The following is a 121,896-nucleotide window of genomic DNA, read 5'->3' on the forward strand; positions in this document are numbered from 1 at the left end:
TTAGAACTACGGTTTCGTTGTCATGCCTATTTCAGTGTGTTTTAACATCTTTGATACGTCACAACATATATGCAATCGTTGTAGTGTCGGAGTTACAGAACTGGGGATGTTACAAGGTTCGTGATTGGCTAGTATTCTTCAAATATCAAGGAAATAAAGCCTCCGTATGATTGACTCCCTTGGGGTCATTTGAACGGACAAGTGATAAAGCTTTCAAGTGAAATCATATGGAAAAAGTAGTTATTTTTTCTTACTATCATCAAAAAGTAATTACTTAATTTGTATTAACAAATTAAATGCCATTAAAACGTTGCATTTCTCCTTTGTTAAACAACAACACGGTAGTCGATATTGTAACATTCCATCAGTCAACGCGGGCTGACCTTTTTTATTCGCATCTTTCATTCCATTTAGTTTCTACCAATGCAATGAGTCCCCGAGTCTACAGGGGAACGATGCCAAATGCCATTGCCATGTCGGGCAAAACATTGTTTTATATGTCATATGTTAGAATTCCTGAAACACATCCCTCACGGAACTCTCCAGAGGGTCATTGGAAACATCAGTTAGTCGATAAATTTGTGTCATTGCTGACTTTTCCTCTTTTCTACCATGTCTCTCTAGTTGGTTGTTATCAACAAGATAGCATATGTTTTAATTCCGGAATGGAGATAATGGAGTCGGAAAGGGCATTAGAATTAATCCCACATTAAGAGAAGAGTTGATATTAGTGTCAAGTTAGATAGCTAATCCAATTAAGACCCAAACATTTATATATCAAAATATTAATTCACATACTTATTATAGCTGTTCAGTTTATTAATAAACGTTATAAAATCCGGTAGGCCTTAATGTTCGACTTGTCAACAAAAGGAACGTGTCGTAGTTTGAGGACAACAACTTCATTTGCGAAAACATCTAACGAAGGTCGGCGGGTGATATGCAAATGAGTTCCGTTCGTCCGTCCGGATTCGCTTTCCGAACGATATCTTTTGAAGGAAGGATTTGATTTGAATGAAAATTGCTTGGTATACCTATTACGTAACACCCTCGTTCAAGTTTGATTATCGTCATGTTCCGCGCATCATGTGTTTCATGTTTATTTATGCATGTTGCCGACTTGATGACTATGTCCTTGTTTACATTTTAATAGTGCTGCCTAGATATTTTTTGTCATTTCAACATCTTAAAATCAGATCGCGAAATTCTTCGAGCAGCAATGTCAATGCTAGAGCAATTATATCGATGACGTCACAATAGCCGTAACGTATCCAAATTGTGTCATAGTCCCTATTGCAATGGGGATCTAGAGAAAATGTAAACATTACTTTTGCTGTCAATCCAAACTCGATGTTCCTTTCCAGGTATTATATATGAAACGTGTACTAATATTCTAATGGCGATGAAAAGTGTACTAATATTCTAATGGCGATGAAAAGTGTACTAATATTCTAATGGCGATGAAAAGTGTACTAATATTCTAATGGCGATGAAAAGTGTACTAATATTCTAATGGCGATGAAAAGTGTACTAATATTCTAATGGCGATGAAAAGTGTACTAATATTCTAATGGCGATGAAAAGTGTACTAATATTCTAATGGCGATGAAAAGTGTACTCATATTCTAATGGCGATGAAAAGTGTACTAATATTCTAATGGCGATGAAAAGTGTACTAATATTCTAATGGCGATGAAAAGTGTACTAATATTCTAATGGCGATGAAAAGTGTACTCATATTCTAATGGCGATGAAAAGTGTACTCATATTCTAATGGCGATGAAAAGTGTACTAATATTCTAATGGCGATGAAAAGTGTACTAATATTCTAATGGCGATGAAAAGTGTACTAATATTCTAATGGCGATGAAAAGTGTACTAATATTCTAATGGCGATGAAAAGTGTACTAATATTCTAATGGCGATGAAAAAGTGTACTAATATTCTAATGGCGATGAAAAGTGTACTAATATTCTAATGGCGATGAAAAGTGTACTAATATTCTAATGGCGATGAAAAGTGTACTAATATTCTAATGGCGATGAAAAGTGTACTAATATTCTAATGGCGATGAAAAGTGTACTAATATTCTAATGGCGATGAAAAGTGTACTCATATTCTAATGGCGATGAAAAGTGTACTAATATTCTAATGGCGATGAAAAGTGTACTAATATTCTAATGGCGATGAAAAGTGTACTAATATTCTAATGGCGATGAAAAGTGTACTAATATTCTAATGGCGATGAAAAGTGTACTAATATTCTAATGGCGATGAAAAGTGTACTAATATTCTAATGGCGATGAAAAGTGTACTAATATTCTAACGGCGATGGAAAGTGTACTAATATTCTAATGGCGATGAAAAGTGTACTAATATTCTAATGGCGATGAAAAGTGTACTAATATTCTAATGGCGATGAAAAGTGTACTAATATTCTAATGGCGATGAAAAGTGTACTAATATTCTAATGGCGATGAAAAGTGTACTAATATTCTAATGGCGATGAAAAGTGTACTAATATTCTAATGGCGATGAAAAGTGTACTAATATTCTAATGGCGATGAAAAGTGTACTAATATTCTAATGGCGAATGTGCAATATACTTTATGCACGAGGACTCTTGCATTTTTTTTTTTTTTTTTGCAAAAATGAAATAGAATAGTCGGATTTCAGATTAACTTATGAATTTCTTTTTCGGAAAAGCGAAATTAGGTTTATGCCGCTTTATCAAACAACACTAATAAAATTCTGCCGACGCGTTCCCTCATTGACACAGTCAACACGGCCACGCATGCCTACAACATATAATGTGACATAGAGAAGACGAGATTTCAAACGAGAGCGTGGTATTGGCACGCGCCTCGCTGATAACGGAAGAGAAGATAAGTTGATGTTGAATGAGTAATTAGAATGGAGTGTATAAACAAGCTATACGGGTAATTACGAGGCCATTGTTCTCCATTCCCGTATGTCTTCGTCTGCTCACAAGATGCCAGGATCCCTCCTCCAGTGCAAAGTGTGTCCGCATATTGTGCAATGGAGACCCGCTCCCCTGATGTCTTCCAGCTCAAATTCTTAGACTTTAAAGATGGATTATAACCATAAATCCATTGAGTGTAATTCAATGAGATGAGGGGGGATGATAGTGTGCTAATCTATCGTAATTACCTTGTTTGTACGACCCGTCATGGCCTTAGGCCGAGCATCAGATCATTACTATAAAACTGTTTTATTGGCATTTGTATGGAAACACTGTGGTCGCCTCTTACCGAATTATCAGTAACGCCAATCTTGTTTTACCTTCCCAGAAAGTGTAAGAAAAGATTCCCATTATGTACTCTTCAGAAGTAACAGTACATTGTAACAATGATATGATGTCTATATCATAATTAGGCGGCTAAACTGAATGCATTTTAGATAATTCCTACTACTGTATGGTAGTTAAATCCCGAATTAGCGAAATTAAATCATCCACGAATATTACCAACTTAACAGTATGTAAAAAAGATATCAGTTTACGTTCCCAAAACACAGTGATTGCCCTGTTCGTTGAGTTAATCGTTGTTTGTCTTTGCTCGTGAATCTATCATCGGGGTTCCCCAGAAACTACCTCTCGGACACTAATTATACTTGAAACGAGGACTGGTTGTCAGGTAAAGGTTTGCAACGCGCATTTCTTATGACGTCATACAAAATGGTCAATATTTCCTTTCCTCTGATTGGTTAAAAATAAATATTCTAAAAATTTAGGAAATAGACTACTGGGGAAGTTCGAAAGGATTTTGGAAATATCTCTGGTACAATAAAAAAATATTTACATTGTATTAATAGAAACTACGGGTTCTTGTGTATGTAAGTGTTAGTATTTTTATCCAAGAAATCACCGATATTCCTTCGTGTACTTTCGAAATATCCTTACAAATTGGTCTTCAGTGTCTTAACTAAAACGAAAGGGAAGAAGAAACAGCCAAGGAAAGACCGGGTCTATCTTTGTTGCATGTGGTGTATTGAAATTGCTTCCATTTTGGGCATCGCGGAAGGCCAAAAGGTCAATTAAGTGCATTGAACGAACACACGATATGTCCAAAACGAAGGGGATGATTGGAATATAATAAGGTGTTTTTGTCGTCTGCTCGGAAACATAAAAACTGAAAGAAATTGTACAATGTACGTTTTTTAACGATAACTTATTTTGCCAACAGTAATCAACCGCGGAACCCGTCGCTGTACAAAGGCTGCGAGTGGAAATGAGCTAGCCGGAAGCAGTCTTGGTCAATAGGATGTTTTACATCTAAATTAAGGTACAAATAAGATAAAGTTAATAACAACTCTAATTTGACAGACGTATCATTGACCATATAAGGTATACAACCTGGTAACAGTACATTATGTGGTAGAAATACGTAACCGTATGGAGGTAAATCAGACGTCTGAAGACATGAATTTATTCAGTCTGGTTTTATTCACTTAGGCCTATGCTATTGTGTTGAAATTAGAAAGGTAACACTGAAACTGCTAGAGGTATAAAAAACTTCTTGGCCTGCAAAAATGTTTTTCTTTCTTTAGTTGGTATATATACTATACAATAATGACACTTTTCTATCGATATGATCTCTTATAGAGCGAAGATGGCCAATATCGACGAGGCTTTTGATATTGGTTATCTGAGCTCCATAAATCAACAAAGTGCCATAACTGTTTGATGACATTTCGGTATCAACACTAGAGCACAGAATGGTAAAGGTATGATAATATGACATTTAAACTGAATCTTATTCCATAATATCCACCATAACGTCATAAATATCCCATCTTTGATAAAAAAAAAATCATATTGCCCTCTCACGACAACTTGACGGAATGTATCTGACAAATCTGATTGGCTGAAATTACGCGACGTCACAGAACACTTGCACGAGCGTACAATACGATGTTGTATCACTGTCGTACAGTGCGATTCGCTGTTGGGATGACACCTGATCGGAAGTAGACCAATCGGCATCTGATACAAAACTGAAAATGTAATAGAATAAGTATCTTTCATCTAGTACTTAAACAATTGATTGTACATGTAGTATATATATATATCTACGTGATCGATATTTAAAACAAGAAACGAACAAAATAGGTAAATGTGGCTACTATAACACGTGGTGCTACTCGCATTACGAATGAATGGAATGTGAAACAGAGCCATTGTTTTGTTTAAGAGTAAATGAAGAATTAAGAGATATTATTGATCTCTGCTAACATATAGGTACCGATGGGGATTTTTTTACCAGTGACAGCTGTCGACAGAGGCATTATAAAAGGACATCCCAAAACTAGTATGAGGATTATACTCACGTGTGATTTGAAACCTTGGGTTTGTTTCTGATTTCTCATATACTGTTGTATCAAATTCAGCTCATACGGACAAAGTAATATAATATGTTTACACTTTTTTTTGTATTATTAGCATATAAATTTGATTTCATTTTATATAGTTCTGTGATTACCAGTGATTGGTTTTACATCTGTATAACGGTTCGGGGTGAATGTAAAGTAATCTGATCATGATTTAAAACTGTTCCGTTTGTATATATTAGGTTTAACACCATTGACTCTATTTACGTTTGTAATGTGAACTGAAAGCTTGAGTGATGAACCCGATTTCTACGAAAGACATTATATAACTGCTTCTATATTGAGTGTCATCCACACAAAAACTACTCCTAATTGTCCGTGTGTTACTCTTCTGTATTTGCCAGCTTGCTTACAACCCAAACAAGAAAAGGAAATGTGGCACGCGCGAGGCACGCGACTCCACGTGACCTCCGACCAACCAGCCATATGTTTACATCCTGTGAATAATCCGGGCCATGGCTCAAAATAAATGACTGAAAAGCCCCGGATAACCGGGGTAGCGAGATCGCACCAGGGAAGCAATGTCTGAAGTCATTTTTGTCTGGTTTTCTTATTATTCTCTTTAGAAAGGCTTTCAGGTTGATTTACGATTTTATCATAGTTACTGTGTAAGAGTTTAAATCTAAATATAATATTGATTCTTCTACTTCAGTTTCGTATGAAGCTATTCACAGTTGAAGTAGATGTTTGCTTTGAGTTTCAAGAAAAAATACGATTTATTTGTCACGATTAAGCTGACCTATCATTTTTGTCTCGGTCCGTATCAGTTGACTGAGCACGACGGCTGCTCGGTACACGCCGAGTCGGTATTATATTATATGGATAAATGTATCCTGTTTTAATACGACAAGCTCTTAAAGCGCCCTGTTATGATTGTAAAAATCTATCAGAGCGCCATCTCAATCTCCGTCACACGGGTACAATGACAACGTCAATTAAAGCTGTAGAGCATCGGATTGATTATGTTAAACATTTCCTACGCCACAAGAGCTATTGTATTGTCACGTATACTTCAGATATTTGATGTGATCATGCCAGTAATATTTTATTGGCTAAGTTGCATATTTCTTGTTTTAAATACAGGACAGGTAACCTAAATATATAGTTTGTTAATTAAATCCTTGCATAACAAATATATTGAAATTGGAGGTTTTTCCTCCTCCTCCTCCTCCTCCTCCTCCTCCTCCTCCTCCTCCTCAGACGATGGATGACCGCCACAAATTTCAAATTTGTCCGATGAAAAAGTTCCTAATTGGTCACTTCGAAATCTGCCACCAGCAATGTCATAGACGAATAAAGCGATAACATATATCCTATCTACACTCAGCCAGTGGAATCTTCTCTATAATAAACCTAGATATAAGAACAATTCTTCATTTCCTCATTGGTCTGATCTTCCCACTTTTCTGTCCCTCGTTACTCTTCTTCTATCCTGTTTTAACTATCTGTGTATACGTCACCATCGTAATTTAGGTTATGGTGCCATGCTTGACTTATATGCTTCCTATTATGTCCAAAACAGGCCTTTCCTTCATCACTCTCAATCTGCCGCCGTCTAAGTAGACAGCACTTATCACATCTAACGCTATCACAAAATAATAAAAAACGCCTTTGTGTGACCTTCGTTCATTACATATGTACAACTCGTAAATTAATTATTCATCCTTTGTTTTAATCCCTTTGTTATTCTGAAGATCCCTATAAAAGACCACCCGCGTGGATGAAAACACCGGATGGAAAATTAAACAAGAAGAAAAGCGTTATGAAGGAAGCGTTTTACAGAAATAAAATATGGACATCCATGTTTTTATGCAGAACTGCTGTTAAATACTAGCTGGAATTGTTAATCCATCTTCCCTTGGACGTTCGTGTTATTTTTCTGAAGAACACACCTTTACATAAACAAGTAGATTTGGCTATTTTCAACATTCGAATATATTAGTTTAATTTCCTTCTTTTCTCTTTAGAATTAGTAATCAACTCTTCTTTTATCAATACAGAATATCCTGTAAGCCATGTCCTGAAGGGATGAATGGAGAAGAAGAGAGGGAGAGAGGCTGAGCGTGGGAGGGGGAGGAATGCGGAGGAAGAATTCTTTTATGAGTAAGAGATGAAATCGACAGGACATTGTCGTACATTGATAACTGAAGATAAACTCAAACAGTACCCCGGAAGGACGCACGAGACTCGGGTAAGATAGCACAATATATATTGATTTTTATTTTTATAATTTTTTGATATTATTTTATCTTAATAGGTGATCACAGTTCGTGCTACCTTCAGCTAACATGTCAAAGTAGTCTTCGTTTTTTCTTTCTTGTGATCTAGTCACGTATCGTCACTACAAACACGTTCGTTATCACGAGACCAGCACGTGCTGTTATGACTGCTAAAACGCTATTCATATAAGTCATGTTCATTTTAAACAGTCACATTTGTATATATTGATAGGGTATTTATCTGAGGAAGCTGTTGAGAAGGAATATGACATTTTCTATAGGACATACTGTAAGGCCTGATTTTCTGAGGCGCTCTATTTTCGCTGTTTTACAAATTGCAATAGACCATTGAAATACAGAATGTTATAGCCTTTTTCAAAATGCAATGTTTTACAATTTTTGCTTTAAATGATATAAAAAACAGCATTTATTTTCTACAAAGAATTTTGTATTCCATACATAAAAGCGCAACCCCACTTCCCATCCTCAAAGTCTTCTAATACGCTTCCATTTATGAAGTTATTTATTTAAGCAAGTAACACCTTTGTAAAATGTCATAAAAACAATTAAAGGTATATGTAAAACTCATTTTGACCAATTAACCAATTAATATCAGCATACCTTACCACAGTAAGCTGGACTTTTTTTTTGTTTTAGGATAGGCGATATCCACGTGAAAAATATATGTCCAATACAATAAAACTTTCATCGAACCACCAGGTATGTCAACGGAACCACAATGTATGTCAACGGAACCACCAGGAATCTCAACGGAACCACCAGGAATGTCAACAGAACCACCAGGTATGTCAACGGAACCACAATGTATGTCAACGGAACCACCAGGAATGTCAACGGAACCATCAGGAAGGTCAACAGAACCACAATGTATGTCAACGGAACCACCAGGTATGTCAACGGAACAATCAGGAATGTCAACGGAACCACCAAGAATGTCAACGGAACCACCAGGAATGTCAACGGAACCATCAGGAATGTCAACGGAACCACCAAGAATGTCAACAGAACCACCAGGAATGTCAACGGAACCATCAGGCATGTCAATATAACCACTAGGTATATCAACATAACCACAGTTTATATTTTATCATATCACTGTGTACACTAGATCACGTGGTAAACTATCTCTCTGTTTCTAAGTAGAATATTATTTCGCTACCCCCTCCCATTCCAGCGAGACGTCATAGATACCTGATCCTGTCTCTTGTCACCTTCCCAATGCCAGACCAAAGTAGTCGATAATTAATGAAGTGGGTTTGTCGGTGTTGACACCTCCGCCACAAATTCACTTAACAATTGTAGACGGACTTCTGCATATGTAATAAAACCGCCCATGTTTCTCAAAAAATGATTTTTTCTGTCGCCCTGCAAAAAAAAAATCATCCTTTATGTTTTACTGTTTTAGCAGTAAACAGCCATATGACGCCAGGACAGACATTACCTAAGTTAAATTAATTTCCATTGTTATCGTCTATTTTTCATCATTTGTTCACCCTGACGTGCGACGCGTATTTTTACTGCCAGAAATCTAACACGTGTATGTCATGTTGAATAATATGTAAGCTTACATTTACTGTTTAACATGAAAAGGTCATTGTGTATATACTCTCGTTGTGTTCGTTGTTGCTATGAAACCACGAGTTTAAATACCACGAATATTGTTGTATGCGTTATTGTTATAGTATTGTTGCATGGGCTAACACGAAAGTTTGATCCCACGAAATAATTTGAAACACCAAATCACGAAAAAAAATACTCGCGAACATCTCATGTTATACAGTACGTGTAAATGTACACAATAGTCTTCATCATACCAGATAAAACGTGCATAGACATGTTCTGATTGATGCATTGTCAAATATTCTGATATTCATTTCGATTTTGAGAATATCTTATTTAGCGAGCTTACCTCTTAAGAAAACATGATCTCGCAAATGCTGTTCTAGAAATGACTTTAATTCACGAAGAATGAATTACTAGAGTCATGAGGTAGAAGCCGATCATTGGACGCCATTGGCCGCCATTGGCCGCCATTTTGTTTTCGGGACAAGAACAATTAGAGACGCTAATACTTTCCATCACAATGGACTGGCGGAGTACAAATTCAAATATGTAATTAAGATATCGTTTAATTATGGGGCTAATGTCCCTTCTGTTATATAAAAGAGTGTCTTTGGCAGATATTAGATTTCAGATTTTTATTGTTCACTCAGAGGTCACACATTAAAAGCAAGTTTTACAAATGGTGGAACACAACAAATCTTATACACTCTTTAAAACTTGTTCAAGTCGTTCAACAAACTTACTAACAGTTGAACGACACACTGTGGAATCGAGGTAATGGGTCTGATATGACAGTGTGTAAATGTGTAAACTTACTTACGAAAAAAGGATAAAATGTTTCTTCATAGAATAGGAAAATTAGCGATCGCTATCGATATTATCCAGTTAGCAAAACGTTTTTATTGAGATGCTCGTTGTTGCTGTTCCGAAGATGAAGACGAAGAATCCATAGAATCTAGGCTGTAGAGGAACACTTAACGGTAAACGTAGAAACAAGCAGACAATTATTTCAAGTTATTCATGATCAAAACCGCCACACTAATTCAGAGGATATCTGACATTACATCCTGTCCCTATATCTTTGGTCAACTTATGAGGAGGAACAAATTGGATTAATTTGCAAGCTTACGATAAAAAAAACCCCATCCATATTTGAAAAACTCTCTTCGAAACTGTTTAACGTTGATGAAAATCGTCTCAATTCAGTTACAACCTGAAAAGAGAAAAACATATAATTGATGAAACAGTATGTTGTTGATGACAAGATTGATCGTACGTTTTTTTGATGAGTGTTATCAGGGAATATTTACATATCTGTATTTGATAAACTAATGAAAACGTAATTAGTGTGTCAAACAGAGAGTGTGTCAAACAGAGAGTATGTGTCAAATAGAGAGAGAGAGAGAGAGAGAGAGAGAGAGAGAGAGAGAGAGAGAGAGAGAGAGAGAGAGAGAGAGAGAGAGAGAGAGAGAGAGAGAGAGAGTCAAACACAGAGTGTGTCAAACAGAGAGTGTCAAACAGAGTGTCAAACAGAGAGTGTCAAACAGAGAGTGTGTCAAACAGAGAGAGAGTGTCAAACAGAGAGTGTCAAACAGAGAGTGTCAAACAGAGAGTGTCAAACACAGAGAGTGTCAAACACAGAGTGTGTCAAACAGAGAGTGTCAAACAGAGAGTGTGTGTCAAACAGAGAGTGTCAAACAGAGAGAGTCAAACACAGAGTGTGTCAAACAGAGAGTGTCAAACAGAGAGTGTCAAACAAAGTGTGTCAAACACAGAGAGTGTCAAACACAGAGAGTGTCAAACACAGAGAGATTCAAACACAGAGTGTGTCAAACAGAGAGTGTCAAACAGAGAGTGTGTCAAACAGAGAGTGTCAAACAGAGAGTGTCAAACAAAGTGTGTCAAACAGAGTGTGTCAAACAGAGAGTGTCAGAGTGTGTCAAACAGAGAGTGTCAAACAGAGTGAGAGTGTCAAAGATAAAGTGTCAAACACAGAGAGATTCAAACACAGAGTGTGTCAAACAGAGAGAGTCAAACACAGAGTGTGTCAAACAGAGAGTGTCAAACAGAGAGTGTCAAACAAAGTGTGTCAAACACAGAGAGTGTCAAACACAGAGAGTGTCAAAAACAGAGAGTGTCAAACAAAGAGTGTCAAACAGAGAGTTTCAAACAGAGAGAGAGTCAAACACAGAGTGTGTCAAACAGAGAGTGTCAAACACAGAGTGTCAAACACAGAGTGTGTCAAACACAGAGTGTGTCAAACAGAGAGTGTCAAACACAGAGTGTGTCAAACAGAGAGTGTCAAACACAGAGTGTGTCAAACAGAGAGTGTGAAACAGAGAGTGTCAAACAAAGTGTGTTAAACAGAGTGTGTCAAACAGAGAGTGTCAAACAGAGTGTGTCAAACAGAGAGTGTGTCAAACAGAGAGTGTCAAACAGAGAGTGTCAAACAGAGAGAGAGTGTCAAAGATAAAGTGTCAAACAGAGAGTGTCAAACAAAGAGTGTCAAACAGAGAGTGTCAAATAGAGTTATCAAACAGAGAGAGAGTGTCAAACAGAGAGTGTCAAACAGAGAGTGTGTCAAACAGAGTGTGTCAAACAGAAAGTGTATCAAATAGAGAGAGAGTGTCAAACAGAGAGTGTCAAACAGAGAGTGTCAAACACATAGTGTGTCAAACAGAGTGTGTCAAACAGAAAGTGTATCAAACAGAGAGAGAGTGTCAAACAGAGAGTGTCAAACAGAGAGTGTCAAACAGAGAGTGTGTCAAACACAGAGTGTGTCAAACAGAGAGTGTGTCAAATAGAGAGTGTGTCAAATAGAGAGTGTGTCAAATAGAGAGTGTGTCAAATAGAGTTATCAAACAGAGAGAGTGTGTCAAACAGAGTGTGTCAAACACAGAGTGTGTCAAACAGAGAGTGTGTCAAACAGAGAGTGTGTCAAACAGAAAGTGTGACAAACAGTGAGTGTGTCAAACAGAAAGTGTATCAAACAGAGAGTGTGTCAAACAGAAAGTATCAAACAGAAAGTGTGTAAAACAGAGAGTGTCAAACAGAGAGTGTGTCAAACAGAGAGTGTGTCAAACAGAGAGTGTGACAAACAGAGAGTGTGACAAACAGAGAGTGTGCCAAACAGAGAGTGTGTCAAACAGAGAGTGTGTCAAACAGAAAGTGTGTCAAACAGAGTGTCAAACAGAGTGTGTCAAACAGAGAGTGTGTCAAACAGAGAGTGTGTCAAACAGAGAGTGTGTCAAACAGAGTGTGTCAAACAGAGAGTGTGTCAAATAGAGAGTGTGTCAAACAGAGTGTGTCAAACAGAGAGTGTATCAAACAGAGAGAGTGTGCCAAACAGAGAGTGTGTCAAACAGAGAGTGTGTCAAACAGAGAGTGTGTCAAACAGGCTAGTCATTTAACCACAAGTTTGGTTATTGCAATTTTATTATTATCTTGATAAAATAAATAACAATAAAAAATATGCATCTTTGTTTGAGCTGCTGTCTTTTGTTACCAGGTGAATCTTAGAATATCTCATAAACACGCCATGATACCATACCTAACTTCTATAGAATCTGAGCACGCTCCATCTACACGCCGTGACGCCATGCCTACCTTCTTTGAAACGGAATATAGGATTAGCTAATCACTCCTGTTCTTGTCTTTGGAACTATAAACAAAAGAACACCCATTAAATGAACTGCCATTTCCCAAAGAAAGCGTGCTATACAAACTCACAGCCGTTCGCCGATCAACGAGATCTTAATCCGAGCGTTGTTTGTACAATTTATTGTTACTAGATCGTCAGAGCAAGACAATGGTGTTGTCATAATTGGTGATTGTTATGTTTAAGTAATGCATTGTCTATTACATCATTTAAACAATGGTATCCAGCACGTGCAGTCAACACGTACACAACGTAGCAATTAAAATTAATTTGTCAATATTCTTAAACAGTTTTATCGCGAGAGTGTCAAATTGCAAAGTAATACCACAACAGTTTGAAAAAAAAAAAAATCATCATTGTGGCTCTTTGTTTGACATTTATAGAAGTTATAAAGATTTACATTCCAGATTACATTAAAGATTTTTATGATGACGGTGGCAAATGCGTTTAAGTTGTGATTTTTCACATATCCTATCTGTAGAGACAATCTCGGAACGTCCGCTGGTAATGACGCGCACCTATTTACAAGACATTACGTGTCATCGCAGTGTACAGAAAAGCAGGTACCATAACGCTATGAAAACCCCCCATCTTGCATATAATTAAAACTACACATATCTAACAGGCATTGTTTTCTTTCCTAGAATTTCTTTGTTTTACCTTTAATGACTCTTTTGTCTTTTCAGACACGCGCTTGTCTTCTGTGTTCTTTTGTCCTGCCATTTGGTATTCTGTCTACCTGGTGAGTTGAAGCGGAATAAACCCGTCAGACGTTTTAATTGGAATTTGAACCTTACCTAGACCTTATTCTTTGACAGCAAGTCAAGATCTGCTGATTTTATGTTTGAATGTTGGCATTTTATTTAACTTAACCATAAGACTCACGATTTGTTTTATCCTTCAATTTGTTAATTTGTTAATTTTTTAATTCAAAAAGAAAACGCATTTGACATCACAAACTTACTCGCTCAGCTATTTTTGTGTCTAAATGTCTAAGAATGATATCATTTCCTATAAAACATCAGTATATGTCTTAGTGTAGATGATACTTAAAAGATACTATAGCTGTAAAAATTACTGTCGGGAGATATCAGCAGGCATACAAATTTCAAAAATATGTCATGAAACTAAAACTTTCCCTTAATTACAAAAATATGAAGTATCTGAAACCGTGATTTGTAAATACCTAAATCTGTGCAAAACAAAAACATAACAATTTGGTAGGTCCTTCAAGAATACGTATATTACCACTCGTAAGTAGAATACTGCGCGGACTCCTCTCTCACACCCATGTGACTCTATTCAGCTTTCCTCCTTGTCGCATTCCTTACAAACAACAACTGAGGTTAGCATTGTTTTAAGTCATCAACATATATTTATTAAATGTGTTTTACGGTATACGCATGTGCATCGCTATGGTGTCTTGAGCCCATTTTCACTATTTATCAGAAGAAATCACCGAGTATGCATTCTACAGTTATAGTCGCTTTAAATGAAAAACAGATGATTGATGGGCATATACATTTCTTATAGGGATAGAACAAAAGACACATACATGTTAGAGTTACTGTAAAACTAAACATTTTCGTGGTGCTCAAGCTTTGTGGTTTTGTAAAAGATTCCATTTCGGGGATATTTTATTTCGCGGATTAATATGAAGCACAGATCTCTAGGAATGGCCTTGGGAAGAAGTAACTAAAATTGTGTTGTTGGTGACATTATTTGATTATTTGGATCTAATGAATGCAATAAATAATCATTCGTTAAGCTATTGAAATTTTATAGCAAAAGCTCAGTGTACCCATTGAAGTTATCAAAATCTAAACCAAAGAAAAATAAATACTTCATAGCATCTAAGTGAATTTCCGGGGTAGATCACTTTAGGTTTTGATATCTGAGTGAAACATCATTCACCTTAATTTTTCTTTTCGTTGAATACTCTTAGGAAAATCAAGCATGCTACATTCAAAATAATACGATGTTTTGATAATTATTTCTCTGTAAAACAAATCACAATATTCGGAACTGAAAAATAGACATTATTATGAATTTTTTTTTTATAGTTTCAATCCCAAAATGATTATGACATTTTGCATTTTCTAGACTTAATTCTCTAACCTTTAGCGGTTTTGAATAAGTATACCCTTCCTTCTTGATTCCCACTCTCTTAAAACTAAAGACAAACAACTGCATCATACCTGTATCAGTTACTAATTTTATCTTTATCCTTATCTAAAAAAAAATCCCTTTATTACATTTAGATTTGTATTTAATATCATCTTGAGATTGATCGATGAAAAATCTTTCAAAAACATAAGCAGCCTTGACTATATCTTATATCAATATACCTAACTGTAAACCTACAGCTGAATTGAGCAAACATGAAACATGACTGTGTCATCACCATGGTGTAGCACAATATTTTCCCCATTACTGTCTTGCTTAATAAACTCATTGGTATCTTTTTTGCGAAATCCGAATAAAGTTTGGAATGTAAGACAAAGTACAATGCTTTTTGTTTGTGTCATAAAAACTCAAACCTATGTACGTATCCGAGTTTTCATTGCCATGGGTTATAGCCCATATTATGAGGATTTAATAAAAGTTGAAAGCCTTACATTCTTTTTTTTTTGTCGTGTGAAATGGTAATCCCTTTGAGAAATAATAAAATAGATTTAAATTTCGATAGTATAAATATTTGTACTTACACTAAGCCTCCTCACAGCATTAACAAAGCATACAATGTAAACAAACTTTATTTTTCAGTCGACACTTACATAAGGAAACTATGACAATGTAACGTAGATAGAAACTTACATTTTAATTAAAACCTGTGAAAAAAAAAATGTTGTAGAAGAAAAGTCGCCAGGATCCAAACTGATTTTACCGTAAAATTTTATCATTGTCTTCTCAATTATAAACATCAGTTTGTCATTTTTTTTACCTATCTACCCATTCTATCTGCATTTAGGGTTTTATTCCATATCGACAGTGTCAATGTAAAACACACATTTCCATACCGTCGTAATATCTGAGATATTACATTATCAATTCCTTAAACTTCCAACCACTAAACGTGTTTAAACATCATATTTATTACTTTGGTAGTCATCTGTATAGGCGATATGTTGTCTCTTACACTTTTCATCTCAATGTAAATAAAATACTCTTAACTGGTCTTTTGTCTGATGAAGGTGACAGTGTACATACTCTACACTGGTCATTTGTCTGAAGAAGGGGACAATGTACATACTCTACACTGGTCATTTGTCTGATGAAGGTGACAGTGTACATACTCTACACTGGTCATTTGTCTGATGAAGGTGACAGTGTACATACTCTATACTGGTCATTTGTCTGATGAAGGTGACAATGTACATACTCTATACTGGTCATTTGTCTGATGAAGGTGACAGTGTACATACTCTACACTGGTCATTTGTCTGATGAAGGTGACAGTGTACATACTCTATACTGGTCATTTGTCTGATGAAGGTGACAATGTACATACTCTACACTGGTCATTTGTCTGATGAAGGTGACAGTGTACATACTCTACACTGGTCATTTGTCTGATGAAGGTGACAGTGTACATACTCTACACTGGTCATTTGTCAGATAAAGGTGACAGTGTACATACTCTACACTGGTCATTTGTCAGATAAAGGTGACAGTGTACATACTCTACACTGGTCATTTGTCTGATGAAGGTGACAGTGTACATACTCTACACTGGTCATTTGTCAGATAAAGGTGACAGTGTACATACTCTATACTGGTCATTTGTCAGATGAAGGTGACAATGTACATACTCTATACTGGTCATTTGTCTGATGAAGGTGACAGTGTACATACTCTATACTGGTCATTTGTCTGATGAAGGTGACAGTGTACATACTCTACACTGGTCATTTGTCTGATGAAGGTGACATTGTACATACTCTATACTGGTCATTTGTCTGATGAAGGTGACAGTGTACATACTCTATACTGGTCATTTGTCTGATGAAGGTGACAGTGTACATACTCTATACTGGTCAATTGTCTGCTGAAGGTGACAGTGTACATACTCTATACTTGTCATTTGTCTGATGAAGAAGCCAGTGTACATACTCTATACTGGTCATTTGTCTGATGAAGGTGACAGTGTACATACTCTATACTGGTCATTTGTCTGATGAAGGTGACAGTGTACATACTCTATACTGGTCATTTGTCTGATGAAGAAGCCAGTGTACATACTCTACACTGGTCATTTGTCTGATGAAGGTGACAGTGTACATACTCTATACTGGTCATTTGTCTGATGAAGGTGACAGTGTACATACTCTATACTTGTCATTTGTCTGATGAAGAAGCCAGTGTACATACTCTATACTGGTCATTTGTCTGATGAAGGTGACAGTGTACATACTCTATACTGGTCATTTGTCTGATGAAGGTGACAGTGTACATACTCTATACTGGTCATTTGTCTGATGAAGAAGCCAGTGTACATACTCTACACTGGTCATTTGTCTGATGAAGGTGACAGTGTACATACTCTATACTGGTCATTTGTCTGATGAAGGTGACAGTGTACATACTCTATACTTGTCATTTGTCTGATGAAGAAGCCAGTGTACATACTCTATACTGGTCATTTGTCTGATGAAGGAAACATACTCTACACTGGTCATTTGTCTGATGAAGGTGACAGTGTACATACTCTATACTGGTCATACTCACAAATATATAGTACAAGTATGTCACATACCAAATATGCTTTTGTGATATTACATGTACAAATATGAAGAACATTTTTCATCTTGTTATTGAGACTGTTTTATCATTTTTAGTAAGTAGTAATTTTCCATGGTATCAGTCAAGCATTATTTTACCAACAAGTGTTGTGCAGATGTGTATTTAGTGTGTTGTAATAGTGTTACACATGTTATTGTTGATGTTGTCCTGTGATATTGTACTAATACTGTGATATTGTACTAATACTGTGATATTGTACTAATCCTGTGATATTGTACTAATACTGTGATATTGTACTAATCCTGTGATATTGTACTAATCCTGTGATATTGTACTAATACTGTGATATTGTACTAATACTGTGATATTGTACTAATACTGTGATATTGTACTAATACTGTGATATTGTACTAATACTGTATTTATGTACTTATCGTGTGATATTGTACTAATACTGTGGTATTGTACTAATACTGTGATATTGTACTAATACTGTGATATTGTACTAATACTGTGATATTGTACTAATACTGTGATATTGTACTAATACTGTGATATTGTACTAATACTGTGATATTGTACTAATACTGTGATATTGTACTAATACTGTGATATTGTACTAATACTGTATTTATGTACTTATCGTGTGATATTGTACTAATACTGTGATATTGTACTAATACTGTGATATTGTACTAATACTGTGATATTGTACTAATACTGTGATATTGTACTTATCGTGTGATATTGTACTAATCCTGTGATATTGTACTAATCCTGTGATATTGACTAATCCTGTGATATTGTACTAATCCTGTGATATTGTACTAATCCTGTGATATTGACTAATCCTGTGATATTGTACTAATCCTGTGTTACTGTACTAATCCTTGGTATTGTACTAATCCTGTGATATTGTACTAATCCTGTGATATTGTACTAATCCTGTGATATTGTACTAATCCTGTGTTATTGTACTAATCCTGTGTTATTGTACTAATCCTTGGTATTGTACTTATCCTGTGATATTGTACTAATCCTGTGTTATTGTACTAATCCTGTGTTATTGTACTAATTCTGTGCTATTGTACTAATCCTGTGTTATTGTACTAATCCTTGGTATTGTACTAATCCTGTGATATTGTACTAATCCTGTGTTATTGTACTAATCCTGTGTTATTGTACTAATTCTGTGCTATTGTACTAATCCTGTGATATTGTACTAATCCTTGGTATTGTACTAATCCTGTGATATTGTACTAATCCTGTGTTATTGTACTAATCCTGTGTTATTGTACTAATTCTGTGCTATTGTACTAATCCTGTGTTATTGTACTAATCCTTGGTATTGTACTAATCCTGTGATATTGTACTAATCCTGTGTTATTGTACTAATCCTGTGTTATTGTACTAATCCTATGATATTGTACTAATCCTGTGTTATTGTACTAATTCTGTGTTATTGTACTAATACTGTGATATTGTACTAATTCTGTGATATTGTACTAATCCTGTGTTATTGTACTAATCCTGTGATATTGTACTAATACTTTGATGTTGTACTAATACTGTGATATTGTACTTATCGTGTGATATTGTACTAATCCTGTGATATTGTACTAATCCTGTGATATTGACTAATCCTGTGATATTGTACTAATCCTGTGATATTGTACTAATCCTGTGATATTGACTAATCCTGTGATATTGTACTAATCCTGTGTTACTGTACTAATCCTTGGTATTGTACTAATCCTGTGATATTGTACAATCCTGTGATATTGTACTAATCCTGTGATATTGTACTAATCCTGTGTTACTGTACTAATCCTTGGTATTGTACTAATCCTATGATATTGTACTAATCCTGTGATATTGTACTAATCCTGTGTTATTGTACTAATCCTGTGTTATTGTACTAATCCTTGGTATTGTACTAATCCTGTGATATTGTACTAATCCTGTGTTATTGTACTAATCCTGTGTTATTGTACTAATTCTGTGCTATTGTACTAATCCTGTGTTATTGTACTAATCCTTGGTATTGTACTAATCCTGTGATATTGTACTAATCCTGTGATATTGTACTAATCCTGTGATATTGTACTAATCCTGTGTTATTGTACTAATCCTGTGTTATTGTACTAATCCTTGGTATTGTACTAATCCTGTGATATTGTACTAATCCTGTGTTATTGTACTAATCCTGTGTTATTGTACTAATTCTGTGCTATTGTACTAATCCTGTGTTATTGTACTAATACTGTGATATTGTACTAATACCGTGATATTGTACTAATCCTGTGATATTGTACTAATCCTGTGTTATTGTACTAATTCTGTGCTATTGTACTAATCCTGTGATATTGTACTAATCCTTGGTATTGTACTAATCCTGTGATATTGTACTAATCCTGTGTTATTGTACTAATCCTGTGTTATTGTACTAATTCTGTGCTATTGTACTAATCCTGTGTTATTGTACTAATCCTTGGTATTGTACTAATCCTGTGATATTGTACTAATCCTGTGATATTGTACTAATCCTGTGTTATTGTACTAATCCTATGATTATTGTACTAATCCTGTGTTATTGTACTAATACTGTGTTATTGTACTAATACTGTGATATTGTACTAATTCTGTGATATTGTACTAATCCTGTGTTATTGTACTAATCCTGTGATATTGTACTAATACTTTGATGTTGTACTAATACTGTGATATTGTACTAACCCTGTGCTATTGTACTAATCCTGTGATATTGTACTAAGCCTATGCTATTGTACTAATCCTGTGATATTGTACTAACACTGTGATATTGTACTAATCCTGTGATATTGTACTAATCCTGTGATATTGTAATAATCCTGTGTTATTGTACTAATCCTGTGATATTGTACTAATACTGTGATATTGTACTAATCCTGTATTATTGTACTAATCCTGTGATATTGTACTAATTCTGTGATATTGTACTAATCCTTTGTTATTGTACCTATCCTCTGTTATTGTACTAATCCTGTGATATTGTATTAATCCTGTACTTTAATTCACTTAATACTGTATTTTAATTGAGTGTTATTGGTCGTTATATATGTTACTAGTGCCGCGCTATTGTTTTCATTATGTAATATTTCATTAACCATGTTCTATTGTTCTAATCCAATGCCATTGTAGCAAGCCTGTCCTATTGTACTTATACTGCTAGTGTAATCCTGTGTAGCACGTTACAGTTTCACCTGTTTGTACAACGGGTTCCTCGTGCTCCCAGTGACTGATACCACACCTGGAATCAATATAATATTTAATCATTATTTCATAGATGATTTCATAACGATTATCTCTATTTGCTTGTGACATCTATTTAATTAATTCCGCCTCGGGGATACCTATTTCCAGTGTACGGGGCGTCAGTTAACCAACCAATTCTAATTACATCAGGTAAATCAGGTTTTAAATACAACTCACGGGCACTGACTCAATTTCAAAATAAACAAATTAGGAGAAAACATGTTTTCTACTTAACACCATTTACTTGTGTGTAACCGACAGTCTAGTCGTAATGTTTGATATGCTTGGTCATTACTAACCGGCGTTGTACCACAATCAATATTTGTCAATATTTGTTACGACAAAATTTACTATGATGGATATGAAAATGTCACGCGAGCATTATTTTTCATCCCTCTGTGGTCACTTAAGCGTTTTATAATGACCGATGAACATTAATGAATTTCAAACGTCTGAGTAACATGTGTTGTACCTGCGTATGACCTGTTTTGTTCCCATTCAAATCACTGGGGCGATAAAATGTAATACAAATCATCCTAAATACAGCTTTTACTGTTTGAGAACAGGTGCAAAGAAGGATTTCCCGTCATACAGAGTTGAGGTTCGAGTTTCCTGAGTGCAACCTGTTTTGATTTGTATTGTTATTCCTATAATGCGATTCCCCTCATTTTTTTGAATGAACATCTTTCAAGTTTTTGTTCAATAAAATTATTTTAATATCGGAATATTGTATCCGGTAAGTTGATCTGTTTATTTTATTTAGGATCATAAGAAATTCGACCTAAACCGGAACAATAAGTCTGTTTGATAAAATAGAAAATCAAGCGTAGAGATGACCAGGATTACAAACAGTAGAGTACATAAGCACATCTATACTTAGATAGGTTCTTATAAGCATTGTTCAGACTTTGATGAAGATGATTGAAAAGAGGAAGAGCTTTGATCATTAACAAAAGTATAGAAATAATAATGCAAATGAAGAGATTTTGAACAACGTCGGTCAATAACTACTCTAGTTAATGATAACTCTGGTTAGTGAGTTAGGAAAGACGTCAGTCAATAACTACTATAGTTAATGATAACTCTGGTTAGTGAGATAGTCATAAGTCAATAACTACTATAGTAAATGATAACTCTGGTTAGTGAGATAGTCATAAGTCAATAACTACTATAGTTAATGATAACTCTGGTTAGTGAGTTAGGGAAAACGTCAGTCAATAACTACTATAGTTAATGATAACTCTGGTTAGTGAGTTAGGGAAAACGACAGTCAATAACTACTATAGTTAATGATAACTCTGGTTAGTGAGTTAGGGAAAACGTTAGTCAATAACTACTATAGTTAATGATAACTCTGGTTAATGAGTTAGGGAAAACGACAGTCAATAACTACTATAGTTAATGATAACTCTGGTTAGTGAGATAGTCATAAGTCAATAACTACTATAGTAAATGATAACTCTGGTTAGTGAGATAGTCATAAGTCAATAACTACTATAGTTAATGATAACTCTGGTTAGTGAGTTAGGGAAAACGTCAGTCAATAACTACTATAGTTAATGATAACTCTGGTTAGTGAGTTAGGGAAAACGACAGTCAATAACTACTATAGTTAATGATAACTCTGGTTAGTGAGTTAGGGAAAACGTTAGTCAATAACTACTATAGTTAATGATAACTCTGGTTAATGAGTTAGGGAAAACGACAGTCAATAACTACTATAGTTAATGATAACTCTGGTTAGTGAGATAGTCATAAGTCAATAACTACTATAGTTAATGATAACTCTGGTTAGTGAGATAGTCATAAGTCAATAACTACTCTAGTTAATGATAACTCTGGTTAGTGAGTTAGTGAAAACGACAGTCAATAACTACTATAGTTAATGATAACTCTGGTTAGTGAGTTAGGGAAAACGTTAGTCAATAACTACTATAGTTAATGATAACTCTGGTTATAGAGTTAGGGAAAACGTCAGTCAATAACTACTATAGTCAATGATAACTCTGGTTAGTGAGTTAGGGAAAACGTCAGTCAATAACTACTATAGTTAATGATAACTCTGGTTAGTGAGTTAGGGAAAACGTCAGTCAATAACTACTCTAGGTAATGATAACTCTGGTTAATGAGTTAGGGAAAACGTCAGTCAATAACTACTCTAGGTAATGATAACTCTGGTTAGTGAGTTAGGGAAAACGTCAGTCAATAACTACTCTAGTTAATGATAACTCTGGTTAGTGAGTTAGGGAAAACGTCAGTCAATAACTACTATAGTTAATGATAACTCTGGTTAGTGAGATAGTCATAAGTCAATAACTACTATAGTTAATGATAACTCTGGTTAGTGAGATAGTCATAAGTCAATAACTACTCTAGTTAATGATAACTCTGGTTAGTGAGTTAGTGAAAACGACAGTCAATAACTACTATAGTTAATGATAACTCTGGTTAGTGAGTTAGGGAAAACGTTAGTCAATAACTACTATAGTTAATGATAACTCTGGTTATAGAGTTAGGGAAAACGTCAGTCAATAACTACTATAGTCAATGATAACTCTGGTTAGTGAGTTAGGGAAAACGTCAGTCAATAACTACTATAGTTAATGATAACTCTGGTTAGTGAGTTAGGGAAAACGTCAGTCAATAACTACTCTAGGTAATGATAACTCTGGTTAGTGAGTTAGGGAAAACGTCAGTCAATAACTACTCTAGGTAATGATAACTCTGGTTAGTGAGTTAGGAAAGACGTCAGTCAATAACTACTATAGTTAATGATAACTCTGGTTAGTGAGATAGTCATAAGTCAATAACTACTATAGTAAATGATAACTCTGGTTAGTGAGATAGTCATAAGTCAATAACTACTATAGTTAATGATAACTCTGGTTAGTGAGTTAGGGAAAACGTCAGTCAATAACTACTATAGTTAATGATAACTCTGGTTAGTGAGTTAGGGAAAACGACAGTCAATAACTACTATAGTTAATGATAACTCTGGTTAGTGAGTTAGGGAAAACGTTAGTCAATAACTACTATAGTTAATGATAACTCTGGTTAATGAGTTAGGCAAAACGACAGTCAATAACTACTATAGTTAATGATAACTCTGGTTAGTGAGATAGTCATAAGTCAATAACTACTATAGTTAATGATAACTCTGGTTAGTGAGATAGTCATAAGTCAATAACTACTCTAGTTAATGATAACTCTGGTTAGTGAGTTAGTGAAAACGACAGTCAATAACTACTATAGTTAATGATAACTCTGGTTAGTGAGTTAGGGAAAACGTTAGTCAATAACTACTATAGTTAATGATAACTCTGGTTATAGAGTTAGGGAAAACGTCAGTCAATAACTACTATAGTCAATGATAACTCTGGTTAGTGAGTTAGGGAAAACGTCAGTCAATAACTACTATAGTTAATGATAACTCTGGTTAGTGAGTTAGGGAAAACGTCAGTCAATAACTACTCTAGGTAATGATAACTCTGGTTAATGAGTTAGGGAAAACGTCAGTCAATAACTACTCTAGGTAATGATAACTCTGGTTAGTGAGTTAGGGAAAACGTCAGTCAATAACTACTCTAGTTGATGATAACTCTGGTTAGTGAGTTAGGGAAAACGTCAGTCAATAACTACTATAGTTAATGATAACTCTGGTTAGTGAGATAGTCATAAGTCAATAACTACTATAGTTAATGATAACTCTGGTTAGTGAGATAGTCATAAGTCAATAACTACTCTAGTTAATGATAACTCTGGTTAGTGAGTTAGTGAAAACGACAGTCAATAACTACTATAGTTAATGATAACTCTGGTTAGTGAGTTAGGGAAAACGTTAGTCAATAACTACTATAGTTAATGATAACTCTGGTTATAGAGTTAGGGAAAACGTCAGTCAATAACTACTATAGTCAATGATAACTCTGGTTAGTGAGTTAGGGAAAACGTCAGTCAATAACTACTATAGTTAATGATAACTCTGGTTAGTGAGTTAGGGAAAACGTCAGTCAATAACTACTCTAGGTAATGATAACTCTGGTTAGTGAGTTAGGGAAAACGTCAGTCAATAACTACTCTAGGTAATGATAACTCTGGTTAGTGAGTTAGGGAAAACGTCAGTCAATAACTACTCTAGTTAATGATAACTCTGGTTAGTGAGTTAGGGAAAACGTCAGTCAATAACTACTCTAGTTAATGATAACTCTGGTTAGTGACAACATCTGTCAATGACAACTCTAGTTAATTATTATATCAGGCAATACAATCTAGTTACTGATCACTTTAGTCATTGACAACGGTAGTTGTTAGTAGATATGTTAGTTCGGTTTAGTGACTTTGGAAAATCTAGTTAGTTACTCAGTCAATGACAATGTTAGTTAAAGATCAAATGCTATAAGAGAAATAGGGACAATATTAAAAAAAGGGGGAATTAATTGATAATTGATCCATAGTCAGACCAATTCTAAACAAAAATCTTATGATCTAATAACATAATTAACCCATAAGTGCAATGTTGATTTAATGAATAAAAATCCTGTACAATGTTGAATATTCTAGACTATCTATGTTAAAATAATTGAGAAACGGATGATAGCACATTACATGTGATGTAATTGATGACCCAGTCAAATGATTGACGTACCGATTTGACGATGTTATAAAATATACATACAGCGTTATCTTTAATATGCTAGTATGTTGTCGCAGTAAAATATAAAACTAATCCATTCTGATATCTGTTGATAACTAATGATTTAATTGAATACTACCGTTAAGATGTTTTTTTCACGGGATCATTTTTTTGTGGGTTTAGAAAATGCCTGCCGCATGAAGGATATACATTTCAAGGATATTAAAAAACGGACCATAGATAATCTGCTGCTTTGATTTCGCATGTATCCTTAAAGTAGAGAAAAGATGAACCCCTTAGAAATACCGGCATTTTGATTAGAATTGTAAAAGATGTTGTACCAATGTATGCCCACTTCTACCTGGAATTGTACTGGGAGTATGCTTATGTAATTAATATACTGCTCAAAACAATCATCAAAAATGGGATGGTTCAAGTCACTATTAGTACTGATATTAGTACTGACAGATTCTTTAATTATTTCCCATCCAGGTATTCATCCATGAAATTTATGGTTTCTGGTTGGACACCCATACCATATTCCTTGACAACAGCGTACCATGTGATGTACTGCTAGAAACTATTATGAATCTATTCAAGAATTTGGCAGGATTTGATAATTATAAACTTTTAAAAGACCCCTGTAGACTGTATCTTCATATTTTTAATGTCATTCCCTACAGGTATTCTACTGCTCAGGTAATCTTTTGTTATTGAATTGAAAACTGGGAAGTGATTTAGAACTCTTTTATGGTATGTTAATTTACACCACATAGAGTATAACCTTCAACAATATCTGAAACAAAAGTTTATGACATCTGTGATTATATAGACATTGTTATGTAAACATCATAACATGATAAACATAAATGTATGTATGTATTCTGTCCACGAAAATATCATAAAGTAGAACCTGTTAAAATGCATTTATGGTATTTTAGATCGAATAAGATTCCATTTAAATAATTACATGTGTTTTAAATGCAAAGTATCTTAAAAGCAAATGACAATTAACAAATTTATAAATAGAACAGTCTGATTATGTACTGCAGATATTAAACTCTTAAAGATTTTTGGTTTTATTAAAGATTTGTGTTTTTATTTTTTTGTTTTGCTTTGCAAAATACATTCTATATAAATAAACTATGTATTATGTCCGTTTTGTTAAGAACAGCCTATAAAATACCGCTGTAGGATATTAGCTACCTTTCTGGAAAAGTAGACACTGTAGCTCCCTGCGGAAAATTAAACAATGTCTGGAGATGTTGTCCCGCTTGTGCTCCAGGTTGAAGGTTTATTGTTGGTTAAGAGTGGTCCAGGCTGTGCTATCCGTTCACTCGTCTGTAATAACCTCAGATCACTAGGGAGAACCATGCCAATCAAACTGGTGAGCTGTCGTTAAATAAACGTCTATTTTCCAAACACTCACTTTTCCTAGGCGGTCTGTACTTTTGCCACTTCCAGTGTCATTTTGTCTAACACATGTAGGCCAGCAGACGCCAGGTAAGACAATAACAATACATTGGCGGCTATCTAATATATACAAAGTATCCCCTTACGGTGTTTACATATATCCCAACAAAGGTCATATCGGAAAAGTAACACCATTGCCAACAATGAGATAATATCAGAAAAGAGGCATACAAACAACTAAATATAGTACCCATTAAATACGAACCACATGTATCTATCATCGGTGGTGACGTCAAAAAGGTACGATCAATGTTTTTTTCTTTAAGATGCTGCAGCGCCCACGACGTACCCGCTGCTTGCCACACAAATGCTTAAAAGTATAACACCCATAGTATAGATAAATGTCTATTTAAGACCAACAAATCAAAAATAATTACAATGTCCTAAACATGATCGGTAATTTGACCGAAAGTAACATCCCAATTATAGAGGCAGAGCATGATGCATTTAATTACAAATGATATAAAGAGAAGCTTAAACTTTTAGAGGGTGGCAATAGCGTGAAGTATGTAGCTTTTGTAATGTAAACAAATAAACAACATTCTCTGCTGTTTTCAATGGATTGCCATTGATGTTTTTGTTTTGTTTTTGTTTTTGTTTTGTTTTTTGTTTTTTGTCCACGATATAACATTTTTACACTAAAATGATCTCTTTCTTTATTAAACAATTGAATGGTCTTCTGATTGCGTTTACATTCATTTATAAATGCAATCTGGAAGTAAGATCCATATGATAAAGACATTTAACATATTAGTCACCAGATATCCAATATGCATACAATCTGGATAACGGACAGATGTAATGACGTCCTTCATAACGTCATGATAATTCATCTTTGCATTCATAGTGACAATAAATACCATATGGCAACCATTCATTATATATCTTCAAATATCAGAGACTAATTTATAAATTTATCGCGTCTATCTCATGAATATACAAGAAAAGTGTGTTTATTTACTGGAAGAGCCCACTTGCAAAACTCTGAAGTGTTTTCCGACTTCCCGTGCAGAGAGTTGACCAAATAGATGTGAACATTGCATTAAAATGACGTAATATTATCATTGATTATGTTTGGTTATTATTAGCTTCAACCTTCTAGAGGATACAGTTTAGACATCTGAGTATTTGTTATATGTTTATATGTATATACTTTGATATTATAGACGTGGTTTTATTAATGCATTAATTTGTAGATTCGTTCAACATAAACTAGAGTGTATTATATTTATAATCGCGTTGTTTACTAAACAAACCGTAAACAAATGAACAAAAAAATGACAAGTACGCATTCTTATATATCGGGTTTTTTTCCATTATTTTCTTTAAATGGAACATATTATGACTAACCTTATTTAAATGCAGATAGGCATTATATACTTTTTTGTTAATTTGTGTCGCAATTTAAAACGTTTCCTAATAAAATGTATTATTCATATTGAAATAATTAAGATCAACATGTTTAAATGATGAAAAAGTTGATATGTAGGAATTCCATTTTGATGTAATTTGTTGTTTGTTGTGGGAACTTGGGGTTCATGTGGTACTTGTTTTGTAATTACGTAACCACTGTATGGCCGTCATTGGCAATACGAATGCTATGTTTGTGACTGATCAATAGAACCGTTAAAAATAATGACAATATATGTAATCTTACAGCTATTCAATAGTTAAGATAAAATTTCTTACATTTTTTAATTCAAGATATTATAGATTGATCAAATTATGAATTTCTATTTTTAAATTCTATTGTTTTAAATGCTTCTTAATGATTGCTGGAAAGCTCTGTTATGCGTGATCGTTTTTGGAAGCTGACATGCAAATTGTTGAGGTGAACATGACTTCAAATTTGAGGCAATCTTTACAAATATATGTCGACGTGTGTATTCAATAAAGATTAATACAGATATATGAGGAGATTTCAACTTTCATGATTATACCATTTTCCTTCGAGATGGATTTCTTCATGTGATATATACCCGGATTCCAGACTTGAGAGCCAACATACAGGGACAAAAATGAAAGTCAAAACCCTGGAATACCATAACAATATTCATGGAGGAAGCACCAAAAATAAAAGACCTCGCGACTCAATCAAAGGTTAACAATCAAGATACTCGGAGAGAAACCATGTTTCCGTCATCACAATTGGAGCTCTTTAGGTGTCAATCATCAGGAAGTTAACACGATATCTTTTTTTGAAATATGTCACATGATATAAGACTTTTCATTCTAAATTCATTTACAATATTTTGTAGAAAAGCACTGTAACACTCGTTTATATTCCAAATATAATAATATTTTAGTCGATTCATTGACTTACGAACTGATATAGCTATTGTCTATGTGAGGGTGATAAGATATATTTCTTATTTTGATTTATTTATACCTCCCACTGACATCTTGTCATCGCACCCTCATGTCACTGTATGAATGCCCGGATGATACTCTTTCATGTTATTTTATTTTTGTGGTTTGTCGTCTAATTGTCTGTACTGTCGTCTCTGTTCTCTTTCGTTTTTTTGTATGTCTCTTTGTGGGAGACGTTAAGCGTTAATTATATAATTCCTTAAATATTCATAACGGCTAGTTATGTTATTGATTGAAATTAACATGAAAATGAGTTATTTGACGCTTGATTGCTTTCATATGTAACATTCTATAACATCATTGGGATTTTGATTATAAATAAAACTGAGTAAAAGGTTGATACATTGTACTTTTTTGTTTACAATGTATAACCATAGATCTGTACCTAAAATCCTTATTTTCTCTTCTTATGAATTTCTTCTTTTTTTTTTATCATATTTCCTATTTTCGAAAATTGAAATTATTTTCATTTTTGTATGATCATTTTTTCTGTTATCTATTGTAATTTCCGTTAAGAAAATAGTCTGATATAAGTCTAACTTTTCTTCTCGATCATTTTTCATTGTTCGTATTATTTAAAGCATTGCATATAAATGCAACTTATGAAATAAATTCGGTTTATAATAAACTCAACATATATCAAATTACGATAGATATACACATGTTAAATTGCTAGGTTTGAAATAATGCTGGAAAGGAGAACCTGTAATTTATATATATTATTCATTACTTATCAACACTATGAGATATCATATATGCTTGTTATATCAAAACGGAAATTTTCTATTCCGTCATGTTATTTTATATGTCTACGTCATAAGATATTCTATACAACATCCCATTGTCCATTTACAGTGTACTTGGTGCATTAATTTGAATTTCTTCCTGACATATACACAATACATGTTTAAATTAAGTAACAGTTTTTGAGTTTCATTGTTCCATTGATTGATTTGGGAATTGAAAGTTAATCTACTCGCATCAGTTCTGATGTCTTTTCCGTCCGGTGTGCCGAAATGTTGCGAAGTCCAGTTATATAAAGATATCAAGTAATTTTTGGAACAATTTACATGTATAGGCATGACTTGTGTTTAATGAAAATAAAATATATACCATAGGAGTTTCCCGTCTTAAATATTAAATATTTATAAAAGAATAAGAGATTTTTTAAAGACACCTATCAAATTCTGAATAGTAGGTGATTTGATTTATGAAATTATTTAATAAATTATTAATAACGGAGGGAAAATGTTCACGTTTTATCATTTGATGTACTTCGATGGAAGAACAATTTAAGTCATTGTTATAAAAAAACACACATGATATTCTAAGGTGTAACACGTAGATTTGCGCAGAGTACATGATACTTATTATATTTATATATGTATCTCAGTTTCTACTTACATACATGTACGTTATATATCTAAATTTATATAAATAAATATATATATTGTATACGATAAAAGTAATGTTTTCTTGTTACAAGCAATAAAATGAATATTACATATGCCATGTATATAAACATCTTTTTTATATCATATTAATTTTAAGAAAGAAAAATGGCATAAAAATATCTTATCAAGGATAGTGATTGTATGAAAGCTATAAGGGTTCTCTTTACACTGTGTTTACAAGGCATTAGTGTCCAGTCATCCGTGGCGATATCTGTCTATGTCTACATTTCGAGTGTCACAGTATATTAACCAGGTTAATTTGAAAAGGTCACGGTTGAGTAAACACACGCGACAATCGATAAATAATGTCTTGTATTCCAAACAAAAAAACATATCTGCTTTTTCTCAACAATATATGTCTACAATTCGGCGATAAAAACTCAAAAATATATATTTTTTCTTCATCATATTTTATTATTTTGTATAAATAAAAACAATAAAACATTGCATTTTGTAATAATAAAAATACGACCATAAAATTGTAGTATATCTTAATACAACAGTGTTGATGTAGGGAACACGGCGTTTCCCTTTGGTGAAACGCCTTATACCCCTAGAGCAAATATAGCTCTCCAGGTAAAAATCAATCAATGTATTAACAAAAGCTGTCCTTTGTGACAATTTCTTAATAGTAATTGTGTATGATGACTATTTGTAATTACTGGGAAGCACTAGCAGCACAGTGTTTCCAATGACAGAAAGCAGGTGACAGTGGGGACACATAGCTCCAGGCTCAGATGGGAGCACTTCCTCCTCTCTCTGAATGGTCAGTAAATTGTCCCCTCGCTGCCTCTGTACTGCAAACCGGTGCCTTTACAGTGGTCGCCTATGTTTATGTACTCAATTACATTATTTCCATCTTCCGAGTGCCTCGCGACATTAGATCATTATCTCAATACAACAGCCACTATCATGGAGGCTCCCCAGAGGGTTTCTAATTCGGAATTATCGTATTTCTAGCAAACGACAGAAACAACATAACCAGATCATAGAAGGCTTTTGCATTCAACAAATTTCAACAGGGACTAGATGATCACGTTAAGATAAGATATACTTAACGTTTCAGTAGTAAATGTGAGATTTGTTTAAATCTAGAAAATTTGTCACTACCCTTAATGTACCCCAATGGTGATTCAACGACCGTCTGTTTTTGTCGAAGAACTTGCATTAAATGTCACAATAATCCTTGTAGTAGGTGCCATATCAGATAGCTGAAATATCAACTGTTCTGGGGAATATTACATCTGACGGGGCCGCGCGGCATTGGAAACCAATAAAGAACTAATAATATTCTAACAATTCAATAACATATTGTAAGGACCAATTACAGGAAGTTGATACCTGTAATACGGCCACTTGGCTATATTAATGCGGGGCTTTTTGGAAATTTGCTACCATCTGACAGAGCAAACATATAAATGTCGCATAAGAGATTACGAAGATACAATTTCTCCATCTCAATAATGATACAATTTCATTCCGGTACATATGTTTTTATGATTATAGAGAAATGCATCTTAGTAATTGAATTTGGGTGAAACAATCGAAATAAAAATGTTAATTGAAAAATAATTGTCAAATTTTGTTAAGCAAGATAAATAAGCAATAGTAAACAATATATTTTAATAGATTTGAGAATTAGGCAAACCATGTTTGCCAATATGTTATTTTATCGAAAACATATATGTCATATAAGAATTTGTGCATATTTTAAGGAAATCTTTTATCTTAACATTACAACTAAATTCTCACAAAAACAACCCTTTCAATTAAAAAATTATTGTTTATATTTTGATTTTTGCCCATATGTTAAACTATATGTACAAATATTTCAGAAACATATGTTTCCCCCCTTTTTGAAAGGAATAAATATATATTACAAACATAAATACAAAGAAATCAACCCACAAAATTTTGCCGTAGGAAGGGTGAAGCCGAGAGTGACAGACTTGGGCACGGTGGGGATACACATACATAAATAAAATATAAGTAAATGAAATATATACCACCTTAATAAAGGGTAGGACCCTCAGTGATTAGCGAACCAGGGTAGAGCCACAGTGATTAGCGATCATACACATATTTAGTGGAACCACATTTTATATGCAAATAAACCCACCCTAGTCTAGTCAGAGATACAGCATTAGGAACAGACATTGGCACCGCTAAAATGATTCGCATAAATAAATCATGATGATAAACAATAGATGTAAAATACTATTTAGAATAGCTTATTTGACAAATGATAAGTCAATAAAAAAAGTAACCGTTTGTTAAAATAATAACTTTATGACTAGCGTATATAGAGGACTGCACGTGTGATAATGATGGACGTTCAGAAATTTAAAATAAAATAAATCAATTGAATATAATATCCTAGGATGAAGGGTTATTGTATTAATACTATGAACATAGATTCGTGCCTATGCACATCTTAAGTTTAGCTCTAACATCTAAAGCGAATTGGAACATTTTACTCGCGTTTAAGTAGTAATTATGTTGCACTATATTACATATAATTAATTGAATGGAATGTTTTTGAGTTTAAATCTGATTTTGTTTATTGCGACATGTAAATAAATAAAACAATTGCAGTTCCAAATTAAAATCATGGAATGGGCTAATAATAACTTAAAATAATTTAAACAACAATTAAAAGTTTTCACAATTAAAATAAATTATTTTCTATTTACAAAAATAAAAATCAATTTCATAAAAAGTCATGATCCATTTACATATTTCTAAGAGCATTTCCTCAGGTACAAAAAGATTCGGTGGTGAGAAATATTGTTATTAAAAAAGAAAACGGTGAAATACCGAAGGGTCAGCGCAGCACACCCCCTGACCATATACAGACTCCTAAATGACTTCTATGTAAGTGGTCATTCTCGTCCTGAACTGGACACATAAACTATGAGGTAATTTCACGTGTTCTTTATTCCACATATCCAGTTACGTATCACCAACATGGCTTCCTTGGATACGAGATTAATAATTCACATATCCAATATAATGTGCGTGTATAACGTCAAACATTTGTTCACAATAAAAATCAGTGACCAGCTATTGCCGAAAATTTCATCCTTTTTTGCTTTTGTCGTTGATTACAAAACCACACTCGCACGACATTTTTCTTAAGGTCCAATTTTTCAGCAATTTGAGCTATTTTTTCTCCAGAAGGTCTGGGTTGAACTGCGAAATAAGCTTCCAATGATCTCTTTTCGGGTGCAGCAATAGATGTCCTCTTTCTTTTCTTTTCTGAGCAGGCAAGTCCTTGACCTTCTGCTTCTCTTTTTTCGCGGGCTTGTTTCTCAGCTTCCTCAAGCCATGCTTGTAAGATAGGTTTTAGTGCTATCATATTATTATGACTGAGTGTTAGCGACTCAAATCTGCATATCGTGCTCTGACTGAGGGACCCAACCCCAGGAAGTTTGAGGTTAGCAAGTGCATTACCTACGTCAGCTTGTGTCACACCTAGTTTTATCCTTCTCTGTTTGAACCTTTCTGCAAATGCTTCCAGCTCCCTTGGATCACATTCTGTATCATGCATAGTATGGTGAACTGTATGATGACCCCCGAACCCGTGATGGTTACCCATAGGGTTAGGATGAGAATACACGGGTGCATACATGTTGTGATGATTGATGGGTGGGGAGTTGGCGATGCTCATATGATGGTCGGACATCCCACCCAGGGACATTGTGGGGTTAGAAGTAAGCTGCTCAAGCATAACGTCGGTGGGGCCGAATGACGGGTGTCCATGCATCTGTAACTGTTGACGGGAAGGGGTGGCATTGTGACCCCCAAGGTCTGCAGTATGGCCATATAGTCCATCGTGTTTCATCATCTGTTGTGAAGATTGCTTAGAAATGTCAACAGCAGCCAAAACCTCAGCTCGAGCAAGTAACCCATCATCAACTCCACCGAAGAAATTGCCCTGAAAAACATAAAAGTAAACACACATGGTAAATACACTACTAGTATCACGAGTAGGGTCTATAAATAAAATATACACGATAATAGCCGTGTTTGCACAGTGTACTTTTACCAGAGAAGTATTGTGTACCGATCGCTCAGGTAAAAAAAAACATTGCTAATATACACACGGCATGTTCAATGCGAGAAGATAAAACTCACTTCATAAAATATGAAACATGGGAAATAATGAGACACATCGCGCGGGCTGGCTTAGAATAGCTAATAAAGGTGATTAAAAAGTCAGCGCTCACGCATTGACAGATTACTGTTACATACCGTGGAGGTTGTCATACAACGCACACGCTCGGGGGAGCGGTAGGGAGGGGAGTACCTCCCCGAAATGTGTCCCGGGTTAAGGGAGTGGTGTAATCCAACCGTCTGTTTACTGTTCATCATTGTTTGGCACAGTGCGGACATGAAGAGAATGCAAGCGGCCTAAGGCCTGAGTCAATTCCTTGGAACAGCAAATTATAACCCCACTTGCAGAGAAAGTTTCTAATGAGAACAGTGTACGAGAAACTGCCTGTCGGCACTAAAGAAATGGGAATTACTTTCTGTGTAGTACAGCACTCAATACCACAGCACCTGTCCTAGCCGCGCGCGCGTCACGTGGCCTTTAATTCATCAACCGTAGCGCATGCTCTGTTGAGTAGACAGTCATTAGGGTCAAACTGTTTTCTCCAGAAATATGTTAGCCGTCATCACAGAAAGTTTTTGATTGTCGATATCAATGAACCATTCGAGAGCTGAGGTGCCCGATCTTTGTTGGACTGTGAATCGACGTATCGATAACGAGACAAACATATTTGCTTGCCGTTAATGTGAGTGTCACCTTCCGGCGATGCTTAGAAGATAAGTGTTGAGTTGGTCCTACTTTGGGTCTTAGATGTTGCTATGATGGCCGATTATTCTAGGTGATACCCGCTACAACTCGTGTTTGTTTACAGGTGCTAAATATATAAACTATCGTCTTGTTTCATAAGGTAAATACTCAGTTGTCAATTCTACCCATACAGTTATTAGTTGTGTGATTTGATTTTGTTTACATTATCAATGTATTGAGTTTTTCTCTCAGCCATAAACTTTATTTTATTACTTGCTTGGATAATTAAAATAGTTTTTATTATCAATTTCTATATTCAACATTGTTAATTTCATTACTTGTTTACTATGTTGAATAATTGAATGGGTTTAGTTTTCTTCAGTTCATTTTGTGTCCTTTATTTAATTTTGTTGATTTCATTAATTGCCTTGCATGAATAATTTAAATGGGTTTAGTTTATTCAGTTCGCTCTATTTTACTGTGTTGATTTCATGTATTTTCCTTTCTGAATAGCTAAATTGGTTAAGTTTTATTTTAAATCCATGTCCGATGTTCAATGGTGTTGATGTTTGTTTGATTTATTTTTTGTATACTTAGCATTGCAGTGTTTATCATATTCCTGCTTGCAAATGCAGCTCAGGTCAATATTTCCCAAGTTTTGTTTACGCTATTCATTATTCAAATGGCGGTCACATGACAATTAAACAATATTTTTGATTGTGTGTTTTTACTCTTCCATATACAAACATTACATTTAAAAGAATGAAACAAGATGAAAATGTTGTTCAAGTACTTTTACAAAATGCAGTAATATGGACTATCTGTAGGTTGAAATTTCATTAAACTTTCATTATGAGCTTTGAAATAATATACACATAAAATGGAGCCGTTTCAAACACTCTGTAATCAAATTTTCAATGTAGCCTACACACTACTGAATCTCTCTGTTTTGTCCTTTTGCGCTTGATCGTTTTTATGTTTCTTCAGAAGAGACATAAACTTGAAATATCCGAGCACGACTCAGGAGGATAAAGTAGTTTCATCATCCGCCAATTTCTCCTAATTAAAGTGTCAAACTACAGTAGCTCTGATCCGCGAGCGACATTCTATATCTCAATGCTTACACCACAGGAGCTCTTCAGGAAACCGTTGTACGGAGGAAGCTTTAGTCGATTCAAATTAGAAAATTTTCAAATTGTCGCAGCGGACCGCTAGATTTTATTGATGTTACGGGAAGAAAATTGTCGCGCGTCAGTATCTCAATTACCGTAATCTATTTCAGCAAATTTCAAATTAGGAAATTGTCCATAAAGCTTCTTGATGCTGTCTTAAGATTGATTGTAATAAGTGATTCCAACAGGATTCCTAGGGACTTAGCCCATAAAACACCGAGGCATTGAAATAACGTGTAGGAAACAGGGAAATGAGACATTAGACCAACAAATATGGGATCAAAGCAAAAGAGAAATGGGCTACTCGCTTTCTTTTCTATTAAGCCTACCATATACAGAGTACAAGAATAGAGTTTAAAGCAAACATGCATATTGCAGTTTGTTAGCTTCTTAATTTATTAGCTCTTATTAGCGTTTTATATTTTAAAATACACAAAACCGAATGAATAAAATTACAAATGTATCAGATTTTTCTGCTCATATTTTATTATTTTTATAATCAAAACGAAAATTCAAACGTTATTTAGTTTTAAAACCGCCATTTTGTAATATATTTTGAACATGTTAGCTCAATAAATCTTAAAGAAAACAAGCCAACATCACAAAACGGATAAAAACATTCATAACAGTTGAGGTATTATACAGTACAATATCAATACGACTGAGCCAGCAGGATACTACGAGTCTGTGAAAGGTAATCTTTGAACTCGTGTCTGTGTATCTAGCTGTGGGGTTCTAGAGTCCCCTTGTGTAAAATATATCAATACCATAAACACACGACGTGCTTGACAAATATGAGATATTGAGTGGGGACATCGATTTATATCAATATACAGTGCTGGCCTAACTGGTACCAGGGTGAGAGTTGTACGAACAAGCTGAGGGGCATACACCGGTAACAGTCCCCTTGGTACCATAGAGGGTACTTCAATTATAGAGACGCAATAGGGACAGGCAAAATTAATTAATACCTTAATTAATATTTGTTTTGACAGAAACAATCAGATGTGAATTTTATCAAATAAGATTTTTGAACATTTTTTTTGTATTCTTACATTACCTTACTAGAAGGAAAACTTCGTTAAAAATATGAAAATATAATCTGAATGTATTGATGGATACAATAGTCTCCGTTGGAAGGAAATACCTTAATTTTCTCTGACAGTTAACATTACAGGGTTTCATTTATTTATTTTTGATAACAATGAATATTCAATTTTTTTCAGTATCAATCATGTCAGACTATATAATTTATTGCTAAAAAGGAAAACAAATTTCCGTTCCCTGGGAAGGTTTTAATTAAAACATATATTACATTGTTGTGTTTCAATTCGATCCGCATTATTTTACTACAGGCATATCAAGTATTCTATTCATCTAGCATTGTAACTTATGAATTATTCTTCTTCCCTAATTTCTCTTTAAAGAGTTAATCAAATGCTTGCAATTGTATATATAAATATATTCTAATATGTATGCAAATAAATAATTAAATAAACAATCACAGGTTTGCTCTTGATGACATAACTTGTAAAAGTGTGCTTAAGGTTATTATTTGAAATAGTAATCAAGATAAATAATATTCTAAGAAATAATAAATTCTTGAATTAAATAATTATATTAAAGAATAGAAAACCCATCCCTCTATATTTTGAAAAATTTAAACCTATCGATCGTATGGTTTGTTTGATGATTACCTCATGCTTGCGTTTCTATAAAAATAGAAAGATAATTGAAGCATTGAGAAAAAGAAGAAAGAAACAATTGCTACAATACTGTTACAACACAAGCCCAGAGATACGGCAGTGCGATCACAGAATCGCTATTTAAAGAGACAAATTAACATGATCAGATCAATTTTATTTGGGCATTTCGCGTGTTAATTACCCTTCAATAGATTGTACTTAACACAAGTGTTATTGAAAAAAATCGATCACTTTAAGTTGGTTTCCTTACAACAGAGCGATCTTCATGAGAGCCTCAACACCTGGCTACAATCACACAACTAACGAGGCGACCAACGGGGTACTTCTAAGATTCTCACAATATTTAGTTAAATAGCATTCCATTCACCAAAAAGTAATCATTGAATATTAATTCAAAGCTGGTCTTTTTTTATCTTGAAGTTGATCAATAATCGGCCATGCCGTGCCCTATTTCCGGAGTGGTTGTACAACAACCTCATCAAACATTTATCGTGTGTGAATACCACTACTCAATCTGTATGCAATTCATGGCAAAGGATTCCATTCACAAAAATGTATCTATTAAGAAATTATTCAAGCATTGTTAATGTTTAAGACAAGGAATTGTGTTGATACAGTGGAACCAGTTTTGTTGTGTTTGTGTTTCTTACAGATCGATCAACAACTAGTAAAGAAAATATAAACAACTACATTTAATTGTCAGTTTCCAGTTCTAGTCAATATGTTTTGTTTCTTTTTTTAGTTTATGTTATCTTTCAAATTTTATTTAAATATTTTGAATTTGTTAAATTGTTTAGAAATAATCCTGAAATAATAATCGTTTTAATAACAACTAAAGAACCAGCAAGAAACAAAAAAACAAACAAAAAGAAATAATTTATAACAAAGCTGATTTTGATTTCAAATTCAAATTAAAAAAGAAACTTTGAAACAGTTTTTTTTCGCTAAAATGAATTTCCAGAATATAATGATTAATCAACACAAAACAAAATTAAAATAAATATTTACCAATAACTATCAACTGTGTAAATGTATTATCAATTTATTGTTTTTTTATTTGCTATACCCCTGGTAATTAATTACTTTAAAGCAAAGTCATTTAGGAAACGGAGATCGGATCTGCCACATCGACGCTTCCTTCCGGGAAAAATTCCCAATATGCTTGTGGCTAATTATATTGACCTTTGAACCACGCTAATCGCACGTGCTTTTTCCAGCTGCACGTGTCTAGGTTCTCATACAACTGAAAATTGATACAAGCACCGAGTTTGTGTTGATGACTTTCGAAGTGTCAATAATGACTGTGTCAAACACACGTGCTTGACTTTTGACTATAAATAAATAGTGTATGAAGACAATGGATTTCCATTAGATTTAATAACTAGTTTCTGTGTTCATATGATCTCTCATTAAGATTAATTTGTTTATTTTAGATCCAACACGAGAAATTAATTTGTTTTTAAATTAAGAAATGAAATCCTATTATTTGTCATTAAATGTTTCGGGTGATATGTGAATAAAGAAAACCGAAAATAAACGTGTTCGTTACCTGTAGATTTCCATAATGCATTAATAATTTTATTAAGTGATTACATTGTGTCCATTGCGACAAAATGTAAACGAAATATTTATTGTAGAAACAAAGAAGACACAACAGATGTTGTGGAAAATGGATCAATATATAAAATAAAGGTATCCCTGCTTCTTGTGTAATAATGTACATTGTACATATATATTATAGCTATATATAACATTGTTTCCTCTTAAATAAAGAGTGACTTTTACTATTCTTATGATTTCATGAAAAAAATGAAAAGGCTATGTACTCAATTACACTATAATAATTTTATATTTTAAAGTTGAATTTGGTTTAAAGATTTTACTTTACAAGTTAAGAAATACTTTCTAAACATTCCGCAGTAAACATGTATTTACATATGTGGGTATATTACAAATATTCGCTGGGTATGTATTTTCGCGCTGCATTTTATGACCACGAATATAGAGAAAATAAATTCACCGCGAATACAGCCAACTATAAAGTAATATAACGAGAATGCTATCATGTATAGAACAGATATATCAGAAGGTTGAATATCAATGGTTTATAACCATATGTTTAAAGTAATGCCACAAACCAAAGCAAGGAAAGTTGAACCATTGCACTATATCAGTATATGAAAGAAAATTTTATATGATATAGAAGGAAAGTCAAGCATTATCTTATCATCTTAAAGCAAATACTACTGAATCTTATCATTCTGAATGTGACTGTGAATTATGAGAGGCAAAAAAGACGCAATGTTTCTATTACGACTATATAAAATAGTGTTTTTCTATTAAAAGCAATTTGGTTGCAATAAGGGATGTTGCAAAAGACAAGATATTATCACCTTTCAAAACAAATTAGGAGTTACATACAGATGAGACTCAAAAGAAGCAAACTGCATCATACAGCTATTTCTGCCTTCTAGGACCCATTAGTGATTAAGACTACCATTCAAAAATCTAAAATGAAAATATACAGGCCATCCTCATAAAGGATTTACAGAATTTTAAATAACACGTTGACATATGAATTAAGCATTTAAGAAAAGACAGAATATCTGGAATGAGGAATATGAAACTGCATCATACAGCTGTCGTGTTACTAGGATGATTCAAGGGGCCAAAGTGTGGAAATCCAGATGAGGAATATCAAAACTGGCTAGAATGAGTTACAAAAGACACACAAGACGTTATTGCATTTCAAAACAAATTGAGGGTTAGAAATTAAAAATGCAGACTGAATTACATTGCATCATACAGATGCTTTGTCCTTCTAGGACTCGTCAGTGATGTTAGGGTCACTATACAGCTGTTTAGTCCTTCTGGGACTCTTTAGTGATATTTTGGACACCATACAGCTGATTCGTCCTTCTAGGACTCGTCAGTGATGCCAAGGGCTTAAAGCGACCTAAACCTGAATATGTGTCAAACAAAATGTCAAATCCTAGATTGGGAAGACCCATAATTTCAATAAATTTCAATTAGTTTCAAATTTTCCAAAGAACACTAAGTACATGTGTATGTCCTGAACTGTGTCACCATTCAAAGGAATTAACACGTGACAAGCAGGCTACGATAAACATCGGGGAGTACATGAAATATTAAACAATAGAAGATGTGTACAACACAATAGTTTGGCCGATTTGGTAATACATTGTTTATGAGTATACATTTTATGTAATTACTCAAGACTATATACGAAAAAATTACATGTTATGTTTTAATTATTTTGATATCCACCCATTATACAAACATACAACAGGGGAAGAAAAGCATCAGCCAGCTTCAATGACACCTTAACAGGACATTTTGGAACCAAAGAGACAATTAGCGCTGGACTATCTTAAATGTTCGCCAATGACCAATAGACAACCACTCTAGGAAATGGCAGTCACTGACAATCCAATGCCAGGCCGTTGACAGGAAAACTCGGGACCTATTGACTTTCAGTAAAATGTGGCCAAACGTACCCAGGGAATACCACACGGAGTTATACCTAAAATTAATCTTGTTCCATACCGAAGAGAGGTTTGCAATCACTAATGGGCCCGTCCTAGCCGGGAGGGGAAGGAGAAAGAGTGGTAAGGGCTCGGGACGTTAACATCACAGCATCCGGGTGTTAACTTGACAACCTGCAACCAGGTTTCTAAAGCCTTGTCAGCTTCACTCAATATTAACTAATTATTAATCATTATCTGTTATATATTTTTTAATATTTAGAATGAAACATCGGGAAACAGCTTTCAAACGTGTTATTTTTATGTAGAGCTTTGAAGGAATTATATCATTTTGGTTCTTTTTGGAGCAGAATTTGAAAATGTATCAGGATGTAATGTTCTGCGATAACTGAGCACTGAGTAAGGCAAAATGTCATCGCACATCCACGTGTCCTGGGTAAAGTTTTAGCCTAGCATTAGCGTAATCGATTTTGTTGTTGTTTTGTGCTATGGACATACAATTAAGAACTTATCAAACAAATTCCATTCACTGGGGAAGCGATATAAAATATCAAAATGGCTATTTGGTACATGTGTATAAGATACCGCTACTAATTCGATAGATGATGCACTGTGTGACAATATATGAATAGACCAACCGTACTAAACAATTCAGAAAAAAATACTAACCAGTTATTTAGTCTATGTATTTAGAATTGTGACTCATTCGTATACATATGTATTTTATTTTTCATATAGATTCTTATAACATTGATCTAATCTTCACCACGGTGATCTTAATTGAAAGTATCAATGAAATATTCACAAGAATTGAATAATCCACTATTTGATTAAATGGACAAAAGATTTTATTTTTCGAAAATTTAAATTTTATTTTGAAAACAAAGGAATGCCACTATGGTACCGTGCTGCAAATGTGTTATTTTCGTTATTTTTGAGGAAAAAAGTATAATCAGCAGAAATTATCGATAACATTTATAGTTATAGACACTTATATTTTTGCTCGAAAAAAGCACCCCTTGTGTTTCAAACACTTTAAATACGGTCAAAATGCTACGATCGAAAAAGCAATTTTTGTCGATTTTGACTCAAGGTTATTACAATTATGTTGCGGTTAATGATGAAGGAATGCAGATGGTTTAGTCTAAACAATTGAAATGGATACACAAAACCGTCAAAATATCACAATACATAAAAATCAATGCAGATATGTAAAGGATAGTGAAATATTTCCTTCGACATGGACGTTGAAATACTAGACTGTAGATGTACATTATTTGAAATAATGACGAGTGATATGGAGTCATGTAAACGCCAGATACTTAATTATGCACATATTGGTTCTTGACAGACCTTCAGGCGACCAATAAGCCTTCAATTGTACCTCTAGAGTTCACTGATTTCAGAAAATGATATTGAAAACTGATATTTAAGTCTCCAACAGTCGACTCCTTGCCAAAGCATTGACTATTATTTAATCTTCAACAATAACGACTTTTTTGAAGAAAAAAAAACAAGAAAAAAAACCACAACAGTTGGACACAAATTTCAACAAATCCATACCCTTTATTTATTTTCAAAAAAAAAGAGAGTCATGTTACATTTCTCCCATAGACATTGGATGATGATGAGTTCCTGGAAGACGGCTATAAAAAACAACACTTTGTTTTGAAGGATATCCGAAAACGTGACAATGGAAAAAAACAAGTTGGTGCCTAGCTAATGGTTTATAGGAGGACAGATACAATTTCATGTGATGGTAGAGAATTAAATTCTCGTTTCGTCAGTCAGTCGGGCAATAAAAGCCTCCTATCCTCAGACCGTTATTCAAGAACATTCGTGCAATTAAGAAATATGAATGTCACAACTCTTCACGAGATATCGCGGTAGGAGAGTAAACATTAGCTGCTATTTGTCAGTGAAACATGATGAAACAATACCTTCTTACATCGTAAAGTAATAATAAACTTTACACCAAACACTTATGCGGTTTGTATATATATTAAATAGATTTGCCGACAGGACTCTTGATGAGCTGTCATTGAATTTATAGTGGAATCTCGTGGAATTTTCAGAAAATGTCGCAATTGGGTATCTCATAGCAATCTTATGATTAATTTTGATATGACTCCAAACACCATTCCTAGGTGGCTAACTGTCAGACATGCCATCGCCTCCATAACGATCCCATGGGGCATTGCGGCCTTCTATTTGGTATCTGTCAGCAGATGGCCCTAACACCAACTCTAGTGTTTTGCAGGGTGGCAAAACTTGGTAGCGGAGATCTAACACCTTACGGAATTAGTGTCAACTGGTAAAAATCATATTACATTCTTCCACTTCAAATAACATTCTCAATACACACGTCCTAGCGACACTTTTACTATGGCTTGGGATAATAACTAGAGAAGTGGAATGGGAAGAGGAGAGAAGGCTATCTTTCTAACACCAGCACCTCCTTCACTGATGGAGAAGAAGAGCTCCATTTGTGAATATTAACATCCGGGTAACGTATATTGGCAACACCACGTGGGACAATGAGCAAGCTTTCTTAGAAAACAGTGATCATTGGATACCATAGGATGACCATATAAGTAGTGTAAATATCAACACATCGGGACAAAAGTTTATACATGAGACACACATTATGTAAATAAAGGCTTTGAATATGAATTTAATAATGGAGTTCAGCTGCTATGCAATAGATGCTGGTCGAACTGCTTTATGTGGCTGTTACGTTCTCTTATGACTCTGCAATTAACGCCAGGGGCCAAAGGTGAGGAAATAGAGCTAAATCTTCAAAAAGATAAATCAGTGTTAACGTTAATAATGGCAGGAATGTTGAACTTCACGGACTGTTGTTTGGGATAAAGATTTTGTCCTTTAGAGTCACACGTGTTCATTGTTGAAGAGAGTGACGTCATAATCATAATAACTGTTTTGAAGTCCTGAATTTAAACTGAAATCTGAACTCTATTTTTTTTTTAAATATCATTGTTCGATGATAATGCTTCCAAGAAATATAAATACTGAAAGTCGTGTAGCTTTATATTATTTTTACAGTATTGCACTGAGGCTTAGCACAAATTCTCCACGAACGGTGCATACAATATATGATGATAAATATAATACATATATGTGGGTTTTGAATTTGTTTCAGGTCCCTGTGCTATGTTGCAAAGCTTTAATTCAATAACAAGAACTTATTTAAGTAAGGCAGTATATCGAGTTATTTAAAGAACACAAGTTTAAAACAACGTCGTAATTTCGAAAGTACAGATATCGAACATTGTACATTGGCATCTTAATACGGTTGCACTCGCAGACGCAACGCGTGCAGCCGTTAAATAACTTGTTTTACACCAAGGCAATACATGTTAACACAGACGTACCATGCCCAGCCTCGCGTTAGGAGGGGAGCTGGAAAAATGATTGATTAAGCATCAGAAGAAGCACGGGCGACTCTTGCGGTTAGAGCGATCCTATTTCGGTAACAAACGGACTTGCTATACCACACAAATTCAATTAGCTATTTCCTATACGTAGAAACAGAATTAACACACCAGCAGCCTAACGCTACCCACCTTGTGATCTAGATGCAAAAAAAATGGCTTAAAATGGTTCTCTTTTTTACGTGAAATTGATTACCTGCTTTTGTTTGTAATATGCTTAACTGGTGGTATGTGCCGAATGAATAGCATTGCGACGTGAAATAGGCGGTCTATGTCCCAGTCGGGCTTGTCAGAGTGGCAACCAATATCTTCGGATTGCGTTTCGGGGAACGCCTATCATGAGGTGACATGAACGTCAAATATCATACGATGGGGTGGGAGAACGCTTAATATCCTATGATGGGTCGGGAGAACGCCAAATATCCTATGATGGGTCGGGGGAACGCCAAATATTCTATGATGGGAAGGGGGAACGCCAAATGTGATGGCGTGAATGTAAGGAACGACAACTCGGGGCGAGAGGTTTTTCAGTGTGATATCCAATACCATTTTACCACTAAACTAAACTCTTTTTTGTACCAGTACATATATGTATCTTACGATCTCCACAAATGCAAGGCCTGTGGTTGGGCAGGACAACTGAAAGTTACCACACACACAATGAGCCATCTTTAAAATGCAGGTGGTACTACTCGGGGTATAGACATTTACAAACAAGAGAAAGGTAGAACAACTGTATTATGGAGATACAAAGACACAAAACACACGAGTATGGACTATGAAATATCAAAGGATTGGAAGGATGGCATTGTAAAGCAAAGATCAGAGCCATGAAGTCGGAACAACAAGCTCAAACCAAAGACATATTTTCATTTTACAAATAAACAAACGAAAGCCCACGAGACCGGCGAACATGCTGTCTACCTTTTATCCTGACAGGTGAAAATTGTGTTGTTGGAAGAATTCATTTTTTACACCTTGTTCATTTAACAGTCTCTGAAGGTGAGTCATGTACCATTTGGGTTTATTTCCTTCTCAAGCTGGTGCATAGGTGCTATATTAAGAACAGCCGACGGGTAGTTCAGTTACAGCACAGAACAGGTAAATCAAACAAAAGCATTGTCAGCATCCCATTCTTAGCTACCATTGTTTTAGAAACAGTCCTTTATAAACAATACATTTGATTTAAGATCTACAGTCATCTGTTTCAACCGGGGACGTATATCCACGTTTCTAGATTCAATAGAACGTTTTTGAATAAGTATACATTAATTTAATTGTCAATATAATTTTTATAAAAATACGTCTTAACATCGTTGTGTAATGGTTCACCTGACATCAAGGCGACTAGCTCTAACGGATAGCACCCATAAGAGTTCACGTGGTCCTTAGGGGCCATCAAAAGTACCCCATCAGACGGTAACTGAGAACAATGGCGCTGAGGGCCTTATCCAGCCGTCAATCAGACCCGGTCTGGATGGGAATCACGTGACAATTATACAATCGTCAATATTGTTGATAATTCGATGACAAATACTTTCGATTGTCTTTTCTATAACAATTGTATCTCATACAGACAGATATGTCATATTGACGTCCGCCGGTATCCTTTCATCTGTTGGATCGAACAAGTCCGGAATTATCCATCTCTTTAATTACAATATGACGTGATTTCAGTTATGATTTTCATGTTACATCCAAATCGACATAAAGACGGTGCTATTCCAGTCGGGGACCTTTGAAGAAGTAATACAGCATTATTTGACTGACATTTCGTCATTTTTCAAATAATGTGTGGTTAGGTTTAATTTACTTCTAATTACAAACAAAACCTGACAAATTTAATTCACGGTAAATGTCCTGGGGCAAAGAGGAACACTAATTGGAGAAGAGATTCTGGTGTAGGATCCGGAATAAGATCGGGGGAGCGGGACAATTATTAGATTAACAGAGTAGAGAAGCGACGATGTCAGTGACCCGAACAGAGAGGAAAGTATTCGGCCATATGTTCAATAGTAAACGAGACAAACATCCCCACGTTCCGAACGCCATGAATGATATGAGCAATTTCAGTATTATCCTGATATAAGGTATCCATATTTATTTATTAATAAATTAAAGTAATTGTATAATAAAACTGTTATATCCTTTTGATCAGGTCGATTGTAGTTTTTTTAACACGAGAGAAATGTATTAACCGAGGATATGAACATTTGTATTTGTTTGGTATTAAAGTCAAATGACTGATGGAAAATATTTTGGTTTTGCGAATAGGGTTATGACATACACCTTTAATTCTACACAGATCTAGATGTGACGTCATAAAGAACATGATCACGTGCACCACAAACTAAATGGAGCTTATGAAGGTGTAAATAAATAAACCAGGGACGGGCAAGTAAATATAGTAGATGATAAATCTGTATTGAGTCACACTTCCGGTGCTTTAACACCAAACCTTTACACACTTGAGACTTAGAGACAAATGTATCAATTGCATTTTCCTTCATTTAGTACATCTGATTAATTTTCTAATATTGAATTAAATGAATTAACATTTCCATTAAAAAAACGACTCATTAACACTTGTTTAAATTATGTCAGTTGAAGACTGACCGCAATAAAGAGAACAACCGGAAGTAGTATTATTTCAAAAGATCTAAAACTGAGTTTGTGTAAAATGAGATAATATTATATTAAAATCCTGATACTTAAAAACACATTTGTGAGAGTCTGTCCTTGTTAAGTTGTGATCGCTATACACTTCTGCACTTGTGCGTAAAATAATCAATAATCTTGTATCTGGTGTTGTCACGTGATCAAGGCTATTAACGCGATTTTCCACAGACGTAGGCCAAGGGGAAGTAACTCCTATACCTCTCTGGTACAAAACATTAATTGCGTGTGTACTTGCATTGAACTATCGAGACGTTATCGAAAACGAAAAAAATCGATATCCCTTTGAAAGGTAATTAACCTCATGGACGGAAGAAGACGTGGATTGCTGGACTACAACATAACATTTTCGTGATGAAAACCATTAGAAATAAATGAGATTTAATTCAGTTTTAACTTTTTAAAAAGCGTTAATGTACTGTTGCCCAAAACAGATGTTTCAAAACTTACAGGTGCTTTTGCTTATCAAGAATCTCTACGGCATTATTTTTAAATGACTAAATGGTAAACAATAATAATGAAAACAATAATACATTTGAATGCCGAGCACTTACAAACCAGCATGGTATTTATTTAGGCCTCTAACAACATTATTTTAATGATGCACGTGAATGAGATATAAGGTTTACAAGGCGCGTGTACAGTTATGTTTTATTTCTCTGTGTTTCCTGTAACTCTCCAGTAAGTATGTACGCACGTGACCATTTTGGGTGTATCTTTAATGTGTAATATTCTACACCTTTATCCGCCATCTTTTTCAATGTACATTCACCATACATCTCATTACAATAATGTACAACTGAAAACTTAATGTTTTTAATAGTTACAGATATATCGGTCAAAATTAACACTTTAGTGTATCTAAGATTTAACTAGGTCTAATGCTTGGTTTTTGGCTTATTTTTTAAAACATCCTATTAACAGCCAGGGTCATTTAAGGACGTGCCTGGTTTTGTAGGTGGAGGAAAGCCGGATCACCCGAACAAAAAACAACCGACCTATAGTCAGTACCTGGCAAATACCCCACATGGGTTTCGAGTTGGAGGGCTAGTGATAAAGTGTCGGGATACCATAACCATTCGGCAACCGCGGCCCAAGGTCAAGTGCATTAAAGCGACTGTAACTGTGGAAAATAGTTTCTTGCGTAATATTTCTGAATAATATATCATAAAACTAATTACAAAAAAAATGGAAGTGTCTAAAACTATGTTTTTCTTTTTAAGTAACAAAATCAGTGCAAAACAATAGCATTACAATTCGGTAGATCCTACAAGTATGCCTATGTTAACGCGTTACTCGAACCCACGTGACTCCATTCGGCTTTTTAAGTGTAGCATTTCTTACAAACATCAATCGAGGTGTTTTAAAACTCGTAAATATTTATATATGTATAACACATCTTTTTTGCAATATAGTTTCGTGTATCGTTATATATTAAACCCATTTCATTATTAAAGAAATCACCGTACGATGAGTATGAAATCTACAGTTTTAGTCGCTTTAATGATCAGTCGGTATGCCTGTCACTAAGAGAAAAATAAAAAGTTCAGTGCACCAAAGATTTAACTAAATTTCAGGTAACTTATGAGTAATTAACTACAGGCGTAATATCTGTTAATGTACATAGTTTAGTGTGTAATGGTTAAGCTAGATATGTACATGTAAAGTAAAATATTTAGAGCACCCAACAGCGCATTAACTATATGATACGGGACGTATCCCATCTAGCACCAGACAAGGGGCGATAACTTGATACTTCCTTACCTTGTGACTCTTATTAAATTGATATAAAGTAATAATGGGGTCAAAGCCCCGATACAAAACAATGGCATTACTTTGCTTACCTTGTTCCACAAATACTGGTCATGTTCTCCTCCTGAGAACTCACGCGCTGAACTCAGCGTCGTTAACGACTACAACGAAATAAAACAGAAGTTCAATTTCAAATTATTTAAAGTTAACAGTAAATTAACATAAATCAATTAATATCATGATAACAGTTTTTTTCATGTTCACATATTTACATCTGATAGACCCAGTGACCAACAGTTTCGTATGAGATATAGCAACAGTTTCGTAACATTACACAAATAGTTTCGTATGAAATATAGCAACAGCTTCGTGGTCATTGTATCCACTGACGGACTGGAGGTCGGACGGGAGGATCGAAACGACAAACACCGAAATCATTTTCATCACAACATTCCGTTCATTTTTCATTCCGTAATATGGATATCCTCCGTGGAAATAATGAGATTTTATGCAGTTCAATCCAATTACCTCTGTCTGATAATAACAAAAACTGCAAATGACACGTTGATTCTGTTGATATGACGTAATGTGTTAATTATCCAGTGTGGATTAATCACGATATAGTTATCAAACAAGTCCGTCTAAGTATTAGGGTTAAATAAATAATCAAATACGTATTATCATCTTTTAATCATTGAAAGTTTTTTGTTATCTTTCTATTCTAAACTTTTATAACAAAACATTTTTATTTATAAAATCGTCTTAAGAATTGACAGACTAGTTTACATTAAATAAATAAATCAATAAAATGAAGGATGGGTGAATGAATGAATGAATGAATGAATGAATGAATTAATTAATGGAGTAGACTTTCAGTTTATTTCACAATGCGGAAGTTTGACAAATACAATATAATTCTATCGGTATTTTTGTTGGCGCGTGTCTAAAAGTTAACACGCTACAAATATCATTTCCGGGTCAAATTCTAGTTTGAGAAAAAGATGTATGATGTAATATAATAAATAAAAAAAATAATAATTAGTGATTCTGAAGTTGGATATTGGAATATTAGAAATTAGAAATTACACCTGTAAGATCAAAGTGCCGACAGAACAGGTGTCAAGCCTGTGATACGGGCCTATAGTGTACATCTGTCCTCGCTACAGTGTTATATTTCGCCGCCTACCTCGACATAAATCGCACGTAATCCGTGTACATAGTCAAGATCAGGTAGCAATAGTGGTCAGTCAGGTGTGGTCAGGTCAAGATCCCAAAGATAACTGACCAGTACTGTATAGTATATAATTATATAACAATTGGTCTGTTATGAATTATTTAATATAAGCATGTGCTGTCTTTGTTTTAAAATGGCGCGAAACAAAATCGGCCATCTTTTGTTTCTGGTGAATATATATACATACTGAATTTGAACGTCATCGTTTCACTTTAATTGGTAAGTATGGTTACATAGATACATCTAATGTATAATTATTTATATTTCAACGAGAATCGTTACTCCTCAAAGGGATTGTATTACTTTCGTATGACGTCACAAAAACAGTAAATAATTGTAGTTGTGAAACCCCAAGAAACGACCTCACGATTCGGACATTTTTTCTTTACAACATATGTTATCCCGTACTTACCACTAGTTAATTAATAAAAGTCATGAATACGCATGTGATAATATCGCTCCTAATATTATTATCACGTTTCTACCTATTGTAGTAATATGAACAAGATTATTATCTTGGCATATATTATACAGTTTAGTCAATGAAACGTACTGGGTTTTATTCACACCACGACGAGGAGAGGACAAATTAAAAACTGGTAGATTAACGAAATATAAAAGTTTAACAAACAGATAAAGGTTACCATGGAGATCACTCCTGTCAGATTTAATATGTTCATATGTCTATCATGTATATATAACACGTCACTGTCCGTACTGTGGATACCTATGACAGATCACTATCCACGATACATGTATTTATATACAAATATATATAGCCATCAAATTACTTATGTAATTACAACAAATTGAATTAAAATGGATTTAATTGATTTGAATTGAATTGAATTGAATTGAATTGAATTGAATTGAATTGAATTGAATTGAATTGAATTGAACTGAGTTGAATTTAATTGAACTGAAATGAACTGAACTGAACTGAAATTAATTGAATTGAACTGAGTTGAATTAATTGAATTGAATTGAATTACATGTGTATACATTTATTGTAGTCAGGTGTACATATGTTCAAAGTTCAAAGTTCAAATATTTTATTAAAGTGTCACACATCAGATTCACAATATAAATTTAAAATCTAATCGTGGATCGTGGGATAGAGGTCGTTTTAGCACCAGTGTGACATGAACAACTGGCGTAATTTTTTTATCTGTTTTTTTTTTTATTTAAACATATTTTATTGTATCATAAATATACAACGGAATCGGTCACAAGTTTTCCAACTTTTGTAAAGCCCTTTCCCAAAAACAGTATACAACACAAATATTTACACAGGATGACATTAGACTTTAAATAAAGTGGTTTTATTTTTTGAAAATAGGAATTTAAGAAGAGTAGAGATGGAATGATAATTATTGGAAATGGAGGAAGATAATGTAGAAGTCTCTTTCATTTACAAATTATTTTACAATTTTTGAAGATCTGTCTACGGACTGACAAACGCTATGGGTATATACTCAAAGAAATTACGAGAAGGAAATATCTGTATTGAAATAAATATGTAAGGCGTGATTCCAATGTTTCTATTCATACACAGAATTAAAAAATTACTTTTGTAACACATTGCCCTGTTTTTAAATTAATGTATTATACCAATAAATAGTCATAAAACCCATTTTTACCCTAAAATAAAATCGCTTTTATACCGTATTTTTTTCTGCTTTTGTTTTTATGATTTACAGACAAATGTCTCCATTCTTGTGTCTCTGTGGGTCTCGAATGAAACATCCTTTTATAAAACATTTATTTCTAAACAAGAAAATCCTTTTCGTGATTGTCGACGTATCGTTTCATCAATGATAGCGAACACATTTCCGGCAAGATTCCTTTTTTCTAAACGGAACACAAATGAGGACAATCTAAACTCCGGATCCAAACCCGGGAGCCGCTTACCACACGGAAACCGTCAACCTTGCTGATTTCCGCCTGTGGACTATTTAAAATCTCGGGCCCTTAGATCTTCCAAGATCGGATTATTCCTCCCCATTACACATGAATTGGTCTCTAACGGGACCTTTACAACACATGTTTATTTCCGTGTGGGCTCTTTGAAGGGACGGACAGAGCGACACTAGTCAATTGTAACGAGTACGCAAACAGGTGGTAACTACAAGCTCTCGGCGAGAACTCACCTGTTCGCGAACTACCCGAGTGATAACTTAATTAACGGTAAATTGCCAAATAAACTCGCCGTAATTTATTAGTTTATATGTACCATACGGCGTATACAACCGAAAGACAATGCCGAATATTCAATTTAAAACATTAAAGGATTAGAAAAATATACGAGATCAAAGAAAGGAACTACTACGTTTGGTAAAAGAAGGAATCTATTGATAATTTGAAATGAAACATTTTAACATACGGTATATACACAGTTTCAGAATTATTATTTTATAAATTGCGAAACAAAACTTCACATTGATCGAAGCAGTTTGTTTATAGTTCTGATAAGATTATAAAGGAAGAAATATATTCGTTTGCTTCCTTAAAAGTTAATGCTCAAAATTAACGGTAAATTATTAACTAGTGCACTGGCTCTGATGCCGAAAATACGGAAGCGATTATTTCAAAAAAAATTTATTAGAAAGTTATTTCAAAGGCTTCATGATAAATGAAAAATGACATAAAATATCAGGTTAAAAAATGAAACGTAATAGTTCAAACAATCATGTTTTATCAGTAATTTATAAACGTTTCCGTAACTTATCCTTTTCATTATTCGTTATTTCTCGGAAAAAATAAATAAATGAATATTTTTTTTGGTTTTTAAATAACGATAACGTGTCGAAAATTGGATAGTATCTGAAATTAAAAAAAATGAAGAAAAAAAGACAAGTCTAAACAGAAAAGCAGACACGTGTGCCGGATAATCAGGTAACTGGCGCGTAGGATAATTCAACGGTTTATTGTTAAATAATTGAAGCAAATATCTGATATCAGAGTAACCCACGGCAGGTAGAAATCTGAATTGAAAGGTACTGTATCTCGAGATTAATTATAAGGATTGGATAAAGAACCCCCTTAGTTAACGTCAGTTTCCGCTCCTATTTCAATGCGCATTAAAAACTATTGAATAATTATGGTCAACAAAATTCTATGATTTATTTATTTTTTATTGTAACAGGTCATACGAGTTATAATTAATAAGTGATATTATTGAAAAAATCTGTATAATAAAATAGTCTTTTGGATTCCCGTTACTGCTGAATTCAATGCATTTCTTCAGCAGTCGTTACACGTTTTAATTAATTAAGATTGAAGAATTTTGTCATCACAAACACGGGAGTAAATTGCAGGCGATCAATTGTTGATATTAGCTAAGACTGAGTGATATTTTTGATTAGAATGCTATTCGCAGCAGGCATTGATGTTTTTATAAATGCCGATAAAATTAACATTGTTCAAATATTGGTCAACAATATTTAACGTTACTCGACAAAAAAGTAATTAATTTCCCAATAAATTCGCTCTTTCGCACCGGCTAACGGTGTTGCTTTCAATTAAACAATTGTTTCGCAAACTATAAACCCCTTACCGAGTACTAACGAGAAATTATATCATCCTCACCTCGGCAGTCTTATCAGACAATGGAAAAATCATCTTTGATCAGATGTGACGGCATCTGAAACAATTGTTTACTTAAGGTGCGTTGGGACAACACGGTCGAATAAACATTTTATTAGAAAAGTAGTTTGTAAGCGTTACAACTACACTTCTGATGAAAAATCATTTGTTTAAAACTTATTTGTGAACAGAACTAAACAAATATACAAATATCGCTCGTTGACAGATGACATGGCGTGGAAATATATCCTTAAAACGCCCTATGGTTTCTGAAGCGGGAAGGTTGCGAGCCAAAGGACAAGAGAAAAGTGGGATGAAGGTTGACAAAGATATAGAAAATAGAGTTAAAGGTCTCGAAGTTGTCTGAATCGTAAAGGTACCAATGATAGGGTACACGAAAACATCTGCTCTCCTATTTTGTGGAAACACCTATGATAAAACAATATTGAGTTTCTTAAATTGTTGCAAATAAAATGTTCTCTTTTTCATTGAATGCTAATATCATGTTTCAGGCAGCGCGTTACATCATATGTTGTTTGAAGCATTCGGAGAAGATTGTAGCGGGTGTCAGAGACACAGCACACACAACTATCTATTAACTGTAATTATTCTAAAACTGTCACCATTTTGTAACTATGAGAAGCCTTTGCCAGCTGTATTAACTTAAATAGTAATAGCCCGAACACTTTAAAAAAGTGCGCGCCACCTTTATAATAAAATGTAACGAAGAGAAGACCTGGTTGGTCACATTCAAGATTTAATCGCGAAAATCGAGTTTCTTTTTTCTTTCTCAAAAAGACGAGTGAAATGTTGATAAATCTCTTAATACATTTCCAATTCTCCTGCTAGTGAACCGTTATGTTGATATGTTTTTCTATGACTGAAGAAGAAACTCGCTTTTCATTGAATCTCATTGATAAGATGTTTAATCTTACCGGTAATTGTGTTCTATGTCGAAGTCTCTCAAACCTGTCGGACATGCAAAGTACCCGGTAGTCAGTTATCAAAAGATAATAATAATGAAAAGAACCTCGGTTACAACACGTACTTATAACTGATAAAAGTCCGTGCTTGCAGAAAAAAATGGAGAAATGTTTAAGATGACGAGTATAATCAAAATTGGACAGAAAAATAAAATTTGTATTTAAACATAAATATAGATATTTGATATTAAAAGAAATAACAATTGATTAATATACGAAACTTTCAGTCTACAAGATGACAGTACTTTTCTCGTGACTCTGTGTGTTCAGATAGAGACTTAAATGAATGGTTTCATGTCCCATGTTCTTTTTGATGGGACTTTCTGAGATTGAAACATGAAGGGCTCGTAAATGCCATGAAGTTCCGTTCCGATCCAATGAACTTCTAATTAACATGTCCAATCCGAAACAGACCTGATTTTTAGAAGCTGTTTACAGACGCAAAGAAAAGTTACCTGCATGTTAAGATTTAATCAATGAACTAACTGTTTTAATTGCTAATGACTTTTAAATAAACGTTCAATTTCTATGAGTTTAAAACCGGCATGTGTTTTGTTGAAATAATGAACCGCAGCCATTTGATCGAACTAATTTACAGAGAGATAGCCGGTAGAACTCTTCCGGAAAATAAAAAAAAAAGTTTTTCGAACATGAGACTACAATATGATACCTCTGTAAAGCATAGTAATAAGCTGAAAGACATACACAATTTATACAAGAAATAATTTATCTGCAATAAAAGTGTATTATATCTCATAAATAATGAATATATAACAATTGATTGTAGTTACATCATATACTGAAACATAGATATATAAAGTCAAATAAATTAAATTTTACCTGTAATTAGGAAAAATAGAATCCCTCCGGGTACACAGGTGTGCATGTAACTATCTATCTATGATACGCTTGTGACCGAGTACAGTTTATACACGATAGTCCAGTCAATATCTATATATTAATAAATAGCCGGAATGGGGGTCCCCAATTAAGAAATATTTTATGAAGTGACGGATTAACATTTGATTGTAAAAGTATATCGGAATTGTAAATAAATAAAATCGGGGCCGTCATCACTGCCGGCGATATTTATAAAAGTTGCATGCAGTTCTCACTAATGAGTAAGCATGCTATAGTGTGGCAGTTCGCCAGTCGCCGCAGTGTAAATTTCATGTCACTCGTTTAATATTTCAAAATCTCTTTCCGATGTATGTAGTATCGGGCAGAAAGATGCATTAATGATTTAAAGAAAACCGGAAAGTCTCCGGTAAGAGACTGGGTAGCATACCTGATGAGGATGGTGATACAGTCCATAAGACGACATCTCAAACGCAGGTGTACGACAGTCGACTCAACGTTTAGTTTCCGTTTTCTTCTTCCTTCTCAATGCAGTTAGGTATATTTTTCTTTAAAACAGTCCCTCTGAACGAAAGCAAGGTAACCCCGCTAAATTGTGCTTCTTTTCTCGTAAATAATGAGTGAGGAATCCTGTCCATGTTTTTAAAGGTGCATTAATATCATTATACCACGGTTAATCAATTGACTTTACCGAGCGCTGATTGGTCGAGACACCGCACAGTGACGTAAAAATGGGCGGAGCATTTTCACCTGTGTTCATAAAGGCTTCAAAGAGACTGCCGCCGACTGGGTTGTGACGGGTATTGGCTGTGCGCACACCTTGACTCGGGACAGTCATACTAACCATATGTTGGATACGAGAAATGAAAGTTAGGTTCTGAACATTGGGGAAATGAATCTCCGGCGATGGGTGGCCAACAATATTCTAGTCACCAGACATAACATGTAACTTTGTTAGTAAAACCGCAAATTCTAATCCCATTACCCATTCTTGCGCTGATTTTCTCTTTTCCAATCCACCGCGATGTTAAGCTTTGGGAACCTAATTAACTCAAGAGTGAATTTGGTGATAATTTGATGATTTTCATTTTCAGTTGTAGCTTTTTTAGAAACTATAGTAATTATCCAATTTCCATGTGTGCTTTTTAATTGACTTGATTATTGAAATTCTACGTATGTTTGAGAGAAAAAAACTGACCGGAAAAGAAGATGCGGGTCCGTTTTTCGTCGATATTGAATGTTTGGGCACAGCACCTGAACGATTAAAAATCCTCTATTTCCACAAAAAGCCACGCAAAAATTTGAAACTCCGCAATCATGTCCATCAGTTTTTTCCGCACTGAGATTTTTCTATTTCCCAACCTTATATTTACTTGAAGTTTTAAATAAATGATGACACCAAGCATAAATAGATGATGAACCGGCAGCGCTATTTTCTGCAATAACCACCTGTTGGACAAGGGCCGCCGACTACAACCTAAATTATACGTAGTTTAAATTTTATTCTTTTCATTCATGCATCTTAAATCTCATCGTCTAACCGACTTTAAAGGAGTTTGCTTTTGAAACAGCGTTTTGCCGGGGACTAAACATTTTTTGTTTGTTTGTTTTTGTTTTGTTTGTCTTTTATAAATATTGTTTCAAAATGAAACATTTCAGCCTCTTGTTAAGTATTTGTAGTAGTGAGAAGATAATGACACCGAGTATAATTGAGAACAGTTGCATTGTCTGTTTGACCCTATGACTTATTTAAAAACGTCAATCATATGAGAATGGTCAGACTGACCACGTGTGTAGTTATATTACTGTATGTTCGGTTACCGTCCGTGACTAACTTGAATACATTAATATAATATAAAACAATGCTGAAATAGGTTCAGTTACTGTATCAGAAGCGATTATGCCCCTACTTGCCAGAAAAGTAATGAGACATTTTAGTTAAAGTATGATAAATTCATTAAATTATTATATAAGCTTTTTTTTTCTCTATTTGATCACCTAAAGGAGGTCACAGGGATTTCTTTATAGTGGTAATATAGCTTCCATACATAGCACTATTGTGACGTCATTAATATATGACATCACGCTATTGTCCCGGTGATTAAACTGATGTATCCTACCATCACTTATCGCTATCTATATTGCAAGTATTAACAGAATCTAACAATCATTTTCATATAATTATGATTTTCATTATTTTTATAATGGTACCGATGAAATTAATTTACGCGAGTAATAAATTCAACATTACAGGGTGTGACATCCTCTAGTTCTATATATGGAGGTTAAGATTTCATCAAGTTGAAAATTTTGATATTTCACTGGAAAGATGCAAAAAATACATTTAGTTTATTACGATATATTACGACAAAGCAGCTGTAATCAAACAAATTAGAATTTTGCTATAAATAAAAAAATATATTGTTGTTTTCTCGTATCAAAAATCAGGTTATCTTTAAATTCCAGTAAAGCGAATTTAAAGGAAAAAAAGTAACAAAGACTGAACATGTGAGTCAAGTGATGCGTGACGCCATTTCAGGCTAACCAATAACAGGTGTCAAGCTGATGATACTTCCAAATGCCTCCATCTAAAATCTGTCAACTGGAACTGTTGTATATTATAAATAGTTTTCTTTCTCTTATATATCTGTATAACCAACACTTGTGGGAAATTATTTTTAGCTGGAATACATTATTTGATTTACCGTTTTATTGTTTTCCGGAAATTTTCAATTTTCTTAATTTGCTTTAGAAATAGTTTTGGTAAATCGTGACTGTAGAAGTGGCCACAGGGACTCGACACAAATGTCCAACTCAACTCAAGTTTCATATACACTTATGTAGAGCGTGAGAATTTGTCCAGGTCCCTGTGGAACTGACCATTTCCTTGCGTATGCCATAGTGCTTTCGTTATGACAGTAGTAAGAATTACTTTCAGGTTAAAATATTAAAAGTAAAAACGTATGTATGGCATATTTCACAAGCTAAATACGTATGCTATACTGATATAATTACCCATAATATCTGATAAACGAATACGGCTATGACGTCATATTATGACCTGTAGACTAGGTTACAGTGAGGTCAAGCTCTCGTATGACAGTGAAAGAGAAATGGTAATATACTTGTCGAAACGGACACCGGATATCCCGGAACCGTACAACAGCGATGAAACTGATACTTTATCAATAATACATTGGATGTTTTTACCCTGGTTTGAGTATGGTGTTCCGTCGGATGTGTATACACATATCAACGTTTTCCATCATTATTTTTTGTAATGATAATCGATATCCGATTTAATATACAACGCGACATCAACGCAGAAAAATATCAAAATAATAATAAAATTTTTTTAATAAAAATACAGAATAAAATAAAACAAATAAATAGATGAAAAATTAGATAAATAAAGAATAAAATAAACACATGAAATAGATATGAAAATAAAATAAACTGTAAACTTGTCAAACATATCCTTAACACGTGCAATTAAAATGTCTAGACTCTGGACTTTGTTTCTCTAAATCAAAAAAACAAGTTTATAGGATATATAAACTCTAGTGTAGTGTTGTTAACAGCCGAGCGCACACTTTTTTTAACGTCGGTAAATAAATCTCGACAGGGTAGAATATGGCGGACAACGTTGTGTGATATTCGGGTTGGCTAGGTCTCCCCGTTTTTTAAAGACACTATAATTACTGGCGCGTGTTGTAATCATCCAAACGAAAAATAATATGACTGGATTCAGTGATGCGTGACCGACGAAAAAGTTATAGGTATTGAAAAATGATAAAATTTTACAACAACCTTCTTTACACGTGACGAGGCTGGTTAGTTCATCTTCAACAATACTGATGTTCAATTATACCGATTTATCGACAAACAAACAGAAAAAAACACAGACGAAGGAAAAAATATATGTTTAGATTAAAAACAGGTCTTACTAGTATGAATGATGATTTTACACTAAACATTTCAAAATTCAGTTAAACGAATCAATCTGAAGTAGTGTTTGGGATATGGTAGGTAGATAGCGGGTTACCTAGGTCGTGTGATGTCGAAGAAGGAACGAGAATGGTGTATGTATAATTAATGGAGGTACACCTCGTCACGGAACTCTCCGGTGTGGTGGGCTACCTCCAATGATACACTGTCGGTAGTGGATAACGTTCTTTGTTTTATCAGTCTCTCACGTGTTTTTTTTTTACTACACGTTAACTTTTGTCTTGTGTCAATTTAAAACTAAAGAATTAAATAAAAAAAAAGTAAAACAGTTTCTTTGATTATTTTCTTTGAATTTTGATGAATTACAAAAATAGAAGAAAAATCCTTTGCTTTTGTAATTAGATATTTATACATGCTGCATTTGAAGCTGTATTTGTAGCTGTTCTTCTTACAAAATCATATTTTTCTCCATCTCTGATTGATTGACTAAAATAGTGCCACATGATTCCCGATATAAAGTCATATTGACCGGCCGTGCAAAAAAAGCTGGTAGAAATGCTGGGAACTCCCTCCCCTCCCCTCCTAAAAATAGATTAATTAAGAATTTCTTCCCCTTGGTATTGCATTTTAATGTAATATTTTACTTTTGATTGTGTAGAGTTTTATTAAAAGATAAAATGAATTATTTACAAATGCTTCACATATTCTCTATCATTACATATACAAACTTCGTCCTCGGTTATTATTTTTTCAGGTTAATAAAACCATGTATGAACCTTATCAAAAGGCTATAATTGTAAATTATACTGTATGTATACATGCATACAGTATATATGTGTGTGTATATATGCTGACATGATCCTGGATATTGTGATGACGAGAGATTCAGAACAAAAAAAAAAACGAAAACAAACAAACAAACAAACAATAATTTAAAAAAAAAAAATACAATAACAATAACAAAACACAAACAAGATTATATCCAAACTGTATTTATGTATTGTATTCTATTTACGCATTATAAATATGTGTGCATTTGCCTTTAATATTTTTGCGTATACAAAATCGATAATTTATGAAAATAAGAAATGCCAGTTTTTTCCTGCTGATAAGAAAAATGAGTAAAGATTGGCAACAGTAATAAAGGATGATAAAAGAAACAAATTTAACAAATATTTAAACATAACGATAAATTCGTTTTTCTTAAATAAATAAAAAGTCATTTCGAATGTATTACTACTGATTAATCATTTCTGTTTTAAGAAAAAACACACACACACACACACACACACCGTGTAAGTTGCATTAAGAGACAGCTGGGCAATGCTATCTTCACTATGCTGTGGTTTCTTGTATCTGCTCTCAGCCTACCCCAGCATCAATTAAGTACCTATTAAATTTCCATTTACGTTCATTTACGATTTATCTATAAATCACCGATCTACTTGCGAGTTTTTGCCCCAAGGAATTCCATATATATCTACCAATCAAATTACAGATAATGTAATTTCTCCGTCCATGGTGACATGTCGTCATTTCTCGGACAGACTGACAGCCTGACATTTCATTAACTAATCGATTCATTGATAACGTGTCAGTATATTCAATCATTTATTAATTAATTCATTCATCATTATTCTTAGACTGTACTCATAATTTCTGAGGAAAAAGATATAGTCCTTGATGCGAACGATGCTGATCTGTAGAATCATGGCACGTGAGAGATCGTGTTTGACCGAAGCGACGATTCATTCGTTAAAACTCGACTGATTCCGTAACAGCTTCAGTAACGAAATCATCCGAGTTTTGCCGATGTCAACGATGTCAAATAAATATTTTTTTTATATATTCATAATTTGTATATTTTAGAATAAAGTTGTAAATGTAATTGTAAATGTATTACATCAGACAAAGACTCATTGGGTCAATGTTGTCCATTGTTTCAGGAAACGAAATTCACAAACCGCATTTTGAGTTCTGCTTAATTTGTCTTTCCGCTTCCGGTCACATATTTCCGTCCACCCGAAAAAAAGTGGGCTTTAGTTCATGTAAAGAAGATAGGATTAGTCAACGGGCACCTTTGAAGTGTCTTTCCGTAAATTGGGCAAAGAAACATGGCACTTATCTCTACAACTGTTGTATGATGACCGGGTCGTTTTATTTCTTATAAGATGTTGGTGGTCATTTCAGCTTGGCTCTAAATATAGCAAAATCTTATAGCAAGTCAGTAAAGCATGACCTCTGCGAGAACCGATAAGTTAAGTATGAGGATGAATTTGAATATGCATATACATAAATGAGAATATTACATATACATGCAGTAAATAAACGTTTGAATTTACATACATTTCATTGCATAAATATAACACAAAAGAGATAAGTCGCAAGTTATCATAACTTATTTCAATGCCCACTCTATATATAGTGTATCTTCTTAAAACTTAGCAATAGCCTAATGATAGTCAGCAGATAAGATTTTAAGATACTAACTAAATAGAGGAGAAAACGAATAGGCAAATGGAAAAAAAACGTAAGATAGGTAAAATAGAAATGTTAAGGTCCTGATGACCAAATCTTAATTCAATTCATGAAGTAGGTCAGACTGCAATTAAAACACATCGGCTAAACGGCCATTTGTAAGATGATATAATAAGTTAGATTAGATTAAATTAAATTAGATTGACCGTGACTGGAGTTTTTTGTTCAAAGTAAAACGATACAATTATTAACAGCAATATATTGGAATTCAACACATATTTCCGGGTCGCGACCTCTTACTGATTTGTTTTCATCTAAAAATCTAATTCTTCTATTTGCATTTTGGAATATTTAGTAAGCTAATCCATTAGAAAATAAAGTAAAAATATAGTTGTGATAGCTCGAATCAGTTGTCGACTTTATAGTGCTACCTCACTGAAGTACACTGCCGAAGACACCCAGCAGGACAACCCATCCTGTCACATTATGCTGACAACTGGCGAATCAGTCGTCCCACTCCCTAAAATGCTGAGCGTTAAGCAGGAGTATAGCAACTACCATTTTTAAAGACTCTGGTATGTCCCGGTCAGGGGATAGAACCCAAAGCCTTCCTCACAGTGGCGAACGCTCAACTAAAGGCCAGAAGTGAAGCAGTGTCAACGGAGATATTAGGAACAAGAAAGTTCTTTAGAAAGGGGAGAGCAGATAAGATCCCTAATTTAGTCGCCTGCTTTTGGACCCTACAATGGGGACAACAGGTATAATTCCTACGACCTACCTGCGAGACAGGCTTGTTTATGTGTTAAGATATTCAAAGTGTACTGACAAAACGGATCAGTCACAACCACCCCCATTTTGGACGATTTGAAGCGCAGAAGTATCGAAACAAAAATATTAATAAAAAAAAAACCCCAAAAAACATACCTACATTAATTGTATTCCCATATGTATATGAACGGTAACATTTAAGGATCGGCTGCATGCTTTACCAATAAAGCGACAAGAAGAGACAAAATTAAGTGACCCACCAAGAAAAAACCCTTCATTACTTAAATTATATATTGTATTTATTTATCGATACGGTCCAGATAACGGATAAAAAGCTACATCTGTTATATTTCCAGAGCAACCTGGCCATTTCTAAAAAAAAGAATTCCCGTTGAATGTCATATATGTTTCACTTATGTTAGGATTATGATATTTTCGTAAGTGCGAACAGCGAAGTTTGGTTTTTGACGTATTATAATGACGTTACGTTTCGGCGTTATTAACCTCAATGCAAATTTAACGATTTCTGCTTAACTTGTTATTTTTTATTTTATCTTTTTATCATTATCTTTTTTTGTTTTGTTTTTTGTTTTTTGTTTGTTTTTTGTTTTTGTTTTGCATGCATGTGTATCTATACTTAAAATCGTAGTAGATATACATTTGCATCTTAATAAAAAAAAAAAAAAAAAAACGAAGAAAAATCGATGCGGCGAATAGGGAAAACCATTCTGATTGGTCAATCCAGAATCACATTTGTATCATCACTAGTCAAATAGAAAATTCCCGAAATTTCACTGGTAAATTGCTATTAATAAACTCCGACAACAAAATTTCAGATACACAATTTCCGGATTTTATCGCGTCTTGTGTTTTTGTTACACACGCCACTACCGGATATGTGGAGTGTCTGGATTAGTTGGAAAACACAAAGCCCGACAATAAACAACCTCAATATAAATTAATTTGATATTAAATGCAGTTGACGCGCCAATTATTGCACGCGACAACCCACGCCGTTGTCATATCATGTCACGTGCTGTAAGACGCGTGCCGTCAGGTGTCTATATATAGACAGTCACGTGCTAACACCTCGACCACGTGTCACGTGATTTAAAGCATCGTAATGTGTGTTGTGTAAACTGGGAATCGATACTTAGCACGTGCGGTGCGTTCTATTGTAAAAGAACAATTTGAGATTACAAGTGATTTCATAACTTTAAATCGTCGGTTTATTGTTTTTTAAACTATAGTGACATGTCGGATTCTCGCCCCTTTGTTCTGATATTTTAATCCTGTAGGGAAAGGATTGTTGGAGTTGTAGTCGCTAACGAAGGGAAGCAGAACAAAATATTTGCCAATGTATAGCGGTATAAGAAGGATGTTGTCCATATTGTATCCTGTATACTCATGGCAGAAATAATTCAAATCACAATAGACATATTTATGTCAACTAACGCCATTGCAATGGCGGCTGAAACAAATGCATGACGATAGATGGGAATTCTTTAGAATTAAAGAATTGCACGAAAACATTTTTATCTAGACAGAATGGAACAGCGAAAACGGAACTGCTTTTACAGTTTAAGGTATTGAACCGTTTTAACGGAGTGTTATATCATAAACAAACCACACTTGTTTCGTGTATTTATATCTAACCGCAGACATCTTTATGTGCGGACAATAAAAACGTATCACGTCATGTTTTTTTTTCGTTCTGCTTTGATTATTGAGAAAACCCAATCTGTTTGACTATCATGTATGAAAAGTTAATTGGATAATTAATCGACTTTAGCCGCAGGTAAATATTCGTACGATTTGTGAAATCTTTGAACTTCATATTTCATTGCCGTGTCGTTAATGGCCATATTGCACAGAATTCCAGTTCAAAGTTTTGTTTTCAAAATTATCTTGGTAAGAATCTTCCGGATTCGTTTTTCTAACTAGTATAAACGTTTTAACTTCCGATCGAGGTAAACAGGGTACAATGTGACGTAAAAGTACTTGGAACCACAGATATTGAGTATAATGCCCTATCGTAGCACGCTGGTAACAAAACAACATTTCTAACATATTTTTTTTTTAAATCGGGAAATCGGTGCAAAGTATTTGACAGCTAGGAATGGTTTGGACATTATGAGATCGATCGAAACAGTCTCTACCAAGAGTTAATGCCCCTGGTACTCAGCCAGTCAGTGGGTTACGGAACCCGGATAGTAATGTACTCTAAGCTGATGAGCTAATTAGCTCAAAGTAATAAAGAACTTGAACTTGAACTTGTGTAATGTTTGGGAATTGAAGATCGAGGTGTGGTCAAAGGCCTACATCTCATAGTCGAGCGTTCATACTGTATATACAACAATACAGTGTATAGGAGAGCAGGTAGGACGTGGGGGATGTACATGCTGTCCCGTGAGAAGTGATAAAATATTTTCATGTCTTCACCTTATCATTTTTTTCTTTCTTCCTTCACACTTACATTTTGCTATTGAATTCGTCTTTGTCGGACAAACAAGGGGCTCTATCCACTGTCTTGACAAGCACTAAACTAAAATCATTGAAATATATCTGATATTGCTGATTGACACTCGGCGCTGAAATTGTTAGCAATAAGGAATGTGCTCATTTCTGTGTCAGTATATCGAACCAGCATAGATGCCATGCCAATATGCCTGTTTCAGGAATTTTCAGTGAAAAGCTGTAAGGTTCAAAGCGAATAACTTTCTGACTGGAATGGTAGGACGGAAGATGGACAAAGATGAGTGCCAATTGCTAGTTCTAGCCGCAGCCTGGTCGAACTACAGTGCATTTCATAACTCCTTCCCTTATCAGATTTGGTGCCGTGACCAGGATATCAAATATACTGAATCTGTATGGCATGTACTACATGGAATTACTAGTATAAACAGCATAACGTATACCCGTATTATATAAGGTATAGCATACAACGAATCAAATGTAACAGTTAATAAGTTGTATAACAATACAATGTACTATGTGTATTTCAAGAAATTTACGATCTGATTAAAACAATCTGTTGATGGCTTCGTTTACTAACACATGAATGAAGCGAGGAACACATCTTTTTATCGATAAAATCTATTTATGAAATATTCAACAAATTGCATACACATATGCCATATAAAAATACCAGCTAAGAAATATATAACTAGAACGATATGGAATATATTACAAATACTATCTAATATATTCCTATACATGTAATATACACGTATATGTATTTTTTAAACAAATAACATATTAAGTATCAAATATTACCTGTAAATAAAACAATAATAAAAAAAAAAAAAGTAATTTATTACGATCATGTATACATGTATATACTATGTAACTTATAACCGCGGTGGCCGAGTAAATAAGGTGTCCGGACACTTTATCACTAGCCCTCCACCTGTGGGTTGCGAGTTCGAAACCCACATGGGACAGTTGCCAGGTACTGACTGTAGGCCGGTGGTTTTTCTCCGGGTACTCCGGCTTTCCTCTACCTCCAAAACCTGGCACGTCCTTAAAGGACCCTGGCTGTTAATAGGACGTTAAACAAAATAAACCAAACCAAAGTAACTTATTATATAAAATACATGCACAAATGACTATTCTATATAATAAATACAAGTGTATATATGTAATGTTATCTATGTATTACACATTATAATATTCTGATACTATAAATACATGTATATAACGGTACTCTAACAGACACTATCTCTACCCTAACAATCTGCTACTGCGACTATAAACCATCCGGGCCCCTGGCCATATGTTTGACAATCAGTCCAATTCGAGGACTAATTTAGTCCACACGATGTCTGTCCTCCATACAATTCCGCCTTAATTAAATTCTCTACCTGACTTTCGATCTGTCTGATTAGATTGGTCTTTTTAATTTGGCTACCTGTCGTTGATTACAGGTAAAAACAGGTGAGTTAGAGCATCTGGGCGGTAAATGACTTGTCGGACACGTAAAACACAGATTTGAATGTAGTGAGGATAACTATATAAACATCAGTCTGAATAATTGCTGGAGGGCGACATAGTGAATTAAGGATGGGAGAGGGTAGTTATACGTTCTTTCAGACAGGTGGATATTGTACATGTACTTGTATGATTCGAAAGAAGAAAATGTATTTCCTGCAAAATCTTGAAATAAGCCGGTCTCGAAAATAAGTGGACTTTGACGAGAAATGATTTTGGAATAAGCCGATCTCGAAAATAAGCTACAAATCACTCTATCTTGAAAGTCAGTATAGAAAATAAGCCAAGGAATTATTCGATTATCTTGAAGACATTCTGGAAAATAAGCCTTTGGAATGAGTCTATCTAAAAAATAAGCTACAAATTTCTAAATCTTGAAATAAGTTAGTCTAGGAAATAAGTCAAGGAATGATCCGATCTCGCAAATAAGCTACACATTTCTTTATCTTGAAATAAGTCAGTCTGGAAAATAAGCCATGTTTTTCTCCAAAAATATCTTGCAAGAAGCCGGTTTGGAAAATAGTCATTTGATTCGTTGAAGAGAAAACTATCTTGAAATAAGATGGTATTGAAATTAAGCCAATGGTTACTTGAAAGATATCATCTGAAAATAAGTCAGTGTCGAAAATAAGCAATGGATTCCTTGATGGGAAAATAGGACGGTCTTGAAAATAAGCAGGTGTCGAAGGTCATGAAAGACTGTAATCCGTGGCTTATTTCTTTTAAGCTTTTTATGTTATGCAAAGTCATCTGGGTAATAACAACTCACTCTACTTAAAACAATTGGTAAAAATGACAACATATGATGTCAATTGATTCATAATTTATTTATCTTGGAAAATTAAAGAAAAAAAATTAGAGTGCCAGTGTCGATTTGTCAAAGAACATTCTTGCGAATAAAATAAAAATAAAATTAGAAGCTGAACTAGAAGCTAACTTGTGGTTTATTATTGAATTTATGAGTTTTAATTTCTGTTTTTCTCAATACATTTCAATTTTGAACAAGTGAAAGTATTGTGGTTTACTTGGCAGACAAATATAATTATTATAAAGAATAAGTTCATTGTCGACACATGCGTACTGAAAACCTGTCGATGGAGCACAAAAGAATGAATAACAATTATTTGTACGCTGTCTAGCATAATTTCATTAGAGACTTTGATGTACAATGAAAAGAAAATTAAAAAATAAAGGATAGTCGTATAAATCGTGACGTCATGCAGAAGAGGAGGATAGGTCGAGTTGTGCATGCTGTGTAGATTAAAACAAAAACCATAATTCCGTATTTTCGTTTGTCAATTCCTTGCGGTATTTGTTTAATAATCTGACCCCAGAGAATGTTCATAGTAACAGACCACCTCGATCGTCCCTGGTGATAAAATATACACTTTAAAGGGTTTTAATCTTGGGTTCAAAGAAAACTTAAAGTACCCGTGCTTCTGGTTAGTTTTTTTTAAACCTAAAAATCAATTCTGATTAGAAAACTTTTAGGAACAAACACATCCAGCCACGCAATGCAAAGTTCACAGGGGTTAAACACAGGATAAAAAAAAAACTATTGACTTTTGACAATTTAAGAGCAATTAAAGAATTTAACTTTTATTTTATAGAAGTAAAGGAAAACATCTTAACACAATTAAGAGCCTAGCTATCTACTGATCAGGGAAGACTATGTCGGGATACATGTACTAACGAACAATAGCATGTGTCTAGACTTTTATGACGTCATATCCCACACCACGAAAATACTTACGTTCAAATATTAAAATGAATTGCGAGAAAAATACAATGTGAGGAAATTTAGCCTTAAAAACATTACAATGACCCGTTTAACAGACCCGTTCAAGAATTAAAAACTCTTTCTGCCATTTTCAGATTTTTGATCTTTATGAAAACATAAATTGTATCTAAAGTGTTTTAATATTAATCAGTTACATTATTGTTGAAATGAAATCGAAAACAGATTAAGATTTTTGTGGGTTTGATTAAACTATCAAAAACTTAAGACATACCACATATGCATTTTACCATTACCAATTACAAATATATTCATCGAAGATTTTGAAAAAAAAGGTAATACGTCTCACAGCTTCTGCTAAAATCTTGCAGCTTATCATTATAAATAGAAAACACGAAAAAAGGGACAACGAACTATGGGTTATCTTTCAAAATATCGCAAATATTCAAATTGCCAATATTTCCCACTTGTTAGCATTTTTCTTATTTAATGGAGATCAACTTGAAAATTAATGACGTTGAATGAACGCGGACATCTCTCAAACAGTTACCAAAATACTTATATAACCAGAGAATTGACGGCATATATTTCATAAACAGCAGAGAGTTCTGTTCCTCCCAACAGACCTTTGCTGATTTTATTATGAATCCGGTGTGCCGCGTCCCTTCCACGGACCTCTCTACTACACGCAGTCAGTCCAGTTATACTAGACCAGATTGTCCAGTATTTAATCTGACATAAATCTCCCCGTTTTTTTTAGGGTAGAGGTCTTATCTATCGCCAGATCTTCTGATTAACTTCGCGAGGGAGCGCACGTACATTACTCGGCAAAACTCGCGTGATAAAATGTGATGAAAGTTCAAGACGGCAGGCAATAGAATCAGAGCAGAAATTACCTAAAACAAGCTAGGAATTGATTAGTTCTCGTAATACGGTGTCGAAAGACTCTTTAGAAATAGGGAAAATGATTAAACAAGCGAGAAGTTGAAGTTTAATTAACGTTTGTATACGAGGGTCATTTCCAAAAGTCAAACCAACCAGCTAGTCACGTAATTTGTTTCGGCTTTAGCCGACTATAGGCTCACAGGTACAAATGAAAGGGTAAAACAAAGACGGTCCAGCAATCCGGATTCGATTAAATTAGGGAACGGATACGATAGGTTACTTTCAACATGTTCATAAACTCGTCATATCTCAATCTTTATGAGTGATTTTTGTGAAGTGCATTATCATTCATTAATTTTCTGTTCAAGGAAAACTCCAATAAAAGATTGTTTAATACTAATTTGATATTGATTGTATCGATATTTCTAAGGCGGCGCAGATAGAATAACTACAGTCAAACAGATAACAGTAGAAACCCATTGATTGGTGAAGATAGCCACTCCTCAGTCGAGAGCAACTGTCGTTTGACCTGTATAAATAGCCCAGTTCTCATGTTACACTGCAATTCCTCGATATCTTTTTAGGATAACGATCGAGACAACAATGGTAAAAATAGCTTTAAATCATCATATATTATCTTACTTCTTTAATTAATATTACGGTATAAAGTTTTATGTTTCTTTTTCTTCTATATATTTTTTTCTCTCTCAAAATCATACAACAAGTTGTATTATTTTGAGAAATTTCAAATTCTTTCAATATGAATTCTCGCTCATGTTGGCTAGTTTCTGGATAATTCTCCAAAACATCAGTGTTTTATTTTTAGGCCAGAAAGTTTACTTATTATTAAAGTTTAATTGTACAGAAAGCGAAGAAAAATGTTAATTGATGAAAAAGATCATAAGTGCAATTAACAGTGCAAAAGAAGGTTAATTAAACTAGCATTAATTAATTCTCCGAAAACTGAACGTGTCAATAGTAATATCACCAACTGAACCTGTAGAGCTCTTGTGGTGTACGATTTCCATTTCCATCTTTGTCCTGGAACTCAAAGTGGACCTTCGAGTGGAACGGAGAGATAAAGTCAAACATACATATATTATTTACAAGCGCTTATATGATACGGATCATAGCGCTTTATACTGCTTACTTTGAATGTTTGACTTGTATGTATTGATGACCTATATCCGATAAAAAATCCAAAGTCCACGATTGTTTAATTATTTAACGGAACTCTTAGAAAAACATAGTTGTCTACTAAAAGATCCATTTCTACAAATGGTGTGCAGTCCATTTTTGGCGAAGTTGGGGAATAAAACTAAAACGTTCCGAAGAATTTGTGTAAATTTTTCATGACACGATCCTTTTGGGCCCATAACATATGAAACAAATGTCATCAATGGTGTCTATTTTGATATCTGAGGAGGAAAAAACTAAAGAGGGAAACACAATTGTTTATAGTTCATACTCAGTATCGAGTCAGCGAGACCCAACCAGAATCCCCAATTCAACGTATCTATCTTAGCTCAAATATCTGCTATCAAATGATCTAAGGTTGTAAATCTTTTGAATTGATAACAGACTCGCATTTCAATCATAACCGTTCATAATTATGATAATAGAGCAAGTGAATCTATTTCAGTTACAAGAATATTGTTCCAGCTTAAGCAAAATATTAATGGTCCATTTCCACGATCGGATATGGAAAGATATGGAGTAACCTGTCACACCACGTGGGTTTTCTCCGGATATTACGGATTCTTCCCACAGTGAGATCTTTCGCGTCTTCCCATCCGGATGAAACAGAACAAAACAAAACAATGAATAAATAAATAAATAAATAAATAAGTAAATAAAAAACAAAAACAAAACAAAAAAACTCGTAAATTTATTGAATTGAATTGAAATAAAAAAGAAATTAGGATGACTGCATGTGAAAAAAGAATGACGGCAGAAGTCACGCGGTCATGGTAACCAGACTGGTGATTAAAATAAAGAAATATCAACAAGTTACATAATGTAGTCATGGAAAAGTCGGTCTTTATGTACAGTGGTCAGTAGACTGTCCATGCAGTGGTCAATAATGGCATTGTCCATTTTTACACACTTGTACATTAGATAGAAATGACTGTCCTAGCTGAGAAGTTGGTCCCTCTGACCGACCTCCCCTATCTTCGGCTCCGTGTCTTGATTGCCTACAAGCGTGTGTGTGATTAAGATCAATCAGTCTTGCAGTTTACCCCATTAGCTTTAATATTTTAACATTCTCAGAGTTTTCTTTTGAAACAAGTTCTACTGAAGTCAACCAAGGATTAAACTTAGAGATTTTTTTTTTACATTCACTGTTTTTACACACAAGATTAAAAAGTGTGTGTTTGTTTGACAGACAGTGGATATATAATTTACGTATACCACACGCATCCAGGATCCTGGCCCAAACACAACCTGGTTAAATAGCGAAAACTCGTGTCAGTTCTACAACTGTAACAGTTTAATGACTATTGTTAAATAAAAATCTGTTTTATTCCGAGTTAATACAACTCTGTACAAAATCAGTTATCGACAGGATTATATTACAGTCGTATGCAGACTGAATGAAAATAGTACATTAATTTGTTGTTTTAACGAAAAAAAAAAAAAATTAAAACTTGGGGTATTTACCGCAGTATAATGAAAGTTGTTTTACTTTGTAATGGAAATAAGGTACAGATATGTAAATGATTTTGACAGTCATAGACTTTAAGACTATTGTGTGTTAAAAACAATGGCTTTAAAGGTTTTTAATTGTGGTTCTTGACCGTCATTCAACCAAAATTACGTAACGATATAAAATCTATGTTTGATTAGATTTGGTTGATTAAGTTTCTAAATTCCGTTGGTATTATTTTGTGTCCTTTGACGGTTGGTATGGTGTAAAATCTGTTATCATCGGGAACGTCTGGATTCTCCTCGAAACAGTGTAAACAAATGTACAAACACATCTCGGGGTAGCGTTGGACCATGTGAAAATTTGCCACAAGGAGAGAAATGTATTTGGCATTGTGTTACCTGGATGATATTGTATACCTCCAATTAATCAGAAGGTCGCTTGTTGATTAAGTCTATAAAGTAACCTTTACTGGGGTAATTTACGAAACAATGGCCCGATCCCAACCCTGGCCAGCTACACACACGGTAACAAGCCAGCGACACGCTACGTCGGCGGTTATTGGCATATGGTCAGGTGTCGATATACAGGTGTGTTCATCAGGTAAATTGACAGGTAAAAATCAATCCCAATTTTGGTCAATATATACATGTATGTGTATATATATACCTAGGATCAGATGCATCCCACAGGTATCACCCTCCCTACAGCTTCCTCAGCTTTCTTAGCTGACACGAGACAAGCCCACCTGCCCATGCCACACATGGCTTGAGGACACGATAAAATCAGATATAACTGGCATGTCATTCGGATAGCGTCGGGCCTAATTCGTGTACAGTATGTGGAGGTATGTCGAGAACTAAGGACAGGTTATTGACACACTGGTCAGTTCGGAGTCTGCGAGGTTAACGGATACTTCGAACTTCGAACCATCCCATTCCGTGTCTGACCGACCATGTCGTCACGGACATATAGATAGGAATGTAAGTGCCCATATATAGGCATACGCTTGCAGTATATGCCATGAAGCTGTACATTCCGCCTGACCTTGTACATATTGGAGAATAATTTTGCAACCAAATCCGCGATATCGATAGATCATAATGGACGATTTATGTGTGGTGGTTTGAGAAAATTTGAAACAGATTGTAACATTTTGACATTTATGTGCGACTTTGGTTCCATAATTTGTTTCAAATCGTGAAGAAAATATATTTGGCATATTTTGGTTGTGCATTTTTGTGTCCTCTACATCTGCAGCAGGGAAATTGTAGAGATCCCCTCGGATATCCATCCCCTATTAAATTACAATGTGGGTGGGATCTTTCGCTTCTTCCATAGAATAATTTCCCCTCTGTTTTCTCGAAACTCCTTTGCTTTCATAAAAGAAATGATTCTGAGAATAAAATAAATATATTATGAGATATTCTTTCACTTAAACATTTTTTTCTATATGACATCAGAATAAAAAACGAATACTTAGTAAATATAAATAAATAAATAAATAAATAACCTGAAACTCAGTCCCAGTTACTCCAGAGCTGTTTTTCCCCTAACACCCGTCGTCATATTTTGAAATAAAACACCACAGTGCATTAATAAAATGGGGAAAATGTCAATGCTTCCCTAAACACCAATCCTATATGATATATAACTTCGTCCAGATAACACTGTACACTTTCTGGACTATTACCAATATAAACATGAGTGTAATCTACTTGAATCACAGTTGAACGGCGATCTCTTAAAAAAAATATTTCAGTAGAAATTAAAATGCTGTTTTGTTGTTATGGAGGGTTTGTATGTAATTGCGAACGTTAAAATCTCCAGCTAATAAACAGAAATATTGACAAGCATTGTGAATATACCCGCCGTATGACCAGAAGGATATTGTCAACACAAATCAACATACACAGTCACGAGGATGCGCAATATATCAAATGCGATCAAGTCGTTAATTATTAATATATCCGTAATCAATTTCTCTCTGATTTTGACGACTAGCACGTGAATTCTGCACTTTTATTACAACTTGTGATTGACACGTGATTTTAAAAAAGAGGTTAGGTAATCTAGCTTTGCTTGACGTAACAGCTATTTGTTGTGTCCAGTCGATTTCTGTAAGCGTATAAGGCTAATAGTATTTGTCCAGTTTACTTCATTTAAAAGGTAAATCATTTTTCTACCTTTTTAGATAAAGGTAAAAACTCTGACTAATTTGTTATTTGTTAGTATGTTAACTTCTTTGAAACAGTTAAGGTCATATGAAGACGATATCCAGAGATGACAGGGTCAAACAAAGACAATTTTATCTGGACACTCATGGTTATTCGATATAGTACTGTATATTGTACCCACACTAACTCCTGTTTCGTTTGTATTGTTGAATGTCCTATCACAGTTATGGTCATTTAAGGACGGCCTCCTCTGAGTGTGCGAGATAGATACCGCACGGTGAAGTGTATGTGTGTGTTTTGGGTAAGCTGTGGAATGTTCGTGTTTGTCTTCTTGTGATAGCGCGGAACTGGTGCCGATTTTTTTTTAGAGCTAACTAACTGTCGAAAACATCCAGCAGGACACCCCATCCAGTCACATTATAAAAGAACCAGTCGTCCCACCCCAAAATGCTGAACGTTAACAGAGACATATATGAAATATCAATCTCTGGCGCTAAACAGGGGCAGCAATTACCAATATATAGACTCTGGTACATCTCGGCTGGGGATAAGACCAAAATTCTTCCCCAAAGGGGCGAACATTTGACATAAAGGCCAAACATGATCGAAGCATTGTCAAAGGAGGCATAATGAAGCATGCATATAGCACATACGTTCACTTGGCGTATTCTGATAGGCTGTCCTTTAATAACCCTGCTTTTGATAGGGCGTTAAATAAAATAAAACCAAACCAATCTGATACCTCCTCGAACTTGTAGAATATTATATGACAGCTATAATAGTATTTACATCATCTGAAACAAGATACTAGAACGCATCGTCAACAAAGTCAAGAGCCATCGCTTGAAAAAAATGTCCTTTTTTTCCTTAAAAACTTTATTATCTAAATATTACACCACGAGAATAGCAAATAACATTGCGTGATTGTATCTATGCTTTTAATGTTTACCTGCTAAATCGGCATTATAGCTTTTATCTATAAATCATGCTTGTTACAAAGGTGAACTTCTGAAAACAAGCCAAGCATCGAGTTCGTTTACCCATGTACCAGCTGTTTAATTTGCATGTACAAAATCGATCTTGTGCACTCAGATATGTATTTCTTGTGTTCACTATCATATCACTGTAATGAATCCAGGTGAGAGATGAATTAATTGTTTTAAACATTCTAAATAAATCTTAAAAGAAAAAACATAAACATTGTATTTGATGAGATATACATTTTATTTGTAGAATTTTCATGTTTAATCTTTTTACAGATATTTTGGCAAAGGTAAGTCAACATTGATATTACTACATTGATTGCCCCCTCCTCTTATTTATCGATTTATTTTCATGCATTATATTGACCTGAACATATTATATACATAGCAAACATATATTCAGTTTTATTTATATACATAGTTTACATATATGTGTAGTTTTATTTTTATATACAGTATACATATAAAAAAAAAATAACAAAAAAACCAAAAAAAAAAACCCGAAGACTTTGCCTCTAGGCCTTTCTGCCCTTTCAGTGTCAGCAAAAAACAACAAGACTTTGATGTTTTATGTAAAATTTATATGTGACACTTAAATAAAATATATTGTATTGTATAAAGATAACAACATAAAAGATATGAGGTACATTCTTTCATCAAAATAATCAGGTTATGTTCACTGTTTAAAAGGCTTAAACCCGAGCAATTCAGTTCGGCTACTGTAAACAGACACCTTCGTATATCTGATGAAGATGTGTATCATTTGAGTTATCGTACACAGATGATACACTGTCGTGTTATTTTTGCGGATTTGTGAGTTTTCTTTATTAAACCTTTTCAAATTTTTCATTTTTCAGCTCTGTTTAGATTTGAAGAAAAATAAAAGTCTTCTGCGTCTCACTGCGTGATGTAGGAGATGTTGGACCCTGCCGAATCTGTGATTATCGTCTGCTTAGCAGGTAATTTGAAGGTTGCTATTTTCAAGGGAGTGTTCCTATTTATAAGGATAGAATGAAATCGTGAAAACAGATACATTAAAAACAAAGAAAAGAAGGATGGCTCGTTTGTTACTGTAAGTCACTTATATTTCGCGTGGTATTTATTTTCGCTTTAATACGCGAGGAGAGTCAATCGAGAACTCAAATCAGTCGAGATTATTTGTACGAAATATGAATCTTGCTGAGTCCATGACTATATTAACTCGATCATTTCATTCGCGAATTTAAAGTCATTTCTAGATCAGCGTTCGCGAAATCATATATTCTCGAATATGTCAGAAGGAAGTTTGCGAAATGTAAGTGATTTACAGATTTTTTTTGTGTGAAATATTCACCCGTTTTACCTCAATGATATGCTTCCAGTATTTTTTAATGTTTTCTCTCGTCTCCTGTCTTTTCGTTCATTTTGGCGATGCCTCGTTAGGCGCTAGCTTTCAATGTGATTTTAACTGCATTGATTATGTGAATTACACATCAACAACACAATCTCGGTATGCTTTGTATTTATTTAAAATGACGATTTTCTTAAATTTATGATTATGATTTTATTGAATTTGATATTGTTCGCTGGTAGTAATTACAGATATAAACTTCAAAATTCAAGTTTTTTTAGTTCTCGATACTCGATAGATCTCCTCACTTACCGAGAACGTATGAGCCGTGGATTTTTTTGTGATGGTAATTCTAGTAGATTTCTGTAGGTGCACTGTTTATTCTGTTACTAATAATACAGGTAAAAGTTATTTTAATTTGAACAAGTTATTGTATTTATATCATTATTCTGATATTCAAATATTCACACATTCACATATTCACATTCACATAATCACACTTTCAAATATTCACACTTTCACACATTCACATATTCACATATTCACACATTCTCATATTCACACATTCACAAATTCACATATTCATACACTCAAACATTCATATATTTCCCCGAGTAGTTTTTGTATAAGATGATGTTGGGTTTTTTTTTGCTTTCTGGATGTGTTCTCACTTCCACACGTATCTTTAATATGCCATTAATATTTGACAGCTTGTGGCCATGATTGATTGCTCTATAGCACAGCACACTGAGGTATGTTGTATAAACATTTTGCATATTTCTTTTATTAGTGTTTTGCAGTGTTTAGCTTTCAGACAGGAAAAATAACAAGATTTATTCCCATCACCGGTATCAAATCAATACTCTATTCTATATATATATATATATTGACATACAACGTAACTGACACACTCATCATTTACACAACGTTTACAAAATATATTTCATGTTTCAAATTATCTCCTAAATATATGGCTATCTATAACGGTGCATAACCAATGCTCTTTTTTGTCTTATCTAGAACGATATCTTCTAATATTCATATCATATTTAAATTATGTTTAATCTACAATTATCCTTTATTACAGAGCTGGTAATATTTGCCGTGTATCATAATTCAAGAAAAACGACATGACACGTAAAAGTCGAAATGAGTCACTTTAGAAGCACTATTGTAACGTCATACATATATGACGTCATACATACATGACGTCATACATAAATGACGTCATACTATGGTCTCGGCAGTCAAAAAGGTGTCTTCAATGATCTAGGCAGTACATATATATAAACATATAAAATATATGTATGTAAACATTGAAAGTTTTGTGGCTAAGGTGTCCTGACACTTTATCACTAACCCGCCACCTCTGGGTTTCGAGTTCGAAAGGCGGGGCAGTTGACTGGTACTGGCCGTAGGTCGGTGACTTTCCTCCGCCTCCAAAACCCGGCACGACCTTAAATGATCCTGGCTGTTAACAGGACGTTAAACAAAATAAACCAAATTCTCTAAAATTAATTCTCGTGTTATGATAAAAAGAATCTTGCATTCTTTTCATATTAATTACGACTCGCGTAAGATCCTCTGAATCAATGTCACCGTTTGTAGCAAATTTATCATTGGCGATGCCGGCCATTTCTAAAATTTTGAATTCTTCATTTTGAATTTTCAAATTGTTGCTTACAATGTTATCTAAATCAGAAAGAGGGAAGCATCAAGAATTACACTTTAATATGAAATCTATCAGGGGTAACTTATATTAAGTGAGGCCTTAATAATGAATCTTGTTGTTTGTGATCAGACGTCACAATTGAAAAAATAGGGTTTCCTCCATGTAGATCTTGCTCTTAGAAAATAATAGAAAGGGCGATTTGTCACGGAAGAAAACTATTTTCCCTGATTAATTTTTAATTTCACCGGAGGAATATGATGATAAACGGTCATTGTTAAATATATTTCTTACACAAAATAAACGATTTTTAAGAAATAAATTCATGTTATATACATTAGTCTTGATTTATTTGTTTTAATTCAATTATCACAGCAAATATGTAAACACTTTAAATGCTTCCAAAACTGTATTTTCTTTTTGAGAAAATGTGAATAATCTGTATCACTGTTGCTAGGAATTTTCACACGTAAACTTGTCTGATAAATAGTCCCCCCACTGTCCAGTTCCAGTCAACAGTTATTCTTAATCCGCTACAAACTGTTACTGATCCGGGTAAATATACCCGTGTTCGCTCCATCATTTACAATAAGATCGATACCTCTCGTGCTGCAAGTGACAGAGAGGCTCATAAACACATCACGGCTCAGTGAACACGTAAAATGGCTACTGTTGACCGCGGGTGCCAGATGGGAGTTCTGCCTTTGTTGTGTAACTGGGTATGAACCTCGCGTGGCATTGTTACACCTTGGTACGGACTGATGAACAGATAAGGGTAATAGCTCTCCCTATCCATACTCTGTTGTGTTCCGTGTCCCGTTATCTCTGGGATAACGGACAATTGGTCAACGGTACCGTAATATGTCTAACAGTAATTGAGTGTAGTCGCAGAGGATCACTAGTTCATCCCTCTCTATTAACTTCCAATTAAGGATAAACTATTGGTGAGTGCCGTAATCTACCGGCCTCCACAGGTAAACCTTAACTATCCTCTCACGAGACAATGCCATGCCGAACGTATCCACCAAATGGCTCTCGTGTTTTCTCTCTCGCCGCCATTGTTTCATGCATTTAACGCTGGCCAACTGGTGAACTTAGATCACTCAGGTCACCATTATTCCTAATTCCAGACTTTTGTTTCACAGTTCTCCTGAAGAGTGTTATATCTCATTGTATTATAAACCATACAAGTGTCTGTACGTCAGGTCGTTTGGCTGTGTATCGTGGACTTGACAGATCACATCTCTTTCTCCTCTACCAACTAAAGCTTTCCTTTATAGACCATTTACATGGGATGCAATCTGTTAACCATTCTCCAACTATAACGTACGCCAACTCTGCAATCTACGTCATTGTGTTTTTGATTTTGTGAATTTTCTTTACGAATGTATACATATATATATATTTATAGTTTTTCTTGTGATATTTCAGCTAAAGACATAAAATGAGGTAAGACTCCTGTTCAATGTTAATTAAGTATAATAGCCAAACATTCATTAAAGAAACAATTAGAACAAACAGGTATGGCTTACTCGTCAAACATTTGGAGCAAGTTAACATATATAAGTTTTAAGTTACATTATGATAAATCACTTTATTTCGCGAACTTACTTCTTCGGATATATTCGCGAATACATGATTTCGCGAACGCTGATCCAGAAATGACTTTAAGTTCGCGATTGATGAGCTTGTAGAGCCATGGACTATATATACAAGACTCCTATATCCCTAACCGATAGCTTGGCCGCCATCCATGGGTGTTATTTTCGTACAAATAATTGCGAAAGGTTTGAATTCGCGATTGATTCTCCTCACTTGTTAACGCGAAAATAAATCCAACATGAAATATAAGTGAGTTACAGTATTTAGCTAAATATGTTAACATTGTAACCGAACTAAACATTTACACTCTTTAGAATTTAAGTAAAGCAACACATTTTCTGTGAAAAGAAAAAAAGCAACTGACTTATCTTAAAGTTAAGGAAACTGAAGAAATACAACAACTATTCAAACTGAAACAACAACGTTTCAATGAAAGATAAAGCTGCAACTCTTCTGTTAAAAGTAAAACAGCAATTAGTCAATTGAGAATAAAACAATGACTCAGAAATTAAATGGACAACTCCACAATTGAAATTGAAAGATCTCATCAATTTAGATTCAATCAGCAAGTCACCGATGAAAATAGAGCATCAACTCCCAGTAAAAAATAGAAAAATTAAAATAAAGGTGTCCTTAATAGGAATATTCGAGAAATTCCAACTATTCACGATTTATAAAATGTATCATGTTTATCGATTTTCAAGGTACAATGAATCGTTTGTCAACCACCATTTTCACTTGCATTCACCAAGTACCGGTCCCGTCTTGTCCATAACAAAGCTGCTAGAATATTTTACAAAGTATCGGTTCCATAGAATTCCACTCGACGTGTTGTTATACTCTGGTACCAATAACAGGTGTAAAAGCCCGCCGGCCTAAACACTAAATTATCATGTTCTCTCTAACATTAAACGAACGAAACAACACCGCAAATCTGTTAAAGATTGCTAATCTTAAAAGAGGCACGCGACCGGCTCGTGCCGGCCGAGTAATCAAATCATACTCAAAAGGGAGTCTTTTACTAATAATAAGGGCAATTTGAGAAGAATCGCCGGCCAACGTTCCCAAACAATCTGTCATACTAACAATTAGATTGGATTGGAAGGTCTTCATTCGGACACTTTCGTACATAATAAAAGGTTCACCCTGATATTAATATGGTGAATATAATTATAGACCCCTGTTCTCAACAAAATAACACATAGGTGCTACATTTTATATGTTTAAGTATTACTCTCAGACTCATTTTATGAAGACTTGAACTGTCATTATATGACTCTGCTAAATTCGCTTCATATTAAACAAACTGCAGTGTATTCAAACTACATATTTAAATTCCAGAGTTTATTTGAACTTCAAATATATCCAAATTACATTACATTTTAATTCCATTTCTTTATGTTTGTGGTATTTTTGAGTAATATAATTGATAGCTTTTGTGACAAAACTGTAATTTAGGACTGTTTGTTTGGTTTTGAATTATAAGTAAAAATGTCACAGACGCTTGTAATTCATATTTCATTTATTTGTGTACTGGCACGCTAATATCGTTCTTGCTGCTTTTATCAGGATCATCATTCACTTCACCAAAAGCAAGCATAGATATGAACACGTACAAATACAATGTAATATACTGTTGTTCCATACTGTAAGAATTTGTTTGTGTTATACTCATATACTCAATTGTTTATTATTATATAAAATATGTATAAATCAAATAATTGTTTATTGTCATATTAAATCTATCGAAAATAATTACAAAAAAAAAAAAAAAAAAAAGAGATTGTCTAATAATAGGAAAACTAATTTTTATATTTCCTTAAAGATACTACATCACCGACCGTGATAAAATTGCCTTTCACAAAAATGCATACAAAATTACACACATGGTATAGACATATATCTGATAAACACAAATAAACAGCAAAATAAGTCTTGATAATTATGGTTGCTAATCAGACAGACATTTATATACAAAATATACTGGCGAAACAAGACACGATTTCTTCGGAGTGCAATTAATACATATCTATTCACTTTAGATTTAAAGATAAAATGAGAAGCTCAAAGGTTTGGAAAGTTATAATAACGTGAAGAATATCTGTAATGTTTAGTAATGTATAATTATATTCTTGATTTCATTTCGGTGATGTAGCATCTTTAAAGAAATAAACAGCTGCGTGATACAGCTCATTATTCAGCATATGCTGTATATTCAATTATATGACACAGCCTATTCTTGATTACATTCCGAAAATGAACACTTAAGTGCTCATTTTCGGTGATGTAGCATCTTTAAAGAAATAAACAGCTGTTTAATACAGTTCATTATTCAGCTTATTCAGCACATGCTGTATCTGTGATAGAATTCATAACTGATAAATGTGCAGTTCATTTGTGTATATCTCTTGTATAATACTTTAAGAGTCCGTAAATTAAAAAAAAAAAACAACAAAAAATAGAAAACAATGTCATAATATCCAATTGTTATTATTATTGATTCATCGTGCTCTTCCATCCGGGCCAACAAGCTGGATTAATATAAGTTGTCAAGACTTGTTTAGGAATTATTGTTGCAATAGTTAACATTTACTATTGATTTGCATTTTATGCTTACACTACGTTTAAAAATATAACTATGATTCCATTAATGGATATTTCATTTTACCAAATTAATATTAACTATATTTTATTCATTCAATCCATACATATACAAAACACATTCATATAATAATTTGATTGGGATTCGGAAACACGTATTAAACTGATATTAATCCGCCTCCTTTTTATGACACATTAAGTAAACGGCAGCAAGTGGGAGAATACATAAGTGAGCAATGTAATACTTGTATAGATGATAAATGATGAAATTGAGAAAGGAGGAGAGATGAAAAGATTAGAAGAAATAAGAGAAATTTTATGCCATGACATAAGATATACAACCTGCTGTAACAGCTGTGTACTAGACAAGAAAAACAATCACTTCAAATCTTTTAGAACTAATTATAAATTCTTGAATACAGGAAAAAATCAAAAGCATTTCATCATTTGTCAGTTCGTTATCACCGAAGAGCAGTATTTCAGTTGATAAGGGATAGTTTAGAGCACTAAAACAACGTAAGCGAAAAGCGGCCAACGTAAACAGAAATGTTCAATGGTCTCATTTTCTTGATTACACATACAAAGGGGACTATCTATAAGATTTCTATGAAATAGACAAAATTTAAGTGGACTGCACTCCATCATCAATCTAGCATGGTGAATCTGACCAAGTATACTACCGCTAAGGAAATAAGATAATTTTGTAAAATTGTAAAAGAATACCAAATCGAATTAGGTATTTAATTGAATAGCGGATTCGTTACAGACTTTCTATATAATTAATAAACATTTTAATATCATGTCTAGACTTTCTCTATTAAACAATACCATAATCTCTCCCACTTTCACTCTCTATCTCTCCTCTCATCCAATTATAATCGTTTTGTACATAATTATTTATATATAGCCATCTTATGATGTATACATACGTTTACTTATGTTATTAGAAACGTTCGTCTATAATGTTCATGTAACTTGTGCGAAAACCTTTTGCTGTATATTGGCAGTACAATATGTTAATACTGAACTAAACTTCACTATACAACATCATTCTTAGACTAAAGTCGGATCTATGCTACATAGGATGTCCACACATAGTCTAGGTAATTACTTATATAATTGTTTAGATCTACGGTAAATTTACAGGAGCTATTCGTTTGTATGTTGTTATTCATTCATGAAAAGTTTATGAGCCACACGTAACACATACTGCAAAATTAGTGTATAAAATTATGTAAGATGATATCGTGATACTTCATCAACATACCTCTAGTTTACGACCAATATTAATTATGATATAATTAATTCACAGTCATACTAATTTGTACGACTCGATCAGTTAATATAGTTGATACTGATTTCACACTGGCAAGTTAAATATGCATAGTGAAATCCGGATATGTGTTGAAGCACCTGCCAAATTTGTCATAGATTAATTTTTGCCGCAAGGTGGTGTTCTCATATTTCATAGCAATTTATTATTCTGCTCAATTCATGATATGGTATCAACGTCGATTGTCATAAGATATTTGTGTGGGGCCCTCAAAGGGAAACCAGCAAACGTATTAAATAAATAACAGTGTTGGTATGCTGTGATATATAAGCGATCAAAAGAAATTAAAAAGATAACAACCAATAAATAATTTTATATTGTGTAAACAAGTACATTTCGCGTATTCAATGCGATTTCATCACATTTATACAGTCACATGACATGCCCCCGCGAGGAGCCTTACACGTGTCTATCCACACTGTCACATCATTGCGTATGCATGCGGGGCCAATATCACTTCTTTCGGATTGACATGGAAGTAAAAACAATGATGTATTCATTGTTTTCACCTAACATTGCCCAGAAAACAATTTTCTGAGCATGCATATTTTATAAATTAAAATCCGTGAAATTATTCACGCTATTAACAATACTTCACTTGATTGATTTAAATGTCATATTCAAATGATTTGAAACACAACATACACCTGACCATGCATTTCTGGACTGATATTCTGTAAATACAATTTTACATAAGGTTATACTAGTAATATCCAGCATTTCTGGCAAAATCAGCATGTTCCTGGAACGATCTGGCAATGAACACTGTTTGTTAAAATTCAAATAAATTATGTATATATGGAAAAAAAGGGAATCTTTAGTAAACCCAGAGGTGTATTAAGATATTGGACTGAACCTGTGATATACCTTGATACTGAACCTGAGATCTATCGTGACACTGAACCAGTGATATACCGTGACACTGAACCAGTGATATATCGTGACACTGAACCAGTGATATACCGTGACACTGAACCAGTGATATACCATGACACTGAACCAGTGATATATCGTGACAGTGAACCAGTGATATACCATGACACTGAACCGGTGATATACCGTTACACTGAACCAGTGATATACCGTGACACTGACCCAGTGATGTATCGTGACATTGAACCAGTGATATACCATGACAGTGAACCAGTGATATACCATGACACTTAACCAGTGATATACAGCGACACTGAACCAGTGATATACCATGACATTGAACCAGTGATATATCGTGACATTGAACCAGTGATATACCATGACACTGAACCAGTGATATATCGTGACACTGAACCAGTGATATACCGTGACACTGAACCGGTGATATACCGTTACACTGAACCAGTGATATACCGTGACATTGAACCAGTGATGTATCGTGACATTGAACCAGTGATATACCATGACAGTGAACCAGTGATATACCATGACACTGAACCAGTGATATACAGCGACACTGAACCAGTGATATGCCATGACACTGAACCAGTGATATACCGTGACACTGAACCAGTGGTATACAATGACACTTAACCAGTGATATGCCATGACACTGAACCAGTGATATACCGTGACACTGAACCAGTGATATACCGTGACACTGTACCAGTGATATACCATGACACTGAACCAGTGATATATCGTGACACTGAACCAGTGATATACCGTGACACTGAACCAGTGATATGCCATGACACTGAACCAGTGATATATCGTGACACTGAACCAGTGATATACCGTGACACTGAACCAGTGATATACCATGATACTGAACCAGTGATATACCGTGACACATAACCAGTGATATACTGTTACACTAACCAGTGATATACCGTGACACTGACCCAGTGATATACCGTGACACTGACCCAGTGATATACCATGACACTGAACCAGTGATATATCGTGACACTGAACCAGTGATATACCGTGACACTAAACCAGTGATATACCATGATACTGAACCGGTGATATACCGTTACACTGAACCAGTGATATACCGTGACACTGAACCAGTGATGTATCGTGACATTGAACTAGTGATATACCATGACAGTGAACCAGTGATATACCATGACACTGAACCAGTGATATACCGTGACACATAACCAGTGATATACTGTTACACTAACCAGTGATATACCGTGACACTGACCCAGTGATATACCATGACACTGAACCAGTGATATACCGTGACACTGAACCAGTGATATACCATGATACTGAACCAGTGATATACCGTGACACATAACCAGTGATATACTGTTACACTAACCAGTGATATACCGTGACACTGACCCAGTAATATACCGTGACACTGACCCAGTGATATACCGTGACACTGACCCAGTGATGTACCGTGACAGTGAACCAGTGATGTACCGTGACAGTGAACCAGTCATATATCGTGACACTGAACCAGTGATATACCGTGACACTAAACCAGTGATATATCATGACACTGACCCAGTGATTTATCGTGACACTGAACCAGTGATATACCGCGACACTGAACCAGTGATATATCATGACACTGACCCAGTGATATACCGTGACACTGACCCAGTAATATACCGTGACACTGACCCAGTGATATATCGTGACACTGAACCAGTGATGTACCGTGACAGTGAACCAGTGATATACCGTGACAGTGAACCAGTGATATATCGTGACACTGAACCAGTGACACTGAACCAGTGACACTGAACCAGTGATATACAGTGACACTGAACCAGTGATGTACCGTGACAGTGAACCAGTTATATACCGTGACACTGAACCAGTGATATACCATGGCACTGAACCAGTGATATACCATGACACTAAACCAGTGATATACCGTGACACTGAACCAGTGATATATCGTGACACTGAACCAGGATATATCATGACACTGAACCAGTGATATATCGTGACACTGATTCAGTGATATACCGCGACACTGAACCAGTGATATATCATGACAGTGACCCAGTGATATACCGTGACACTGACCCGGTGATATACCGTGACACTGACCCAGTGATATATCGTGACACTGAACCAGTGATGTACCGTAACATTGAACCAGTGATATACCGTGACAGTGAACCAGTGATATATCGTGACACTGAACCAGTGACACTGAACCAGTAATATACCGTGACACTGAACCACTGATATATTGTGACACTGATTCAGTGATATATCGTGACACTGAACCAGTGATATACCGTGACACTGAACCAGTGGTATACCATGACACTTAACCAGTGATATGCCATGACACTGAACCAGTGATATACCGTGACACTGAACCAGTGATATACCGTGACACTGTACCAGTGATATACCATGACACTGAACCAGTGATATACCGTGACACTGAACCAGTGATATGCCATGACACTGAACCAGTGATATATCGTGACACTGAACCAGTGATATACCGTGACAATGAACCAGTGATATATCGTGACACTGATTCAGTGATATATCGTGACACTGAACCAGTGATATACCGTTACACTGAACCAGTGGTATACCATCACACTTAACCAGTGATATGCCATGACACTGAACCAGTGATATACCGTGACACTGAACCAGTGATATACCGTGACACTGTACCAGTGATATACCATGACACTGAACCAGTGATATACCGTGACACTGAACCAGTGATATACCATGATACTGAACCAATGATATACCGTGACACATAACCAGTGATATACTGTTACACTAACCAGTGATATACCGTGACACTGACCCAGTGATATACCGTGACACTGACCCAGTGATATACCGTGACACTGACCCAGTGATATACCGTGACACTGACCCAGTGATATACCGTGACACTAAACCAGTGATATACCGTGACACTGAACCAGTGATTTATCGTGACACTGAACCAGTGATATACCGCGACACTGAACCAGTGATATATCATGACACTGACCCAATGATATACCGTGACAATGACCCAGTGATATACCGTGACACTGACCCAGTGATATATCGTGACACTGAACCAGTGATGTACCATGACAGTGAACCAGTGATATACCGTGACAGTGAACCAGTGATATATCGTGACACTGAATCAGTGATATACCGTGACACTGAACCAGTGATGTACCGTGACACTGAACCAGTGATATACCGTGACACTGAACCAGTGATATATCGGGACACTGAACCAGTGATATACCGTGACATTGAACCAGTGATATACCGTGACACTGAACCAGTGATATACCATGGCACTGAACCAGTGATATACCGTGACACTGAACCAGTGATATTCCGTGACACTGTACCAGTGATAAATCGTGACACTGAACCAGTGATATACCATGACACTGAACCAGTGATATACTGTTACACTAACCAGTGATATACCGTGACACTGACCCAGCGATATACCGTGACACTGACCCAGTGATATACCGTGACACTGACCCAGTGATGTACCGTGACACTGACCCAGTGATGTACCGTGACAGTGAACCAGTGATATACCATGGCACTGAACCAGTAATATACCGTGACACTGACCCAGTGATGTACCGTGACACTGACCCAGTGGTGTACCGTGACAGTGAACCAGTGATGTACCGTGACAGTGAACCAGTCATATATCGTGACACTGACCCAGTGATTTATCGTGACACTGAACCAGTGATATACCGCGACACTGAACCAGTGATATATCATGACACTGACCCAGTGATATACCGTGACACTGACCCAGTAATATACCGTGACACTGACCCAGTGATATATCGTGACACTGAACCAGTGATGTACCGTGACAGTGAACCAGTGATATACCGTGACAGTGAACCGGTGATATATCGTGACACTGAACCAGTGACACTGAACCAGTGATATACAGTGACACTGAACCAGTGATATACCGTGACACTGAACCAGTGATATATCGTGACACTGAACCAGGATATATCATGACACTGAACCAGTGATATATCGTGACACTGATTCAGTGATATACCGCGACACTGAACCAGTGATATATCATGACAGTGACCCAGTGATATACCGTGACACTGACCCAGTGATATACCGTGACACTGACCCAGTGATATATCGTGACACTGAACCAGTGATGTACCGTAACAGTGAACCAGTGATATACCGTGACAGTGAACCAGTGATGTACCGTGACAGTGAACCAGTCATATATCGTGACACTGACCCAGTGATTTATCGTGACACTGAACTAGTGATATACCGCGACACTGAACCAGTGATATATCATGACACTGACCCAGTGATATACCGTGACACTGACCCAGTAATATACCGTGACACTGACCCAGTGATATATCGTGACACTGAACCAGTGATGTACCGTGACAGTGAACCAGTGATATACCGTGACAGTGAACCAGTGATATATCGTGACACTGAACCAGTGACACTGAACCAGTGATATACAGTGCCACTGAACCAGTGATGTACCGTGACACTGAACCAGTGATATACCGTGACACTGAACCAGTGATATACCATGGCACTGAACCAGTGATATACCATGACACTAAACCAGTGATATACCATGACACTAAACCAGTGATATATCGTGACACTGAACCAGGATATATCATGACACTGAACCAGTGATATATCATGACAGTGACCCAGTGATCTACCGTGACACTGACCCAGTGATATACCGTGACACTGACCCAGTGATATATCGTGACACTGAACCAGTGATGTACCGTAACAGTGAACCAGTGATATACCGTGACAGTGAACCAGTGATATATCGTGACACTGAACCAGTGACACTGAACCAGTGATATACCGTGACACTGAACCAGTGATATACCGTGACATTGAACCAGTGATATACCGTGACACTGAACCAGTGATATACCGTGACACTGAACCAGTGATATACCATGACACTGAACCAGTGATATACCGTGACATTGAACCAGTGATGAATCGTGACACTGAACCTGTGATATACAGCGACACTGAACCAGTGATATGCCATGGCACTTAACCAGTGATATACAGCGACACTGAACCAGTGATATACCATGACATTGAACCAGTGATATATCGTGACACTGACCCAGTGATATACCGTGACACATAACCAGTGATATACCGTGACACTAAACCAGTGATATACCGTGACACTGAACCAGTGATATACCGTGACACTGACCCAGTGATATACCGTGACACTAAACCAGTGATATACCGTGACACTGAACCAGTGATTTATCGTGACACTGAACCAGTGATGTACCGTGACAGTGAACCAGTGATATACCGCGACACTGAACCAGTGATATATCATGACACTGACCCAGTGATATACCGTGACACTGACCCAGTGATATACCGTGACACTGAACCAGTGATATACCATGATACTGAACCAGTGATATACCGTGACACATAACCAGTGATATACTGTTACACTAACCAGTGATATACCGTGACACTGACCCAGTGATATACCGTGACACTGACCCAGTGATATACCGTGACACTGACCCAGTGATGTACCGTGACAGTGAACCAGTGATGTACCGTGACAGTGAACCAGTCATATATCGTGACACTGAACCAGTGATATACCGTGACACTAAACCAGTGATATATCATGACACTGACCCAGTGATTTATCGTGACACTGAACCAGTGATATACCGTGACACTGAACCAGTGATATATCATGACAGTGACCCAGTGATATACCGTGACACTGACCCAGTAATATACCGTGACACTGACCCAGTGATATATCGTGACACTGAACCAGTGATGTACCGTGACAGTGAACCAGTGATATATCGTGAAACTGAACCAGTGACACTGAACCAGTGACACTGAACCAGTGACACTGAACCAGTGATATACAGTGACACTGAACCAGTGATGTACCGTGACAGTGAACCAGTTATATACCGTGACACTGAACCACTGATATACCATGGCACTGAACCAGTGATATACCATGACACTAAACCAGTGATATACCGTGACACTGACCCAGTGATTTATCGTGACACTGAACCAGTGATATACCGCGACACTGAACCAGTGATATATCATGACACTGACCCAGTGATAAACCGTGACACTGACCCAGTAATATACCGTGACACTGACCCAGTGATATATCGTGACACTGAACCAGTGATGTACCGTGACAGTGAACCAGTGATATACCGTGACAGTGAACCAGTGATATATCGTGACACTGAACCAGTGATATACAGTGACACTGAACCAGTGATATACCGTGACACTGAACCAGTGATATACCGTGACACTGAACCAGTGATATACCATGGCACTGAACCAGTGATATACCATGACACTAAACCAGTGATATACCGTGACACTGAACCAGTGATATATCGTGACACTGAACCAGTGATATACCGCGACACTGAACCAGTGATATATCATGACAGTGACCCAGTGATATACCGTGACACTGACCCAGTGATATACCGTGACACTGACCCAGTGATATATCGTGACACTGAACCAGTGATGTACCGTAACAGTGAACCAGTGATATACCGTGACACTGACCCAGTGATATATCGTGACACTGAACCAGTGATGTACCGTGACAGTGAACCAGTCATATATCGTGACACTGACCCAGTGATTTATCGTGACACTGAACTAGTGATATACCGCGACACTGAACCAGTGATATATCATGACACTGACCCAGTGATATACCGTGACACTGACCCAGTAATATACCGTGACACTGACCCAGTGATATATCGTGACACTGAACCAGTGATGTACCGTGACAGTGAACCAGTGATATACCGTGACAGTGAACCAGTGATATATCGTGACACTGAACCAGTGACACTGAACCAGTGATATACAGTGCCACTGAACCAGTGATGTACCGTGACACTGAACCAGTGATATACCGTGACACTGAACCAGTGATATACCATGGCACTGAACCAGTGATATACCATGACACTAAACCAGTGATATACCGTGACACTGAACCAGTGATATATCGTGACACTGAACCAGGATATATCATGACACTGAACCAGTGATATATCATGACAGTGACCCAGTGATCTACCGTGACACTGACCCAGTGATATACCGTGACACTGACCCAGTGATATATCGTGACACTGAACCAGTGATGTACCGTAACAGTGAACCAGTGATATACCGTGACAGTGAACCAGTGATATATCGTGACACTGAACCAGTGACACTGAACCAGTGATATACCGTGACACTGAACCAGTGATATACCGTGACATTGAACCAGTGATATACCGTGACACTGAACCAGTGATATACCGTGACACTGAACCAGTGATATACCATGACACTTAACCAGTGATATACCGTGACATTGAACCAGTGATGAATCGTGACACTGAACCTGTGATATACAGCGACACTGAACCAGTGATATGCCATGGCACTTAACCAGTGATATACAGCGACACTGAACCAGTGATATACCATGACATTGAACCAGTGATATATCGTGACACTGACCCAGTGATATACCGTGACACATAACCAGTGATATACCGTGACACTAAACCAGTGATATACCGTGACACTGAACCAGTGATATACCGTGACAGTGACCCAGTGATATACCGTGACACTAAACCAGTGATATACCGTGACACTGAACCAGTGATTTATCGTGACACTGAACCAGTGATGTACCGTGACAGTGAACCAGTGATATACCGCGACACTGAACCAGTGATATATCATGACACTGACCCAGTGATATACCGTGACACTGACCCAGTGATATACCGTGACACTGAACCAGTGATATACCATGATACTGAACCAGTGATATACCGTGACACATAACCAGTGATATACTGTTACACTAACCAGTGATATACCGTGACACTGACCCAGTGATATACCGTGACACTGACCCAGTGATGTACCGTGACAGTGAACCAGTGATGTACCGTGACAGTGAACCAGTCATATATCGTGACACTGAACCAGTGATATACCGTGACACTAAACCAGTGATATATCATGACACTGACCCAGTGATTTATCGTGACACTGAACCAGTGATATACCGCGACACTGAACCAGTGATATATCATGACAGTGACCCAGTGATATACCGTGACACTGACCCAGTAATATACCGTGACACTGACCCAGTGATATATCGTGACACTGAACCAGTGATGTACCGTGACAGTGAACCAGTGATATACCGTGACAGTGAACCAGTGATATATCGTGACACTGAACCAGTGACACTGAACCAGTGACACTGAACCAGTGATATACAGTGACACTGAACCAGTGATGTACCGTGACAGTGAACCAGTTATATACCGTGACACTGAACCACTGATATACCATGGCACTGAACCAGTGATATACCATGACACTAAACCAGTGATATACCGTGACACTGAACCAGTGATATATCGTGACACTGAACCAGGATATATCATGACACTGAACCAGTGATATATCGTGACACTGATTCAGTGATATACCGCGACACTGAACCAGTGATATATCATGACAGTGACCCAGTGATATACCGTGACACTGACCCAGTGATATACCGTGACACTGACCCAGTGATATATCGTGACACTGAACCAGTGATGTACCGTAACATTGAACCAGTGATATACCGTGACAGTGAACCAGTGATATATCGTGACACTGAACCAGTGACACTGAACCAGTGATATACCGTGACACTGAACAAGTGATATATCGTGACACTGATTCAGTGATATATCGTGACACTGAACCAGTGATGTACCGTGACAGTGAACCAGTGATATACCGCGACACTGAACCAGTGATATATCATGACACTGACCCAGTGATATACCGTGACACTGACCCAGTGATATACCGTGACACTGAACCAGTGATATACCATGATACTGAACCAGTGATATACCGTGACACATAACCAGTGATATACTGTTACACTAACCAGTGATATACCGTGACACTGACCCAGTGATATACCGTGACACTGACCCAGTGATATACCGTGACGCTGACCCAGTGATGTACCGTGACAGTGAACCAGTGATGTACCGTGACAGTGAACCAGTCATATATCGTGACACTGAACCAGTGATATACCGTGACACTAAACCAGTGATATATCATGACACTGACCCAGTGATTTATTGTGACACTGAACCAGTGATATACCGCGACACTGAACCAGTGATATATCATGACAGTGACCCAGTGATATACCGTGACACTGACCCAGTAATATACCGTGACACTGACCCAGTGATATATCGTGACACTGAACCAGTGATGTACCGTGACAGTGAACCAGTGATATACCGTGACAGTGAACCAGTGATATATCGTGACACTGAACCAGTGACACTGAACCAGTGACACTGAACCAGTGATATACAGTGACACTGAACCAGTGATGTACCGTGACAGTGAACCAGTTATATACCGTGACACTGAACCACTGATATACCATGGCACTGAACCAGTGATATACCATGACACTAAACCAGTGATATACCGTGACACTGAACCAGTGATATATCGTGACACTGAACCAGGATATATCATGACACTGAACCAGTGATATATCGTGACACTGATTCAGTGATATACCGCGACACTGAACCAGTGATATATCATGACAGTGACCCAGTGATATACCGTGACACTGACCCAGTGATATACCGTGACACTGACCCAGTGATATATCGTGACACTGAACCAGTGATGTACCGTAACATTGAACCAGTGATATACCGTGACAGTGAACCAGTGATATATCGTGACACTGAACCAGTGACACTGAACCAGTGATATACCGTGACACTGAACAAGTGATATATCGTGACACTGATTCAGTGATATATCATGACAGTGACCCAGTGATATACCGTGACACTGACCCAGTGATATACCGTGACACTGACCCAGTGATATATCGTGACACTGAACCAGTGATGTACCGTAACATTGAACCAGTGATATACCGTGACAGTGAACCAGTGATATATCGTGACACTGAACCAGTGACACTGAACCAGTGATATACCGTGACACTGAACAAGTGATATATCGTGACACTGATTCAGTGATATATCGTGACACTGAACCAGTGATATACCGTGACACTGAACCAGTGGTATACCATGACACTTAAGCAGTGATATGCCATGACACTGAACCAGTGATATACCGTGACACTGAACCAGTGATATACCGTGACACTGTACCAGTGATATACCATGACACTGAACCAGTGATATACCGTGACACTGAACCAGTGATATGCCATGACACTGAACCAGTGATATATCGTGACACTGAACCAGTGATATACCGTGACACTGAACCAGTGATATATCGTGACACTGATTCAGTGATATATCGTGACACTGAACCAGTGATATACCGTTACACTGAACCAGTGGTATACCATGACACTTAACCAGTGATATGCCATGACACTGAACCAGTGATATACCGTGACACTGAACCAGTGATATACCGTGACACTGTACCAGTGATATACCATGACACTGAACCAGTGATATACCGTGACACTGAACCAGTGATATGCCATGACACTGAACCAGTGATATATCGTGACACTGAACCAGTGATATACCGTGACACTGAACCAGTGATATATCATGACACTGACCCAGTGATATACCGTGACACTGACCCAGTGATATACCGTGACACTGAACCAGTGATATACCATGATACTGAACCAGTGATATACCGTGACACATAACCAGTGATATACTGTTACACTAACCAGTGATATACCGTGACACTGACCCAGTGATATACCGTGACACTGACCCAGTGATATACCGTGACGCTGACCCAGTGATGTACCGTGACAGTGAACCAGTGATGTACCGTGACAGTGAACCAGTCATATATCGTGACACTGAACCAGTGATATACCGTGACACTAAACCAGTGATATATCATGACACTGACCCAGTGATTTATCGTGACACTGAACCAGTGATATACCGCGACACTGAACCAGTGATATATCATGACAGTGACCCAGTGATATACCGTGACACTGACCCAGTAATATACCGTGACACTGACCCAGTGATATATCGTGACACTGAACCAGTGATGTACCGTGACAGTGAACCAGTGATATACCGTGACAGTGAACCAGTGATATATCGTGACACTGAACCAGTGACACTGAACCAGTGACACTGAACCAGTGATATACAGTGACACTGAACCAGTGATGTACCGTGACAGTGAACCAGTTATATACCGTGACACTGAACCACTGATATACCATGGCACTGAACCAGTGATATACCATGACACTAAACCAGTGATATACCGTGACACTGAACCAGTGATATATCGTGACACTGAACCAGGATATATCATGACACTGAACCAGTGATATATCGTGACACTGATTCAGTGATATACCGCGACACTGAACCAGTGATATATCATGACAGTGACCCAGTGATATACCGTGACACTGACCCAGTGATATACCGTGACACTGACCCAGTGATATATCGTGACACTGAACCAGTGATGTACCGTAACATTGAACCAGTGATATACCGTGACAGTGAACCAGTGATATATCGTGACACTGAACCAGTGACACTGAACCAGTGATATACCGTGACACTGAACAAGTGATATATCGTGACACTGATTCAGTGATATATCATGACAGTGACCCAGTGATATACCGTGACACTGACCCAGTGATATACCGTGACACTGACCCAGTGATATATCGTGACACTGAACCAGTGATGTACCGTAACATTGAACCAGTGATATACCGTGACAGTGAACCAGTGATATATCGTGACACTGAACCAGTGACACTGAACCAGTGATATACCGTGACACTGAACAAGTGATATATCGTGACACTGATTCAGTGATATATCGTGACACTGAACCAGTGATATACCGTGACACTGAACCAGTGGTATACCATGACACTTAAGCAGTGATATGCCATGACACTGAACCAGTGATATACCGTGACACTGAACCAGTGATATACCGTGACACTGTACCAGTGATATACCATGACACTGAACCAGTGATATACCGTGACACTGAACCAGTGATATGCCATGACACTGAACCAGTGATATATCGTGACACTGAACCAGTGATATACCGTGACACTGAACCAGTGATATATCGTGACACTGATTCAGTGATATATCGTGACACTGAACCAGTGATATACCGTTACACTGAACCAGTGGTATACCATGACACTTAACCAGTGATATGCCATGACACTGAACCAGTGATATACCGTGACACTGAACCAGTGATATACCGTGACACTGTACCAGTGATATACCATGACACTGAACCAGTGATATACCGTGACACTGAACCAGTGATATGCCATGACACTGAACCAGTGATATATCGTGACACTGAACCAGTGATATACCGTGACACTGAACCAGTGATATACCATGATACTGAACCAATGATATACCGTGACACATAACCAGTGATATACTGTTACACTAACCAGTGATATACCGTGACACTGACCCAGTGATATACCGTGACACTGACCCAGTGATATACCGTGACACTGACCCAGTGATATACCGTGACACTGACCCGGTGATATACCGTGACACTAAACCAGTGATATACCGTGACACTGAACCAGTGATTTATCGTGACACTGAACCAGTGATATACCGCGACACTGAACCAGTGATATATCATGACACTGACCCAATGATATACCGTGACACTGACCCAGTGATATACCGTGACACTGACCCAGTGATATATCGTGACACTGAACCAGTGATGTACCGTGACAGTGAACCAGTGATATACCGTGACAGTGAACCAGTGATATATCGTGACACTGAATCAGTGATATACCGTGACACTGAACCAGTTATGTACCGTGACACTGAACCAGTGATATACCGTGACACTGAACCAGTGATATATCGGGACACTGAACCAGTGATATACCGTGACATTGAACCAGTGATATACCGTGACACTGAACCAGTGATATACCATGGCACTGAACCAGTGATATACCGTGACACTGAACCAGTGATATACCGTGACACTGAACCAGTGATATGCCATGACACTGAACCAGTGATATATCGTGACACTGAACCAGTGATATACCGTGACACTGAACCAGTGATATATCGTGACACTGATTCAGTGATATATCGTGACACTGAACCAGTGATATACCGTTACACTGAACCAGTGGTATACCATGACACTTAACCAGTGATATGCCATGACACTGAACCAGTGATATACCGTGACACTGAACCAGTGATATGCCATGACACTGAACCAGTGATATATCGTGACACTGAACCAGTGATATACCGTGACACTGAACCAGTGATATACCATGATACTGAACCAATGATATACCGTGACACATAACCAGTGATATACTGTTACACTAACCAGTGATATACCGTGACACTGACCCAGTGATATACCGTGACACTGACCCAGTGATATACCGTGACACTGACCCGGTGATATACCGTGACACTGACCCGGTGATATACCGTGACACTAAAGCAGTGATATACCGTGACACTGAACCAGTGATTTATCGTGACACTGAACCAGTGATATACCGCGACACTGAACCAGTGATATATCATGACACTGACCCAATGATATACCGTGACACTGACCCAGTGATATACCGTGACACTGACCCAGTGATATATCGTGACACTGAACCAGTGATGTACCGTGACAGTGAACCAGTGATATACCGTGACAGTGAACCAGTGATATATCGTGACACTGAATCAGTGATATACCGTGACACTGAACCAGTTATGTACCGTGACACTGAACCAGTGATATACCGTGACATTGAACCAGTGATATATCGGGACACTGAACCAGTGATATACCGTGACACTGAACCAGTGATATACCGTGACACTGAACCAGTGATATACCGTGACATTGAACCAGGGATATACCGTGACACTGAACCAGTGATATACCATGGCACTGAACCAGTGATATACCGTGACACTGAACCAGTGATATTCCGTGACACTGTACCAGTGATAAATCGTGACACTGAACCAGTGATATACCATGACACTGAACCAGTGATATATCGCGACACTGAACCAGTGATATACCGTGACACTGAACCAGTGATATATCGTGACACTGAACCAGTGATATACAGCGACACTGAACAAGTGATATACTATGACACTGAACCAGTGATATATCGTGACACTGAACCTGTGATATACCGTGACACTGAACCAGTGATATATCGTGACACTGAACCAGTGATATACCGTAACACTGAACCAGTGATATATCATGACACTGAACCAGTGATATACCGTGACACTGAACCAGTGATATATCGTGACACTGAACCAGTGATATACAGCGACACTGAACCAGTGATATACTGTGACGCTGAACCAGTGATATACCGTGACACTGAACCAGTGATATATTGCCCTTATACCTGCTACTATTCTGTTGCCAGACGGATTTCACGCTCCGTTTTTTTTTACCAAGGTATGTTACCTCTGTTTTGTTTGTTTTGTAGTCGCCATTGTTTATCATTTGTATGGAGTTTCACTGAATAGTTGACGTTTGAAACAGACATTTCTTCCATTGAGAGATGTCGAAGTGTTTTATGTTGCAAATATCATTCTGTGTAAGTATTGTTCCTGATTTCAAACTCATCCTTACCTTAAACTAAAACATATTGAAAAAATAGTTGATGCTACTTGTATTGCTTTAAAATTTATCTGCATAGTGTATAGGAACCATTATTCAAACTTAAAATCAACAAAACGAAATCAAAATATAGATTTGCATGGAGACGCCTGAAAAAGTACAAAGAAAATTAGACCAGGTGTTCTGGTGCACTAAGCGTCGTGTGCTTCATCGACGACATCCGCCAAACAAATATAGGTCATAAACTTAAACGAGAGTGAGGGTGCTAACATATCCCAGTTTTGTTTGTAGTATAGTGATCTGATCATGAACACAAATAATGTTCACATTTAATAATAAACACAACTTTATAAAATCGAGCTCGAGATTTTAATCATTATCATAATTCTCCTTTATATATTGAAATTATTGTTTCTCTCATTTAAGAATGAGTTTAGGAATGGATACTAAGTATGTTCTCGTAATCAATCTTATTGCTGTGTATAGCATGTCGGATTAATATTTACTCACTAACGTCCGACACTCAATCATATTATAGTTAAAATACACCTTTAATGAAATATATAATATCTTAGATATAATCTCTAAATTCAGTAGATACAGAATTGACATCATTCTTGAATAATATCCAGGTGTCCTGTCAAACCTGTGCCCCAATCCTGTTACTACGCCTTTTCGTGAATGCGATACTGTGAATCACTTATATTTCGCGTTGAACTTATTTTCGCGTTAATACTCGAGGAGAGTCGATCGCTAATTCAAATCCGTCGAGATTGTTTCACGAAAGTTGTAGGTGTCTTACAGAGTCTATGACTGTAATAGCACATAATTTGAAATCATTTCTAGATCAGCGTTTGCGAAATAATGTCTTCACGAATGTGTCTATAGCAGTAAGTTCGCCGAGTAAAGCACTCGCGAAATTTAAGTAATTTACAGTATCATATGTCAATAAGCCCTTTTTCATTGAAACAAAAAATATATAAGGTATGTAATATTATAGAAATCGTTTCTTTCCTTATCAACGGATTAAAATCAATAAAGAACATTACCTAAATTTACGTGAAATATTAAACACACCTTTAGTGTTAATGAACACATTTCAATTATGCAACACAATGATTATTATCATGTTTTTGAACAAATGTCTTTAAATCTTTTCTTTGAAACTGAAGCATGCCAAATATTTATTAGGGCAAAGTAGCATTAAACAATTTGTACATATGTCGACTTTAGTAAATCTTCAAACACCTAAGAGGCGAAAACTATCATAAAATAAATCGAATGCCTGTTGAAATAACGATATCAAAAGTAGCTAATTGATAATTAATTACCTTTCTTCCTGATACAGACATGCATGATTAACCGAAAACAATTAGCATACTTGAGTTTGTGACATTGAATAGTACCGACCGCAAATGCCGTAAAATCATTCCAGATGGTATTTTCTTTAATCCTTAGTTTACAGTTTTTATAATTACTGCATAAATACTTTGTCATATAAATTCAAAAGTTAAAATTATTTGTTGTTGACTGGTATAAATTGACACTATTGAGTACCATATAATTGAAATTAGTTATCCACTAATTGGCATTGTTGTTTTATCCATTGTTAATAATTGAATCATTAATTTTAACACATGTCAGTACGAGATCGTGTAATATTAGCTAAGTTTTCCTCTCACAGTAATCAACAGTGCTCGTATTAGGTACGGTAAGCAGTACAAAATACTATGTTGTAACATACTAGTTATACAAACAAATGTCCCAAATGGGTATTGAGTTGTAGACACAGTGTACGCCAACAAATGAAACGGCGTTGGTAATGAGTATCGGGGTGAGATTCGGGGTAAATCTCAAGAAAAACAGGGGCAGTAGAGGAAGTAATGAAACAATACCTTGCCCGTTCAGGGCCTCCAACCACCGACCTTTCGCTCTCAAGGCAAGCACCCTATCATTAGACTAAAGGGAAATTCCTGCTAGTAGGAGAAAGTAAAATGACTTATATATGTACTTTCGATTTTACAGAATATAAACTGGATATTACTGTTGTTTCGTGTTTTTTGACTATAAGCTTGGAAATTCAGAAGAAACAATACATTTATGATAATTTGTTTTACTTATTACATATTTCGTATAGTATTTCTTAATGTACTTAATATATTAACTACAGTATATGTATAAGTAAATGAAATATGAATGTGTGTGAAGAAATATTGTATTGGGACCCCTTTACCCTTACATTTCCTTCTCGCGAACTACTCACATAAACACAATCTGACCAAAATATAAATTTTATATACAAGTTTTCCCATTAATTACTTTCGATTTTTTTGTTTCAAACCCAACTAAAGGAATTACATATTACATGGCGGACTTGATAGTATCAATCGATTCCCGACTTTTCTTTTATAGTCATTTAAAAACATCCGGCATTCCGTATATCACGTAGTCTAGCTCTGAAGAAAGCTTCATTTGTTCTTCCGGTGGCTGAACCTATTGTCGTGTTTAGGTAAGAGTTAATATCGTTTAGTGGAAGGCCAGAGACTGGACATATGAACGTATTTCTCCCCGACAAATTAAGCAACTATCAAACATTATACATAAGTAGTTTGATGTAGCAATTTTTTGACATCAGCTTGAATTAAATTCTGAAATCACTCTCCCCATCCCCCTCAAGCATCTAGAGCCAGAAAATACATAACATGCGTTTAATCCATACTGTATATATAAAACCGGACACATTCCCATTGAATTACAGACACCATAAAAGGATATTGTAGACGTTTTAAATATTAGAAATAAAATCATTACAAATTTAACTTGTGCAAGTACTAAATATTTGTCTTTATGTGGTTAATATCAAATTAACATTTTTTTTTCTGTTTAAAGTTAATGGAATGATTTATGTTAGACTAATATTTAAATTTAAGAAGCAGAAATTAGGAATTGAATGAAACAGAAAGGAGTAAAGAAGAATTTCTGAACATTTCATAAATTTTAATTTTGGAAATGTTTTCACTGTTGACTAATTTCACGTGATAGCAATATACCTCTGTTTTGTACAATTATTCGACGATAGATAATACATATCTCCCTACTCCCATTTCTATTCATTACGACTCCAATCACGTTTGTCACAATATATTGAGAATGACAACTTTAATATTACGATTAAGTAACTATTACGATAATTGATTAACAAAAACATTATGATGATCAACAAAACATTATGATAATTGATTGACAAAACATTATGATAATTAATTAACCAAAAAAAAATATGATAATTATTTAACAAATAATTATGATAATTGATTAAGAAATACATTATGATAATTGATTGACAAAACATTATGATAATTGATTTACAAAAAGATGATTTGAAATCACATTTGAAAATAAAATACAACTATAATCTAAGGAAACAGGCCTAACTTCCAAGAATTAAGATTTCAACGCTTTAGAAGCATTCTTCTTGGGTTTTTTTCAACTTGTTTCTGTATGGAAGTCCTGATATGCAAGATTAATATAGTTTTAATATTTTTGACGCTGCCAAACAATTCATCAATAAGTCGTAAATATTTTAGTGTAAGTTTTCAATTACTTAATTGGCACGCTTGCTTCATCAATGTTTATATCAACTGTAAATCTACTTTGTTTATCAACATTTGTGGCACATGTCAATTTTTAATCGCCTTGTGATTATCGTCAATAAATCTGATTGCAACACTTATGTAGGTCAATGTATATCAGAATACTATTTACTATAAAAGTGATATAGCAATTAAATATGTATGATAGACTTTGTGAAATGTATTCAGCTTTATCATACCACCAACTACATTTGAACCAGGTTTTCATTCCATTAATGTAGGGGTTCCTGTTTTTTCGTCTTCTTGTTTTCATCTTGGTGTTCCCCCTTCCTTTTTACCTTCCTTCCCTGCGTTCCTCTTTTACCTCTGTATCATTACTATACCATTCTAAAGTAAGTAACAATATTTATTACATTTTTACCTGTGAAATATCAAAAATTATTCATTCTATAAAAGTGAAATTTTTCACTAGTGAAAAATATCACTTTTGCTGATTTGCCCAATCAAATTAATGATTAGAAAATACCAAAATAATTGACCAATCAGAAAGCCCGACATATATGTCAGCACCTGGACAGGGGGAACTATTTTTTTTGTTTACATTAGGCCTAGTTAGCATACGGGGTAGGTTTTTCGTTGATAAAAAATGTAATAAACAGACACTGTTAGATATCCTCTATGTCCTACCGTCCATTCGTGATGATAAGGAAACGAATTTAGGTAAGTACTTAGTACTTGTTTTTGACTCCTCGTTGTTTATTTGTGTATCGACTTTGACATTTGCTTAATGAATGAAATACAGTTTAAATTAAACAAGAAAATATAAGAATATCTCTTCGAACCCGAAAAATTATAAATAAGGTATTTACTGAGGTACTTTATTTTAAACCTAATCCTATATTTTTTTCTTTTAGATATTTCATGTTTCTGTTTTGTCCGCTATGATAGCAATACCTTCTACTAAAAACTGAAAAATTCTAAACGGAGACAAATAAGATGTTGAAATCAGCATCTAGTAAAGGCCAGGGAATTTCGAATATTTTCCTAATTCTCTGTGGTATTTGCCAAAGAGCCTAGAGTCAACATCGTCATGTTGTATTTTTTAGATAAATTGAGTGGCATTATTACATTTTCGATATTACAAAACTGAACCAATTACATTTTTTCGACGCCCTTGTAGAAGTCTTTATGATTTAATATTCTCAAGGGAAAATTGAAGCAGGAAATTCCATATGCGGGCAATACGAATAAAACAATAACTGAAATATCCGTAAGAAAATACATAATCAAGTGGTAATTTTCCAACTGTGATCCTACAAGATTAGCCTGATTGGTAGCCGCTTATTATGTCATGTGTATGAAGTTTGAAAGGGCGACACTTCCATCGGACAGTCAGACAAAGACAAAGACATACCAAACATTATCGCAACTTCGGCTTTATACGTAAACTCACACTGTACATGAATTATATATCATCTTTCTGAAAATATTCACTTTGAAATATCTAGTTTTAGACATTAGAAAAAACCTATGATATCAACTCGAGCATTGGAGCGAATCTCCGTAACAGTATCTCTATGGCATTTCATGAATATTTGACAAGTTCCAACCGTATTCGACAAAACACTTCTAAATGTGAATTACCTCGGAGTTCGCTTCGCTTGGATGTGAAACGAATGCTTATTATTATTTCATAAAATCTACCCGGGGATCTAATTGGCGTTTAGCGCTACCCGACAACGTTAATGGGCGGCTAGAGTAACTTCAGTACACTCAGATGCGATTTTAATCAACTAATAAGCGTTAGCGATGGTAAATTAGGAATGTTCGAAAATCTATTTGGCTAATAACAGCTTTTGTATTTGGGACAAAGAAGATGCTTCGCAATATGCTCTCTGTCTTGTATTTTGATGTATTTAATTTCGCTTTCCCCCCAATAAAGAATGATTGCGTTATAACATGGCCCAGATGATTAGTTCTGGTTGTCATGTCGCGGTTAAAATGGCAGCACAATTTGTCAAACGTTTCCGAGATATGAATTGGAATGCTAATTGATCAGTATCTATCGAACTATAATTACTGTATAATTATGTACCGCGTTTATAATCATTATTCTGTCATACTTGGAGACAATATCAAATGGGAAAGAGCGGTAGTGTATCAAATTTGAGTAGAAATTATGGAAATATTTATCATCGATCTCTCTGACATGATTGCCTCTATTTAGTCGTGTAGTTCACCTGATATCTACTATATTGGCTGGTCGGATTGTAAATTTGATAACGCATCCGACTTTTACCAAGACGACCGGGGTTCGATTCCAAGATTGGATGTGAGAGGGTATAAGGTTACCAGTTCTACAATAAAAAATATGTTACCGTGGGTACTAAGGGGTCCCCCTACAGTAAGAAACCAACGCTTTCCGCCGAGATCAACGCTATTTCTTATATTATTTATAGCTGTCAACTTCAATATCAATCATGATTAAGATATAAATTGATACAAATTGTTTCATTATTGTCGCTAAAGTAATAAAATATATTGATAGTTGCTGATAGGTGCTTTCCCGGATCCATATTTGAATTTAAGGTTTGTGATATGTTGTTATAAATAGGCACTCTCATAACGTGTTTTTGCTATTTCTTATTCTTAAGGTTTTTCATCACAATTATCACAAAAATGATATGCTTGTTGATTCGTATTAACCAGGTGCTACCTAAACGTAAAATTTCATGTTTCGTTCATTCTGGAACAGCAAATGAAATGTGATACTTCAGTCTTCATTTTCAAGGAGCAATCATAGTGTATTTTGATTATAAACACCTACAGTACCAAATTTCGTCAATTAAGGGAACGAAATGGAATTTTGAACTAATTTGAATATTTACAAAAAGTCATGGATTATTATTTATGTAAGTGTGAAATACTTTCTGCTCAAAATAGATATGCATGACATAAGTTCAGAATTAAACGAAGAATATGAGAATAAATAAGACCCAAATGAAAGTGAAAACTCATTAGTTTTTTTCTTTTCATTATTTTGATACAGGATAACTTGCCATCGAAAGATAAATTGGGATGTAACAGAGTATCTTTAACACTAGGTGAACGGGCATTCTATATAATCTAAGAGGTGTCACTTTCCTATCTTAATGCGTCTATCGGAATATGTTTATGTTAATTTTTTTCAAAGGAACGCCTAAAAGATTGATTGACGGCACAATGTTTCCAAATATATATTACATAAAGTGGAAATAGTAATAATAATGTAAATACATTATATTTTGATATGTTGAGTACTGGTAATGAATACAAAATAGCATCCTATAGCTATTACATCCCTCTGAGACAACTCAGTGATAGAGAGGCAGAATTTCTGGGAATCTATAACGGAACTTAGAACATTCAAAATATGTTTGATCAAATGTTGAAAATTCACGGGTACGTACACTAACCTTGCGTTCACTATATTTGATTTAAAACAAAGAATAAGGAAAACGATGAATTGTGTATTCCCAGCTGAAGGTGACAAGACAATACAAAACAACGAAGAGACAATATAATAAGTTAATAATATTTACTGTATTGGTTAGTTATAGTATTGGTTAAAATTTGAATAAAATCTTATAAAACATAACTATGAATGGTCGTTACCTACTTAAAAACTAGTTGCAGTGCGTTGAATTTTTTTCTGGTGACTTTTTGTGTTTACTGGCTCAATAAATAAATGAAAAATAAAAATAACTTGGAAAGCATATGGAAATCGTACACAAAAATTAAGCTATTGATTATCTGTACTTAAGTTTGAATAAATATGTGTTAAAGATTCACAGACTTCTTCTACGGATCATACCCTTCGTACTGTTAGCTTAACGCGCGGTAGAAACGGACGATCTATTTATACTGAATGGTATATTTTGTAGAAGAATATATTTCACTAATCACATTTCTGAAGTAGAGGAAAGAAGAATTTTAAAATGTTTAATAAATGTTAATTTTGACTCGTCCAATAAAAAGGAAAGCTAAGCTACCTGAAATGCTTGTCGCTATCTGGTGAATATAAATCTGAGTGTATGCCAAAGATCTGTATCAATTGTAATCATACATCTTAAAAGGTCTGGGCGAGAGTTGTCAAAAGTTCACTATCAGGACGTTAATCAATTTCGTTTAGTTGAACGTTTCTTTTTACTGTTCCGAGAAATTGAAGATGACGTCTGGTTATAGGTTTTTGAAGAAAATAACACTTAAACATATGCATTAAGCAAATCAGTGAAAACGCTAAATAACAGGTGCGTTAGCGAATATGTGAATACCAGCAGTCGTGTAATATCATAATCAATAGAGTGTATGGTGTTTGATTCGAGTTTGAGGTTAATTATTTATCTGCAGACACACACCCCACATGTCACAAGTAATGGACGCTAGCTTGTATCGGCTCATAAATTTGGACGATACATATATATATAGACAGTCTCGTCCATCAGCGTTTGACAATTTTGTAATTCCCATTGGAAATAATTTGCTAATGGTATCTATTGTAAGGGAACTGGAGTTAATGGAACTTGTTATGCTTTGTTTTTTTTTCACTGAAAGTTTAGAGAAGAAGAAAAAATGGAAGCCTGGGAAATAGATATCAATAACACTCACTAGAACATTGATTTTTTTCTTTCAATATTTATATCTTCTAAGACTGAAATTATGTATACAAATTAGCTGAGATATCAAACAATTTGATGTGATGTATTTTTCGGTCATAAAATATTCCATTTTGGTATCCTACAACAATAGATATGTTACAGAAGCAAATAGTTCATTATTTACATCCTCATATTAATGAAAGGTATACACAATAGCAGAACTTCCATTTGTCTTTTTTAATATTCGGTCATAAATGTTTCCTGAAACCTGTGTGAGTATCAATTCGACATCTTTTAAAATCCACCTTCAGCATCAATTATCGTTTTTGCTTATCATTGTAAAATACAGCAACATAAATATGTTTAAATATCGGTATTCTATGTTGCTTTCACGTTTATTTGATAGTCAAATGTCTTTGTTTTAATTAATTTCTCTCTACTTCTCCAATTCCGTAACGTTAAAGATGATTTTTGTCAAACTTCACTATGATATTATTGGTATGTCTTACGGTGTATATAAGCTATTGTTTTCATTTCGTCTTTTGTAATGGTTTGTATTTGCTACTATAATCCCTTTAGAAATGCCTGTCCCGGAAACAAGGAATAGATTGACTTCTGTTAATCAATTAAGGTGTTTTCGTCTGTAGAACAATTATGGATAGATGTTCAGATAATGTTTGCATGAAGTAAATATCTTTTATTACTGACTGTATTTATACTATTAAATATTCTCGCACTGAATCATTATAGAAATAACAATAGAATACTCTTTTTAACACCTATTGTTTCCTAATGCCTTAATGTCGCATAAAGAAACACGACAAGAATATTGTGAATAGCAAGAATATGCTGGTACGTTAATGTATAAAGATAGGTATAACGTTCTAGAAATTTACGTGTGGTTGGGTTAAAAATGGTTACATATTTCAAATTAAAAGATATCTTAATTAGATACTGAATGTCAAGTGTTAAGATATGATACCTATTTCTGTCATTAGGATGGTTTTAAACTACTGCACTGTGTTCATGATGATATGTCACTTTTTTTTAATTTGTCAGGTGTATTACTTATCAAACTGTTTATCGTATATTCTAACAAAGGATAGATCAATTATCAAGATAAAGAGATGATTACCAGATAACTAATTAAATACCAGGTAACTAATTATCCTATAAAAAGTGAGCCTACATATATTAGAACAAATTTTCTGAGTAATAGTCCACACTATAAACCATATCTAACGCGGGGGTAATAATAGTATAAGTGAGTTAAAAGAGGATAAAATTATTCCTGTCAATTTTCAACATCATTACATTCATTATCGGGGTACCTGAGTCTATTTTCACTTACTGTTTTATATATGCATAGAAAGTCGCCTGAATATGATATTTCTTAAATTGTATCATTTATCTGATGTTGATGAAATCCTTTTTAATTTCATTTTCAAAATTAGTTAAATTTCTTTCAATAACGCTTGTTAAGTTTACCAGAACATTTCCACGGAATCATGTCAACAGTCCTTGATATTATATTATTTACTAGTCTTTATGTAACATGTCTGAGAAAATAATTGTATTATGTTCATTTGGTGAATTATTCCTTAAACAAATAATCACTTACACATTTAACAAATAAGGCACTTATAAATAATCACTTACACATTTAACAAATAAGGCACTTATAATTAGTCACTTACACATTTAACAAATAAGGCACTTATAATTAATCACTTACACATTTAACAAATAAGGCACTTATAATTGATCACTTACACATTTAACAAGTAAGTTACTTAATCACTTACACAATAAGCTACTTAGCTTAGAACGTGAGTCTGCATTTTTGTTTGTACATTGAAATAAATATATAAACTGCATGCATAACACTTGAAATACTTACGTGTACACAATAAATATCCCACACTATCTTAAACGTTTAAAAGTAGCATTACACCTTCTTCACTAGAGAAATAAGCACGTGTGTGGTACCTCCACTGGAACATAGACTAAACTATACCGCCGATATTTAAGTATTTTATTTGTATTCTGAAACTTACAAAAAGTTCAATGGAAATAGCGTTTAATATTTCAAATAGCGCAACATCTTTTATTCAGGAGCGAATCGGCAATATTACTATATCGTCTTCAGCACCCCGGGATCATTGACAATAGATATGATACTACCAGATCTATAATTCAAACAGATTGTTATAATTGTAAATTTATATTCTGAATTCTATAATAAACGTATCAAGTATGCACCCACAGCCCATGCAAAATTACTAGACCCGCTACCCTGGGTCACCTTTTCAATCAATAACCTAGGACTTGGGGGTCCTTTTCACATCAATAGGTACCAACTAACAATTGATTTGTAAACAAGGACCTTTCCAATAGAAAGTACAGTTAATTTTTCATAAGTGAAAGTAGAACGGCCTTCATACCTACATGGGTTTATTGAATAGAACAGAAGTATGAAATCTAATTGGGTGGACACATAATATGGTGGATGGTTATGCTGAAAGTTTCATATTTTAATAGTCAATGTCTGTTAGGATTCAGTAATATACCAAAAACATCTCAATGTAAGGATACATTATTGTTGTAAAATAAATAAAAGACATGTACATGTTTCAATGCGCATGTGCATTTTATCTTCAATATTTCAGCTCAGTATTTCATTGAAAACGCGGACATACCTGATGTACATGACATTTTAAACACATGGATTTAAAACTGAATTTCATTGATTGATTTTAAGTTTGCAGTAACTTTTTATCATACCTTTATTTTGTATAGATATTTTAAAATCCATGTGCATTCACAATATTTTCTTTGTGCATTCCTTTAATATAACATATTTCACGAGTATGACAGAAAATCGCACGAGTGAAAAATATCGAAATATTCTGTCATATGAGTGAAATATATGTTACATGAAACGGGAAACTATTCAATTTTCTTTTTATTGCATTTTATATACTTAAAAACTAAATAAAAAATGGAAGAATTAATAGTGTCAAAAAGTGCGGGAATCGGTAACATAATTCATGACGTCATCTCTTTGTGACGTTACTCCACGTCAACTTGACGGCGCTATTTTGAAGGGACTGATCAACGCAATTGAAGCATTTTCTACTGTTATCGGGAAATATGTGCATGAATAGCTTACTTCAAGCGAGTATTTTGTCAATAAATAGTCTGAATATTTAAGAAATACAGCAAAATACCCAATTTATCTATCTTCGCTTCGACTGGGAAAATCGGCAAGTTTCAATGAGGTGAATACAAAGGTTCGCTCTGATTGGTCAAACACAAAAAAACTTACATTTTCACTGCAAAACTTATTTTTCATTGCTCAAAGCTACAGTGAAAATATAAGATTTATTAGTTTGATAGATTTCTATATTTCACTGCCTAAAATGCAATGAATAAATATCTAATCATAATATTTACTCTAGCATGCTCTTTGCTATCACAAAAACAAATACACTGAACGAGACGTTTGCTTTCCCTAAAAATACTTTGTAAAACAATAAAAACAGAGCCTAATTTAGTAACATGGAAACTAATGTGTAGTATGTCACAGTATAATGTGTAGTATGTCACACTACCATGTGTAGTGTGTCACTGTATCATGTGTAACATATCACAGTATCATATGTAATATATCACAGTATCATATGTAATATATTACAGTATCATATGTAATATATCACAGTATCATATGTAATATATCACAGTATCATATGTAATATATCACAGTATCATATGTAATATATCACATTATCATATGTAATATATCACATTACCATATGTAATATATCACAGTTCATATGTAATATATTACAGTATCGTGTATAGTATGTCACAATATGATGTGAAGTATGTCTCATTATCACATGTAATATGTAATAGTAGCATGTATAGTATGTTACAGTATCATGCGTAGTATGTCACAATATGATATGTAGTATGTGTAATGATATATGCTATGTATCAGGTGTAATATATTACAGTATAATAAGTAATATGTCATAATATCATGTGTAATATATCATAGTATCATGTTTAATATGTCAAAGTACCTTTGTAGTAAGTCATAGTAAACTGTTTCACAGTAACATGTAGATTATTTTTTTTACCAAATGTATATAAAAATAAGATTTTGTACTTATTCTGGTTGCACATCGATATGCTTTAAACACGTTTCAATCGAAAAGGTAAATCATATAAAGCTGTACATCAAGACTATTGTATTAGAGTCTTAATTTAATCTAAATGATATCACAGTTCTTTCTATGTTCCCCGTTATGTAACCGATTGTAACTTATTTATCTAAGTACTGTATATGCAACTTTATTTAACTCTGCATGTTATTTGCTAAAGAGTATTATCATTTCTGTCATTATAAATTATATAGAAACAGAATTTAAATATTCTGGTATAACATTGTAATTTGCGCTTGTTGCATGCCATATGTCATGTTTACGTTGGTTTATCAGATCACACGGGCTTATAACGTTACGATTAGTAGCTTTGTATCTTAATTGGACAATTTCTCACATTTTAGATCGATCAATAGATTACCACGCACAGCCATGTTCAAATTCCTATTAAACTTATACCTCAATCTAGATACAATGTGGTGGCAATATCCCGACGAGAAGTTGGTAATTCCATTCCAAATTAATTTTACATATTATTAGAAACATATAGGTTTACTATAAAATAGAGATAATTATAGAAAATAATATTCATACAGAAATTCATGGTTCATGATTTCCGTGATTATGTTATCTTGTATCTGGTAAAACCACACAAACTGTACCTAACTTACTGGTTTTCATTTCAAACTATTCACATGCGATTTAAGTCTTGCACTGTGAAATTATTTCAAAAATATTATAGGTATATATGTATTTATTTTTTCCAAAAAAGCATACAGATGTCATACTTGATTAAATATTCTTATTTACGATATTCTTCCACATACAACTCAAATCAGTGTAATATTTCATTCGCAATACGTTTAAAATAAAACGCTAATCAGAATTAGATATGAAATGTTTATGTGATTCATATTTCATATTTTCTTGAAACAGAATAAAACGCTTAGATGCGACATGACGAAAAAACGATTAAGATCCACCAGGATCAAATTCGATAAAACGAGAGCAAAAAGGTACAAAAGAAATATCCATTTATTTATAAAACTATTGAAAAGAAAAAAAAAGGAGAATGATAACAGAGTATTTTCTTTAATATATATATATATATATTTATATATAACTTATTTTGATATATAAATATAAAGAAAATTTTGAAGTTGACGAGATGCAAGTAAATTATATATAAAGTGATAATTGACAAATGAAGACGCTACATTTTGCATTAGCGCTTTCATTGAATTAGATATTAAGGTGCATATATATGTACATATAGAGCTAATACAGAAAAAGCGCTAGTGCAATTTATATATAAATATATATAAGTGTATGATGTGCTCCATTTTCAGTCGATGATATCTTCTTTAAAGGTCTATTATGTAAGGAATTTCTAAAAACTTGTTGTTTGATTCCTACATACGCCCTACATCCGAGGACAGACGTATCGGTGTCTGACCCAGGCTATTTTTGCAGAGAAGTCAAAGGTCAGCCAGAGTTGGTCATCAATATTACAGACCCGTCTGGCTGGAGACAAGGGCTAGGGTCACATAATCATCAACCTTGAACACCTACAAAGAAAACCACCCTTTTCAACTGACCACACAATTTCATTCCAATGTAATTATTGACCAATCAGGAGAGCAAAAATCTAATATAAACTCCTAAATCTAATTATTTATTTGTTAAATGAATAATCAAATTTATCGCTACACTCTAGTCCAGAGATTTTATAATATTTGTAGAAATATCTTAAAGTTTTTATGTATATAAATATTAATTTTTGGGATTGACTTTTCAGTCCCCAAGAAATTTGGTAACTGCTTGTCACGTTTTAATTCGTTTTGACTGTGACAAGGTTCAGAAAACATGTACTGATTTTTTTTCTTGAAAATTATAAAATTTATTGAATAACGGGTCATTTGCAACTTCCCATTAAGATTTTAGCATTTCTTTTTACATATTTCGAGTTTTTTGGTCGCCTAGTATGATACTTTAGGACCTTAGCATCACTGACGAGTTCTAGAAGGACAACACAGCTATATGGCTTTGTCTTAATCGTTTTGGCCTTTTTTACTATATCTAACTATTAATTTGTCATTTGTACAATCCTTTCATGACAATTTCTTAATGTATTGATTAAAAGAATTTGATCGGCGTACAAAAGATATTGATTAAGAGAATCAACATTAGAAATACATTATTGCCTTATGTAAGGACAAGAGGTTTGCACCGTTTGCATCAATTTAACATGAATTTGAATGGTTATGTTGATGATAACAATATTTTCATAAAACAAAAGATGTCATAACTTAACGTATAAAAACATGACATATTAAGAAATAAGTAGGAACAAGGGTATGATTTTAAAAATAGATAAAGAAGTTGGTAAGTATCTGTCAAGCAATAATTCATTGTCATTTGAGTATTATTGATATGTATTGATACGTAACCTTGGATACGAGGATACATCACAATCACAGGAAATGTATTTAGCCGGAAACCTAGGACACACGGATACATTACACTCACAGGAAATGTATCTAGCCTGAAACCTAGGACACAAGGATACATCACAGCAGCAGAAAATGTATCTAGCCTGAAACCTAGGACACAAGGATACATCACAACAACAGAAAATGTATCTAACCTGAAACCTAGGACACAAGAATACATCACAGTCACAGGAAATGTATCTAGCCTGAAACCTAGGACACGAAGATACATCTTAGTCACAGGAAATGTAGCATATTCCCAAACCTAGCTATCGAGGATACATCAAAGGCATAGGAAAGTCCAGAAACTAGAACACGAGAAGATATCAAATGCAGTGTATCACTTGTGTTTGCCGAAGGTTCACAAAAATGAAAATCACTTTAATAATCTTAAAAAGTAAACACAGTAGCAGGTTTTCATTATGAATTAAGGACACTCGTCACACGTGATCACAAGATCACAAGAAATACTTTTGATACAGTAAGCACTGTTTATTGAGTGATGTAGGAGTGCAATAATAAAATTAATGAAAGGAATGACAAATCATAATGATGGACACTTTGAGGTTCTTTGCCCAGTTGTTCAAAATGTAATCAAGGCTAATCACCGTTCATCGACAAATTCAAATGTTTTTATTCTATCATATCTAAAAAAAACTAACTTGACAAAATTTTACAAAACTCTATATCACTTTTCATTTTCTTCCTACCAGCCTATTTGAGGAATACACATCCACACAGGTTTTAAAGTAAAGGATATTGAGCTAACCACCATTTGAACAACTGGACCCAGATCACATTCATCCTGCAGTACTTTACATTCAACAAAGGATTGTTTTAGCATTAATAAGGACCGATCACAATGTTCACAAGTAAAACTTTTGAAATACAAGAATATCTTGTGAGGTCACAAACGAAGAACAAGTTATCCTTTTTGATGTATTACTTGTATTGATTTTATTATTGGACAAAAACATTATGAGTTGAAAAATTGGTAAATATGTTAAATCAAATGGTCAAGTTTTCTTACCTGACCTTAGAAAAAGGACAAAAATCTGTGACAGATAAATCTGTCAAAATTTATTCTATAATACATTTTCAGTAATGAAAAAACAACGCATAATATGAGTCATCACGCCACTCAGCTGTACATGCGGATACGGGAACTATCACTTCATAAAAAATAATAACTAATTAGGATTTGACTCTATCATCGTGTAAGTTAAACTAGATAAATAAAATATATTAAATTGTTGGAAAATTTGCGAATATTGATATTGCAACTATTGGCCGAATGGAAGTATTAAAACGTTGTAATCGTGGATTTTGTCACCAGAATTTAACTAATAACTACAAATATTTGCATGGTAAATAAATGTGTTTTAAACTGAACTAATCTAAGGTTTTTCTATAACGACTGACCGCGAACCTGTACAGCAATGGAATACTAAACAGTAAAAACTACAAAGTTTTAAGCTATACAAAGACATCACCAGCTTGTGCATCTAGCACATTTGTGTATAAAACATGTATTTGTAAAGCTATGTTGTCAACAGGCCATTCTACCTATCAAATGTCTGAGCCTACGCTACGTTGACAGAGAATTTGTCCCATGCTGACATTAGTCTATGCACAGGTAATTTCATGGGCCACTTTTGCGTGACAAGGTAATACACCTCTTATCACTTGATCATTTTCCTCTGATGAAATATTTAAATGTAATTCCTTGTGGGTTTTATTCCCTTGTCTGTACCCGAAAAGGTCCTGTTTCAGTGGCTGCTGGTGTGGGGAGTTTGGATCCAATACTCAGCATCCTTGCTCCAGCGCTTTCAATATGCCCAAAATATTAATAATTCAGGCTCGTAATTTCTCCTGTCTACCCGTGCCTATCTTCGTCATTGTTGTATATTTTTAAAGTCACGGTGGTGTGGTTTACTATTGACGTGTAGCTAGTTATCAAAATCCCATTAAGAGGTCTCACAATGTTGTCGTGGTTGTACCAGTATATATGATTCTATGACAGCTCTAAAGAGGCTGAGTATGTTGACGGAAACATTGTGTCCCCGGAGAGGGAGGTTTATTGCTAGGTACTGTCTCGAGGGAGAGGAATGGCCATTGTAATCACAAATAGTTTTGTCCACGGCAATGGCACCGCGAAGTGGCCCTGTGTAATACAGGGGATGATATAATGTTCTCAATTTGCATGTACAATGGCACGGTTATCTGTCTGACGGAATCGGGATGAATCTATCGGTCATTGTCACGTTTCAACTTACATGTTATTTGAGTAACCGATCCCGTTAAATGTTCTGTAAAACAGCAGATTGTAAACACGAAATTCAAAACGGATCCATCCTCCGCCAATCACCGTTGCGCAATATCATACTATTGTGTACTCAACATCAACCGGAAGAGTTGTTCATACAGTGTGCGTGCTTATGCAATGAAAAATTTAAAGGGGAAGTAGATAAGCAGGCAATTTGATATCATATTCTGTTTTATACGGTCATAAAATTGTCTTACCAGCAATTAATAAACTAACTGTTTGATGCACACATATTACTACAATTATCACCTAACTTAACAATGGCGATGATATCGTTTGTATTCTGGACATTTCTGTTGAGAAACTGCTTCTATTGTTTTATCATTTGATTTTGGTTTTGGGGAAAGTCAATCCCATATTCATAACCCATTCACTCACTAGACTCGCATTCACACGGCAGATTGATTGTTATTTTCTGAATATTTACACATTGGCAACTATAGTTCAGCGAACTTCTGGATACGAGTTTGCCACTTCTATAAAGATCTGAAAATATAATAAATGCTGTTAAAATTTGCACTGACATATACGTTTTTTGAAATGAAAGATTTCCATAGGCTTGCTGTATCTAACTACATATCGTAATCGACGACTTATTGTGCCCCCCCCCCCCCCCCCCCCCCACCTCCTGCAAGGTCGGTGGTGGTCTTTCTTTTGTCTTCTTTTCAGAGGATATTGAGCAGCCCAAGAATGAGGCCGCTGTATCGCACTGTGTGTTGATCGTAGATGGCGGCTGTTAAAGCCCCCTTGCAGAATCGGGGATTTTCTTCCGTGTGTTCTATTGAGGGAACATTGAAGAGGTCAAAATAGTTCTTCTTTCTACATTGCAACAATTGGGATCTTCAATCTTTCCTTTCTTTCCTCACTTCATTTCTCTGTCTTTCCGTCCTTTGTTTTCTTCTACATGTGTTTCCTTGGTAACCGTTCCCATATGACCCTGGCTGTTAGTGTCTCCTTGACACACGTCGTCATATGACCCTAATTATTGGTGTCTCCTTGACAAACGTCCACATATGACCCTGGCTGTTGGTGTCTCCTTGACAACCGTCCACATATGACCCTAGCCGTTGGTGTCTCCTTGACACCCGTACTCATATGACCCTGACTGTTGGTGTCTCCATGACACCCGTCCTCATATGACCCTGACTGTTGGTGTCTCCATGACATCCGTCCATGTTTCTAGGACGTCAAGCACCTACAAACAAACAAACAAACAAGCAAATCCTTCATTTCATCTAGTCCTTAGAGCATATTTAGTCAAATGGTGTAGCATTATTGAAGGAGAAACCATCAGTTTAGTAGGATGAAATTTACACAGCCCATTCCTCCTAAGTTTTTTTTATGAACATTTCTATCATTTTTAAAGACTAGATTGTAACCTATTTGATTTTCGTGGATTCATTTTGTCTGCACTATAAATTGTTGATATAGTATGATATATGTACATGTAACGAGTATCTAGGAACTTTCTGTTCTCCTCGCCATTGTCATATGCGTGCGTTTTGGAATCAATGGTTAACGAGGTATTTACGAGGGCTGATTGATATGTTGTGAGCCTCATATTGAAATATTTGAAGATATTGTATCATTTTTAAACATAATCCCCTTCAGTATCTATGCATTTTTATCAGCCGTGCTTAAGAGCCTCAATGCCACTTTTATAGAACTCCTTTTCTTGGCTGTTCAGATAGTCATCCACTCACTGCATGTATGACGTCATCATCGGGTTATAAGTGGGTGCCTGAAATAGTTGTTTTCAGTTTTGAAACTAGATGAAAGTCTGATGGAGCAAGATCAGGTGAATAAGGTGATGCTCAATCAATTTAAAGCCAAAATTGTGAATGGCAGCCATGGCAATGACAGACTTGTGAACAGGAGCATTGTCCTGATGGAATAACGCACCTTTAGTGAGCTTTCCGTGGCGCTGAAGTTATATATTTCCCGTAACTGCCTCAGAAGTGAAGCATAGTATGTGCCATTGATTGTTTGTCCTCTTTGGAGATAATATATCAGCAAAATACCATCTGCATCCTAGAAAACGCAAGCCATAATCTTCCCAGCTGACTGAACAGTCTTTGGCGGGGGAGAGCCAGGGTGCTTTCATTGTTTCGATTGTGTTTGGCCTCTGGTGTAAAATGATGGACCCATGTGTCATCCATAGTGACAAATCGCTAAAGAACGTTGGCAGGATCTTCCTCAAAAAGGTTAAGATTAGCACGCCTGGTGTACTTTTGATCAACTGTCAGGAGCCTTGGTACCCATCGGGCCGAAAGCTTTCTCATTGCAAGATCCTCGGTCAGAATGGAGTGTACACTTTCCTGTGAAATGCCATCTCTGCTGGCTATTAATTTTTCTGTGACTCGTCTGTCAGTCATAACAATTACATGAACTTTATTGACCATTTCCGGGGTTGCAATATTGACAGGCCTTCCAGGAAGGGGGTCATCCTCAAGGCTCTGGCGGCCGCGCTTAAATTCCGCCACCCACATCTTCACTGTAGCATACGAATGGGCATCTTTCCCTAGTGTTGCTACCATATCATTATGGATAGCATTAGGTGTTCAACCTTTTTTAATGCAAATAATTGATCACTGCTCTTTCACCGATTTTGTCCATTTTGCAATAGCCGCTTATCTTGTTAACTTTATATTGCTACCTCGTCGATATAAACTAACCAAATGAGTACCAGTCCTTGGGTACACGGCCCTATATAGTCAGAGAATAGTAGGACTTAAAAAGAACACCCTTGAGTACCTCCTTCAATACGGAGCTCACAACATATCAACCATCCCTCGTAGGAATTTGCTTACACCTTAAGTTTTTATAATGATAAAATAGTCGGCCCTGTACTAACACAACACAGGCCACTCGGACCTTCTGAGTTTTCTAAACACAAATCATACTTTAAGCTGCTATAGATTTGATTCGATTATGAATCAATTATTTCGTTGGCATCATGATGTTGTTCTTTTAAGATGTCGTGTCTGTTTTGCTTGATGTCTTCAGCAGTACGCTTCAGTGAGGTAGCACTATAAAGTTGGCATCAATTCTGCGCTATCGCAAGGAGACAAACACAAACATACCACAACCTCCCAATGTACACACATTCACCTCACGCATGCATCTCACACACGGAAGGCCGTCCTTAAGTAAATTTAGTTGTTGATAGAACGTTAAACGATATTAAACCAAACCAAACACTTCTGTTTACTTGATACGATGTAATTTCTTGTTTTCACTTGTTTCCAAATAATACCAACTCTCAATCCCTGATTTACTTCTAAAACAACAAGAGCATAACGGCACATAAAAAACTTGAATTCCAACACACGATCGGTCAAATGTAGGCAAATAAGAATAAAAAATATGCATGTATCTCTGCAAAAGAACAATGAAAAGCAGATTATGTATTCAGGAGGGTAACCATATTCTTCTTCAAGGTCAGTAACAGTTCTAAGTAAATTTACGTTCTTAAAAATTATAAACCGGGATGTGTCTTATTAATGAGCATCAAACATTCATTTGTTGTCTACCTCACTGAACAACGTACGAGAGGCTCGTCGCATGATATCCAGAGCAAAAAATTCAAGTAACACAAATAAATATTATATATCCGATTGAAAGCTTGATAATGACTATAAAAATTGCTCTTTCCATACCTGGGCGCGTACTAAGATAAATAATAAAATAAAATAAAATAAATAAATAAGATTTTTTATTTTTTTTGTATAAATCATACGAAAGTGATAGTTTGTTATGTTGGGTTTATTATCCCCCGTAGTAGCTGGTTGATTCGTCACATATCAACACACGGGAGGTATGTAGCATTCCACGAGGACACAACTAAGACAGCACTGGAAAGTCTGGGACCTCAGCCTCCATTAAAAATACAAACCAACCTGGAGAGGGCTCGGATACTCGCATTGTCCAATGTACCATAGACCAAAGGGGACGTGAGAATGTGTCACAGTCTACATGTATTTGGACCTTCCCTAGTGTGTATAGCACATTTTGATACGTTTTGGGAGGCTAGATTAAAATTCGGGAAAATGACGCACCCGATTTTCCCGTATATATGAACACCGGGGGTGTCATTTTTACCTAATTTTAATCTAGCCCCCTAAAACATCTCAAATTACGTTATACGCACTAGGGGATGTCCAAATACATGTAGACTGTAAC

The 121,896-nt window shown here is 35.2% G+C and overlaps 1 protein-coding gene and 1 long non-coding RNA gene across 5 annotated transcripts; both read right to left on the reverse strand.

Annotated features, from left to right (window-relative positions):
* Positions 1-9,843: 9,843 nt before the first annotated feature.
* On the reverse strand, positions 9,844-14,198 carry LOC117329627. Its single transcript, XR_004533241.1, has 4 exons — positions 14,119-14,198; positions 13,531-13,609; positions 12,819-12,873; positions 9,844-10,425 (listed from the first exon to the last, which is right to left on the reverse strand). It is a non-coding gene; the product is annotated as an uncharacterized LOC117329627 (long non-coding RNA).
* Positions 14,199-31,230: 17,032 nt separating this feature from the next.
* LOC117329628 (inhibitory POU protein-like) lies at positions 31,231-110,693 on the reverse strand. 4 transcript variants are annotated; one of them, XM_033887654.1, is made up of 3 exons: positions 110,628-110,693; positions 49,995-50,063; positions 31,231-34,774 (listed from the first exon to the last, which is right to left on the reverse strand). In XM_033887654.1, exon 3 carries the CDS (start codon positions 34,682-34,684, stop codon positions 33,890-33,892), a length of 795 nt encoding a protein of 264 aa, XP_033743545.1. In that variant the 5' UTR covers positions 34,685-34,774; positions 49,995-50,063; positions 110,628-110,693; the 3' UTR covers positions 31,231-33,889. The 4 variants fall into 4 exon arrangements, with proteins under 4 accessions (XP_033743545.1, XP_033743542.1, XP_033743543.1 ...); XM_033887651.1 differs by lacking the exon at positions 110,628-110,693 and adding an exon at positions 56,993-57,190; XM_033887652.1 differs by lacking the exon at positions 110,628-110,693 and adding an exon at positions 56,545-56,601.
* Between the last annotated feature and the right edge of the window lie 11,203 nt (positions 110,694-121,896).

Source organism: Pecten maximus, chromosome 6 (genome assembly GCF_902652985.1).
Source record: "Pecten maximus chromosome 6, xPecMax1.1, whole genome shotgun sequence".
NCBI lineage: Eukaryota > Metazoa > Mollusca > Bivalvia > Pectinida > Pectinidae > Pecten > Pecten maximus.

Bases quoted from the DNA above. Each gene is read 5' to 3' on its own strand.
- LOC117329628 (XM_033887650.1), bottom strand. From the start codon at position 35,232: ATGTCCGCACTGTGCCAAACAATGATGAACAGTAAACAGACGGTTGGA. The intron at 34,775-35,091 runs GTATGTAACAGT...TATGTTTTTCAG, and splicing joins GTTGTATGACAACCTCCACG to GGCAATTTCTTCGGTGGAGT.